The sequence below is a fragment of the Odontesthes bonariensis genome, chromosome 5 (genome assembly GCF_027942865.1).
Source record: "Odontesthes bonariensis isolate fOdoBon6 chromosome 5, fOdoBon6.hap1, whole genome shotgun sequence".
Taxonomy (NCBI): domain Eukaryota; kingdom Metazoa; phylum Chordata; class Actinopteri; order Atheriniformes; family Atherinopsidae; genus Odontesthes; species Odontesthes bonariensis.
Window position 1 is genome coordinate 11,891,346 of NC_134510.1, and position 139,207 is coordinate 12,030,552.

A 139,207-nucleotide genomic window follows, 5' to 3' on the forward strand; every position below is an offset into this window, starting at 1 on the left:
TAGTTGTCTTCTCATCTGACGACTGTGTCAGTCACACCGAAGTTCCTTGTTAGTATAATGGACAGTATCTCCGCCTGTCACGCGGAAGATCGGGGTTCGATTCCCCGACGGGGAGAGCTTGGTCTTTCATCAGCTGCCTGCTACCAAGTGATGATTGCTTTGATACTCTCACCCATCTTCGGCCTAAATGTCAATAGCCCCCTTCAAATAGCCTAACATGAGGCCAGGTTGCTTGGTCAAAAGCCCTTTCCCGTTTACTATGGTGTTTAGTGCAAACAAAGACCTTATAATCAACAATGTTCCTTTTGCTAATGATTCTGTCCTGCCCAAAGCACTGTAGAAGGTTGTGACAACACAGCTTGTTGAGCTGTGGTCAGAAGATTCTCATGCAACAAGTGTCTTGGCTGTTGTTTAACAGGGCTCCTGAGGCAAACAAATAGTAGGCATAGCATTTGGAAGCAAGAACTCTTCGGAGGTAAAGCGGCCACAATAATTTTTAAACTAGATGATTCAGTGGCAGAATAGCAATACGACATGGTATTGCTAAGCAAGGAGTAAACTTGAGTTGCCTTGCCAGAGAAAATGGTCCTCTAGCAGAACTCTGCATTGTCAGAAGTGGGATTTGAACCCACGCCTCCAGGGGAGACTGCGACCTGAACTAAGCCCCTTAGACCGCTCGGCCATCCTGGCTACTAAAAGGAATATTTGACGACACTGTCGGCGGGCCCAGGCATCATTCCAGCGAATATGTGGGTCTGCGTTGTCTACGTGTTGAAGGGGAATATTGACGAGGCATGCAGCTTCATGGAAGACTCTCCTTCTGAGTGATGGGACTGTGACAGCAATTTTCCTGCACCTTGAAACGGGACACCTAAATCTGTTTTTCACTCCTTGGCGATAGTTGTCTTTTCATCTGACGACTGTGTCAGTCACATAGAAATTCCTCGTTAGTATAATGGACTGTATCTCCGCCTGTCATGCGGAAGATCGGTGTTCGATTCCCCGAAGGAGAGGTTTAGATCTTTTATCAGCTGCCTGCCACCAAGTGATGATTGTTTTGATACTCTCACCCATTTTCGGTTAAATGTCAATAGCCCCCTTCAAATAGCCTAACATGAGGCCAGGTTGCTTCGGTCAAAAGCCCTTTACCGTTTACTATGGTGTTAAGTGCAAACCAAGACCTTATAATCAACAATGTTCCTTTTGCTAATGATTCTGTCCTGCCCAAAGCACTGTAGAAGGTTGTGACAACACAGCTAGTTGAGCTGTGGTCAGAAGATTCTCATGCAACAAGTGTCTTGGCAGTTGTTTAACAGGGCTCCTGAGGCAAACAAATAGTAGGCATAGCATTTGGAAGCAAGAACTCTTCGGAGGTAAAGCGGCCACAATAATCTTTAAACTAGATGATGCAGTGGCAGAATAGCAATACGACATGGTATTGCTAAGCAAGGAGTAAACTTGGGTTGCCTTTCCAGAGAAAATGGTTCTCTAGCAGAACTCTGCAATGTCTGAAGAGGGATTTGAACCCACGCCTCCAGGGGAGACTGCGACCTGAACGCAGCCCCTTAGACCACTCGGCCATCCTGACTATTTAAAGGAATTTTTGACGATACTGTCGGCGGGCCCAGAAATCATTCCAGTGGGGTGCCATGACCTAACGTGTGGAAAGTTATAAATCATATCTGTCCATTTAGCCTTCTTACACTTGCTCTGACTTAAACTGCTACTGTGTCAATGCTAAATGATGAAAAGAAGTTCTAACTCAAAGGTCACAACAATAAGGATCAAAAGAAATATGTGTCCCTGTATAGGTCCCTCACTGTGTCAGGAGAAACCGAGTCCTTTCAGGCACTAGATCTCAACGAAGAAAAGACTTGAGCCTGAAAAGTTGTCCACAAGACAAAATGTATAAAATATGAAGTATACTATTAATTTAAGATGGCTCTGTCAGAAGTCAGCCATGGTCCTTGAGAACTTTAAGCAATGGAAGCAATGTATTTAATTTAGCCAAAGGTCATTTCTATCCGTGCCCTTGTTTTAGCATGTGCATGTGCATGCCCTTGTTCCTGGATCAGGCTATGGTGTGAGGACGTACGGCCAGCATGCATAGCCTCTGTCCCCAAGCAGGACACCATTGAACTCTCCTGCAGAATAAGAGAAATGTTGGATGGATATACATGTGTTAAGACTTGGCAATTTGATGCAATATGTGCCTTATATGGCTATCTATAATAAAGTATGACGAGCACTTTAAATTCCTTAAGATGACCTCTACACCTGACCTCTCATTACATTACCAAAATTCTGCCTATGCTACACCTTACTTCAAAAGTACACTCCTTCAGGTAAGTAAAATTCTTGCACCTTGTGCAAACCTCTGTGCCAGGATGCTCGGAAGATCCTAGAATCATGAACTGATCCCGGCCATTTAGCCTCAATGTTGGAAATGAAATGACCTCCATCACAGATCATCTGTATGCTCGGAGGATAGGAGTCAATGATGAGGTTTCACAGGGCATAAATGTAACATTGCTCAGCATTACTCAAAGGGGTTGATGTGGTGTTTTTCAAAATGAGAAATCCAGTTCAGAGTCTATGGACAATTATCCCCAAGTGTACCTGGACATTTAGCATATGGAAAAATGTTCGGTGTACATAGTCAGCCTCCGCGGGTCCAGCAGGGGCCTGGACAATGTGACAATGTTTAAATCCAGACTGAAAGTTCTATTTAGATGTGCATATGACACCTGAAAGTATTTCATCTGCACTCTTCACTTTTAAATGAATGAATTAATGATTTTTTTGTTTTTTGGAATGATTTTATTGCCGCCTTGTGATTTTATGTAGCTGTAAAGCACTTTGAATTGCCTTGTGTACGAATTATGCTCTACAAATTGCCTTGCCTTGGATGCGTACATGGGTACAGTGTAGTGCACCGATAACATTGGGGATGCCTGAGGGAGATGATGAACTTAATGCAAATACTTAATTCAGTAGGTTGTTTTACATTATCGGCTACTGTAAATGTGGAGCAGCAGCCTGAAAGGACAGAGGTCCGCCCTCCGACATTCGCAATACTGACACTCTCCCTCTGTTCAAGTCTTAACTCAAAACCCATCCGTTTAACTTTGCTTACCTCCATTTATTGCTCCGTTCTGTGTATTTTTAATATGGTAAGATTTTTTAATTCCTGCGTTTTATCTAATATCTTGTTTGTACAGTCCTTGACTGTTTTGAAAGGAGCTTTCAATAATTTGTATCATTAACATTATTACCTGTCCCCCATTTTTCTGAGTCTGGTCCTACGTGGGTGTAGATCGGATGTTTGTTAGGTATTGATTAGTTTTAATGAATACCATGTTCTCTCTCATTTAATTTCATGTTCAATACGTGTGTATAGTTGCGTTTCTTTAGTTGCACTGGCACTGACTGATTGATTTTTCGAGACAGTGAAAGTGGTGATGTGATAACCACAGTTTTTGTTTCGTTTTTTAGACAAGACATGAGTTGCGGGAGCGCAGAATTCTAGGTGAACATTTCTTTCGGGAGTCTGTTCCAGCCGGTCGGACATTTTTTGAGTTGCAGCTAAGCTAAGCTTCAACTTTAGTCTGCCTGGGACCAGGCTAGTTCAGCAGCATAAATTACCATGGTTACTCAGCGGGCGTTCAAATAAGCCACCTTTATGGAACGGAACTCTCGCTAAATTTAGCCAGAAGTAGCGAAATAAGCCAGGCTTTCCGCTAAGCCAGCTTCTAGGAATACCCCCCAGGTGGCTAAAGGATCTCTGGAAAATGGCAACAACCCACTTCAATTGCAATTTAATGAGAAACAAGATGGTATGGTTCAATTCAATCTGTGCTCAGTCATAACATGTGGTTGAAAGAAAAAGGATATGAATTAGGATGAATAAAGAAATAAAATGAACCTATGTTTTTAATATCTGTATGGAAACATGTTATGGTATCATGTGATGTTAGAAACAGCTCTGGTGTCATACTGTTGGTAACACATGAGGGGTTTCTAATTCAATTTGAACCGGAAAAAAAAAAAAACTTAATGCTGATCCTGAACTGTCTGTGGACGGCTCAGCATCCCGAAACACAGCCACTGGGAAGAATTAAACAACATTATTACTAACTAACAAGTGAGAATTAAGCAGATTATGCTGAAATTTTATTTTTAACGCTCTGACCTGAATTAAGAGAGGACAGACAATATTTATCCTAAACAGGTTAATCAGTTAGTCATTGGGAAGAAATGGCTGCTTTCTTGATGCTGTGCTGCTCCCAAAATGAGATCTAACCACAAACATTTCTGTCCTGCAGCAAAGAACAACACAGGAGGAGAAACTGCAGTGGAGCAGTTCGGCAATTAATGAACAATTAATTAACAATTAATCATGGTTTACTAAAACTTCTCAAATTTTCCCAAAAATTCTGTGTGTGTTTTTGTCTTCTTTTGTTTTCTTCTTTCTTTTGTTCTGTGTTGTGTTGTGTTGTCTTGTGTCTCTGTGTTGATGTGTTCTCTAAATGATTTGAATTTTTTCCACAACAGAATAAGTTGATAATACAGAATTTCTCATGAATGCTGGACAGCAACTTGGTGAGAATTCTCGTATTGTCCTAAAAACAAGGGTTATTATTAGATTCGGTTCTTTTAGTAGGAGGCTCAAGAACGGACCGAAGTAATTCAAGTGAAAATGAAGTGTTTATTGGTAGTCACACATCAAAGCATATCAGCGCTGGGCTCAGTGGAACAGAGCTCCCGCAGGAAGTCTGTCAGACTGGCCATGATTTCCGGTTATCATGTTTATTTATAGTGTCATAGGTTGGACTCACATTCGACCGAGTATGATTGGACATGAGTAGGTTCAACATGCTTCGTCATATTCTCTGGATCAGCCCAAAACAATGTGTGTGTGTGTGAATCTGCCCTTGCTTTCCCAGGCTTTCCTAATTGTTTTGTCTTTCTACTCCTGGATCACTTTAGGTCATATGGAAAAGTACTGAGACTTATTTCATTCATAATGTCTAAGAACAAAGCCAATTTTAACAATCCCCCTTTTGAAGTGATTTTATCATTTCAACTAATTCAGTTAAATAACTGAGGTAGGAATGTAATATTCTGTATTGTGTCACATCTGTATTAGCAGTAGCCAGACTTTAGCAGCCACCCCCCAAACTGCAAGAGCCACTTACCTTTTGAGATGTAGCACAACCAGTTAGGAGACGTCTGTCATCCCCCTTTTGATGTGACTTCATGTGTTATTATGTAAGCTTATATGAAAGCTGTTCATCATTGCAATTAAAGCAGCAAGCAAGTCTTCGTTGCACAGGCATGGAAATAGTAAACATAATTCTAATGCTTAAGCTACACCTTCAAATCCGGACTATTCCATCATTTTACTCGGAACAGAACCTCTTTCCGAGAGGGTTAAGACCTTCATCAGTCACTGATTATAACTCTGCAAATGAGCACATTTAGAAAATAATTCTGATGCTTTAGCAAAACCTTCTATATCAGGAGTATTAATCAAGATTCTAGAAACAGAGACTCTTTTCTAGTAAGTTTAAAACCTTCCCCACTCAACTGATAATAACTCCGCAAATGAGCACATTTCTTAATAGATTATATGTAGAAAATGATAATTTGCTATATGTATTGTGTGTGTGTGGCCTCGAACCCATCGTCTGTGTGGACTCTTTGTTCATTATGGCCTAAAACCTTATGTGGCTAGCAAGGCCTCGCTCCCTCATAAGTACCATAACAACACAACACTGATTAATCAAAAAATTTCACATCATTTCTATTCTACTGACACTCAAACATTGCATAAGGCAATTAACATTACCAGCAGGTTCGTCCACCGTTTGCAGCGAATAGGAGCGAAACCCGATGGCTTAACCGGGAAAAATTCACCTATGGCCCCTAGTTGCACTTGGCGACCGACCATTACCGTTCAAAGTCTAAGGTCCCGCTCCAAACAGCCGAGTCACCCCACTGGCAATGGACATTCTAAAAATGATTCATTATCAGCCTTTAAGAGGAATTAGCTAAACACTTTAAAAAGTGAAACACAACAAATATAAATTTAACCAAGGCTCGACTATATGAGTATATTAGCCTCTTGAACAATTATGATTAACTTTTCTTTTAAATGATCTATCTTTCTTAGATGACCACATGACGAGTCGTGTGGTCTCTTGTGGTCCAATCCTGTCGGTGCTCGGTTCTCCTCTTGGCTGAACGTCTGTTCAGCATTCTGATCCGGAACTAATCTTGGAAGGAGAGGTCACCAGTACATCGCTTCCTTGAGGGATATTCAGCATCCCCTCCCTAACTAATTTTCTTTTGTGACAATTTCGTTGTGTAGTTCTCCACCATCATCTTGGCATGATGGGAAAGGCCTCCCAGAACTCAAGCTTATGAGTCCTCCGGCTGTACGTCCTGTAGTGGTTCTGAATCTGTGGAATAATATTAGCAAATCTCGCAGCGCAGTAGTGCAAAATGTCATTTGCACTGTATTTCTATACTAGGGTATCTCTCTTTGATATGTTCAATTTCAATGCCCAATTCATTCTTTATTTATTTATTTTTCAGATGGACCCCAAACAAAACCAAAGTCAAAATAAACAAAACAAAAGAAAATCAAAGAAATAACAAAATAAACAGAACCCAAAACAAAACAACTGGTCAGTTGGTATAACCCTTGCTTTAAGGAACTAGAATAGTCATCAACCTGCTGTGCAGCCTCAATGAGAAATCCAGTGCCATCTCCTTATTTTGCTGTGAAAAATTCAAATTATTTAGGGAACACATCATCACGATCAACATCAACATCAGCACAGCTGGTATAATCCTTGTTTTTAGGATAATTCTGCTGTGGAAAAATCATCATTCAGTTTTGGGATCATAACAACACACAAACAAAAAACAAACAACACTCAACACCAGACATCACAGGTTAGGACAACAGATGACAACAGATGACAAACATATATCGCATTTCTGGGTTTGCCCAAGCAACCCTCATGTCTTCATTTAGGCCTAAGTAAACAAACAGTGGTTTTCATATTATGAGTTTGATCCATGTCTTCCTCTTCCAGGTCCGGGAAGTCTTAATGCAAAAGAAGACACAAACACACACAGAATTTTTGGGAAAATTTGAGAAGTTTTAGTAAACCATGATTAATTGTTAATTAATTGCCGAACTGCTCCACTGCAGCTTCTCCTCCTGTGTTGTTGTTTGCTGCTGGACAGAAATATTTGTAGTTAGATCTCATCTTGGTATCAGCACAGCATCAAGAAAGCAGACATTTTTCCAATGACTAACTGATTAAGTTGTTTAGGATACCCATTGTCAGTCCTTTCTGAATTCAGGTCAGATCGTTCAGCATAACCTGCTTTATTCTTACTTGTTAGTTAGTAATAATGTTGTTTAATTGGTTTAATAAAGTGGCTGTGTTTTTTTTTTTTTGATGCTGAGGCGTACACAGATAGTTCAGGATCAGCATTAAGTTTTTTCCGGTTCTAATTGAATCAGAAACACCTCATGTGGTACCAATGGTGTGACATCAGAGCTGTTCCTAACCACAACATGATACCATAACATGTTTCCATACAGATATTAAAAGCCTAGTTTAATTTTATTTCTTTATTTATCCTAATTCATCCTTTACTTTTCTTTGAGGATCACATTGTGGTCCCTGTTTCCAGTATGTGTGGCGTGTGTGTGTGCGTGGCTTTATATGTGAGTGTGCATGTGTCTGTATGTGGCCTTGGGTTTCACTGCTTCGTTTGATCTGAAAGGTCTTTGTTCTATATTTTCTTGGGTTGAGAAGTGCTATATAAACTGCTATATAAATAACGTCTGATTGATTAATCGATTTAGTGTAGTAGATTAAAACTTTCTGGTCATCTCTAATGGAACGTCTTCCGATGACCCAAAACAACTAATTACAGAACATTTCATTCATCCCATTCATATCCTTTTTCTTTCAACCACAGGCAATGACTCAGCACAGTTTGAATTTCCATCACGCCACCTACTGGCGTCCTTCTCCTCCCCCCTCAGGTAGCCCTTGTCCCCCAAGCCGTTAGTGCCCCCTTTGGGAACTCCCCCTTTGGGAACTCCTCAGCCCCCACTCACCATGGCTGTCGCTTGGCAACCGAACCTTTTTCCCCACATTAACACAAGTCCTCATAGTGTCCCAAAAAAGCTATGGACAGGGTATTTTCTCCCCGTCCAGGCCTCATGTGGGACAACCTGAAAACATTCATATATAGGTCATATATTATATATCATATAAAATAGTAGGTTAAATAATGCATAATATAATGCATAATAGGGATAGCTTCAGCCAAATTAAGTCTGTGTCTGCATAGATCGTTATTTTGGCTAACCAAGTCGCACTCTGCTCACTGTTTTTAAATGCGCCATAAAAACAAACCTTGACTTGTCTTGTTATGGCTCACGCTTTGCTGCTGCTGTCCTGTTGCTATTCTCCCAATGCCCTAATCTATCCAAACTTCTATGAAGCACTTTGCTGCTTTATTAAGTTAGCATATTAATTGTTTCATAAATCTGTTGCAGTTAAGTAGTTAAATGATTTAGTTAAATAGTCAAATGTTTTAGTTTGAATCTAAATATTGGTGATGACTATTGACTCCGAATTGGTGACAAGAGGCAGGAAATTCCGAGCAGCTAAAATTTTAAAGTCAAGTTAATATCTCCTAATAAGAATAAAGGCCAAGCCTCAACAACTTTAATATGTTATCAAATTGTTTGACATCTGACCGTCTGGCCGCAATATTAAATCCTAAATCCTGTTTTTTTTTCCTTTTAACTTATGTAATTTGGTCTGACTGCCTGCTCTCTGTCCTGTTTCAGGTGGAATCATAAAGTTTCACTTTGTAAAACATTTTTTCAGATTATATTTTAACTAAAGGAGCAAATCTCCTAAACACTCTGCTTGTGTATTTGACTTTAGCTCTTTAAGAGAGCTGTTAAATCTTATTTTGCAACAATTTGTATGAATGTCTCAAACACTGTTCTTCCTGGATTTATTGTTTCTTATCTCATCTCTGTGATTTTTTCATTGTAAAGCTGTTTTCAGTTTATCTACATACTTTGGTGTCTTTCCTAATCATATGCATTTTAAAATGGATGGATGAATCAATACTATTTGCTCTAATACAAACTTAAACCTCTATTATAAGCAGTATATCATTATAAACTCAGGCCAATGATCACCCAGAGTCTGTTTGGATTGTTCTCACTCTCAGGGCTGAATGAGAGAATAAACAGGGTTGAGAAAAGACAATCTTAGGGTATGCGCATTTATGATAAAGAGAACAACTATAAAATTAAATTGAGAATATTATGGCTCAAAAAGCGTTTGAGGCTTTTCATTATTTATTATTCATTATTCATGTAATGCTGCTGCACAGCTGATTTTTAGTTAGTAACTTCAGGCCTCAGGTCAAGCCTCCAAATCTGTTAATTTTTTCCTTATAGGTCTCTTATTAGTACGTTGATGCTGAAAAACAAAATGATCAACTTTTGTCAACCTTCGGGATCAAATATATCATACATCAACTTTTTCCTTCTGTATCATGCATGTGCTTGATTCTTAGTCTCTCGTTTGTTTTGAAAACCTTTTGAACACACACACTCAGCCTCAGTGGAGCAAACTCGCACACTCTTTTTTCTGCATTTCTCCAGTCTAATTTATCTGTCCCTCGTTTTACTTCTCTCCTCGGGATCATTTCTTCCATCTTTCATTCAATTTTTGTGACATATTCAAAAGTTATACACGTGTTATTCAAAGTAGCCTATATGGAAGATGTAATTGCCCAAATGCTGAAAGTAGTGAAGTAACTTCTACGCAGAACGCTGTGTTCTGTGCGCTCCACCTCTCGGGGTTACCCCACTTATCAAAGCATTTGTTTGTTCCAAAACTTTGGGTCACACCATAAAAATACTGATTTCCCCGAACAAAGCGACCCGTATAGCACGCGCAGCCACTTGTTCTCCACCCCTTTAATGTATACCAACCCCAATATTGAACAGAAACCACTCGAGATCTGCTGGCGCAGTCAAATATCTTCGAACGGCGAATCCCCCCACAGTTGCATGAAAATTAAAAAATCTGACCCTGTGCCATGCAAGTATAAATTTATTCTTGTCAGACCGACTCTGTTTCGGGATTATAGACCGCTTCGCACTCCGGGAGACTCAATCCCTCATCCTAACTTTCGTCAGAGGAGAATCTTTCCGTGTCGGAATTAGACCACTAATTTTATTTATTTAGTTTACCCACATATTTTGGGATTTTATAAACTACTTCGGCCACACTTAGCTATTAGTGCACGGAAAATAATTTTGAAGACAAGTTCCCCTATTGGGATATTCATTTATAAAATGAATTTATCTTGTCACTTTGTTCGAATTCACTTGTCAGGACACTTATTCACTTTCCCTGTGTGAAAGTATGTGTTTAAACACTGGACGTGTTACCATTCAATCCAAACATCAGACAGTACATTAACACTTGGATTTACCATGACCAGAGGACAACTCAATTCAGACAACTTCATTTAGTTTACCCAATATGCAGAAATTTCACATTTAGTCATTAAGTGGTGTTCTGCTCACCTTAATCTTGGCGCCTGATTGTCTGAATGAAGTCGTCTCTCCTATCACCTCGAGGCGCCCTCCCTCGGACGGGGTCGGTCTCACGACACGGTGGTCCTTTAACCTTCCAACCTCGTGTCACGGCACCATTTATTAGATTCGGTTCTTTTAGTAGGAGGCTCAAGAACGGACCGAAATAATTCAAGTGAAAATGAAGTGTTTATTGGTAGTCACACATCAAAGCATATCAGCGCTGGGCTCAGTGGAACAGAGCTCCCGCAGGAAGTCTGTCAGACTGGCCCTGATTTCCGGGTACCATGTTTATTTATAGTGTCATGGACTCACATTCGACCGAGTATGATTGGACATGAGTAGGTTCAACATGCTTCGTCATATTCTCTGGATCAGCCCAAAACAATGTGTGTGTGTGAATCTGCCCTTGCTTTCCCAGGCTTTCCTAATTGTTTTGTCTTTCTACTCCTGGATCACTTTAGGTCATAATGGAAAAGTACTGAGACTTATTTCATTCATAATGTCTAAGAACAAAGCCAATTTTAACAGTTATCCCAACTGGCCAGTTGTTTTGTTTTGGTTTATGTTTATTTTATGATTTCTTTGATTTCATTTTTCTTTTCTTTTGTTTTTGTTTTGGTTTGGGGTCCATATGAAAAAATAAATAAATAAATGATGAATTGGGCATTGGGATTGAACCTTTCAAAGAGACGTGCCCTAAGTATAAAAATACAGTGCAAATGACATTTTGCACTACTGCGCTGCCCGATTTCTTGTCCTTCTAATATTATTCCACAGATTCAGAACCACTACAGGACGTACGGCCGGAGGACTCATAAGCTTGAGTTCTGGGAGGCCTTGCCCATCATGCCAAGATGATGGTGGAAAAACCACACAACAAAATGATCCCAAAAGAAGATTAGTTAGGAAAAAGGATGGTAAAGACCCTTTATGGAGGGACGTACTGGTAACATCTCCTTCCAAGATTAGTTCCGGATCAGAATGCTGAACGGACGTTCAGCCAACAGGAGAACCAAGCACCAAGCAGTGACAGGATTGGACCAGAAGAGACCACACGACTCGTCACATGGTCATCAGAAAAAATATATGTATCATTTTTGTTCATTTAAAAGAAATGTTAATCATAATTTCTCAACAGGTTCATATACTCATGGTATCATGCCCTGGTTAAATTTGTATTTCTGTTTTCATTTTTAAATCATTTAGCGAATTCCTCTTAAATGTTGTTAATAAATCATTTTTAGTATGTCCATTGCCATTGGTGTGACTCAGCTGATCAGAGTGGGACCTTAGACATTGATTAATACTCCTGATATAGAAAGTTTAGCTAAAGCATTAGAATTATTTTTACTATTTCCACATGCCTGTGCAATGAAGACTTGCTTGCTGCTGTAATTGCAAAGAAGAACAGCTTACACATAAGCTTTCATAATGACACATGAAGTCACTTCAAAATGGAGATGGCAGAAATCTCCTATCTGATTGTGCTACATCTTAAAGGTAAGTGGTGTCTTGCAGCTTAGGGGGACTGCTAAAAAACTTGCTGCTGCTAAAACAGATGTGACACAATACAGAAGATTACATTCCTACCTCAGTTATTTGACTGAATTGGTTGAAATGATTGAAATCACTTCAAAAGGAATTGTTAAAATTGGCTTTGTTCTTAGACATTATAAATGAAATAAGTCTCAGTACTTTTCCATCCAGGAATGGGAAGACAAAACAATTGGAAAAGCCTGGGAAAGCAAGGGCAGATTCACACACACACATTGGGCCTCATGCAAGAACCGTTCGTACGCACAGATTTGTTCTTAAACCGTGCGTACGAGTGATTTAAGAGAATTTGCGCACTCACCAATCTTTTCGTATTTTACGTTTTCTTTCAGGTACGAACAGAATTTACGAGTGATCCAGACCTGTCGTAGGAGATTCGTAAAATAATCCGCTGTTATTCAAATCAAGTTTGCTTGACTAATGGATTGTATATATAATTACTTTGAAGCAAACTTAAATAAATATATACATTATACCCATAATTATGCTGACATTATTCTGTTTGACTTAAAGGTTAATCTGACTCTGTATATAACACGAACCAGCGGCTGACTTGCTACTTTTGGATGCCTTAGTGCGTCAGGCTCTTGGAAGAGACCGTGTAGATATCCTGCGGAGACAGACGAATGGCTGACATCGCGATTAAGACTGCCAAGGACTGCGCTGCTGCAAATATGCAACTTGCTAGAGCCACAACTCCAGAGAGAAACACACTGATCTAACCCAATTCTACCACACGCCCAGGTCCTCACCACCCTTGGATTTTTGGCTACTGGAACCTTTCAGAGCGAGATTGGAGATAGATCGGGGGTGTCCCAGTCCTCTGTGAGTCGTGCGCTCCCCTTGGTCATCAAAACTCTCATCAGGTTATCACCCACGGTACATCAAATTCCCATACACCGCTGTCAAACAAGTGCAAATTAACTGAGACTTTCATGTCGTGGCTGGACTGCCAATCATAATTGGAGCACGAGACACATATACGCATCAAGGCATGCCAGATTTGCGCAATATTTCCATGAACGAGGGTCTCCACCTGAACCAGCCCAGGCAGACCAGAAGGTGTGGTGCCAGAAGACCCCCCTCATGGACCACCCCATCAAAGAGCCATCATTTTTTATTTTATTTCTTTTATTTAACCTTTCTTTAACCAGGAAATGGTCCCATTGAGTTACAATAACTCTTCTGCCAGGGAGTCCTGGCCAAGAAGGCGGCTTAAAAAAGTTACATTACAATAAAACACAAGAGACCAGACAAAACCACTACTACATCACATCTAAACAGAAGTAGACATATTAAAAACTGAGTATACACAGACACTAAAAATCATAATGAAGCAACAACTGATTGCACGGCTTTAGTTGCAGTCATCGAGCGCCTGCCCATGGCGAGACGTCTGTCACGATTTGATGAGAAGTGTGGACCCCGGAGCGGATACACAGAGACAGGTGAAGTAGATGGTATTCCAAAGTATATTTATTTTCGGATGACGTAATCCAATATTCCAAAATTCCAAAACATGAAACAAGACGATAACTCTGAAAGACCAGGATAACGCAGCTAATGCAAAAACAATCTGGCAAAGAAAAGGGGAAGCAACCAAATATTTATAGAAGGAAGAATAATTAACAAACAATAGAAAACTGGTGTGTCATGGCAGCATGGCATCCCCTCCTGCTGGTGGAAGGAAAAACCAGGAAAAGAAAAGAAACACTTAAGCTGGCCCTGGAGTTGCAGCAGTGGCTGTGACAACGTCTTTTTTTAAAAGCTATTTTCATATTAAACCATTTCTTTTTTTATTATTTCGGTGACAACTACAGGTGACACAAAATTAACAGCACTCCTAATTGCTTCCCATTTCTTTGCTTTAGCAGGTCCCGTAATTCCACTGCTGACACTGCTAAAAATGACAGATTTTCCTTTTTGGATCTCTGAAAGCAGAACTTCAGTCTCAGAGCCCCTAAAGTTGTTCTTTTTGCGCCTTGATGCCATTCTCATGACTCAACACTCAACACTTCCTGGCACAGGAGCGAGGAAGCGCAGCCTATTATGGTATAATCTTGGGCGTGGAGTATGCAAATCTACTATCCTCGTGCACGTGGATAGTAGATACGCACGAGTGGGATTCATCATTTACGCAGGTCGTTTACACACTTTTTCCGAAGTTAAGAGCGTTTGTTGAATCTGACGTGGCGTGTTCTGAGTGTTTATCAAAATCCCTTCCTATAATTGTACATTTTAGTTAATAGAGTCAAATAATCTGAGTTGGAGACAGGATTCTAAATTGTTAGTGTTGCTGGGTTTCAGGGTGAGAAATGAATTACATGTTAAAATGAAATGAGGGCTGAGTCTTTGTACTGACGAACAGAACTGGGAGTTCTATAGTTCACTTCCTGTAAAATACTAAAGAACAAACATGAAGATGGATCACTGAAGGTTTCTTTATACCTGTAATGGAAAACAAACACAGTTTTGTTGCTTCATATTTGTTTTAGCATCAATTTCACTGAAAAAAGAACTTGAATTTAGATTTTTTTTCTGTATTAGATACATAAAAAGGAAGAAACTGAAACATTTCCACTCAAATTCATATAAACTATAAACTGTAAGTTATCGTCTGACTCTGTCTGAATATTATTCATGTAAGAGAAGGAGTGGATCAAACCCTGTAAACAAATACAACATAACAATGTTAAAACATATTTTCAAGAGAGACAGTTGAGGAAATCTCATCTGTTTCACTCATCGTGTAAAAGTTCTATTATAAAATGATGAAGCTCAAAGGGAAACATGAAACTGTACAAATGGAACACAGAGATTCTCCTGTATGGATGCTGCTCCATTCATCAAGTTTCCAAAAACTGAGCTGGGATTTTCTGCAGGAATGAAAACGATCCAATCACTTGTCAGTCTTTGCTGCTCGATGCCGCTGTAGTGTTTGATGACATCAAAATGTCGTTTACTTCAACAAGCTGAAAGTCTGATAAACGTGAGAGTCTCTCGCCGGGTGCTGTGGCGCGCGCCTGTAATCCAAGCTACCGGGAGGCTGAGGCTGGTGGATCGCTTGAGCTCAGGAGCTCTGAGCTGCAGTGGGCTATGCCGATCGGGTGTCCGCACTAAGCTCCGTACCGATATGATGCTCCTGGGGGAGCCCGGGACCACCAGCTCATCTAAGGAGGGGAGAACTGGCCCAGGTCGGAAACGGAGCAGGTCAAAGCCCCCGTGCCGCTCAGTAGTGGGATCGCACCTGTGATTAGACGCTGCAGTGCAGCCTGAGTCATACAGCGGGACCCAGTCTTTTTACACTCTTTGTTCTCTCCAACAAAATACTGGGACAACACACACGCTCCAACATCACCTCTTTACACGTTACAGCAGTTTTTCTATCTTCTCTTTTCCATTGAAAAGCACAGCTGTTTCTTGGACCTGCAGCGCCCCCACCTGGAGAAGACGAGCAACGACCATCAGCCACATCACTCACCGCTGCTTCACAGATACACTCTGCTCCATCACTCATTCAATCAAGCTGCTGCTGTCACATCACACACACTTTGAGGAGACTTTTACTGCTTTGATTAATTGAATACATCCACAGAGATTCTTTTGGGGTGACAATGAGACACACACAACATAAATATGCAAACATTTTAGACTGTCTATCGTGTGACCTTCTCTACAGTTCTTGGATGTTTGTTAGATTGTAATATCAGCACTTGACATCTCCGAGTGTGTGCAACACTCAGACTATAAGACAGTGATGCAGATGAACTGCAAGAATTCTTACTGTTAAACAGCAGAAGTGTAAAGTGAAACATGCTGTGTGTGTTACTGTGCTCATGAGTATTATTTCATGTCTTCTGCTGTGACAGAGGTCGTACTAATTCTGTGAATTACAACATTCGCTTTGCTCCAATCGTGCAGTTATGTGGCATCATCACACTTACACTGATTTTTATTTGAAAATGTCTCTGACTGTTTCTGCAGAGGTGACATGTGGTTTTATCACAAGTGCTTCTACTTCTGCTCAGTTAACATGTTAAACATGATCTTTTTAAAACAACCTGATGTGTAATTTAAAGTGTGCGTTCTTTATCTCAACAGTTAGGTGTTAGAAATGAGCAGTTTCTCCTCTCTCAGGCAGATGTGGTATTTATCAAAATCCCATCCTATAATTGTACATTTTAGTTAATAGAGTCAAATAATCTGAGATGGAGACAGGATTCTAAATTGTTAGTGTTGCTGGGTTTCAGGGTGAGAAATGAATTACATGTTAAAATGAAATGAGGGCTGAGTCTTTGTACTGACGAACAGAACTGGGAGTTCTATAGATCACTTCCTGAAAAATACTAAAGAACAAATATGAAGATGGATCACTGAAGGTTTCTTTATACCTGTAATGGAAAACAAACACAGTTTTGTTGCTTCATATTTGTTTTAGCATCAATTTAACTAAAAAAAGAACTTGAAAAAAGATTTTTTTTCTGTATTAGATACATAAAAAGGAAGAAACTGAAACATTTCCATTCAAATTCATATAAACTATAAACTGTAAGTTATCGTCTGACTCTGTCTGAATATTATTCATGTAAGAGAAGGAGTGGATCAAACACTGTAAACAAATACAACAACACAATGTTAAAACATATTTTCAAGAAAGACAGTTGAGGAAATCTCATCTGTTTCATTCATCGTGTAAAAGTTCTATTATAAAATGATGAAGCTCAAAGGGAAACATGAAACTGTACAAATGGAACACAGAGATTCTCCTGTATGGATGCTGCTCCATTCATCAAGTTTCCAAAAACTGAGCTGGGATTTTCTGCAGGAATGAAAACCATCCAAACACTTGTCAGTCTTTGCTGCTCGATGCCGCTGTTGTGTTTGATGACATCAAAATGTTGTTTACTTCAAAACAGGGCTGTAGTACTCGAGTCCGGACTCGAGACCATTTTTTTATGGTCTCGGACTCACTGGTATTTGACTTGGACTTGTCTCGGTCTTGGCCACTGGTCTTGCCAAATATGGTTCTTGGTCTCGACCGAGTGCAGGCGTGTTTATTTTGTTACAATATTCAAGGGAAAAGTAACCACTTGATAACCAATCACACACCAGTTTATTTCCGCGCGCCCTACATCTGAGCCTTGCCAACGTTCTTATCCTTATCGTTCATTTATTGATTCACACACAGTGTGAAGATGTCGGCCAATTCCGCTCTAGTGAAATTTGGTTTTACTAATCACAAAGAATTTCTCAGCACATCACTGAAAAAAAAAACACAGGGCAGATTGCAGATTCTGCAAATCGACTATCTCGGAGACATCTGGGACGACTTCAAACTTCGTGAGACACCTGCAGAGGCATCATTCATCTCGGTAAGTTAACTGCATAGCTAGGCGGTGCTTAGCCTCATAGGCTAGGCTATGTGTTATGCATTAGCTAACATAGCGGAAGATAAGCCAAGGTAATGTGTTTTTGGACATAGTTATCATCATTTACTGTACGTCTGGTATTACTGGTTTCATGACATAAAAAATCAAACGATTGTGAATATGGAATAAGCGATTGGTTGTTGTGAATTACATTTGTGGTTGTGTGATACTGTACTTGTGTTACAAAGGGTAGCAGCTACACAAACGCTCGAGCGTTTACGTTAACGTTCACTTTAGGGAAAGGTAAACGTAGGGTAAAATAAATGGTCGGGTAAAGTAAACTGGGTGTTGTGACACTATTTTTTCTTTTAGATCAACAAATAATAACCCAAAATGATTGACTTTATACTGTCATGCATACAACTTGTTCTTTTCTGTCCTGGACTCGGTCTTGACTCGGACTCGAGTCTTTTGGACTCGGTCTTGTCTTGGAAAGGTAATGTGTAAATTGTGGAAAAACAATCACTGTAATGTTATCTTTTTCAATTTGGGATCAGAAAGGCATTCTTTCTTGTTTGAATTGAATTGAATCCTAACTCAAAGACTGTCCTTTATCCAAATAAGGTACCAACTCCCTGTCAAAAGATTACATTTGACCCCTAACCATGATCATTTCCTAAGCCTCGCTAAGAAGTCTGGATTTTTAAAGTCCCAACCCTGCGTTATTGGCTAAACCTAAACAGGAAGTGACAAAGTTCCATCCTAATGTGTTGTGTTTACATGTGAACAAGACCACAAGTAAAATGGACACTACTTGTATGTGCGTCTCTAAGTGATTATGGTACAGAGAGGCCAGTTATTTCAAAGTAAAGGCTTAAGATCTGTCATATTTAGGAGCACTTTCACATGTGACTGTGTGGGTTTTTCCTTTGATCAGCTATCACAGTCTTGAAAAGCAGGTGTCCTGCCCAACAACGGGGTCAGCCCCAATTCCTCATAAGATGAGTTTTTTTTATCTTTCTTTGCTCAGAGGTGCTGTGCTATTCAGGCTCAATAATAACTCTTAAACTGTGATTCCGAGCTGCAGGACTTTCAGGTTAAGTTTGCAGTTCCGTGAGAGGATTCTTAGCTTTCTGGCCACAGCCCAGAGGAATTCCATGATCGCCATGGTTCCCTCCTCAGAAGCATCATCGCAGCATCATTTAAAAACAAACATAAACACCATCAGTCTACACAACTTTTTTTCTTCACATTTCACTCCACCAGTTGTGGAAGATTCAAACTTCTGCTGAGGACTTGTTGCATCCCAACATGAAGAAAACACTCTCAGAAACCCAGAAAAGTGGAACAACATACTTCCAACAGGAAACATATCAGGTTTGAGAAATGTCAAAGTCTGCACTCTTTTCTAAAGTTTTCACTGAGAAGATTTTGAAAAAGTTCATAGTCACTCATAATCAAATGACCAAAAACCTCTGAAATAAACACTTCCCACCTTCAGCTTAAAGGCAAAGTATGCTGAAGTCAGGTTTAAACTCGTTTCAAAAGAAAAAACAGCATCCAAACATTAGCTCTTCTCAAATTGGACTAAGTGTAGAACAGGGTCATTTTTTTTTATAAATCAATGTTTTTATAGCTACACATAGAAATTGGTATGAAGAGTTGAACATTAAATCATATATATTCATTTATACAGCTGATAAAACTATTCACAGGACAGAAGTCCTCAGCTTCCTGCTGGGACACATAGTCACATGTAAAGGTAATGTGTAAATAGTGGAAAAGCAATCACTGTAATGTTATCTTTTTCAATTTGGGATTAGAAAGGCATTCTTTCTTGTTTGAATTGAATTGAATCCTAAATCAAAGACTGTCCTTTATCCAAATAAGGTACCAACTCCCTGTCAAAAGATTACATTTGACCCCTAACCATGATCATTTCCTAACCCTCGCTAAGAAGTCTGGATTTTTAAAGTCCCAACCCTGCCTTATTGGCTAAACCTAAACAGGAAGTGACAAAGTTCCATCCTAATGTGTTGTGTTTACATGTGAACAAGACCACAAGTAAAATGGACACTATTTGTATGTGCAAGTGATTATGGTACAGAGAGGCCAGTTATTTTGTTAAAATTGGCTTTGTTCTTAGACATTATGAATGAAATAGTCTCTTTACTTTTCCAAGATGACCTGAAGAAATCCAGGAATGGGAAGACAAAGCAATTGAGAAAGCAGGTGCAGATTCACACACAAACACACACACATTGTTTTGGCTGATCCAGAGAATATGACGAAGCATGTTGAACCTACTCATGTCCAATCATACTCGGTCGAGTGTGAGTCCAACCTATGAGGCTATAAATGCAAATGATACCCGGAAATCGAGGCTCAGTCTGACGGATTTCCTGCAGGAGCTCTGTTCCACTGAGCCCAGCGCTGATATGCTTGACGTGTGACTACCACGTCAAGACTTGAAATCCAAATCCAGACTTGAAAACAGAGTCTCTTCAGTCAAAGGCTTCTTCAGTTTGGATGCAAAACGGACCGCTACAGGAAATCATTCCTGCCCACAGCCATCAACATCTATAATAACTCCTTGATTTAATTGAGCTACATCAACATTTAATTTCCCTCTGGGATAAATAAAGTATTTTTGAATTTGAATTGAATTGAATTGAATTTAAAAGAACATTAGGTTAGGGTTAGCTTTAAAAGAGCATTAGGTTAGGGTTAGTTTTATAATAACATTAGCTTAGGGTTAGGGTTAGCTTTAAAGAACATTAGGTTAGGGTTAGCTTTAAAAGAACATTAGGCTTAGGGTTAGCTTTAAAGAACATTAGGTTAGGCTTAGGGTTAGCTTTAAAAGAACATTAGGTAAGGGTTAGGGTTAGCTTTAAAGAACATTAGGTTAGGGTTAGGGTTAGCTTTATTTAGTTTAGTTGCGCAGGTGGGAATTATGAGACCGTGACACATCAAAAGGCTGAAGGACAACATTAAAACCACCAACCACCAGTGCAGAGGCTGCCGATGTGGGAGAAGGATGTCATGACATGTTCATGACTTCTGGCCTAGTTACATCCTGGGCCTTGTTGACTGGTTCAGAATATTGTTGATAGTTAGAAGGAGCGTGTTTATGATAAACTGCGAAAGCTAGGCGCCTCCGGAGAGGGCCACGTACACTTGTTATGTTAAAACGGTATAAAAGGGTGTCACTAGATGAGCTCGTCGGACATTTTGTACATTCTGTATGCACATTTGCTGTGACGGTTTGTTCAATAAACTCCCCAATGGACGGCTGACCAACGCGGGATTCGACTCTAATTTCTCCACAACATAATGGTGACCCCGAATTCGTGAGAGTTTGCATCTGGATCCCGGCGGAGCGTGTTCGCTGTGCCCCGACAGCCGACATCGGCTGTTACAAGCCGGCAGGTGGGATTTTGTTCCTACCATTACGCAGTTGATCTCGGTTAGTGGAGCACAGCTGACGGCTTCTTCCGGCTTCCCCAAATTTAAAAGAACACAGGAGAGAGACGGATCCTGCACACGGTAAGCTCTTCCATTGTTTACTTCTGCGCAGAGGGGCTGCTGAAATTGTTTGGGAAACTGTGGGCCAAGAGGTGCCGTATGTGTGAATTTGGATAAAATTGGGTGAACAGCAGCTTATGTGAGTTGTAAAGCAGACAGCTGTGAGCAGTTGGTCGGGCTATTGTGTTGATGTATTGTTGTGATAATTAAGAAGGACTAGTCGCTCATGCTCGGGCAGGGAAATAAATCGATGAGTTTAAACTGGAATAGTATAATACGCTTTTAGAGCGGGCAGAGTGTTTATCACTCGTCCATAAGTGATGTCATAAAGCCGACGGCCGACCTTTAATGCATTGGGGGTTCGGGCTACCGTGGGATTATGGTTCGCATTAGTCATTAATATATGTGAAAATTATTTTCACTAGTCAAGGAGTAGACGAATGCTGGTAATTGATTGACTTGCGAACATAAAAGTTTGGAGGTGGAATCAAAACGGCAGTCAAGAAAACTCTGAAAAAGTCAATTCCAGTTCTATACGGGCACATTTTAAGTATATATGTTTATATCATTTTATATATCTGCTTAGAACTCTTTGGAGTTATCCGAGACCTCAGTATAAAGACATTTGGAGAAGAAAAGTCAAATTCGTTTATGAAATTGGCCACAGGAGATTTTTATTAAGAGGTCACAGCGAAGCTGGTAAAGTACACGTCAGCATCTGTTGCTTTGGTCAGAGACCATATCACAAGGCTTGTAGGGAAAACACATTTTGTATTCCATATATTGCCGACACACACATCTCCTGAAAAATTAAAAGTCTAAATGAAAGAAATTGATAATTTAAAAATGTGAAGATTTGAACGGTGACTGACACAAAACTTTTGACCGACTGACTTGAGTGTGTGGGACCGGTCTCTGTTGTCTGTCAAATGGGTGTGAAATCTGATGTTTGTGTGAATCAAGAAAGAGAAGAAAAGAGAAAAGGTTCTGACTCATATCATCCCTTGACTTTTGAGTATTCGTAGTATTTTAAGTTAAGTTCAGATTTGCTTCATTTCACTGAGTGCATCTTGTTATTATTGAATTATTGAGTACTGCTGTGATTGGTGTTAAGTTTCTAAAGTTCTATTCTTAACAGGCGAGTGAATGTGTTCTGGCTCTCAGGGGGACAGAGGGTGCTGCGCGCTCCCGCGGCTAGTGTGTGGGTGCGTGCTCTGTCCTTGACAGTTCTCTGCTGCTGCAAATGTTCGTGTGTGATCACATTTTCTTTCCTTGTGTCTTCCAGGGGCACTTTATGGTTGAACTGTAATAATTATTAGTTTTCTTTAGGTAATGTGCTAATTGCAGAGTTGTTATCAGTCGAGTAATGAGGGTTCCGCAATTCCTAAGGAAGAGGTTCTGTCCGTAGGCCATTGAGTCATCACGTCGTTCGACGTGAATGTGACATTCCTGATAAAGAAAGTTTCTCGCTTATGCATTGTTTCTGTATCTTTTGATTTGTAGTTTCCCTGTCCACAGCGTGTTAAATTGTATTTCTTTCTCTTTCTTAACAAATGCCATTTCGAGGTAAAGAATAGTGCAACTGTTATTTCTGTGTTAAATTGTATTTCTTCTCTGTCCAGCTGAAAGTTTGTATTTCCTCCTTTTTCTTAACTTGTTACAAAGTGTGACAAACGCCATTTTGAGTTGGGGTGTGGTTCAATTGTTATGTCTGGTTCAATTGTTATGCTTGGGAGGAGCTAATAACAGTCTAGGAAGTAGAGGTAATCGTGTGTTCATATTTGATTTGTTAGAAATTCACGTGGTGCATTGGAGGCAGGCTTAGAGGTGGGTTCATATTTTATTGGTTAGAAGTTACGTGTCTCAGACGTGTTTCACTGGAGTTAGATTTAGAGGTGTGTTCAGATTTTATTGGTTAGAAGTTACGTGTCTCAGACGTGTTTCACTGGAGTTAGATTTAGAGGTGTGTTCAGATTTCATTGGTCAAAAAATATTTTTATTTCATTGGTCAGAATTGACGTAGCTGTGACGTACATTGGATCATCTGGATTGGTGGAGGACATTGTGTGTGGATTGGATCGGAAGCATCCGGAGGTGAGCAAAAGTTGGGGCAACGCCTTTAGCCTGAGTCACTTCATACAGAGTAAGCATTAACTGAGCTTTTGATTAGTAATAAATTAACATTGGGTAGTATTAGCAATACAGCAAGTATTGATTAGCAATAATTAGTATTGATTAGCAATCACTAGCGTTGAATAGCATAATTAGCATTCAATTAGCATTGGTCAACAAGGAAGCTAGTATTGATTAGCAATAAGTAGCATTGATTAGCAATAGTTAGCATTGGTTAGCATTAGTAGCATTTGTTAGCATTTCATTAGCCATAATTAGCATTGATCAGAAATACAATTAGCATTGATTAGCAATAGTTAGCATTGGTTAGCATTAGTAGCATTTGTTAGCATTTCATTAGCCATAATTAGCATTGATCAGAAAGACAATTAGCATTGATTAGCAATAGCAATAAGGCAAATATTGGTTTAAATCTTAATTAGCAATAGGTTAGCATTTATTAGCAACAGCTAGGAAGCTAACATCAATTGGCATTGGTTGGCAAACATTAACATTAGCAATAATAGTAACCGAACTCCAAACCGGAAATCAAAAAGCTAAATTAGCCTAACATTGAATTAACATTGGTTTAATTTAAAAAAAAAAGAAAACAACCTAGAGCATAAGCTTTTAAAGCTAACGTAGGCTAACCTTAACATTAGCATTGACAACATCCAATCCAATAATTAGCTGCATCTAAGCTAAATTTAGCCGAGCATTAAATTAGCATTGATCAGAGTTAAATAATTAGTTTTATTTAAATTGACTTTCAAAAAAAAAAAAAAAAAAAAAAAAAGGGGGAATACGAATAATAAATAAGGGAAATTTAGAAAATAGATAAGTAAATAAAAAGAAAAAGTCAAAAGACAATAGAAGGGAACTAACTAGGTGAAACAATGGATGTAACACCAACAATAATCATCAGCGCCAAACATCCTGAACATTCCAAAGATGTTAAAAAGATATCTCTAAAATGGGAAAAACGAACAAAAAATAACGTTTCACCCTGGCCAAAAGGGGGCACTTTCAATGTAACTACCTGTAAGATTATGGAACAAAGGATTAAAGCTTACAAACCAAAGGACAAAAGCAAAAAGAGACAGGGAAAAAGAGAGCTTGAATTAAAAGTTTTACATTTCTTTGAAAATGCAGAGCTATTTCCAACACTGCCGGGAGCAGCAAACATACAAGGAGATTCTGAAATAAAAGATCACAAAATATCTCATGAACGTCCAGAACTACAAATAGCTACATCAATCAGTCATGGAGCTCCTGAGCCAGACGCCATCTGTAATTCAGATCAGGCAAGGGGACAGCTCCCACAATACCAAAAATCACCCGAACTGGCACCTCCAGTTCAAAAGGCATCTTCTGAAGAACATAAGAGTCCAACAGCGTCAGCACCGAGTTTGATAGAAATGACGCAGGGACAGTATGTGCCGTGGCAGACGCTCGACCTAGGGGGGCTGGTTGCTCGATTGCCGGACATTCACAGAGGTGCAAGTAGATGGATAAGAGCGTTTGAACAAGAGACTGTGGATAAACTGTTGTCTGTGGGACACATTAAGGCAGTGTGGGCACTGTGTTTTGGAACTTCTACCATGGAGGGCATTTTGAGAGACAGTGAGAATGACTGGATGTTAAGCCACCGAGCTGATGGAACTGACTTTAATGCATATCGAGCTGCACTCTGGAGAGCGTTACGAGCTGAGTTTCCTGCGGGAGTGGACCTCGAAGCATTAAAGGGGGAGCCACTGTCAGGAACAGAGAGTCCGGTTGTGTACATTGCACAACAATGGAAGAAATGGAGACAAGAGTCTGAGGGAGAAATCGAGAAGAGCCCAGCTTGGGTGACATTGTTCAGAGTTTCCATCAAAGAGGCTCTGCCTGCCCCAGTTCAGGGGCGGCTGGAGGATGTGGTGGGGTTGAATTCAATGTCACATGGACAATTCCGAGACCACGTGGTGCATGCAGTAAACAAATACAGAAAAGAGCTGAAACGGAAGGAGCAGGAGAAGGATATGCAAAGGGAACTTGCACGGTTGCAGTTAGAAGAACTGCAAGCGAAGCAAGAGGTACGAAATGAGGCCATGACAGCGGGGGCCGCTGAACAGCCATCACAGGGGCAAGTCCATCGTCGACCCTGTCAAAGGTCAAGAAGAGGTGCACCTGGAGGACGAAGGTCCTCGGGGGCATGTTGGGCCTGTGGCGAGAGGGGACACTTTGTTTACAGCTGTCCGAGAGCACCGAGAAACCCGAGTGTTCGGCAGGACCGTGGCCAGTCCCTGGGGGGCGGAGCAAGTGGCTCGGCAGGTCCAAGGCGTTCCTCTGGCAGAGGAATCCCAGTATTGGTTTACATTGACATATAGAGGTAAGAAGTACACTTACATCAGACGTACTCAAAAGGGTTTAAAAACCGCCCTCAGGTGTGTCATCATTACAAAACAAAACAAAGTTTTTAAGTTAAATGTGTCACGACTACTAAGTTTCTAAAACTTGAATTTAAATAGGTCACTGTTACTAGGACAGAGCAAAACAAAGTTTCTGAATTTAAAATTTAAATGTGCCACTATTACGAAGTTCTAAAATTTGAACGGAACAAAGTTTCTGAATTTAAAATTTAGCATTGATAGTCTGAATTAGAGTATCTATTTAGCCCATAGGGAATTACTGATATCTCTCCATCCCACTTGGAGGGAATAAGAAAAGTGCCATGTCCAAAATAAATAAATAATAAAAAATTAGCAAAAGTTATCCAAAACGGCCAACACTAGTCTATGAGAAGCCATTTTTCTTATATGTCTCCAATAGACACCATAAGATTTCAGAACTAATAAATCAGAGTAGGTATGTTGTGACTCGGACAGGATGTTTGCAGGTTGTGCATCTTTTGACACGTCCAGATGTGAGAATACAGAAGTGTACTACATCGGGTCCTGCAGATGTCATTCCACGTGAGTTTGAAGGAGAACCACATGGGCGTGTGGCAGAAGCTGTGAGATACATTAAACTGAGACCTGACATAGGAGCATCTCCACTTGTGCAGGCTGATGTCACTTATGTTGTGCATGGTTCATGTTGTGAGATCATTTGGGTGATCATGAGGTTTTGCAGTTGTGAAACAGGAAGGTGGAAACTTTGTGACGGTGAAAGCTGAGAAGTGTGAACGGCCATGTTCGGCACAGTTGGCTGAACTGAAGGCACTAACGGAAGCATGTTGACTGGTGAGAGGTAAGGTTACGAATGTGTACACAGTCTCTGCATATGCTCATGATATTTTCTCTTCATTTGGAGCAGTTGTGAAGCAGAGAGGGTTCAGGAGGTCAGACGGAAGTCCAGCGCGACAGGAGGTCCAAATGAAGGAGCGGATTGCGGTCATGAAAATTGTAAATTGGCAGTGATACAATGTCAAATAATCATAGAGGTAACAAAATGGTTGGTAAAGGTAATATCGCGGCTGATGAAGCAGCGAAAGTAGCATCAAAGTGCCAGCTTTCTGTTTTGGCACCAATGGTGGTACTGGAGCCAGAGGTCGCGCCATCACAAGGATATTGGTTATACATATTGGATAAATAGTAGTAAATTTTTTTGGTAAGGGAATGGATTCATCTGTTTGTCTTTCCATCAGAGATTAGCTCAAATAATGGTTAAGTGTTTGTTTATAAAGGTGCAAGAGGCATTCTGCAGCAGCTGCGAATCAAGCAGCGCTGTGGGGCCGTGTATCATCCACAGAGTCAAGGGATGGTTGAGAGGATCAATGGAACCTGGAAAGTGAAATTGAATTGAATCCGTGCTTCAACTAAACTAACTAGATGCTTTGCCGCTTGCACTAATGAGCTTTCGTATGCAGACTCATAGAGTCACGCACTAACACCGCATAAAATGCTAACGGGTCGACCCAGGCCGCCACCTCAGTTCCCACTTGAGCAGGTGCAAACAGAGTGGACAGCTTACATGAAGCAACTAACTGCAGTCCACAGAACAATCTATCTACAGGAGGAGTTCAGAGACTTGAGTCTCAAACAGCTGGTTGAGAGGCCAGTGGTGCCGGGCGACCAGGTGCACATCGAAGTGTTCCGGAGGAAGTGGCTTGTGCCAAGACGGAAAGGACCGTACACAATGGTGCGAGCAACATCAACAGCAGTTCAAGTGGAAGGTAGCAACACATGGTACCATTTGAATCACTGCACTAAGGTTCGGACTAAAGACACAGACGGAGTTGAGTCCGAGGGAAAGGATGAACAAAAGGGAGAGGTTAAGATTTCTGACACTGTGAGCATCCAGGTGTGGGTGTTGGCCGACAGCATGGGCTCAGGAGAACGAAGCCTGGAGATGTTGGACGGGATCCCGCAGACAGGAGAGGCTGGAAGGGTCCCGTGATGAAGCCACCCCGCAGGGAAGTAACCAGCCTGGGTCAGATGAGTATGATGCAACAATACACACCCACTCAGACCATGCCACGCCACAGACTTTGCCAGCAATACACACTAGAGCTAGTCGTGAAAAGGCAGATGTTAAGCTTGAATTTAAGTACGTGGGAATAAAGGTTGGTGGAAGTATGAGGAAGGATGAGTAAGGATGGGTAAGTGTGAGGAAGTGTGAGGAAGTGTGGATCATGGGTCCGGAGGAGGAGACGACCAAATCACCGCCTCTGGACGCCACAACAAAGGGGCAATCTAGTAAGATCATGTCAGATTGGGCCAAAAGGAGTTGTTCACAATGGTTGTAAGAATAGAAAGATTTCACGGGAAAATCTAGGGGGACTTGATACCATTAGCACTACAGGACAGAATAATCATGTTAATCCAAGAACAGATGGAGTGTACATGCACAGGTGGAGTCGGGAAAACAGTGTAACTGTGGAAGATGGGTTAAGGCAGCACAGGATATGTGGTATAGATGGGCATGGTACACTACGAGAGAACTGACAGCGACAGAGTGTCTCATATGCGCAGACGCTCCGGGGGCATTGCCTGTTGTTGTTCCAGAGCCACACACCTTCAGGGACTGTGCAGTGGTCCAGCAACGGGAATGCAGAGAAGGTAGGTTCACATCGGAGGAGGATAAACGGTTATTGTTTCCTATGTGTGGTATTAAGTGCAGATTGATGTTCGGGCCAAATAAATTACATAGTTATTTTCAAAATAAGGGAGGGCCACAAATTTGAGTCTTCTTGTGCGGAATTTAATCTGAGTACATCACAGGAGGGGCCTCCCACTGATTATAGAGTAGATTACGATGGTGAGTTTGGATGCTTTTGGAACTCGCGTAGGTAGTACTAATGTTAAATGAAAACAAGATTTATTGGGATTTATTTATTTGGATCAAAAATGTGAAAATATAGAAATGATCATTTTAACTCTATATCTTTTTGGGGATCAGACACACCCAGTAGCTGAGAGTTACTGGATGTGTGGAGATCATGTTTTGTTAAATGTGCTACCCAACAGGGAGATAGGTTTTTGGGCACTGGTGAGGAGGAACACATCAGTTGTGGTAGTGTATGACAAGGTAAACGAGATGCTAGGATTGGATGTGGAAGAAGGGAGAGTTAAAAGATCTAGTGATGGCTACATCAGGGATAAGCACGTTTACTTGGATGCAATAGGGCAGCCGAGAGGGATTCCTTTGAGCTCAAAGCACGCAGGGAGATTGCAGCTGGATTTGAGGCTGGTTTGCAGGGAATCATATTTAACAAAATGGGGAATGGACTAATCACATATAATACAACCAACAGAGAATTCTTAGCTACACGAGTGAAGGGTTTGCAGGCTTTGGAGAACAACGACATGAGACGAGTATGATGGCTTGGTAGAACAGACAAGTTTTAGAATGGATATTAGAAGGGAAAATGGTGTTTGCCAGATGGTTGGGAAAATGTTGTACATTTACACCCGGGAACACTGCAGCTGATGGAACGTTTACAACGGCCGTGAAGGAGTTCAGAGAACGGAGAGAGGAGCTGACGTGTGATGCTGGTGGAGGTGAACGGTGGTGGACTGGTCTGTTTGGGATTTTGGGAGAAGGGGGAGCGATGACAGTTAAGGCGGGAATAGCAATATTGTTGATAGTGAGAATGGTTCCCCTATTGGTGTGTTGCATTATACCCATTCTGAGAAGGTGTTTGCTGCAAGTGATGTTCAAACAAACAGCGGAAGGAATCTGGAGGCAGATGACCATGCGAGACCAGGCCTGAGGACCAACGCATGGGAAGAGCGGGTCAACGAATGAAGGTTATCAACGGACGGTTCACAAGTTTCTTTCCTCGAGGGTGGAACCAAGTTTAGTCTGACAGGGAGAAGAGATGCTGAAGATCTCTTTGATTGGGAGTGACGTACTGGCGACCTCTCCTCCCAGAGTTAGCTTAGCAGTTCCAGACCCAGCCGGACGGATGTTCGGCCAGAAGCAGACGACACCAGAGCACAGGAGATGGGACGGGACTGGAGGGGCTGCATTACATTGCATTTTATTACTATTGTTGTGTGATAATCCATAATTTTATGTATTGTACTTGATACAAAACGGTGATTAACTGATTTGAAGGTGGTGTATTCAGTCTATGTGTATTATCAATCAAAAATGATCACTGATATGTCCATTGCCAATTGTGTCAGTCAACTGTTCGGAGTGCGACCTTGGTAAAGTGGTCGGTCGCCAGTGGGGGGGGCCGTAGGTGAATTTTCCCAAGATAAGAACATGAGTTACGAAAGTAGCAGCCGGTGGGTTTTTCGCACCTATGCACTGCGAACAGTGGACAAGTGTGATGGCAATGTAAAACTTGTAGTGTTGTTGAAATCAATATCGTGTAATTTAAGTTAATCATTGAATATGATTCGAGTAGACACATATATATATTCCTTTTCATGTATTCAAAATGGTCCCGTTGATTGATATTGTAGAATTATTAGAATAATTTAGTGTTCATTATGTTAATTAATTCTTAATTAACTATGTGGGATGATTTTCTTTCATTTTAGATTATTTCTTTATTAAATCACTGATAAGTGATTTCAGGGGGGACTATGTGGGAGAAGGATGTCATGACATGTTCATGACTTCTGGCCTAGTTACATCCTGGGCCTTGTTGACTGGTTCAGAATATTGTTGATAGTTAGAAGGAGCGTGTTTATGATAAACTGCGAAAGCTAGGCGCCTCCGGAGAGGGCCACGTACACTTGTTATGTTAAAACGGTATAAAAGGGTGTCACTAGATGAGCTCGTCGGACATTTTGTACATTCTGTATGCACATTTGCTGTGACGGTTTGTTCAATAAACTCCCCAATGGACGGCTGACCAACGCGGGATTCGACTCTAATTTCTCCACAACACCGACAACCCACCACCAAAAAGAAAAGAAAAAAAAAACTGTCAGCAGACAGTATCATGAAAGTTACCCGTCTTATGGCTTCAGTTGGACCGGGGCTGTCAGCAATCCTCAGCCCGAGTGCGTCCTGTCGGGAGAAGTTAGCTAATGCTAACTGAACTGCTAGTTAGCTAATGCTAACTGAACTGCTAGTTAGCTCATTCTTCTGTATCGGACTACCCAGAGTGGTGTAAAAAGATATGTGTCTCTGCCGCTCCAAAAAAGAAAAACGTTGATAAAATACATCGTCGGTGAAGTGATCAATGCACATTATGGGTCAATATTTACCGAAAATTGCGTCGTAAATGTTAAAGGTATCATTTTTGTGCTCCGTCCCGCTAAAACCCGTTCAAACTGACTGACAGCGCTGTGATGTTTGGAACTACGGAGGCTCACATGAACCACGTGACCAGTGATGCCGGTAACGCGTTAATTAGTAACGCGTTACTGTAGTCGGACTACTTTTTACAGTAACGAGTAGTCTAACGCAACTACTATTTCAAAAATAGTAGTCAGATTGAAGTTACTTATCTAAAACATCGTACGTTACTATTTCTGCATTTCAGGGGAACATATATTTGGCTTTTGTCAACATATATTCACGATTATTACAACCATACATTTGTATTGAAATAATTTGGGATAATTTCGTTTTCTTATGAGTTATAAGTCTCTGCTCTGGTTAAACATGAAGAACAACAGGAGGGCACGGCTCTCTGTTCTGTGTCACCGAGGATTAAAGAAACCTGCGCGCCCCGACAGGCACATGTATCTTCACTAATTTGTAAGTAGGCAAAATATTTACAATAGCACATGTTTCAATGATGATTGCTGAAATGTTGCAATGATAATTTGTAGTTCAGGACCATGGACAAAGTGGCTTCCTTGCATTGACAGTTCTCTGTGCTAAATTTCTGCGTGCTGAGTTTCCTTTGCCTCATTTTTAATTTTGTGACTCTCTGGTTTAAATGAGTGTTGCTGCTTTGATGAAGCCTCATTTGATGAAGTTTCAAATTAATTTTTTAAATATTTTGTTAATAAATATTTCATGAGTAATAGTTGTCTTGTCACATTGTATTTGGCATTAGTAAATAATTATGCACATTTACAGATATTTTACATGATATGAATGATAACACATGTTATAAGGGCTATTTGGCACAATAGGTGTGCCTTGAGATTTTTACTTGTCCTTTGGTGTGCCTTGGGCACAAAAAGTTTGGGAACCACTGGGCTAGTGAGACCAAAACCTGTCTTCCAATTCATTACATTTTTTTGTGGTAGAAGTATCGGCATCGGTACTCGGTATCGGCAAGTACTCAGATCCAAGTATCGGTATCGTATCGGTTTGAAAAAAAGTGGTATCGGTGCATCCCTAATTGTGTTGTTACTTTTACTTAAATGTATAAAACATACTTCCTAATTAAACGTAATACAATCTGAGCAGTATGACAGTGAAGGTGATCTCGTACGATTGAAGTTTTTAAAAAAGTATTCTGAAGCTGAAGCGATACATTCACAGCAGTCCACTATGGCTCTCTATTACTTACTGTCTATCACCTCGCTGATCTAACTTTTTGCCCTTTGACAAAGTCTAAGTCCTTGTATTTCAGAAAAATGTCTAAAATGACAGTATTTTAAAGAAGCCACATAACTGTAAGCCACGTTGGTTTCTCTCAGCACAGTCACTTTAGAGCTCTTTTTTTGGAGAACGTTACATTTATTCTAGAGAATACATTCTAGTTAAAAGTTAAAAAACAAACAAACAAAAAAAAGATTGATAAGTAACTAAATAAATGTCTGTGCCAGTGAAATGAATTGGCCTGGCTATGAATAACATGATGCAAATAATGAATAAAGTTAGGATAAACATATAGATATTATAACAGAACAAATATCATTAAATAAACAAATAAATAACAAATCCATTATTTTTCATTTTCCACCACTTTACAAACTACTTTATTCTGGAAAACTGGTACATTTTTGTGGACATTACCTTTATAATAACCATTTTCACTTTTTTCATATCTCTGATATTGAAATGAAAGAGTGCAGCTTCCATGGCGTCAATCCCAGCTGCCATTGAGCGTGATGCAGGTGACACCCTGGACAGGTAGCCAGTCTATCCCAGGACCAACACAGAAATAAATGAGACAACCATGCACACACACTCACTCATAGGGTCAATTTAGAATCACCAATTAAGCTCACATGCAAGTGTTTGGACTGTAGGAAGACGCTGGAGTGTCCAGGGAGCAGCCACACATGCGCAGGGGGAACACGCAAACTCCACACGGAAAGGCTCCAGCTCAGATTTGAACCACCAACCTTCTTGCCGTGAAGTGGCAGTACAAACCTTCAGCATCATGCAGCCAGCATAAAATGATCCCTGAAGCTGTTAAATCTAGCAAGAAATGATATGAAAATTCATTGGGAGGAATAAAAAAAATACAAACTTTAGATTTGTTGACTGAAACAAAAATGTTCTATCCAAATTTTGATAGCCAGTTCCTTTTAAGAAGTTAAATGTCCCCACACAACTCCATTCTAGAGGTTCCAGAATGCCGCTGCCTTAGAGGCAGGCAGCCTGATGCAGTAGTTCTGGACATACTGTCTTGGGATTTTCTACTGAGCTTTTTTTTTTTGGAGCAGCTTACTGAGTTTTCCAATGATACCTGTCCCTTTACCCCAGATGTTAAACTTTTGGCTGTGAGTTCCTGTCCATGTGGTCAACTGAGAGAGTTCACCAGTGTCACCTTCCAATGTGCTGCATGTGCACTCATCAGCTTCCAAAACAACAGCCCATCCCACTGATGGCCATCTCTGAAGATATCTACCATTCCTTCCTCCCTCCTACACTTCCATTTTTAACATGTTTGCCATGTTTAATGCTGTTATTGATTTTTATATAGCATCTCTTTAAGTGTAATTAATTCATACTGCAGCAGCAATATCATTTCCCTTTGGGGATTAACAAATTATCATTGAATTGAACTGAATTCTCCAGAGCACTTTTGTGTAGAAACTTGTTTCCATAGCAACTCTTTGGAGGAGGGGCTTAGGCACCTTGATGTACTATGACATCATAGTACATCAAAGTGCTTATGACATCATCAAGATGACATCATCAAGATGACATCATCTTGACTTCCCCACAAGTATACTACCATAAGGCTTAAGATAATTTCCAGTATAATTATTATCATTATTGTGGTTATCATTATCAATATAATTATTTTCTTCTGTACAGTGTCTTTGTTTCTCACCACGATGGCTTTTAGACAGAGAGTGGATCAGCTGGTGGCAGAAAGGCAAAACCTTCTCCAGTCGAGAAAGTGTGAGACCAAGAATACCTCTATTGAGAGTGAGACGTCCGCTCAGCAAGAGGAAAGAAAAGCAGTAAAGAGAGCTTTCCAGGAGGCCAAGGAAAAATTTGAAGAGTCCGTTAAAAAAGAAAACGAGGAGAGGAATAAAACAGAGGAGGCGATTGCAAAACTGGACAAAGAAAAGGAGGAACTGGCAAAATATGTCGAGGAAGAGAAAAAACAGATTGAACTGGCAAAAAAAAACAAGATGGAAGAGGAAAGAAAAGCAGTAAAGAGAGCTTTCCAGGAGGCCAAGGAAAAATTTGAAGAGTCCGTTAAAAAAGAAAACGAGGACAATAGGAAACTGCAGATGGAGGAAAAAAAGCTAAAAGCTCAAATGGAAGCAAAAAACAAAAGACTGCAGCAAAAGAAAATGGAAGCCGAGCAGACGGAACAACTTGAAAGAGCAAAGATAAATTTGCTCTTTAAAGAACAGCCGGAAGAGGAGGAAAAATCATGTGAGGAGAGGAATAAAACAGAGGAGGCGATTGCAAAACTGAACAAGAAAAAGGAGGAACTGGCAAAATATGTCGAGGAAGAAAAAAAACAGATTGAACTGGCAAAAAAAATCATAAACAACGAGATGGAAGAGTCTAAAAAAATACCGGACAATGAGAGGGAACAATTAGAAAGTGAAAAGACGCAATTACATAAAGAGAACACACATTTGAAGGTACTGTTGGAGGACAACATAAATCTCAAAGAAGAAATTAAAAGGACGCAGATAGAAAAAAAAGAACTGCAGGAGGAGAGGAGAGCCTTGGCTCAAATACAGAAACAACGAGAAGAACAACAGAAAGACCTCAATGAGGAAATGAAACTCCTGCGGACAGCCCAAAGCCATCAAGAGGACGAAGCTAAACAATTAAAAGATGCATTCTTAAAACTGGAAGCAGAAAAGAAAGAGTTGGAGGTGCAGAAGAAAGAACTCCAAGAGGAGAGGACAAAATTAGGCCAAAAAAATACAAATCTACAAGAACAACAGAAAGATCTAGATGAGAGAAGCAAATGCCTGCAGGCAGTTCAAAATGATTTGGAGAAGGAAAAGAAAGAAATTCAGGAGGAAAAGATGAAAATTGCCGAAGAGACAAAACAACTGCAGCAGGACAAAGAAAAGAACACGCCACCTCAGGATAATCAACGACTGGAGGCGGAAAAGCAAAGCGTGTCGGACAAGAGTGAGTTGAAAAACAAGGAGAGACGCTGGTGGACGTTGCACAGAAAGAAGAGTAAAAAACAAAAGACAGATGCAGGGGAAGAGCAGCAAGACAATGAAGTTAAGACAGCGAAAGGAAAGAAGAAGAGAAGGTGGGGATTCTTGAGCTGGCTCTGCACAAAGGATCACAAAGAAGCTGCTTCTTGACCAGCTACTACCGTAATAGTGACACATTTAAATTAAAGATATCAACATAAATCTCAAAGCAGAAATTAAAAGGACGCAGATAGAAAAAAAAGAACTGCAGAAGGAGAGGAGAGCCTTGGCTCAAATACAGAAACAACGAGAAGAACAACAGAAAGACCTCAATGAGGAAATGAAACTCCTGCGGACAGCCCAAAGCCATCAAGAGGACGAAGCTAAACAATTAAAAGATGCATTCTTAAAACTGGAAGCAGAAAAGAAAGAGTTGGAGGTGCAGAAGAAAGAACTCCAAGAGGAGAGGACAGAATTAGGCCAAAAAATACAAATCTACAAGAACAACAGAAAGATCTAGATGAGAGAAGCAAATGCCTGCAGGCAGTTCAAAATGATTTGGAGAAGGAAAAGAAAGAAATGGAGGAGGAAAGGACAAAATATGCGGAGGAACAGAAAAAACAGATGCTTCTATCTGACCTGGCCTCCATCTATTGTGATCCTCACCTCTCCCATCTTACCTGCTGAGTCACACACCTACATCACATTCTCTCCACTCCTCCTCTACTTGTCATCGACCTACCTCACCCATTCCACCATCTCCGCATTCCTGTCTCCCCCTCTCTTCCTTTCCTCCTTCTCTTCAACCCCCTCCACCTCTCTTCCTTTCCTCCTTCTCTTCGACCCCCTCCACCTCTCTTCCTTTCCTCCTTCTCTTCGACCCCCTCCCCCTCTCTTCCTTTCCTCCTTCTCTTCAACCCCCTCCCCCTCTCTTCCTTTCCTCCTTCTCTTCAACCCCCTCCACCTCTCTTCCTTTCCTCCTTCTCTTCAACCCCCTTCACCTCTCTTCCTTTCCTCCTTCTCTTCGACCCCCTCCACCTCTCTTCCTTTCCTCCTTCTCTTCGACCCCCTCCACCTCTCTTCCTTTCCTCCTTCTCTTCAACCCCCTCCCCCTCTCTTCCTTTCCTCCTTCTCTTCGACCCCCTCCACCTCTCTTCCTTTCCTCCTTCTCTTCGACCCCCTCCACCTCTCTTCCTTTCCTCCTTCTCTTCGACCCCCTCCCCCTCTCTTCCTTTCCTCCTTCTCTTCGACCCCCTCCCCCTCTCTTCCTTTCCTCCTTCTCTTCGACCCCCTCCCCCTCTCTTCCTTTCCTCCTTCTCTTCGACCCCCTCCCCCTCTCTTCCTTTCCTCCTTCTCTTCAACCCCCTCCCCCTCTCTTCCTTTCCTCCTTCTCTTCAACCCCCTTCACCTCTCTTCCTTTCCTCCTTCTCTTCAACCCCCTTCACCTCTCTTCCTTTCCTCCATCTTTCCATCCCACTCCTCTTCCTGTCCTCCATCACCCTAATTCACTATCTTTCTACTTCAACAATGATCACTTCAACGATCAGCAAATAATAAAAAAAAAACAATAAAAAAAACAAAAAAAAAAACAATTTCTTTAGTTATCATAATTTAACAGGAAGAACCTTGTGCACCAAAGGTTGCTGTTAATGCATACATTGTAAACATTTCATGTTCACACAGCATTGCTGTGACAGAAGTTGGAAATAAAAAATAAAAAATCTGATTATCCCTTTACTGGTTCTTGCTTAATTTTACTGTCACTGTTAAGGAAAAAAAGAAAATGGTATCTTCAGGATGATAACAATCAGATCTCATCTGATTCCTCAGACTGTTTAAGGATAACTGGTCAAAACATAGCTCAGTTAACACTTACCCAGGAAGCAGCTCGGATGAAATTCAATGTGTGATGTGCTTGTTTCTCATTTTAAGGTTTTCAGGCGTTTATCTGAAGATGTGACAGACGAGCATTGCACAGGTTACTTTCAGAAATGGGTTTTTATTTACCTGAAAATAATTGATAAAGAATTTAAAACAATCAAGAGCATGTGACAATGAACCCTTATATATGTCTCCACTTATATATATATATATACATACACATATCTTTGTATGGTCTCTTTCGTCTTTTATGACTTTATAATTACTCATTTGTTTTATTGGTGGTGATTTCTTATAATTGTTTTTATGTATTTGATTGGAAAGCACTTTGTGATCTTTATCTGTGAAAGGTGCTATATAAAATAAACTTTACTTACTTACTTAAAGGAGAACAAAGTGAAAAAATAAACTCTACTAATAATAACTTGTAACAACATAACACGCTCACTCAACCAACTGACCTAATGCAAAGGGGAAAGTTTAATAGTAGTCAGGTTCACTGTGTACAAAAATGTACTTTTGTGGGAATTTTTTGGGGATTTGTTGATCGTTCCAACATTCCAGCAATCAGCCAGCTAATTTTGGCAGTTAGGCTACTAACTAGCAACTGTCTTAATAATCTGAATAAAATACTATAATTAAATCCACTATTGTATTTTATATCAAAATAGCAAAAATAGCAAAAAATGGTTGACTTACAAGCGCGTGGTATTCTTGCATTCACCACAGGCAGAGGAATGGAAAGAGGTCCTCAGGGATATCACAGACCATGTTTTTTCCTGATTTTAATGGGATTCATGAACTGCTTGAATTTTGATATAAATTTCACTTTTCTATGTGGGACATGCTTTGTCCCAACTCTCAAGAATCAGGGATGTATTTTACTTTAGGGGGCAGTAAGAAGGGTAGCGATTTTCTTTCCCACCCCTTGGGGGCACCACAGCACGATTCTGAGCATAATTTTGAAGTCACCATTGGATTCCTTGACCAAGAAAACATAGGATTGGCATGTTAAATTAAGTTTTTAGGTTGTTTAGAGGCCAAGGTAGCTGAAATTCTGTATTTTATGGCGCACATTTTGAAATTCCAAAATGGCCGCCATACAGGTGTCTGTTCAAGTGGCAACATTGGTTTTTGGAATCCCCAAGGTCTGCAGATTCCAAAAATATATAGGTCAACAAATCCCCAAAAAATTCCCACAAAAGTACACAGTGAACCTGACTATAGACTCAGATCTGACTTTCAGCAGCCACATCAAAGCTGTCACCAAGGCAGCTTTTTACCATCTCAGAAACATCAACAGAATTAAAGGTTTCCTCTCCCAAAAACACCAGGAGAAACTCATCCATGCATTCATCTCCAGTAGACTCCATTACTGTAACGCTCTTTTAACTGGACTAAGAGATCTGAGCACATCACAGCAGTTTTAAAATCTTTACTCTGGCTTCCAGTCAGTCAAAGAATAGATTTTAAAAGTCTGCTGATGGTTTACAAATCCCAGAACGGTTTAGGCCCAATATACATCTGTGATATGTTCAGAGAATATAAACCGAGCAGAGCTCTTAGATCCAAGGACTCAGGTCAGCTGGTCCAGTCCAGAGTCCAGACTAAACATGGGGAAGCAGTATTTAGCTATTATGCTGCAAACAAGTGGAACAAACTGCCAGTGGAGATTAAACTTTCACCAAATGTAGACATTTTTAAATCCAGGTTAAAAACATTTCTGTTCTCATGTGTCTATGCATGTAATCTGCACGATATCTTTGAACTTATCTGGACTGTTGCTTGTTTTTAAATTCATTTAAATGATTTTATTTGTTTCTCTTTGTATTCTTTTATGTATTTTTTAATGCTTCTTCCCTGCTGCAATGTTTTTATTTTATGTAAAGCACTTTGAATTGTTTTATACATGAAATGTGCTACAAATAAATTTGATTTGATTTGATTATTTCACTTTAACATGTAATTCATTTCTCACCCTGAAACCCAGCAACACTAACAATTTAGAATCCTGTCTCCATCTCAGATTATTTGACTCTATTAACTAAAATGTACAATTATAGGAAGGGATTTTGATAAATACCACATCTACCTGAGAGAGGAGAAACTGCTCATTTCTAACACCTAACTGTTGAGATAAAGAACGCACACTTTAAATTACACATCAGGTAGTTTTAAAAAGATCATGTTTAACATGTTAACTGAGCAGAAGTAGAAGCACTTGTGACAAAACCACATGTCACCTCTGCAGAAACAGTCAGAGACAATTTCAAATAAAAATCAGTGTAAGTGTGATGTTGCCACACAACTGCACGATTGGAGCAAAGCGAATGTTGTAATTCACAGAATTAGTACGACCTCTGTCACAGCAGAAGACATGAAATAATACTCATGAGCACAGTAACACACACAGCATGTTTCACTTTACACTTCTGCTGTTTAACAGTAAGAATTCTTGCAGTTCATCTGCATCACTGTCTTATAGTCTGAGTGTTGCACACACTCGGAGATGTCAAGTGCTGATATTACAATCTAACAAACATCCAAGAACTGTAGAGAAGGTCACACGATAGACAGTCTAAAATGTTTGTATATTTATGTTGTGTGTGTCTCATTGTCACCCCAAAAGAATCTCTGTGGACGTATTCAATTAATCAAAGCAGTAAAAGTCTCCTCAAAGTGTGTGTGATGTGACAGCAGCAGCTTGATTGAATGAGTGATGGAGCAGAGTGTATCTGTGAAGCAGCGGTGAGTGATGTGGCTGATGGTCGTTGCTCGTCTTCTCCAGGTGGGGGCGCTGCAGGTCCAAGAAACAGCTGTGCTTTTCAATGGAAAAGAGAAGATAGAGAAACTGCTGTAACGTGTAAAGAGGTGATGTTGGAGCGTGTGTGTTGTCCCAGTATTTTGTTGGAGAGAACAAAGAGTGTAAAAAGACTGGGTCCCGCTGTATGACTCAGGCTGCACTGCAGCGTCTAATCACAGGTGCGATCCCACTACTGAGCGGCACGGGGGCTTTGACCTGCTCCGTTTCCGACCTGGGCCGGTTCTCCCCTCCTTAGGCGACCTGGTGGTCCCGGGCTCCCCCAGGAGCACCATATCGGTACCGAGCTTAGTGCGGACACCCGATCGGCATAGCCCACTGCAGCTCAGAGCTCCTGAGCTCAGGCGATCCACCAGCCTCAGCCTCCCGGTAGCTTGGATTACAGGCGCGCGCCACAGCACCCGGCGAGAGACTCTCACGTTTATCAGACTTTCAGTTTGTTGAAGTAAACGACATTTTAATGTCATCAAACACAACAGCGGCATCGAGCAGCAAAGACTGACAAGTGTTTGGATCGTTTTCATTCCTGCAGAAAATCCCAGCTCAGTTTTTGGAAACTTGATGAATGGAGCAGCATCCATACAGGAGAATCTCTGTGTTCCATTTGTACAGTTTCATGTTTCCCTTTGAGCTTCATCATTTTATAATAGAACTTTTTACACGACGAGTGAAACAGATGAGATTTCCTCAACTGTCTCTCTTGAAAATATGTTTTAACATTGTGTTGTTGTATTTGTTTACAGGGTTTGATCCACTCCTTCTCTTACATGAATAATATTCAGACAGAGTCAGATGATAACTTACAGTTTATAGTTTATATGAATTTGAGTGGAAATGTTTCAGTTTCTTCCTTTTTATGTATCTAATACAGAAAAAAAATCTAAATTCAAGTTCTTTTTTCAGTGAAATTGATGCTAGAACAAATATGAAGCAACAAAACTGTGTTTGTTTTCCATTACAGGTATAAAGAAACCTTCAGTGATCCATCTTCATGTTTGTTCTTTAGTATTTTTCAGGAAGTGAACTATAGAACTCCCAGTTCTGTTCGTCAGTACAAAGACTCAGCCCTCATTTCACTTTAACATGTAATTCATTTCTCACCCTGAAACCCAGCAACACTAACAATTTAGAATCCTGTCTCCAACTCAGATTATTTGACTCTATTAACTAAAATGTACAATTATAGGAAGGGATTTTGATAAACACTCAGAACACGCCACGTCAGATTCAACAAACGCTCTTAACTTCGGAAAAAGTGTGTAAACGACCTGCGTAAATGATGAATCCCACTCGTGCGTATCTACTATCCACGTGCACGAGGATAGTAGATTTGCATACTCCACGCCCAAGATTATACCATAATAGGCTGCGCTTCCTCGCTCCTGTGCCAGGAAGTGTTGAGTGTTGAGTCATGAGAATGGCATCAAGGCGCAAAAAGAACAACTTTAGGGGCTCTGAGACTGAAGTTCTGCTTTCAGAGATCCAAAAAGGAAAATCTGTCATTTTTAGCAGTGTCAGCAGTGGAATTACGGGAACTGCTAAAGCAAAGAAATGGGAAGCAATTAGGAGTGCTGTTAATTTCGTGTCACCTGTAGTTGTCACCGAAATAATAAAAAAAAGAAATGGTTTAATATGAAAATAGCTTTTAAAAAAAGACGTTGTCACAGCCACTGCTGCAACTCCAGGGCCAGCTTAAGTGTTTCTTTTCTTTTCCTGGTTTTTCCTTCCACCAGCAGGAGGGGATGCCATGCTGCCATGACACACCAGTTTTCTATTGTTTGTTAATTATTCTTCCTTCTATAAATATTTGGTTGCTTCCCCTTTTCTTTGCCAGATTGTTTTTGCATTAGCTGCGTTATCCTGGTCTTTCAGAGTTATCGTCTTGTTTCATGTTTTTGGAATTTTGGAATATTGGATTACGTCATCCTAAAATAAATATACTTTGGAAAACCATCTACTTCACCTGTCTCTGTGTTTCCGCTCCGGGGTCCACACTTCTCATCAAATCGTGACAGACGTCTCGCCATGGGCAGGCGCTCGGTGACTGCAACTAAAGCCGTGCAATCAGTTGTTGCTTCATTATGATTTTTAGTGTCTGTGTATTCTCAGTTTTTAATATGTCTACTTCTGTTTAGATGTGATGTAGTAGTGGTTTTGTCTGGTCTCGTGTGCACTGCTTTCGTGTCCCTGATGGTCTAGTGCAGACCTGGGCATTGTACGGCCCCCGGGCCGCATACGGCCCTTTGGTTGACTCTGACCGGCCCGTGTAAGGTTAATTGGAAATTACAAAGTAAAAATATTTTCTTATTTTACCTGATGCATGGACTGAAGCTGCATTTTATTTTTATTTTGAAGTTGTTTTTTATTCACGTACATGATGATGTAAAACGTATATCGAGACATGCACATGATTGGATCGTTGTCACTAGCAAGTCACAAGACGACTTTAGCCCTCAGAAATGTCTGCTCATGCTAAAAAAAGAAAGGTAGATACCGAATGCAGGGTTTTCAACAAAAATTGGACTGCTAAGTATTTATTTACTGAAGTCAGAGGTAAAGCCGTGTGTTTAGTTTGCAGGGAGCAGATCGCCGTGTTTAAGGACTACAATTTGAGTCAGCATTAGGAGACGAAACAAGCGAAGAAATTCAAGAACGTGACTGATGCTGAAAGGGCACGGACATCGGAAGCTTTGCTAGCTAAACTGCAAAAGCAGCAAGGCTTTTTTACCAAGCTTCACACATCCAGGGATGCAGCAACCAAGACCAGCTTTGTGATATCCCACAAAATCGCTAAAAACAGTAAGCCATTCTCGGAGGAGGAGTTCATCAAAGAGTGCTTGGTGGACTCTTCAGCACTAATATGCCCTGAACAAAAAGAAGCATTTGAGAAAGTCCCGCTCTCCAGGCGAACCATGACGAGAAGGGTCGAGGACATATCGGGGAATCTGGAGCTTCAGCTGCAACGTGAAGTGGCAACTTTTGACTTTTTCTCCTTGGCTTTGGACGAAAGCTGTGATGTCCGTGACACAGCCCAGTTACTAGTATTTGTCCGCGGGATAACGCCGGACTTCAAGATTACAGAGGAGCTGGCAGCAATGCGGTCGATGAAAGGGACGACTACAGGGAGCGATCTCTTCACGGAGGTAAATGCGTGCATGGACACACTGGGACTGAAATGGGACAGACTGGCAAGTGTCACAACGGACGGTTGTCCAAATCTTACAGGGAAAAATGTGGGACTTTTAAAACGTATGCAAGATAAAGTGACTGAAATCGACACAGATCAGAAATAGGTATTTTTGCATTGTATTATACACCAACATGTGTTGTGCAAGTCACTGCTAAAAATGAACCATGTTATTGATGTTGTTACTAAAATAGTAAACTTCATCAGGGCACGGGCATTAAATCACAGACAGTTTGTCGCACTTTTGGAGGACCATGAGTCTGAGCATAGTGACATCGGCTACCACACAGCTGTCAGATGGCTCAGTCTGGGCAAAGTGCTAAAAAGAGTTTGGGACCTGAAAACAGAGATTCGAGAGTTTTGTCAGATGAAAGGCAAAGACATCCCAGAGCTCTCAGATGAGAACTGTATGGCAGATTTTGCATTTGCTGTTGATGTGACTGCACTGATGAATGAACTGAACACCAAACTGCAAGGCAGGGGCCTTTTTGTTCATGAAATGCACACCCTGGTGAAGGCTTTCATGAGAAAGATGCTGTTTCTTTCAAGCCAAGTGGAGAGCAACAATCTCACTCACATGCAAACCCTGAAAGAAGTCACACCATCAGCTGATCACCTCCACAGGTACTCATCCATGTTAGGAGCATTGCATTGTGAGTTTTTAAGGAGATTTGAAGATCTCAGAACAATCGAGGATGAAATGCACATGATTTCCTCTCCCTTTACCTGCAGTGTGGATAATGCACCCAGTGATGTTCAGCTGGAACTCATTGACCTGCAGTCTGATGCAGTACTGGCAGAGCACTGCTGGATTTCTACTCTTCTCTCAAGGAGGAGACCTTTCCAAACATGAAGAGACATGCTCAGAAGATGTTGGTTCTCTTTGGCTCTGCCTACATATGTGAACAAACATTTTCAATGATGAAGTTTACGAAGTCCAGGTATAGATCATCTCTCACTGACGATCATCTGTCAGCTGTGCTTCGCATCTCCACCTCAGATATTCAACCTGACTTCGATGCACTCGTTAAAGGCCTACAGAAAGGTGATTTTTTGCACAAAACTGAAATAGCAGATCGATTCCTTATATACCATGGAATTTTTTTATGATTTTAAAATAAATTTAGGCCCCTGGATAGTCCTGATTAGGCCCAATAAACTATCACCACATTTGACTCGAATAGCCCGCCATTTGGCAAACCGGAAGTAGCAGACGACAGGTGCGTGACGTCACAAGTGCCAGCTGCTGGAACAACCCCCAACAATCAACATGTCTGATACTAGTAGTTCTAGTAGCGAAGTCAGCAGTTTGCCAGACCTGGACAGCTTCTTCACGGCAAATTTCGATCCGAATATTGTTGATGACAATGAAGAAGACAATGAAGAGCCTGAAGAAGAAACCGAGGAGGGATTGGGGCTAGAACCATACAGGTTCGAGCCAGCCATTGCCAGTGACAGTGGGTCGGAGTCCGAGTCCGAGAGCAGTGGGGACGATGATGATGATCATGGTGATTTTGGTCGTCTTCAGAATGCCGATTGGTGAGCATACACTGTGTTTGGTCTAGGCCACGAGTCTGGACGATGTTGATGAGGCATAAATAATTTTGTCGAGAGGGATAAGCACTGCACTGACAACTGAAGCTAACTGACACTGACAGCCTGTCAACACACTTTTTACACAGTGCCGGAGTCAGCGAGTGCAAACTGGAATGCTGGATCACAATTTTAATAGCTTCTTGTCAGACTTACCAGTGTCTAGCGTTTGTGATCGCTTTAGCCCGGTCGGATTGTGAAGGAAGGGGGCTGCTTAACGCGGTGATGACCGGTTGTTGAGCCGCTTTCAGTTTCACTCCTGTCAGTGAAACACCGGGGTGATATCGCTGCAAATACGTGGCCATGCTCGATGTGTTTCCACTGTTGTGTGGCTTTCTTGTACCACAGTGCCTACACACCGTCACGGTTTTATCCACCAACCTCTTTCCTTCTTCATTAAATTTGACAGGGAAGCCAAAATGCTCCCAAACAGGGGATTTAAATGACGTGGGGCGTTCAAGCTCCTCTGTTCCTCCGCTCGCCATGACCACGCTGTGTTGCAGGTTAGGGGTTTTCTTTATGTCAGCTACGTGTTATGTCTGTGTGGTAACCTAGGCGACAGGTTTGTGTGGCAGCGCGAGTATATGGAAAAAGGACGTAGCACTAGAGGCAGCAGTTATCGTCACCGAAGTCTAGCCTACTTTTATTTTCCATGCCCACTGTTCTACATGTTGTACGCTGAGGACAATAAATCACAAACGAGCCATAGGACTGTTTGCTTATTGAGGAGGGAACTGTTGCAGACCTTTACCCAGAGCATGGAAAGTAGCTCTGTCCCTGGAACTAGCGGAATGGTAACGGCTGTGTGAGGACTGAACAAGCGCACAATTTTTTTTTCACAAATCAATCCGAGGATCATGTGTGTGCCGAACTGAAATAATTGATCCGAACGGATCACGGATCAATGATGATCCGTTGCACCACTAGCCTTCACCACTCAACAAGCATAATACAATGGTGGCAGCCAGGAAAACCCATGGCACCTGTGACGTCACACGGAAGCCCTGCCCCCAGTCTGGAATTCCAGGAAGGATTTCCAAGCGGCAAATTTCTGGGTTTATGAAATGTTTTGGTGTAGGGTCCAATGATCATTATTGTTCCTCTGTGTATGTATTATGATTATGTTTTGAGTGTAGTGTCAGCTTTCCAAAGGCCTTTAACGCAGCGCCTTAGACCGCTCGGCCATCCTGACTGCTAAAAGGAATATTTGACGACACTGTCGGCGGGCCCAGGCATCATTCCAGCGAATATGTGGGTCTGCGTTGTGTTCGTGTTGAAGGGGAATATTGACGAGGCATGCAGCTTCATGGAAGACTCTCCTTCTGTGATGGGACTGTGATAACAATTTCCCTGCACCTTGAAACGGGACACGAAAATCTTATTTCACTCCTTGGCGATATTTGTCTTTTCATCTGACGACTGTGTCAGTCACACAGAAATTCCTCGTTAGTATAATGGACAGTATCACTGCCTGTCACGCGGAAGATCGGGGTTCGATTCACCGACGGGGAGAGCTCGGTCTCTTATCAGCTGCCTGCCACCAAGTGATGATTGCTTTGATACTCTCACCCATCTTCGGCCTAAATGTCAATAGCCCCCTTCAAATAGCCTAACATGATGCCAGGTTTCTTCGGTCAAAAGCCCTTTCCCGTTTACTATGGTGTTAAGTGCAAACCAAGACCTTATAATCAACAATGTGCCTTTTGCTAATGATTCTGTCCTGCCCAAAGCACTGTAGAAGGTTGTGACAACTGTAACAGTCACAGTGCCGTGTGGATTAAGAGTTTTTCAAACTTTGACAAAACCAACATTCCTGTGGGGGATGTTTACGTATGTGGATATAAACCAGATCTTCATTTTCTTTCCACAAAGGAAAAAGAGACAGAAACTGCCTAATTTACAACACCCTTAAGAGCTTTTGGGGAGTCAACTCACTCTTGGAAAAGTGGGAGACTTACTATCTTATCTAGACCATAACTCGAAAGTTGACACTTTAACACCCCTTTTCACCAGGAATCCGACCAGATGGCTATACATACGAACTGAGAAGACTCACTTGTAGTCAAATCTTAAACTATATTAAATGTGTTTGATAACCGTGTACAATTTCTTTCAGGTTTCCAGCTTGATCACAAGACGCATATAGAGACAATTTGTACGATTCTGGCTTAAATATTGACAAAGAACTGATTTTGGTGGAAAATGCCCAACCTGCCTGATGGAACCACATTGCCCCCTAGTGGTCTGCAGTGTTGATTAGTTGAACATATAAATCCCAAAAGGACTCAGTAAAATGGATATAAAATGGACAATTATGCAGCTAGTAACTTCTAACGATGTCCCTTCGGTATCTATTTGGTATTTGTTTAGTGTCCCCATTGTTAACACAGAAATTAGCATTGTGTAATTCACAATTCATATGTCACAATTTCATAGATATTCACCTGAATTTCGAAAGTCATAATTGTCTTTATCATGTGTGTTATTTTGATGTCTTTGTATTACAAGTCTATGTTATATCTTTAATCTGCATATCTTAACAAGATGTGGTGTTTTCAGAATCACCGAGACAAATGTTCTATGAGATGGGAGTAGTGGAGAAACACAGAATTCTTTGTCTAAATCCAGAAATCCCCCTAGCACAGATCACCTTACAGAGACATGCACACAGTTCAAGCATGGCATTGGCTGAAAAAGTAGTGTAAGCCCCGCCTCCGAGAGTCAAAACCCGGAACAGCGGAAAACACAGGCTTTTTTGCCTCTTTGCTCTCTTGCCTTCTCCCCTTCTTGCGGCTCGTGTGCTCTGGCTCGCTTCAGGCGCCTGCGCTTGCCCTCTTGTGCCCTGGATCTTGTTCCAGAAGGGTTCCAACCCAGAGTTTCAGAAGAAGATTTGAGCAGAAAACAGCTGCTCAGAGAGTTTTAGAAATGGTTTAAGCAGAAGAGAAGAGCTCGCCGGAGTTTGGGAGTTTTCCCATAATCTCAGGAGAGAGCGGAAGGACGTGTGGATAACGATGCAGCGGACGACCGGAGGAGACCCTCCAGAACCCAGTGAGACCCCGGAGACGAGAAAGAAAGACCCGAACAAAGATAAGAACAGAATGAAGTTTTCCTACCCAGAAAGCCAACTCCAAGCAACCTTTTATTAATCTTCTGTGAACTTAAGTTCACTTCATCAGAGAAAGCAGCAACGGACCAACTCTGACACAACGATGGATTTGATCATCCCACAGTAAAGCCCTCGACATCATCGTCCCCGTTTCCCGGTGAAAGAAGCAACTGAGAAGTCCGCTAAAGTCAGCCACCACAGCCAGGAAGGCCCAGAGAGCGGAAGAGAAATCCCCTCGGACCCGCGTGGCCGCTACCATTGGTCCGAAACGACTGAACAGAACTTCAGCACAGTAAGACCGACCCGTTTTCACCTTAAAGTGGGTTTGATGGATGTCTCGAGGCTTTCACAGAATGATAAATTAATCCGAAATGTCAGTACAGTATTTAGATTCAAATAGTCAGCCAACCCAAACTATTTGAATAAATCCAGTATTTTCCCATTCCCCATATTTTATTTTATATTCACTAAGTGTTTTATATAATCACCCATATTCAATGCATCTCCCGTTTGTTTAAAGGTTCATGTCTAAGATCATATCATTGTAATAAACAGCTCATATATCTATATATATGTTATAATCACAGATTGTGTCGTATGCTTTCTTTACGTAATGTCTGTCCAACCAAACGAGAACTTCACGAAAGTAGCGAGATATGAGACTGAATATTAATTGAATATTAATTTAACACAAGGATCGTAAGATTTCGAACAGTTTTCCGACCTGACTGTGACTTAAAATTAAGTCAAAACCTAGGTTGGTGGTGCCCCTAAATTCGAGGTAAGGTTTATTTGAGACTGTAAGAACATCTCATAAATCCTTATATTTAATAGGTATATAAATACCCGGTAACGCTACACAACACAGCTTGTTGAGCTGTGGTCAGAAGATTCTCATGCAACAAGTGTCTTGGCTGTTGTTTAACAGGGCTCCTGAGGCAAACAAATAGTAGGCATAGCATTTGGAAGCAAGAACTCTTCGGAGGTAAAGCGGCCACAATAATCTTTAAACTAGATGATGCAGTGGCAGAATAGCAATACGACATGGTATTGCTAAGCAAGGAGTAAACTTGAGTTGCCTTGCCAGTGAAAATGGTCCTCTAGGAGAACTCTGCAATGTCAGAAGTGGGATTTGAACCCAATCCTCCAGGGGAGACTGCGAACTTAACGCAGCGCCTTAGACTGCTCGGCCATCCTGACTACTAAAAGGAATATTTGACGACACTGTCGGCGGGCCCAGGCATCATTCCAGCGAATATGTGGGTCTGCGTTGTGTTCGTGTTGAAGGGGAATATTGACGAGGCATGCAGCTTCATGGAAGACTCTCCTTCTGAGTGATGGGACTGTGATAGCAATTTTCCTGCACCTTGAAACGGGACACGAAAATCTTATTTCACTCCTTGGCGATAGTTGTCTTTTCATCTGACGACTGTGTCAGTCACACAGAAATTCCTCGTTAGTATAATGGACAGTATCTCCGCCTGTCACGCGGAAGATCGGGGTTCGATTCCCCGACGGGGAGAGCTAGGTCTTTTATCAGCTGCCTGCCACCAAGTGATGATTGCTTTGATACTCTCACCCATCTTCGGCCTAAATGTCAATAGCCCCCTTCAAATAGCCTAACATGAGGCCAGGTTGCTTCGGTAAAAAGCCCTTTCCCGTTTACTATGGTGTTAAGTGCAAACCAAGACCTTATAATCAACAATGTGCCTTTTGCTAATGATTCTGTCCTGCCCAAAGCACTGTAGAAGGTTGTGACAACACAGCTTGTTGAGCTGTGGTCAGAAGATTCTCATGCAACAAGTGTCTTGGCTGTTGTTTAACAGGGCTCCTGATGCAAACAAATAGTAGGCATAGCATTTGGTAGCAAGAACTCTTCGGAGGTAAAGCGGCAACAATAATCTTTAAACTAGATGATGCAGTGGCAGAATAGCAATACGACATGGTATTGCTAAGCAAGGAGTAAACTTGAGTTGCCTTGCCAGAGAAAATGGTCCTCTAGGAGATCTCTGCAATGTCAGAAGTGGGATTTGAACCCACGACTCCAGGGGAGACTGCGACTTGAACGCAGCGCCTTAGACCGCTCGGCCATCCTGACTACTAAAAGGAATATTTGACGACACTGTCAGCGGGCCCAGGCATCATTCCAGCGAATATGTGGGTCTGCGTTGTCTTCGTGTTGAAGGGGAATATTGACGAGGCATGCAGCTTCATGGAAGACTCTCCTTCTGAGTGATGGGACTGTGATAGCAATTTTCCTGCACCTTGAAACGGGACACGAAAATCTTATTTCACTCCTTGGCGATAGTTGTCTTTTCATCTGACGACTGTGTCAGTCACACAGAAATTCCTCGTTAGTATAATGGATAGTATCTCCGCATGTTACGCGGAAGATCGGGGTTAGATTCCCCGATGGGGAGAGCTCTGTCTTTTATCAGCTGCCTGCCACCAAGTGATGATTGTTTTGATACTCTCACCCATCTTCGGCCTAAATGTCAATAGCCCCCTTCAAATAGCCTAACATGAGGCCAGGTTGCTTCGGTCAAAAGCCCTTTCCCGTTTACAATGGTGTTAAGTGCAAACCAAGACCTTATGATCAACAATGTTCCTTTTGCTAATGTTTCTGTCCTGCCCAAAGCACTGTAGAAGGTTGTGACAACACAGCTTGTTGAGCTGTGGTCAGAAGATTCTCATGCAACAAGTGTCTTGGCTGTTGTTTAACAGGTCTCCTGAGGCAAACAAATAGTAGGCATAGCATTTGGAAGCAAGAACTCTTCGGAGGTAAAGCAGCCACAATAATCTTTAAACTAGATGATGCAGTGGTAGAATAGCAATACGACATGGTATTGCTAAGCAAGGAGTAAACTTGGGTTGCCTTGCCAGTGAAAATTTTTTTCTAGGAGAAATCTGCAATGTCAGAAGTGGGATTTGAACCCACGCCTCCAGGGGAGACTGCGACCTTAACGCAGCGCCTTAGACCGCTCGGCCATCCTGACTGCTAAAAGGAATATTTGATGACACTGTCGGCGGGCCCAGGCATCATTCCAGCGAATATGTGGGTCTGCGTTGTGTTCGTGTTGAAGGGGAATATTGACGAGGCATGCAGCTTCATGGAAGACTCTCCTTCTGAGTGATGGGACTGTGATAGCAATTTTCCTGCACCTTGAAACGGAACACCAAAATCTTATTTCACTCCTTGGCGATAGTTGTCTTTTCATCTGACGACTGTGTCAGTCACACAGAAATTCCTCGTTAGTATAATGGACAGTATCTCCGCCTGTCACGCGGAAGATCGGGGTTCGATTCCCCGACGGGGAGAAAATGGGCTTTTATCAGCTGCCTGCCACCAAGTGATGATTGTTTTGATACTCTCACCCATCTTCGGCCTAAATGTCAATAGCCCCCTTAAAATAGCCTAACATGAGGCCAGGTTGCTTCGGTCAAAAGCCCTTTCCCGTTTACTATGGTGTTAAGTGCAAACCAAGACCTTATAATCAGCAATGTTCCTTTTGCTAATGATTCTGTCCTGCCCAAAGCACTGTAGAAGGTTGTGACAACACAGCTTGTTGAGCTGTGGTCAGAAGATTCTCATGCAACAAGTGTCTTGGCTGTTGTTTAACAGGTCTCCTGAGGCAAACAAATAGTAGGCATAGCATTTGGAAGCAAGAACTCTTCGGAGGTAAAGCGGCCACAATAATCTTTAAACTAGATGATGCAGTGGCAGAATAGCAATACGACATGGTATTGCTAAGCAAGGAGTAAACTTTGGTTGCCTTGCCAGTGAAAATTTTTCTCTAGGAGAAATCTGCAATGTCAGAAGTGGGATTTGAACCCACGCCTCCAGGGGAGACTGCTACCTTAACGCAGCGCCTTAGACTGCTCGGCCATCCTGACTACTAAAAGGAATATTTGACGACACTGTCGGCGGGCCCAGGCATCATTCCAGCGAATATGTGGGTCTGCGTTGTGTTCGTGTTGAAGGGGAATATTGACGAGGCATGCAGCTTCATGGAAGACTCTCCTTCTGAGTGATGGGACTGTGATAGCAATTTTCCTGCACCTTAAAACGGGACACGAAAATCTTATTTCACTCCTTGCCGATAGTTGTCTTTTCATCTGACGACTGTGTCAGTCACACAGAAATTCCTCGTTAGTATAATGGACAGTATCTCCGCCTGTCACGCGGAAGATCAGGGTTCGATTCCCCGACGGGGAGAGCTAGGTCTTTTATCAGCTGCCTGCCACCAAGTGATGATTGCTTTGATACTCTCACCCATCTTCGGCCTAAATGTCAATAGCCCCCTTCAAATAGCCTAACATGAGGCCAGGTTGCTTCGGTCAAAAGCCCTTTCCCGTTTACTATGGTGTTAAGTGCAAACCAAGACCTTATAATCAACAATGTGCCTTTTGCTAATGATTCTGTCCTGCCCAAAGCACTGTAGAAGGTTGTGACAACACAGCTTGTTGAGCTGTGGTCAGAAGATTCTCATGCAACAAGTGTCTTGGCTGTTGTTTAACAGGGCTCCTGATGCAAACAAATAGTAGGCATAGCATTTGGAAGCAAGAACTCTTCGGAGGTAAAGCGGCCACAATAATCTTTAAACTAGATGATGCAGTGGCAGAATAGCAATACGACATGGCATTGCTAAACAAGGAGTAAACTTGAGTTGCCTTGCCAGTGAAAATGGTCCTCTAGGAGATCTTTTCAATGTCAGAAGTGGGATTTGAACCCACGACTCCAGGGGAGACTGCGACCTTAACGCAGCGCCTTAGACCGCTCGGCCATCCTGACTACTAAAAGGAATATTTGACGACACTGTCAGCGGGCCCAGGCATCATTCCAGCGAATATGTGGGTCTGCGTTGTCTTCGTGTTGAAGGGGAATATTGACGAGGCATGCAGCTTCATGGAAGACTCTCCTTCTGAGTGATGGGACTGTGATAGCAATTTTCCTGCACCTTGAAACGGGACACGAAAATCTTATTTCACTCCTTGGCGATAGTTGTCTTTTCATCTGACGACTGTGTCAGTCACACAGAAATTCCTCGTTAGTATAATGGATAGTATCTCCGCATGTTACGCGGAAGATCGGGGTTAGATTCCCCGATGGGGAGAGCTCTGTCTTTTATCAGCTGCCTGCCACCAAGTGATGATTGTTTTGATACTCTCACCCATCTTCGGCCTAAATGTCAATAGCCCCCTTCAAATAGCCTAACATGAGGCCAGGTTGCTTCGGTCAAAAGCCCTTTCCCGTTTACAATGGTGTTAAGTGCAAACCAAGACCTTATAATCAACAATGTTCCTTTTGCTAATGTTTCTGTCCTGCCCAAAGCACTGTAGAAGGTTGTGACAACACAGCTTGTTGAGCTGTGGTCAGAAGATTCTCATGCAACAAGTGTCTTGGCTGTTGTTTAACAGGTCTCCTGAGGCAAACAAATAGTAGGCATAGCATTTGGAAGCAAGAACTCTTCGGAGGTAAAGCAGCCACAATAATCTTTAAACTAGATGATGCAGTGGTAGAATAGCAATACGACATGGTATTGCTAAGCAAGGAGTAAACTTGGGTTGCCTTGCCAGTGAAAATTTTTTTCTAGGAGAAATCTGCAATGTCAGAAGTGGGATTTGAACCCACGCCTCCAGGGGAGACTGCGACCTTAACGCAGCGCCTTAGACCGCTCGGCCATCCTGACTGCTAAAAGGAATATTTGATGACACTGTCGGCGGGCCCAGGCATCATTCCAGCGAATATGTGGGTCTGCGTTGTGTTCGTGTTGAAGGGGAATATTGACGAGGCATGCAGCTTCATGGAAGACTCTCCTTCTGAGTGATGGGACTGTGATAGCAATTTTCCTGCACCTTGAAACGGAACACCAAAATCTTATTTCACTCCTTGGCGATAGTTGTCTTTTCATCTGACGACTGTGTCAGTCACACAGAAATTCCTCGTTAGTATAATGGACAGTATCTCCGCCTGTCACGCGGAAGATCGGGGTTCGATTCCCCGACGGGGAGAAAATGGGCTTTTATCAGCTGCCTGCCACCAAGTGATGATTGTTTTGATACTCTCACCCATCTTCGGCCTAAATGTCAATAGCCCCCTTAAAATAGCCTAACATGAGGCCAGGTTGCTTCGGTCAAAAGCCCTTTCCCGTTTACTATGGTGTTAAGTGCAAACCAAGACCTTATAATCAGCAATGTTCCTTTTGCTAATGATTCTGTCCTGCCCAAAGCACTGTAGAAGGTTGTGACAACACAGCTTGTTGAGCTGTGGTCAGAAGATTCTCATGCAACAAGTGTCTTGGCTGTTGTTTAACAGGTCTCCTGAGGCAAACAAATAGTAGGCATAGCATTTGGAAGCAAGAACTCTTCGGAGGTAAAGCGGCCACAATAATCTTTAAACTAGATGATGCAGTGGCAGAATAGCAATACGACATGGTATTGCTAAGCAAGGAGTAAACTTGAGTTGCCTTGCCAGTGAAAATGGTCCTCTAGGAGAACTCTGCAATGTCAGAAGTGGGATTTGAACCCAATCCTCCAGGGGAGACTGCGAACTTAACGCAGCGCCTTAGACTGCTCGGCCATCCTGACTACTAAAAGGAATATTTGACGACACTGTCGGCGGGCCCAGGCATCATTCCAGCGAATATGTGGGTCTGCGTTGTGTTCGTGTTGAAGGGGAATATTGACGAGGCATGCAGCTTCATGGAAGACTCTCCTTCTGAGTGATGGGACTGTGATAGCAATTTTCCTGCACCTTGAAACGGGACACGAAAATCTTATTTCACTCCTTGGCGATAGTTGTCTTTTCATCTGACGACTGTGTCAGTCACACAGAAATTCCTCGTTAGTATAATGGACAGTATCTCCGCCTGTCACGCGGAAGATCGGGGTTCGATTCCCCGACGGGGAGAGCTAGGTCTTTTATCAGCTGCCTGCCACCAAGTGATGATTGCTTTGATACTCTCACCCATCTTCGGCCTAAATGTCAATAGCCCCCTTCAAATAGCCTAACATGAGGCCAGGTTGCTTCGGTAAAAAGCCCTTTCCCGTTTACTATGGTGTTAAGTGCAAACCAAGACCTTATAATCAACAATGTGCCTTTTGCTAATGATTCTGTCCTGCCCAAAGCACTGTAGAAGGTTGTGACAACACAGCTTGTTGAGCTGTGGTCAGAAGATTCTCATGCAACAAGTGTCTTGGCTGTTGTTTAACAGGGCTCCTGATGCAAACAAATAGTAGGCATAGCATTTGGTAGCAAGAACTCTTCGGAGGTAAAGCGGCAACAATAATCTTTAAACTAGATGATGCAGTGGCAGAATAGCAATACGACATGGTATTGCTAAGCAAGGAGTAAACTTGAGTTGCCTTGCCAGAGAAAATGGTCCTCTAGGAGATCTCTGCAATGTCAGAAGTGGGATTTGAACCCACGACTCCAGGGGAGACTGCGACTTGAACGCAGCGCCTTAGACCGCTCGGCCATCCTGACTACTAAAAGGAATATTTGACGACACTGTCAGCGGGCCCAGGCATCATTCCAGCGAATATGTGGGTCTGCGTTGTCTTCGTGTTGAAGGGGAATATTGACGAGGCATGCAGCTTCATGGAAGACTCTCCTTCTGAGTGATGGGACTGTGATAGCAATTTTCCTGCACCTTGAAACGGGACACGAAAATCTTATTTCACTCCTTGGCGATAGTTGTCTTTTCATCTGACGACTGTGTCAGTCACACAGAAATTCCTCGTTAGTATAATGGATAGTATCTCCGCATGTTACGCGGAAGATCGGGGTTAGATTCCCCGATGGGGAGAGCTCTGTCTTTTATCAGCTGCCTGCCACCAAGTGATGATTGTTTTGATACTCTCACCCATCTTCGGCCTAAATGTCAATAGCCCCCTTCAAATAGCCTAACATGAGGCCAGGTTGCTTCGGTCAAAAGCCCTTTCCCGTTTACAATGGTGTTAAGTGCAAACCAAGACCTTATAATCAACAATGTTCCTTTTGCTAATGTTTCTGTCCTGCCCAAAGCACTGTAGAAGGTTGTGACAACACAGCTTGTTGAGCTGTGGTCAGAAGATTCTCATGCAACAAGTGTCTTGGCTGTTGTTTAACAGGTCTCCTGAGGCAAACAAATAGTAGGCATAGCATTTGGAAGCAAGAACTCTTCGGAGGTAAAGCAGCCACAATAATCTTTAAACTAGATGATGCAGTGGTAGAATAGCAATACGACATGGTATTGCTAAGCAAGGAGTAAACTTGGGTTGCCTTGCCAGTGAAAATTTTTTTCTAGGAGAAATCTGCAATGTCAGAAGTGGGATTTGAACCCACGCCTCCAGGGGAGACTGCGACCTTAACGCAGCGCCTTAGACCGCTCGGCCATCCTGACTGCTAAAAGGAATATTTGATGACACTGTCGGCGGGCCCAGGCATCATTCCAGCGAATATGTGGGTCTGCGTTGTGTTCGTGTTGAAGGGGAATATTGACGAGGCATGCAGCTTCATGGAAGACTCTCCTTCTGAGTGATGGGACTGTGATAGCAATTTTCCTGCACCTTGAAACGGAACACCAAAATCTTATTTCACTCCTTGGCGATAGTTGTCTTTTCATCTGACGACTGTGTCAGTCACACAGAAATTCCTCGTTAGTATAATGGACAGTATCTCCGCCTGTCACGCGGAAGATCGGGGTTCGATTCCCCGACGGGGAGAAAATGGGCTTTTATCAGCTGCCTGCCACCAAGTGATGATTGTTTTGATACTCTCACCCATCTTCGGCCTAAATGTCAATAGCCCCCTTAAAATAGCCTAACATGAGGCCAGGTTGCTTCGGTCAAAAGCCCTTTCCCGTTTACTATGGTGTTAAGTGCAAACCAAGACCTTATAATCAGCAATGTTCCTTTTGCTAATGATTCTGTCCTGCCCAAAGCACTGTAGAAGGTTGTGACAACACAGCTTGTTGAGCTGTGGTCAGAAGATTCTCATGCAACAAGTGTCTTGGCTGTTGTTTAACAGGTCTCCTGAGGCAAACAAATAGTAGGCATAGCATTTGGAAGCAAGAACTCTTCGGAGGTAAAGCGGCCACAATAATCTTTAAACTAGATGATGCAGTGGCAGAATAGCAATACGACATGGTATTGCTAAGCAAGGAGTAAACTTTGGTTGCCTTGCCAGTGAAAATTTTTCTCTAGGAGAAATCTGCAATGTCAGAAGTGGGATTTGAACCCACGCCTCCAGGGGAGACTGCTACCTTAACGCAGCGCCTTAGACTGCTCGGCCATCCTGACTACTAAAAGGAATATTTGACGACACTGTCGGCGGGCCCAGGCATCATTCCAGCGAATATGTGGGTCTGCGTTGTGTTCGTGTTGAAGGGGAATATTGACGAGGCATGCAGCTTCATGGAAGACTCTCCTTCTGAGTGATGGGACTGTGATAGCAATTTTCCTGCACCTTAAAACGGGACACGAAAATCTTATTTCACTCCTTGCCGATAGTTGTCTTTTCATCTGACGACTGTGTCAGTCACACAGAAATTCCTCGTTAGTATAATGGACAGTATCTCCGCCTGTCACGCGGAAGATCAGGGTTCGATTCCCCGACGGGGAGAGCTAGGTCTTTTATCAGCTGCCTGCCACCAAGTGATGATTGCTTTGATACTCTCACCCATCTTCGGCCTAAATGTCAATAGCCCCCTTCATATAGCCTAACATGAGGCCAGGTTGCTTCGGTCAAAAGCCCTTTCCCGTTTACTATGGTGTTAAGTGCAAACCAAGACCTTATAATCAACAATGTGCCTTTTGCTAATGATTCTGTCCTGCCCAAAGCACTGTAGAAGGTTGTGACAACACAGCTTGTTGAGCTGTGGTCAGAAGATTCTCATGCAACAAGTGTCTTGGCTGTTGTTTAACAGGGCTCCTGATGCAAACAAATAGTAGGCATAGCATTTGGAAGCAAGAACTCTTCGGAGGTAAAGCGGCCACAATAATCTTTAAACTAGATGATGCAGTGGCAGAATAGCAATACGACATGGTATTGCTAAACAAGGAGTAAACTTGAGTTGCCTTGCCAGTGAAAATGGTCCTCTAGGAGATCTCTGCAATGTCAGAAGTGGGATTTGAACCCACGACTCCAGGGGAGACTGCGACCTTAACGCAGCGCCTTAGACCGCTCGGCCATCCTGACTACTAAAAGGAATATTTGACGACACTGTCAGCGGGCCCAGGCATCATTCCAGCGAATATGTGGGTCTGCGTTTTCTTCGTGTTGAAGGGGAATATTGACGAGGCATGCAGCTTCATGGAAGACTCTCCTTCTGAGTGATGGGACTGTGATAGCAATTTTCCTGCACCTTGAAACGGGACACGAAAATCTTATTTCACTCCTTGGCGATAGTTGTCTTTTCATCTGACGACTGTGTCAGTCACACAGAAATTCCTCGTTAGTATAATGGATAGTATCTCCGCATGTCACGCGGAAGATCGGGGTTAGATTCCCCGATGGGGAGAGCTCTGTCTTTTATCAGCTGCCTGCCACCAAGTGATGATTGTTTTGATACTCTCACCCATCTTCGGCCTAAATGTCAATAGCCCCCTTCAAATAGCCTAACATGAGGCCAGGTTGCTTCGGTCAAAAGCCCTTTCCCGTTTACAATGGTGTTAAGTGCAAACCAAGACCTTATAATCAACAATGTTCCTTTTGCTAATGTTTCTGTCCTGCCCAAAGCACTGTAGAAGGTTGTGACAACACAGCTTGTTGAGCTGTGGTCAGAAGATTCTCATGCAACAAGTGTCTTGGCTGTTGTTTAACAGGTCTCCTGAGGCAAACAAATAGTAGGCATAGCATTTGGAAGCAAGAACTCTTCGGAGGTAAAGCAGCCACAATAATCTTTAAACTAGATGATGCAGTGGTAGAATAGCAATACGACATGGTATTGCTAAGCAAGGAGTAAACTTGGGTTGCCTTGCCAGTGAAAATTTTTTTCTAGGAGAAATCTGCAATGTCAGAAGTGGGATTTGAACCCACGCCTCCAGGGGAGACTGCGACCTTAACGCAGCGCCTTAGACCGCTCGGCCATCCTGACTGCTAAAAGGAATATTTGATGACACTGTCGGCGGGCCCAGGCATCATTCCAGCGAATATGTGGGTCTGCGTTGTGTTCGTGTTGAAGGGGAATATTGACGAGGCATGCAGCTTCATGGAAGACTCTCCTTCTGAGTGATGGGACTGTGATAGCAATTTTCCTGCACCTTGAAACGGAACACCAAAATCTTATTTCACTCCTTGGCGATAGTTGTCTTTTCATCTGACGACTGTGTCAGTCACACAGAAATTCCTAGTTAGTATAATGGACAGTATCTCCGCCTGTCACGCGGAAGATCGGGGTTCGATTCCCCGACGGGGAGAAAATGGGCTTTTATCAGCTGCCTGCCACCAAGTGATGATTGTTTTGATACTCTCACCCATCTTCGGCCTAAATGTCAATAGCCCCCTTAAAATAGCCTAACATGAGGCCAGGTTGCTTCGGTCAAAAGCCCTTTCCCGTTTACTATGGTGTTAAGTGCAAACCAAGACCTTATAATCAGCAATGTTCCTTTTGCTAATGATTCTGTCCTGCCCAAAGCACTGTAGAAGGTTGTGACAACACAGCTTGTTGAGCTGTGGTCAGAAGATTCTCATGCAACAAGTGTCTTGGCTGTTGTTTAACAGGTCTCCTGAGGCAAACAAATAGTAGGCATAGCATTTGGAAGCAAGAACTCTTCGGAGGTAAAGCGGCCACAATAATCTTTAAACTAGATGATGCAGTGGCAGAATAGCAATACGACATGGTATTGCTAAGCAAGGAGTAAACTTTGGTTGCCTTGCCAGTGAAAATTTTTCTCTAGGAGAAATCTGCAATGTCAGAAGTGGGATTTGAACCCACGCCTCCAGGGGAGACTGCTACCTTAACGCAGCGCCTTAGACTGCTCGGCCATCCTGACTACTAAAAGGAATATTTGACGACACTGTCGGCGGGCCCAGGCATCATTCCAGCGAATATGTGGGTCTGCGTTGTGTTCGTGTTGAAGGGGAATATTGACGAGGCATGCAGCTTCATGGAAGACTCTCCTTCTGAGTGATGGGACTGTGATAGCAATTTTCCTGCACCTTAAAACGGGACACGAAAATCTTATTTCACTCCTTGCCGATAGTTGTCTTTTCATCTGACGACTGTGTCAGTCACACAGAAATTCCTCGTTAGTATAATGGACAGTATCTCCGCCTGTCACGCGGAAGATCAGGGTTCGATTCCCCGACGGGGAGAGCTAGGTCTTTTATCAGCTGCCTGCCACCAAGTGATGATTGCTTTGATACTCTCACCCATCTTCGGCCTAAATGTCAATAGCCCCCTTCAAATAGCCTAACATGAGGCCAGGTTGCTTCGGTCAAAAGCCCTTTCCCGTTTACTATGGTGTTAAGTGCAAACCAAGACCTTATAATCAACAATGTGCCTTTTGCTAATGATTCTGTCCTGCCCAAAGCACTGTAGAAGGTTGTGACAACACAGCTTGTTGAGCTGTGGTCAGAAGATTCTCATGCAACAAGTGTCTTGGCTGTTGTTTAACAGGGCTCCTGATGCAAACAAATAGTAGGCATAGCATTTGGAAGCAAGAACTCTTCGGAGGTAAAGCGGCCACAATAATCTTTAAACTAGATGATGCAGTGGCAGAATAGCAATACGACATGGTATTGCTAAACAAGGAGTAAACTTGAGTTGCCTTGCCAGTGAAAATGGTCCTCTAGGAGATCTCTGCAATGTCAGAAGTGGGATTTGAACCCACGACTCCAGGGGAGACTGCGACCTTAACGCAGCGCCTTAGACCGCTCGGCCATCCTGACTACTAAAAGGAATATTTGACGACACTGTCAGCGGGCCCAGGCATCATTCCAGCGAATATGTGGGTCTGCGTTTTCTTCGTGTTGAAGGGGAATATTGACGAGGCATGCAGCTTCATGGAAGACTCTCCTTCTGAGTGATGGGACTGTGATAGCAATTTTCCTGCACCTTGAAACGGGACACGAAAATCTTATTTCACTCCTTGGCGATAGTTGTCTTTTCATCTGACGACTGTGTCAGTCACACAGAAATTCCTCGTTAGTATAATGGATAGTATCTCCGCATGTCACGCGGAAGATCGGGGTTAGATTCCCCGATGGGGAGAGCTCTGTCTTTTATCAGCTGCCTGCCACCAAGTGATGATTGTTTTGATACTCTCACCCATCTTCGGCCTAAATGTCAATAGCCCCCTTCAAATAGCCTAACATGAGGCCAGGTTGCTTCGGTCAAAAGCCCTTTCCCGTTTACAATGGTGTTAAGTGCAAACCAAGACCTTATAATCAACAATGTTCCTTTTGCTAATGTTTCTGTCCTGCCCAAAGCACTGTAGAAGGTTGTGACAACACAGCTTGTTGAGCTGTGGTCAGAAGATTCTCATGCAACAAGTGTCTTGGCTGTTGTTTAACAGGTCTCCTGAGGCAAACAAATAGTAGGCATAGCATTTGGAAGCAAGAACTCTTCGGAGGTAAAGCAGCCACAATAATCTTTAAACTAGATGATGCAGTGGCAGAATAGCAATACGACATGGTATTGCTAAGCAAGGAGTAAACTTGGGTTGCCTTGCCAGTGAAAATTTTTCTCTAGGAGAAATCTGCAATGTCAGAAGTGGGATTTGAATCCACGCCTCCAGGGGAGACTGCGACCTTAACGCAGCGCCTTAGACCGCTCGGCCATCCTGACTGCTAAAAGGAATATTTGATGACACTGTCGGCGGGCCCAGGCATCATTCCAGCGAATATGTGGGTCTGCGTTGTGTTCGTGTTGAAGGGGAATATTGACGAGGCATGCAGCTTCATGGAAGACTCTCCTTCTGAGTGATGGGACTGTGATAGCAATTTTCCTGCACCTTGAAACGGAACACCAAAATCTTATTTCACTCCTTGGCGATAGTTGTCTTTTCATCTGACGACTGTGTCAGTCACACAGAAATTCCTCGTTAGTATAATGGACAGTATCTCCGCCTGTCACGCGGAAGATCGGGGTTCGATTCCCCGACGTGGAGAAAATGGGCTTTTATCAGCTGCCTGCCACCAAGTGATGATTGCTTTGATACTCTCACCCATCTTCGGCCTAAATGTCAATAGCCCCCTTCAAATAGCCCAACATGATGCCAGGTTTCTTCGGTCAAAAGCCCTTTCCCGTTTACAATGGTGTTAAGTGCAAACCAAGACCTTATAATCAACAATGTGCCTTTTGCTAATGATTCTGTCCTGCCCAAAGCACTGTAGAAGGTTGTGACAACACAGCTTGTTGAGCTGTGGTCAGAAGATTCTCATGCAACAAGTGTCTTGGCTGTTGTTTAACAGGTCTCCTGAGGCAAACAAATAGTAGGCATAGCATTTGGAAGCAAGAACTCTTCGGAGGTAAAGCGGCCACAATAATCTTTAAACTAGATGATGCAGTGGCAGAATAGCAATACGACATGGTATTGCTAAGCAAGGAGTAAACTTGAGTTGCCTTGCCAGTGAAAATGGTCCTCTAGGAGAACTCTGCAATGTCAGAAGTGGGATTTGAACCCAATCCTCCAGGGGAGACTGCGAACTTAACGCAGCGCCTTAGACTGCTCGGCCATCCTGACTACTAAAAGGAATATTTGACGACACTGTCGGCGGGCCCAGGCATCATTCCAGCGAATATGTGGGTCTGCGTTGTGTTCGTGTTGAAGGGGAATATTGACGAGGCATGCAGCTTCATGGAAGACTCTCCTTCTGAGTGATGGGACTGTGATAGCAATTTTCCTGCACCTTGAAACGGGACACGAAAATCTTATTTCACTCCTTGGCGATAGTTGTCTTTTCATCTGACGACTGTGTCAGTCACACAGAAATTCCTCGTTAGTATAATGGACAGTATCTCCGCCTGTCACGCGGAAGATCGGGGTTCGATTCCCCGACGGGGAGAGCTAGGTCTTTTATCAGCTGCCTGCCACCAAGTGATGATTGCTTTGATACTCTCACCCATCTTCGGCCTAAATGTCAATAGCCCCCTTCAAATAGCCTAACATGAGGCCAGGTTGCTTCGGTAAAAAGCCCTTTCCCGTTTACTATGGTGTTAAGTGCAAACCAAGACCTTATAATCAACAATGTGCCTTTTGCTAATGATTCTGTCCTGCCCAAAGCACTGTAGAAGGTTGTGACAACACAGCTTGTTGAGCTGTGGTCAGAAGATTCTCATGCAACAAGTGTCTTGGCTGTTGTTTAACAGGGCTCCTGATGCAAACAAATAGTAGGCATAGCATTTGGTAGCAAGAACTCTTCGGAGGTAAAGCGGCAACAATAATCTTTAAACTAGATGATGCAGTGGCAGAATAGCAATACGACATGGTATTGCTAAGCAAGGAGTAAACTTGAGTTGCCTTGCCAGAGAAAATGGTCCTCTAGGAGATCTCTGCAATGTCAGAAGTGGGATTTGAACCCACGACTCCAGGGGAGACTGCGACTTGAACGCAGCGCCTTAGACCGCTCGGCCATCCTGACTACTAAAAGGAATATTTGACGACACTGTCAGCGGGCCCAGGCATCATTCCAGCGAATATGTGGGTCTGCGTTGTCTTCGTGTTGAAGGGGAATATTGACGAGGCATGCAGCTTCATGGAAGACTCTCCTTCTGAGTGATGGGACTGTGATAGCAATTTTCCTGCACCTTGAAACGGGACACGAAAATCTTATTTCACTCCTTGGCGATAGTTGTCTTTTCATCTGACGACTGTGTCAGTCACACAGAAATTCCTCGTTAGTATAATGGATAGTATCTCCGCATGTTACGCGGAAGATCGGGGTTAGATTCCCCGATGGGGAGAGCTCTGTCTTTTATCAGCTGCCTGCCACCAAGTGATGATTGTTTTGATACTCTCACCCATCTTCGGCCTAAATGTCAATAGCCCCCTTCAAATAGCCTAACATGAGGCCAGGTTGCTTCGGTCAAAAGCCCTTTCCCGTTTACAATGGTGTTAAGTGCAAACCAAGACCTTATAATCAACAATGTTCCTTTTGCTAATGTTTCTGTCCTGCCCAAAGCACTGTAGAAGGTTGTGACAACACAGCTTGTTGAGCTGTGGTCAGAAGATTCTCATGCAACAAGTGTCTTGGCTGTTGTTTAACAGGTCTCCTGAGGCAAACAAATAGTAGGCATAGCATTTGGAAGCAAGAACTCTTCGGAGGTAAAGCAGCCACAATAATCTTTAAACTAGATGATGCAGTGGTAGAATAGCAATACGACATGGTATTGCTAAGCAAGGAGTAAACTTGGGTTGCCTTGCCAGTGAAAATTTTTTTCTAGGAGAAATCTGCAATGTCAGAAGTGGGATTTGAACCCACGCCTCCAGGGGAGACTGCGACCTTAACGCAGCGCCTTAGACCGCTCGGCCATCCTGACTGCTAAAAGGAATATTTGATGACACTGTCGGCGGGCCCAGGCATCATTCCAGCGAATATGTGGGTCTGCGTTGTGTTCGTGTTGAAGGGGAATATTGACGAGGCATGCAGCTTCATGGAAGACTCTCCTTCTGAGTGATGGGACTGTGATAGCAATTTTCCTGCACCTTGAAACGGAACACCAAAATCTTATTTCACTCCTTGGCGATAGTTGTCTTTTCATCTGACGACTGTGTCAGTCACACAGAAATTCCTCGTTAGTATAATGGACAGTATCTCCGCCTGTCACGCGGAAGATCGGGGTTCGATTCCCCGACGGGGAGAAAATGGGCTTTTATCAGCTGCCTGCCACCAAGTGATGATTGTTTTGATACTCTCACCCATCTTCGGCCTAAATGTCAATAGCCCCCTTAAAATAGCCTAACATGAGGCCAGGTTGCTTCGGTCAAAAGCCCTTTCCCGTTTACTATGGTGTTAAGTGCAAACCAAGACCTTATAATCAGCAATGTTCCTTTTGCTAATGATTCTGTCCTGCCCAAAGCACTGTAGAAGGTTGTGACAACACAGCTTGTTGAGCTGTGGTCAGAAGATTCTCATGCAACAAGTGTCTTGGCTGTTGTTTAACAGGTCTCCTGAGGCAAACAAATAGTAGGCATAGCATTTGGAAGCAAGAACTCTTCGGAGGTAAAGCGGCCACAATAATCTTTAAACTAGATGATGCAGTGGCAGAATAGCAATACGACATGGTATTGCTAAGCAAGGAGTAAACTTTGGTTGCCTTGCCAGTGAAAATTTTTCTCTAGGAGAAATCTGCAATGTCAGAAGTGGGATTTGAACCCACGCCTCCAGGGGAGACTGCTACCTTAACGCAGCGCCTTAGACTGCTCGGCCATCCTGACTACTAAAAGGAATATTTGACGACACTGTCGGCGGGCCCAGGCATCATTCCAGCGAATATGTGGGTCTGCGTTGTGTTCGTGTTGAAGGGGAATATTGACGAGGCATGCAGCTTCATGGAAGACTCTCCTTCTGAGTGATGGGACTGTGATAGCAATTTTCCTGCACCTTAAAACGGGACACGAAAATCTTATTTCACTCCTTGCCGATAGTTGTCTTTTCATCTGACGACTGTGTCAGTCACACAGAAATTCCTCGTTAGTATAATGGACAGTATCTCCGCCTGTCACGCGGAAGATCAGGGTTCGATTCCCCGACGGGGAGAGCTAGGTCTTTTATCAGCTGCCTGCCACCAAGTGATGATTGCTTTGATACTCTCACCCATCTTCGGCCTAAATGTCAATAGCCCCCTTCAAATAGCCTAACATGAGGCCAGGTTGCTTCGGTCAAAAGCCCTTTCCCGTTTACTATGGTGTTAAGTGCAAACCAAGACCTTATAATCAACAATGTGCCTTTTGCTAATGATTCTGTCCTGCCCAAAGCACTGTAGAAGGTTGTGACAACACAGCTTGTTGAGCTGTGGTCAGAAGATTCTCATGCAACAAGTGTCTTGGCTGTTGTTTAACAGGGCTCCTGATGCAAACAAATAGTAGGCATAGCATTTGGAAGCAAGAACTCTTCGGAGGTAAAGCGGCCACAATAATCTTTAAACTAGATGATGCAGTGGCAGAATAGCAATACGACATGGTATTGCTAAACAAGGAGTAAACTTGAGTTGCCTTGCCAGTGAAAATGGTCCTCTAGGAGATCTCTGCAATGTCAGAAGTGGGATTTGAACCCACGACTCCAGGGGAGACTGCGACCTTAACGCAGCGCCTTAGACCGCTCGGCCATCCTGACTACTAAAAGGAATATTTGACGACACTGTCAGCGGGCCCAGGCATCATTCCAGCGAATATGTGGGTCTGCGTTTTCTTCGTGTTGAAGGGGAATATTGACGAGGCATGCAGCTTCATGGAAGACTCTCCTTCTGAGTGATGGGACTGTGATAGCAATTTTCCTGCACCTTGAAACGGGACACGAAAATCTTATTTCACTCCTTGGCGATAGTTGTCTTTTCATCTGACGACTGTGTCAGTCACACAGAAATTCCTCGTTAGTATAATGGATAGTATCTCCGCATGTCACGCGGAAGATCGGGGTTAGATTCCCCGATGGGGAGAGCTCTGTCTTTTATCAGCTGCCTGCCACCAAGTGATGATTGTTTTGATACTCTCACCCATCTTCGGCCTAAATGTCAATAGCCCCCTTCAAATAGCCTAACATGAGGCCAGGTTGCTTCGGTCAAAAGCCCTTTCCCGTTTACAATGGTGTTAAGTGCAAACCAAGACCTTATAATCAACAATGTTCCTTTTGCTAATGTTTCTGTCCTGCCCAAAGCACTGTAGAAGGTTGTGACAACACAGCTTGTTGAGCTGTGGTCAGAAGATTCTCATGCAACAAGTGTCTTGGCTGTTGTTTAACAGGTCTCCTGAGGCAAACAAATAGTAGGCATAGCATTTGGAAGCAAGAACTCTTCGGAGGTAAAGCAGCCACAATAATCTTTAAACTAGATGATGCAGTGGCAGAATAGCAATACGACATGGTATTGCTAAGCAAGGAGTAAACTTGGGTTGCCTTGCCAGTGAAAATTTTTCTCTAGGAGAAATCTGCAATGTCAGAAGTGGGATTTGAATCCACGCCTCCAGGGGAGACTGCGACCTTAACGCAGCGCCTTAGACCGCTCGGCCATCCTGACTGCTAAAAGGAATATTTGATGACACTGTCGGCGGGCCCAGGCATCATTCCAGCGAATATGTGGGTCTGCGTTGTGTTCGTGTTGAAGGGGAATATTGACGAGGCATGCAGCTTCATGGAAGACTCTCCTTCTGAGTGATGGGACTGTGATAGCAATTTTCCTGCACCTTGAAACGGAACACCAAAATCTTATTTCACTCCTTGGCGATAGTTGTCTTTTCATCTGACGACTGTGTCAGTCACACAGAAATTCCTCGTTAGTATAATGGACAGTATCTCCGCCTGTCACGCGGAAGATCGGGGTTCGATTCCCCGACGTGGAGAAAATGGGCTTTTATCAGCTGCCTGCCACCAAGTGATGATTGCTTTGATACTCTCACCCATCTTCGGCCTAAATGTCAATAGCCCCCTTCAAATAGCCCAACATGATGCCAGGTTTCTTCGGTCAAAAGCCCTTTCCCGTTTACAATGGTGTTAAGTGCAAACCAAGACCTTATAATCAACAATGTGCCTTTTGCTAATGATTCTGTCCTGCCCAAAGCACTGTAGAAGGTTGTGACAACACAGCTTGTTGAGCTGTGGTCAGAAGATTCTCATGCAACAAGTGTCTTGGCTGTTGTTTAACAGGTCTCCTGAGGCAAACAAATAGTAGGCATAGCATTTGGAAGCAAGAACTCTTCGGAGGTAAAGCGGCCACAATAATCTTTAAACTAGATGATGCAGTGGCAGAATAGCAATACGACATGGTATTGCTAAGCAAGGAGTAAACTTGAGTTGCCTTGCCAGTGAAAATGGTCCTCTAGGAGAACTCTGCAATGTCAGAAGTGGGATTTGAACCCAATCCTCCAGGGGAGACTGCGAACTTAACGCAGCGCCTTAGACTGCTCGGCCATCCTGACTACTAAAAGGAATATTTGACGACACTGTCGGCGGGCCCAGGCATCATTCCAGCGAATATGTGGGTCTGCGTTGTGTTCGTGTTGAAGGGGAATATTGACGAGGCATGCAGCTTCATGGAAGACTCTCCTTCTGAGTGATGGGACTGTGATAGCAATTTTCCTGCACCTTGAAACGGGACACGAAAATCTTATTTCACTCCTTGGCGATAGTTGTCTTTTCATCTGACGACTGTGTCAGTCACACAGAAATTCCTCGTTAGTATAATGGACAGTATCTCCGCCTGTCACGCGGAAGATCGGGGTTCGATTCCCCGACGGGGAGAGCTAGGTCTTTTATCAGCTGCCTGCCACCAAGTGATGATTGCTTTGATACTCTCACCCATCTTCGGCCTAAATGTCAATAGCCCCCTTCAAATAGCCTAACATGAGGCCAGGTTGCTTCGGTAAAAAGCCCTTTCCCGTTTACTATGGTGTTAAGTGCAAACCAAGACCTTATAATCAACAATGTGCCTTTTGCTAATGATTCTGTCCTGCCCAAAGCACTGTAGAAGGTTGTGACAACACAGCTTGTTGAGCTGTGGTCAGAAGATTCTCATGCAACAAGTGTCTTGGCTGTTGTTTAACAGGGCTCCTGATGCAAACAAATAGTAGGCATAGCATTTGGTAGCAAGAACTCTTCGGAGGTAAAGCGGCAACAATAATCTTTAAACTAGATGATGCAGTGGCAGAATAGCAATACGACATGGTATTGCTAAGCAAGGAGTAAACTTGAGTTGCCTTGCCAGAGAAAATGGTCCTCTAGGAGATCTCTGCAATGTCAGAAGTGGGATTTGAACCCACGACTCCAGGGGAGACTGCGACTTGAACGCAGCGCCTTAGACCGCTCGGCCATCCTGACTACTAAAAGGAATATTTGACGACACTGTCAGCGGGCCCAGGCATCATTCCAGCGAATATGTGGGTCTGCGTTGTCTTCGTGTTGAAGGGGAATATTGACGAGGCATGCAGCTTCATGGAAGACTCTCCTTCTGAGTGATGGGACTGTGATAGCAATTTTCCTGCACCTTGAAACGGGACACGAAAATCTTATTTCACTCCTTGGCGATAGTTGTCTTTTCATCTGACGACTGTGTCAGTCACACAGAAATTCCTCGTTAGTATAATGGATAGTATCTCCGCATGTTACGCGGAAGATCGGGGTTAGATTCCCCGATGGGGAGAGCTCTGTCTTTTATCAGCTGCCTGCCACCAAGTGATGATTGTTTTGATACTCTCACCCATCTTCGGCCTAAATGTCAATAGCCCCCTTCAAATAGCCTAACATGAGGCCAGGTTGCTTCGGTCAAAAGCCCTTTCCCGTTTACAATGGTGTTAAGTGCAAACCAAGACCTTATAATCAACAATGTTCCTTTTGCTAATGTTTCTGTCCTGCCCAAAGCACTGTAGAAGGTTGTGACAACACAGCTTGTTGAGCTGTGGTCAGAAGATTCTCATGCAACAAGTGTCTTGGCTGTTGTTTAACAGGTCTCCTGAGGCAAACAAATAGTAGGCATAGCATTTGGAAGCAAGAACTCTTCGGAGGTAAAGCAGCCACAATAATCTTTAAACTAGATGATGCAGTGGTAGAATAGCAATACGACATGGTATTGCTAAGCAAGGAGTAAACTTGGGTTGCCTTGCCAGTGAAAATTTTTTTCTAGGAGAAATCTGCAATGTCAGAAGTGGGATTTGAACCCACGCCTCCAGGGGAGACTGCGACCTTAACGCAGCGCCTTAGACCGCTCGGCCATCCTGACTGCTAAAAGGAATATTTGATGACACTGTCGGCGGGCCCAGGCATCATTCCAGCGAATATGTGGGTCTGCGTTGTGTTCGTGTTGAAGGGGAATATTGACGAGGCATGCAGCTTCATGGAAGACTCTCCTTCTGAGTGATGGGACTGTGATAGCAATTTTCCTGCACCTTGAAACGGAACACCAAAATCTTATTTCACTCCTTGGCGATAGTTGTCTTTTCATCTGACGACTGTGTCAGTCACACAGAAATTCCTCGTTAGTATAATGGACAGTATCTCCGCCTGTCACGCGGAAGATCGGGGTTCGATTCCCCGACGGGGAGAAAATGGGCTTTTATCAGCTGCCTGCCACCAAGTGATGATTGTTTTGATACTCTCACCCATCTTCGGCCTAAATGTCAATAGCCCCCTTAAAATAGCCTAACATGAGGCCAGGTTGCTTCGGTCAAAAGCCCTTTCCCGTTTACTATGGTGTTAAGTGCAAACCAAGACCTTATAATCAGCAATGTTCCTTTTGCTAATGATTCTGTCCTGCCCAAAGCACTGTAGAAGGTTGTGACAACACAGCTTGTTGAGCTGTGGTCAGAAGATTCTCATGCAACAAGTGTCTTGGCTGTTGTTTAACAGGTCTCCTGAGGCAAACAAATAGTAGGCATAGCATTTGGAAGCAAGAACTCTTCGGAGGTAAAGCGGCCACAATAATCTTTAAACTAGATGATGCAGTGGCAGAATAGCAATACGACATGGTATTGCTAAGCAAGGAGTAAACTTTGGTTGCCTTGCCAGTGAAAATTTTTCTCTAGGAGAAATCTGCAATGTCAGAAGTGGGATTTGAACCCACGCCTCCAGGGGAGACTGCTACCTTAACGCAGCGCCTTAGACTGCTCGGCCATCCTGACTACTAAAAGGAATATTTGACGACACTGTCGGCGGGCCCAGGCATCATTCCAGCGAATATGTGGGTCTGCGTTGTGTTCGTGTTGAAGGGGAATATTGACGAGGCATGCAGCTTCATGGAAGACTCTCCTTCTGAGTGATGGGACTGTGATAGCAATTTTCCTGCACCTTAAAACGGGACACGAAAATCTTATTTCACTCCTTGCCGATAGTTGTCTTTTCATCTGACGACTGTGTCAGTCACACAGAAATTCCTCGTTAGTATAATGGACAGTATCTCCGCCTGTCACGCGGAAGATCAGGGTTCGATTCCCCGACGGGGAGAGCTAGGTCTTTTATCAGCTGCCTGCCACCAAGTGATGATTGCTTTGATACTCTCACCCATCTTCGGCCTAAATGTCAATAGCCCCCTTCAAATAGCCTAACATGAGGCCAGGTTGCTTCGGTCAAAAGCCCTTTCCCGTTTACTATGGTGTTAAGTGCAAACCAAGACCTTATAATCAACAATGTGCCTTTTGCTAATGATTCTGTCCTGCCCAAAGCACTGTAGAAGGTTGTGACAACACAGCTTGTTGAGCTGTGGTCAGAAGATTCTCATGCAACAAGTGTCTTGGCTGTTGTTTAACAGGGCTCCTGATGCAAACAAATAGTAGGCATAGCATTTGGAAGCAAGAACTCTTCGGAGGTAAAGCGGCCACAATAATCTTTAAACTAGATGATGCAGTGGCAGAATAGCAATACGACATGGTATTGCTAAACAAGGAGTAAACTTGAGTTGCCTTGCCAGTGAAAATGGTCCTCTAGGAGATCTCTGCAATGTCAGAAGTGGGATTTGAACCCACGACTCCAGGGGAGACTGCGACCTTAACGCAGCGCCTTAGACCGCTCGGCCATCCTGACTACTAAAAGGAATATTTGACGACACTGTCAGCGGGCCCAGGCATCATTCCAGCGAATATGTGGGTCTGCGTTTTCTTCGTGTTGAAGGGGAATATTGACGAGGCATGCAGCTTCATGGAAGACTCTCCTTCTGAGTGATGGGACTGTGATAGCAATTTTCCTGCACCTTGAAACGGGACACGAAAATCTTATTTCACTCCTTGGCGATAGTTGTCTTTTCATCTGACGACTGTGTCAGTCACACAGAAATTCCTCGTTAGTATAATGGATAGTATCTCCGCATGTCACGCGGAAGATCGGGGTTAGATTCCCCGATGGGGAGAGCTCTGTCTTTTATCAGCTGCCTGCCACCAAGTGATGATTGTTTTGATACTCTCACCCATCTTCGGCCTAAATGTCAATAGCCCCCTTCAAATAGCCTAACATGAGGCCAGGTTGCTTCGGTCAAAAGCCCTTTCCCGTTTACAATGGTGTTAAGTGCAAACCAAGACCTTATAATCAACAATGTTCCTTTTGCTAATGTTTCTGTCCTGCCCAAAGCACTGTAGAAGGTTGTGACAACACAGCTTGTTGAGCTGTGGTCAGAAGATTCTCATGCAACAAGTGTCTTGGCTGTTGTTTAACAGGTCTCCTGAGGCAAACAAATAGTAGGCATAGCATTTGGAAGCAAGAACTCTTCGGAGGTAAAGCAGCCACAATAATCTTTAAACTAGATGATGCAGTGGTAGAATAGCAATACGACATGGTATTGCTAAGCAAGGAGTAAACTTGGGTTGCCTTGCCAGTGAAAATTTTTTTCTAGGAGAAATCTGCAATGTCAGAAGTGGGATTTGAACCCACGCCTCCAGGGGAGACTGCGACCTTAACGCAGCGCCTTAGACCGCTCGGCCATCCTGACTGCTAAAAGGAATATTTGATGACACTGTCGGCGGGCCCAGGCATCATTCCAGCGAATATGTGGGTCTGCGTTGTGTTCGTGTTGAAGGGGAATATTGACGAGGCATGCAGCTTCATGGAAGACTCTCCTTCTGAGTGATGGGACTGTGATAGCAATTTTCCTGCACCTTGAAACGGAACACCAAAATCTTATTTCACTCCTTGGCGATAGTTGTCTTTTCATCTGACGACTGTGTCAGTCACACAGAAATTCCTCGTTAGTATAATGGACAGTATCTCCGCCTGTCACGCGGAAGATCGGGGTTCGATTCCCCGACGGGGAGAAAATGGGCTTTTATCAGCTGCCTGCCACCAAGTGATGATTGTTTTGATACTCTCACCCATCTTCGGCCTAAATGTCAATAGCCCCCTTAAAATAGCCTAACATGAGGCCAGGTTGCTTCGGTCAAAAGCCCTTTCCCGTTTACTATGGTGTTAAGTGCAAACCAAGACCTTATAATCAGCAATGTTCCTTTTGCTAATGATTCTGTCCTGCCCAAAGCACTGTAGAAGGTTGTGACAACACAGCTTGTTGAGCTGTGGTCAGAAGATTCTCATGCAACAAGTGTCTTGGCTGTTGTTTAACAGGTCTCCTGAGGCAAACAAATAGTAGGCATAGCATTTGGAAGCAAGAACTCTTCGGAGGTAAAGCGGCCACAATAATCTTTAAACTAGATGATGCAGTGGCAGAATAGCAATACGACATGGTATTGCTAAGCAAGGAGTAAACTTTGGTTGCCTTGCCAGTGAAAATTTTTCTCTAGGAGAAATCTGCAATGTCAGAAGTGGGATTTGAACCCACGCCTCCAGGGGAGACTGCTACCTTAACGCAGCGCCTTAGACTGCTCGGCCATCCTGACTACTAAAAGGAATATTTGACGACACTGTCGGCGGGCCCAGGCATCATTCCAGCGAATATGTGGGTCTGCGTTGTGTTCGTGTTGAAGGGGAATATTGACGAGGCATGCAGCTTCATGGAAGACTCTCCTTCTGAGTGATGGGACTGTGATAGCAATTTTCCTGCACCTTAAAACGGGACACGAAAATCTTATTTCACTCCTTGCCGATAGTTGTCTTTTCATCTGACGACTGTGTCAGTCACACAGAAATTCCTCGTTAGTATAATGGACAGTATCTCCGCCTGTCACGCGGAAGATCAGGGTTCGATTCCCCGACGGGGAGAGCTAGGTCTTTTATCAGCTGCCTGCCACCAAGTGATGATTGCTTTGATACTCTCACCCATCTTCGGCCTAAATGTCAATAGCCCCCTTCAAATAGCCCAACATGAGGCCAGGTTGCTTCGGTCAAAAGCCCTTTCCCGTTTACTATGGTGTTAAGTGCAAACCAAGACCTTATAATCAACAATGTGCCTTTTGCTAATGATTCTGTCCTGCCCAAAGCACTGTAGAAGGTTGTGACAACACAGCTTGTTGAGCTGTGGTCAGAAGATTCTCATGCAACAAGTGTCTTGGCTGTTGTTTAACAGGGCTCCTGATGCAAACAAATAGTAGGCATAGCATTTGGAAGCAAGAACTCTTCGGAGGTAAAGCGGCCACAATAATCTTTAAACTAGATGATGCAGTGGCAGAATAGCAATACGACATGGTATTGCTAAACAAGGAGTAAACTTGAGTTGCCTTGCCAGTGAAAATGGTCCTCTAGGAGATCTCTGCAATGTCAGAAGTGGGATTTGAACCCACGACTCCAGGGGAGACTGCGACCTTAACGCAGCGCCTTAGACCGCTCGGCCATCCTGACTACTAAAAGGAATATTTGACGACACTGTCAGCGGGCCCAGGCATCATTCCAGCGAATATGTGGGTCTGCGTTTTCTTCGTGTTGAAGGGGAATATTGACGAGGCATGCAGCTTCATGGAAGACTCTCCTTCTGAGTGATGGGACTGTGATAGCAATTTTCCTGCACCTTGAAACGGGACACGAAAATCTTATTTCACTCCTTGGCGATAGTTGTCTTTTCATCTGACGACTGTGTCAGTCACACAGAAATTCCTCGTTAGTATAATGGATAGTATCTCCGCATGTCACGCGGAAGATCGGGGTTAGATTCCCCGATGGGGAGAGCTCTGTCTTTTATCAGCTGCCTGCCACCAAGTGATGATTGTTTTGATACTCTCACCCATCTTCGGCCTAAATGTCAATAGCCCCCTTCAAATAGCCTAACATGAGGCCAGGTTGCTTCGGTCAAAAGCCCTTTCCCGTTTACTATGGTGTTAAGTGCAAACCAAGACCTTATAATCAACAATGTTCCTTTTGCTAATGATTCTGTCCTGCCCAAAGCACTGTAGAAGGTTGTGACAACACAGCTTGTTGAGCTGTGGTCAGAAGATTCTCATGCAACAAGTGTCTTGGCTGTTGTTTAACAGGGCTCCGGAGGCAAACAAATAGTAGGCATAGCATTTGGAAGCAAGAACTCTTCGGAGGTAAAGCGTTCACAATAATCTTTAAACTAGATGATGCAGTGGCAGAATAGCAATACGACATGGTATTGCTAAGCAAGGAGTAAACTTGAGTTGCCTTGCCAGTGAAAATGGTCCTCTAGGAGAACTCTGCAATGTCAGAAGTGGGATTTGAACCCACGCCTCCAGGGGAGACTGCGACCTGAACACAGCGCCTTAGACCGCTCGGCCATCCTGACTACTAAAAGGAATATTTGACGACACTGTCGGCGGGCCCAGGCATCATTCCAGCGAATATGTGGGTCTGCGTTGTCTTCGTGTTGAAGGGGAATATTGACGAGGCATGCAGCTTCATGGAAGACTCTCGTTCTGAGTGATGGGACTGTGATAGCAATTTTCCTGCACCTTGAAACGGGACAAGAAAATCTTATTTCACTCCTTGCCGATAGTTGTCTTTTCATCTGACGACTGTGTCAGTCACACAGAAATTCCTCGTTAGTATAATGGATAGTATCTCCGCCTGTCACGCGGAAGATCGGGGTTCGATTCCCCGACGGGGAGAGCTAGGTCTTTTATCAGCTGCCTGCCACCAAGTGATGATTGTTTTGATACTCTCACCCATCTTCGGCCTAAATGTCAATAGCCCCCTTCAAATAGCCTAACATGAGGCCAGGTTGCTTCGGTCAAAAGCCCTTTCCCGTTTACAATGGTGTTAAGTGCAAACCAAGACCTTATAATCAACAATGTTCCTTTTGCTAATGTTTCTGTCCTGCCCAAAGCACTGTAGAAGGTTGTGACAACACAGCTTGTTGAGCTGTGGTCAGAAGATTCTCATGCAACAAGTGTCTTGGCTGTTGTTTAACAGGTCTCCTGAGGCAAACAAATAGTAGGCATAGCATTTGGAAGCAAGAACTCTTCGGAGGTAAAGCAGCCACAATAATCTTTAAACTAGATGATGCAGTGGTAGAATAGCAATACGACATGGTATTGCTAAGCAAGGAGTAAACTTGGGTTGCCTTGCCAGTGAAAATTTTTTTCTAGGAGAAATCTGCAATGTCAGAAGAGGGATTTGAACCCACGCCTCCAGGGGAGACTGCGACCTTAACGCAGCGCCTTAGACCGCTCGGCCATCCTGACTGCTAAAAGGAATATTTGATGACACTGTCGGCGGGCCCAGGCATCATTCCAGCGAATATGTGGGTCTTCGTTGTGTTCGTGTTGAAGGGGAATATTGACGAGGCATGCAGCTTCATGGAAGACTCTCCTTCTGAGTGATGGGACTGTGATAGCAATTTTCCTGCACCTTGAAACGGAACACCAAAATCTTATTTCACTCCTTGGCGATAGTTGTCTTTTCATCTGACGACTGTGTCAGTCACACAGAAATTCCTAGTTAGTATAATGGACAGTATCTCCGCCTGTCACGCGGAAGATCGGGGTTCGATTCCCCGACGGGGAGAAAATGGGCTTTTATCAGCTGCCTGCCACCAAGTGATGATTGTTTTGATACTCTCACCCATCTTCGGCCTAAATGTCAATAGCCCCCTTAAAATAGCCTAACATGAGGCCAGGTTGCTTCGGTCAAAAGCCCTTTCCCGTTTACTATGGTGTTAAGTGCAAACCAAGACCTTATAATCAACAATGTGCCTTTTGCTAATGATTCTGTCCTGCCCAAAGCACTGTAGAAGGTTGTGACAACACAGCTTGTTGAGCTGTGGTCAGAAGATTCTCATGCAACAAGTGTCTTGGCTGTTGTTTAACAGGGCTCCTGATGCAAACAAATAGTAGGCATAGCATTTGGAAGCAAGAACTCTTCGGAGGTAAAGCGGCCACAATAATCTTTAAACTAGATGATGCAGTGGCAGAATAGCAATACGACATGGTATTGCTAAACAAGGAGTAAACTTGAGTTGCCTTGCCAGTGAAAATGGTCCTCTAGGAGATCTCTGCAATGTCAGAAGTGGGATTTGAACCCACGACTCCAGGGGAGACTGCGACCTTAACGCAGCGCCTTAGACCGCTCGGCCATCCTGACTACTAAAAGGAATATTTGACGACACTGTCAGCGGGCCCAGGCATCATTCCAGCGAATATGTGGGTCTGCGTTTTCTTCGTGTTGAAGGGGAATATTGACGAGGCATGCAGCTTCATGGAAGACTCTCCTTCTGAGTGATGGGACTGTGATAGCAATTTTCCTGCACCTTGAAACGGGACACGAAAATCTTATTTCACTCCTTGGCGATAGTTGTCTTTTCATCTGACGACTGTGTCAGTCACACAGAAATTCCTCGTTAGTATAATGGATAGTATCTCCGCATGTCACGCGGAAGATCGGGGTTAGATTCCCCGATGGGGAGAGCTCTGTCTTTTATCAGCTGCCTGCCACCAAGTGATGATTGTTTTGATACTCTCACCCATCTTCGGCCTAAATGTCAATAGCCCCCTTCAAATAGCCTAACATGAGGCCAGGTTGCTTCGGTCAAAAGCCCTTTCCCGTTTACAATGGTGTTAAGTGCAAACCAAGACCTTATAATCAACAATGTTCCTTTTGCTAATGTTTCTGTCCTGCCCAAAGCACTGTAGAAGGTTGTGACAACACAGCTTGTTGAGCTGTGGTCAGAAGATTCTCATGCAACAAGTGTCTTGGCTGTTGTTTAACAGGTCTCCTGAGGCAAACAAATAGTAGGCATAGCATTTGGAAGCAAGAACTCTTCGGAGGTAAAGCAGCCACAATAATCTTTAAACTAGATGATGCAGTGGTAGAATAGCAATACGACATGGTATTGCTAAGCAAGGAGTAAACTTGGGTTGCCTTGCCAGTGAAAATTTTTTTCTAGGAGAAATCTGCAATGTCAGAAGTGGGATTTGAACCCACGCCTCCAGGGGAGACTGCGACCTTAACGCAGCGCCTTAGACCGCTCGGCCATCCTGACTGCTAAAAGGAATATTTGATGACACTGTCGGCGGGCCCAGGCATCATTCCAGCGAATATGTGGGTCTGCGTTGTGTTCGTGTTGAAGGGGAATATTGACGAGGCATGCAGCTTCATGGAAGACTCTCCTTCTGAGTCATGGGACTGTGATAGCAATTTTCCTGCACCTTGAAACGGAACACCAAAATCTTATTTCACTCCTTGGCGATAGTTGTCTTTTCATCTGACGACTGTGTCAGTCACACAGAAATTCCTCGTTAGTATAATGGACAGTATCTCCGCCTGTCACGCGGAAGATCGGGGTTCGATTCCCCGACGGGGAGAAAATGGGCTTTTATCAGCTGCCTGCCACCAAGTGATGATTGTTTTGATACTCTCACCCATCTTCGGCCTAAATGTCAATAGCCCCCTTCAAATAGCCTAACATGAGGCCAGGTTTCTTCGGTCAAAAGCCCTTTCCCGTTTACTATGGTGTTAAGTGCAAACCAAGACCTTATAATCAACAATGTTCCTTTTGCTAATGATTCTGTCCTGCCCAAAGCACTGTAGAAGGTTGTGACAACACAGCTTGTTGAGCTGTGGTCAGAAGATTCTCATGCAACAAGTGTCTTGGCTGTTGTTTAACAGGGCTCCGGAGGCAAACAAATAGTAGGCATAGCATTTGGAAGCAAGAACTCTTCGGAGGTAAAGCGTTCACAATAATCTTTAAACTAGATGATGCAGTGGCAGAATAGCAATACGACATGGTATTGCTAAGCAAGGAGTAAACTTGAGTTGCCTTGCCAGTGAAAATGGTCCTCTAGGAGAACTCTGCAATGTCAGAAGTGGGATTTGAACCCACGCCTCCAGGGGAGACTGCGACCTGAACACAGCGCCTTAGACCGCTCGGCCATCCTGACTACTAAAAGGAATATTTGACGACACTGTCGGCGGGCCCAGGCATCATTCCAGCGAATATGTGGGTCTGCGTTGTCTTCGTGTTGAAGGGGAATATTGACGAGGCATGCAGCTTCATGGAAGACTCTCGTTCTGAGTGATGGGACTGTGATAGCAATTTTCCTGCACCTTGAAACGGGACAAGAAAATCTTATTTCACTCCTTGCCGATAGTTGTCTTTTCATCTGACGACTGTGTCAGTCACACAGAAATTCCTCGTTAGTATAATGGATAGTATCTCCGCCTGTCACGCGGAAGATCGGGGTTCGATTCCCCGACGGGGAGAGCTAGGTCTTTTATCAGCTGCCTGCCACCAAGTGATGATTGTTTTGATACTCTCACCCATCTTCGGCCTAAATGTCAATAGCCCCCTTCAAATAGCCTAACATGAGGCCAGGTTGCTTCGGTCAAAAGCCCTTTCCCGTTTACAATGGTGTTAAGTGCAAACCAAGACCTTATAATCAACAATGTTCCTTTTGCTAATGTTTCTGTCCTGCCCAAAGCACTGTAGAAGGTTGTGACAACACAGCTTGTTGAGCTGTGGTCAGAAGATTCTCATGCAACAAGTGTCTTGGCTGTTGTTTAACAGGTCTCCTGAGGCAAACAAATAGTAGGCATAGCATTTGGAAGCAAGAACTCTTCGGAGGTAAAGCAGCCACAATAATCTTTAAACTAGATGATGCAGTGGTAGAATAGCAATACGACATGGTATTGCTAAGCAAGGAGTAAACTTGGGTTGCCTTGCCAGTGAAAATTTTTTTCTAGGAGAAATCTGCAATGTCAGAAGTGGGATTTGAACCCACGCCTCCAGGGGAGACTGCGACCTTAACGCAGCGCCTTAGACCGCTCGGCCATCCTGACTGCTAAAAGGAATATTTGATGACACTGTCGGCGGGCCCAGGCATCATTCCAGCGAATATGTGGGTCTTCGTTGTGTTCGTGTTGAAGGGGAATATTGACGAGGCATGCAGCTTCATGGAAGACTCTCCTTCTGAGTGATGGGACTGTGATAGCAATTTTCCTGCACCTTGAAACGGAACACCAAAATCTTATTTCACTCCTTGGCGATAGTTGTCTTTTCATCTGACGACTGTGTCAGTCACACAGAAATTCCTAGTTAGTATAATGGACAGTATCTCCGCCTGTCACGCGGAAGATCGGGGTTCGATTCCCCGACGGGGAGAAAATGGGCTTTTATCAGCTGCCTGCCACCAAGTGATGATTGTTTTGATACTCTCACCCATCTTCGGCCTAAATGTCAATAGCCCCCTTAAAATAGCCTAACATGAGGCCAGGTTGCTTCGGTCAAAAGCCCTTTCCCGTTTACTATGGTGTTAAGTGCAAACCAAGACCTTATAATCAACAATGTGCCTTTTGCTAATGATTCTGTCCTGCCCAAAGCACTGTAGAAGGTTGTGACAACACAGCTTGTTGAGCTGTGGTCAGAAGATTCTCATGCAACAAGTGTCTTGGCTGTTGTTTAACAGGGCTCCTGATGCAAACAAATAGTAGGCATAGCATTTGGAAGCAAGAACTCTTCGGAGGTAAAGCGGCCACAATAATCTTTAAACTAGATGATGCAGTGGCAGAATAGCAATACGACATGGTATTGCTAAACAAGGAGTAAACTTGAGTTGCCTTGCCAGTGAAAATGGTCCTCTAGGAGATCTCTGCAATGTCAGAAGTGGGATTTGAACCCACGACTCCAGGGGAGACTGCGACCTTAACGCAGCGCCTTAGACCGCTCGGCCATCCTGACTACTAAAAGGAATATTTGACGACACTGTCAGCGGGCCCAGGCATCATTCCAGCGAATATGTGGGTCTGCGTTTTCTTCGTGTTGAAGGGGAATATTGACGAGGCATGCAGCTTCATGGAAGACTCTCCTTCTGAGTGATGGGACTGTGATAGCAATTTTCCTGCACCTTGAAACGGGACACGAAAATCTTATTTCACTCCTTGGCGATAGTTGTCTTTTCATCTGACGACTGTGTCAGTCACACAGAAATTCCTCGTTAGTATAATGGATAGTATCTCCGCATGTCACGCGGAAGATCGGGGTTAGATTCCCCGATGGGGAGAAAATGGGCTTTTATCAGCTGCCTGCCACCAAGTGATGATTGCTTTGATACTCTCACCCATCTTCGGCCTAAATGTCAATAGCCCCCTTCAAATAGCCTAACATGAGGCCAGGTTGCTTCGGTCAAAAGCCCTTTCCCGTTTACAATGGTGTTAAGTGCAAACCAAGACCTTATAATCAACAATGTTCCTTTTGCTAATGTTTCTGTCCTGCCCAAAGCACTGTAGAAGGTTGTGACAACACAGCTTGTTGAGCTGTGGTCAGAAGATTCTCATGCAACAAGTGTCTTGGCTGTTGTTTAACAGGTCTCCTGAGGCAAACAAATAGTAGGCATAGCATTTGGAAGCAAGAACTCTTCGGAGGTAAAGCAGCCACAATAATCTTTAAACTAGATGATGCAGTGGCAGAATAGCAATACGACATGGTATTGCTAAGCAAGGAGTAAACTTGGGTTGCCTTGCCAGTGAAAATTTTTCTCTAGGAGAAATCTGCAATGTCAGAAGTGGGATTTGAATCCACGCCTCCAGGGGAGACTGCGACCTTAACGCAGCGCCTTAGACCGCTCGGCCATCCTGACTGCTAAAAGGAATATTTGATGACACTGTCGGCGGGCCCAGGCATCATTCAAGCGAATATGTGGGTCTGCGTTGTGTTCGTGTTGAAGGGGAATATTGACGAGGCATGCAGCTTCATGGAAGACTCTCCTTCTGAGTGATGGGACTGTGATAGCAATTTTCCTGCACCTTGAAACGGAACACCAAAATCTTATTTCACTCCTTGGCGATAGTTGTCTTTTCATCTGACGACTGTGTCAGTCACACAGAAATTCCTCGTTAGTATAATGGACAGTATCTCCGCCTGTCACGCGGAAGATCGGGGTTCGATTCCCCGACGGGGAGAAAATGGGCTTTTATCAGCTGCCTGCCACCAAGTGATGATTGTTTTGATACTCTCACCCATCTTCGGCCTAAATGTCAATAGCCCCCTTAAAATAGCCTAACATGAGGCCAGGTTGCTTCGGTCAAAAGCCCTTTCCCGTTTACTATGGTGTTAAGTGCAAACCAAGACCTTATAATCAGCAATGTTCCTTTTGCTAATGATTCTGTCCTGCCCAAAGCACTGTAGAAGGTTGTGACAACACAGCTTGTTGAGCTGTGGTCAGAAGATTCTCATGCAACAAGTGTCTTGGCTGTTGTTTAACAGGTCTCCTGAGGCAAACAAATAGTAGGCATAGCATTTGGAAGCAAGAACTCTTCGGAGGTAAAGCGGCCACAATAATCTTTAAACTAGATGATGCAGTGGCAGAATAGCAATACGACATGGTATTGCTAAGCAAGGAGTAAACTTTGGTTGCCTTGCCAGTGAAAATTTTTCTCTAGGAGAAATCTGCAATGTCAGAAGTGGGATTTGAACCCACGCCTCCAGGGGAGACTGCTACCTTAACGCAGCGCCTTAGACTGCTCGGCCATCCTGACTACTAAAAGGAATATTTGACGACACTGTCGGCGGGCCCAGGCATCATTCCAGCGAATATGTGGGTCTGCGTTGTGTTCGTGTTGAAGGGGAATATTGACGAGGCATGCAGCTTCATGGAAGACTCTCCTTCTGAGTGATGGGACTGTGATAGCAATTTTCCTGCACCTTAAAACGGGACACGAAAATCTTATTTCACTCCTTGCCGATAGTTGTCTTTTCATCTGACGACTGTGTCAGTCACACAGAAATTCCTCGTTAGTATAATGGACAGTATCTCCGCCTGTCACGCGGAAGATCAGGGTTCGATTCCCCGACGGGGAGAGCTAGGTCTTTTATCAGCTGCCTGCCACCAAGTGATGATTGCTTTGATACTCTCACCCATCTTCGGCCTAAATGTCAATAGCCCCCTTCAAATAGCCTAACATGAGGCCAGGTTGCTTCGGTCAAAAGCCCTTTCCCGTTTACTATGGTGTTAAGTGCAAACCAAGACCTTATAATCAACAATGTGCCTTTTGCTAATGATTCTGTCCTGCCCAAAGCACTGTAGAAGGTTGTGACAACACAGCTTGTTGAGCTGTGGTCAGAAGATTCTCATGCAACAAGTGTCTTGGCTGTTGTTTAACAGGGCTCCTGATGCAAACAAATAGTAGGCATAGCATTTGGAAGCAAGAACTCTTCGGAGGTAAAGCGGCCACAATAATCTTTAAACTAGATGATGCAGTGGCAGAATAGCAATACGACATGGTATTGCTAAACAAGGAGTAAACTTGAGTTGCCTTGCCAGTGAAAATGGTCCTCTAGGAGATCTCTGCAATGTCAGAAGTGGGATTTGAACCCACGACTCCAGGGGAGACTGCGACCTTAACGCAGCGCCTTAGACCGCTCGGCCATCCTGACTACTAAAAGGAATATTTGACGACACTGTCAGCGGGCCCAGGCATCATTCCAGCGAATATGTGGGTCTGCGTTTTCTTCGTGTTGAAGGGGAATATTGACGAGGCATGCAGCTTCATGGAAGACTCTCCTTCTGAGTGATGGGACTGTGATAGCAATTTTCCTGCACCTTGAAACGGGACACGAAAATCTTATTTCACTCCTTGGCGATAGTTGTCTTTTCATCTGACGACTGTGTCAGTCACGCAGAAATTCCTCGTTAGTATAATGGATAGTATCTCCGCATGTCACGCGGAAGATCGGGGTTAGATTCCCCGATGGGGAGAGCTCTGTCTTTTATCAGCTGCCTGCCACCAAGTGATGATTGTTTTGATACTCTCACCCATCTTCGGCCTAAATGTCAATAGCCCCCTTCAAATAGCCTAACATGAGGCCAGGTTGCTTCGGTCAAAAGCCCTTTCCCGTTTACAATGGTGTTAAGTGCAAACCAAGACCTTATAATCAACAATGTTCCTTTTGCTAATGTTTCTGTCCTGCCCAAAGCACTGTAGAAGGTTGTGACAACACAGCTTGTTGAGCTGTGGTCAGAAGATTCTCATGCAACAAGTGTCTTGGCTGTTGTTTAACAGGTCTCCTGAGGCAAACAAATAGTAGGCATAGCATTTGGAAGCAAGAACTCTTCGGAGGTAAAGCAGCCACAATAATCTTTAAACTAGATGATGCAGTGGTAGAATAGCAATACGACATGGTATTGCTAAGCAAGGAGTAAACTTGGGTTGCCTTGCCAGTGAAAATTTTTTTCTAGGAGAAATCTGCAATGTCAGAAGTGGGATTTGAACCCACGCCTCCAGGGGAGACTGCGACCTTAACGCAGCGCCTTAGACCGCTCGGCCATCCTGACTGCTAAAAGGAATATTTGATGACACTGTCGGCGGGCCCAGGCATCATTCCAGCGAATATGTGGGTCTGCGTTGTGTTCGTGTTGAAGGGGAATATTGACGAGGCATGCAGCTTCATGGAAGACTCTCCTTCTGAGTGATGGGACTGTGATAGCAATTTTCCTGCACCTTGAAACGGAACACCAAAATCTTATTTCACTCCTTGGCGATAGTTGTCTTTTCATCTGACGACTGTGTCAGTCACACAGAAATTCCTCGTTAGTATAATGGACAGTATCTCCGCCTGTCACGCGGAAGATCGGGGTTCGATTCCCCGACGGGGAGAAAATGGGCTTTTATCAGCTGCCTGCCACCAAGTGATGATTGTTTTGATACTCTCACCCATCTTCGGCCTAAATGTCAATAGCCCCCTTAAAATAGCCTAACATGAGGCCAGGTTGCTTCGGTCAAAAGCCCTTTCCCGTTTACTATGGTGTTAAGTGCAAACCAAGACCTTATAATCAGCAATGTTCCTTTTGCTAATGATTCTGTCCTGCCCAAAGCACTGTAGAAGGTTGTGACAACACAGCTTGTTGAGCTGTGGTCAGAAGATTCTCATGCAACAAGTGTCTTGGCTGTTGTTTAACAGGTCTCCTGAGGCAAACAAATAGTAGGCATAGCATTTGGAAGCAAGAACTCTTCGGAGGTAAAGCGGCCACAATAATCTTTAAACTAGATGATGCAGTGGCAGAATAGCAATACGACATGGTATTGCTAAGCAAGGAGTAAACTTTGGTTGCCTTGCCAGTGAAAATTTTTCTCTAGGAGAAATCTGCAATGTCAGAAGTGGGATTTGAACCCACGCCTCCAGGGGAGACTGCTACCTTAACGCAGCGCCTTAGACTGCTCGGCCATCCTGACTACTAAAAGGAATATTTGACGACACTGTCGGCGGGCCCAGGCATCATTCCAGCGAATATGTGGGTCTGCGTTGTGTTCGTGTTGAAGGGGAATATTGACGAGGCATGCAGCTTCATGGAAGACTCTCCTTCTGAGTGATGGGACTGTGATAGCAATTTTCCTGCACCTTAAAACGGGACACGAAAATCTTATTTCACTCCTTGCCGATAGTTGTCTTTTCATCTGACGACTGTGTCAGTCACACAGAAATTCCTCGTTAGTATAATGGACAGTATCTCCGCCTGTCACGCGGAAGATCAGGGTTCGATTCCCCGACGGGGAGAGCTAGGTCTTTTATCAGCTGCCTGCCACCAAGTGATGATTGCTTTGATACTCTCACCCATCTTCGGCCTAAATGTCAATAGCCCCCTTCAAATAGCCCAACATGAGGCCAGGTTGCTTCGGTCAAAAGCCCTTTCCCGTTTACTATGGTGTTAAGTGCAAACCAAGACCTTATAATCAACAATGTGCCTTTTGCTAATGATTCTGTCCTGCCCAAAGCACTGTAGAAGGTTGTGACAACACAGCTTGTTGAGCTGTGGTCAGAAGATTCTCATGCAACAAGTGTCTTGGCTGTTGTTTAACAGGGCTCCTGATGCAAACAAATAGTAGGCATAGCATTTGGAAGCAAGAACTCTTCGGAGGTAAAGCGGCCACAATAATCTTTAAACTAGATGATGCAGTGGCAGAATAGCAATACGACATGGTATTGCTAAACAAGGAGTAAACTTGAGTTGCCTTGCCAGTGAAAATGGTCCTCTAGGAGATCTCTGCAATGTCAGAAGTGGGATTTGAACCCACGACTCCAGGGGAGACTGCGACCTTAACGCAGCGCCTTAGACCGCTCGGCCATCCTGACTACTAAAAGGAATATTTGACGACACTGTCAGCGGGCCCAGGCATCATTCCAGCGAATATGTGGGTCTGCGTTTTCTTCGTGTTGAAGGGGAATATTGACGAGGCATGCAGCTTCATGGAAGACTCTCCTTCTGAGTGATGGGACTGTGATAGCAATTTTCCTGCACCTTGAAACGGGACACGAAAATCTTATTTCACTCCTTGGCGATAGTTGTCTTTTCATCTGACGACTGTGTCAGTCACACAGAAATTCCTCGTTAGTATAATGGATAGTATCTCCGCATGTCACGCGGAAGATCGGGGTTAGATTCCCCGATGGGGAGAGCTCTGTCTTTTATCAGCTGCCTGCCACCAAGTGATGATTGTTTTGATACTCTCACCCATCTTCGGCCTAAATGTCAATAGCCCCCTTCAAATAGCCTAACATGAGGCCAGGTTGCTTCGGTCAAAAGCCCTTTCCCGTTTACTATGGTGTTAAGTGCAAACCAAGACCTTATAATCAACAATGTTCCTTTTGCTAATGATTCTGTCCTGCCCAAAGCACTGTAGAAGGTTGTGACAACACAGCTTGTTGAGCTGTGGTCAGAAGATTCTCATGCAACAAGTGTCTTGGCTGTTGTTTAACAGGGCTCCGGAGGCAAACAAATAGTAGGCATAGCATTTGGAAGCAAGAACTCTTCGGAGGTAAAGCGTTCACAATAATCTTTAAACTAGATGATGCAGTGGCAGAATAGCAATACGACATGGTATTGCTAAGCAAGGAGTAAACTTGAGTTGCCTTGCCAGTGAAAATGGTCCTCTAGGAGAACTCTGCAATGTCAGAAGTGGGATTTGAACCCACGCCTCCAGGGGAGACTGCGACCTGAACACAGCGCCTTAGACCGCTCGGCCATCCTGACTACTAAAAGGAATATTTGACGACACTGTCGGCGGGCCCAGGCATCATTCCAGCGAATATGTGGGTCTGCGTTGTCTTCGTGTTGAAGGGGAATATTGACGAGGCATGCAGCTTCATGGAAGACTCTCGTTCTGAGTGATGGGACTGTGATAGCAATTTTCCTGCACCTTGAAACGGGACAAGAAAATCTTATTTCACTCCTTGCCGATAGTTGTCTTTTCATCTGACGACTGTGTCAGTCACACAGAAATTCCTCGTTAGTATAATGGATAGTATCTCCGCCTGTCGCGCGGAAGATCGGGGTTCGATTCCCCGACGGGGAGAGCTAGGTCTTTTATCAGCTGCCTGCCACCAAGTGATGATTGTTTTGATACTCTCACCCATCTTCGGCCTAAATGTCAATAGCCCCCTTCAAATAGCCTAACATGAGGCCAGGTTGCTTCGGTCAAAAGCCCTTTCCCGTTTACAATGGTGTTAAGTGCAAACCAAGACCTTATAATCAACAATGTTCCTTTTGCTAATGTTTCTGTCCTGCCCAAAGCACTGTAGAAGGTTGTGACAACACAGCTTGTTGAGCTGTGGTCAGAAGATTCTCATGCAACAAGTGTCTTGGCTGTTGTTTAACAGGTCTCCTGAGGCAAACAAATAGTAGGCATAGCATTTGGAAGCAAGAACTCTTCGGAGGTAAAGCAGCCACAATAATCTTTAAACTAGATGATGCAGTGGTAGAATAGCAATACGACATGGTATTGCTAAGCAAGGAGTAAACTTGGGTTGCCTTGCCAGTGAAAATTTTTTTCTAGGAGAAATCTGCAATGTCAGAAGTGGGATTTGAACCCACGCCTCCAGGGGAGACTGCGACCTTAACGCAGCGCCTTAGACCGCTCGGCCATCCTGACTGCTAAAAGGAATATTTGATGACACTGTCGGCGGGCCCAGGCATCATTCCAGCGAATATGTGGGTCTGCGTTGTGTTCGTGTTGAAGGGGAATATTGACGAGGCATGCAGCTTCATGGAAGACTCTCCTTCTGAGTGATGGGACTGTGATAGCAATTTTCCTGCACCTTGAAACGGAACACCAAAATCTTATTTCACTCCTTGGCGATAGTTGTCTTTTCATCTGACGACTGTGTCAGTCACACAGAAATTCCTCGTTAGTATAATGGACAGTATCTCCGCCTGTCACGCGGAAGATCGGGGTTCGATTCCCCGACGGGGAGAAAATGGGCTTTTATCAGCTGCCTGCCACCAAGTGATGATTGTTTTGATACTCTCACCCATCTTCGGCCTAAATGTCAATAGCCCCCTTAAAATAGCCTAACATGAGGCCAGGTTGCTTCGGTCAAAAGCCCTTTCCCGTTTACTATGGTGTTAAGTGCAAACCAAGACCTTATAATCAGCAATGTTCCTTTTGCTAATGATTCTGTCCTGCCCAAAGCACTGTAGAAGGTTGTGACAACACAGCTTGTTGAGCTGTGGTCAGAAGATTCTCATGCAACAAGTGTCTTGGCTGTTGTTTAACAGGTCTCCTGAGGCAAACAAATAGTAGGCATAGCATTTGGAAGCAAGAACTCTTCGGAGGTAAAGCGGCCACAATAATCTTTAAACTAGATGATGCAGTGGCAGAATAGCAATACGACATGGTATTGCTAAGCAAGGAGTAAACTTTGGTTGCCTTGCCAGTGAAAATTTTTCTCTAGGAGAAATCTGCAATGTCAGAAGTGGGATTTGAACCCACGCCTCCAGGGGAGACTGCTACCTTAACGCAGCGCCTTAGACTGCTCGGCCATCCTGACTACTAAAAGGAATATTTGACGACACTGTCGGCGGGCCCAGGCATCATTCCAGCGAATATGTGGGTCTGCGTTGTGTTCGTGTTGAAGGGGAATATTGACGAGGCATGCAGCTTCATGGAAGACTCTCCTTCTGAGTGATGGGACTGTGATAGCAATTTTCCTGCACCTTAAAACGGGACACGAAAATCTTATTTCACTCCTTGCCGATAGTTGTCTTTTCATCTGACGACTGTGTCAGTCACACAGAAATTCCTCGTTAGTATAATGGACAGTATCTCCGCCTGTCACGCGGAAGATCAGGGTTCGATTCCCCGACGGGGAGAGCTAGGTCTTTTATCAGCTGCCTGCCACCAAGTGATGATTGCTTTGATACTCTCACCCATCTTCGGCCTAAATGTCAATAGCCCCCTTCAAATAGCCCAACATGAGGCCAGGTTGCTTCGGTCAAAAGCCCTTTCCCGTTTACTATGGTGTTAAGTGCAAACCAAGACCTTATAATCAACAATGTGCCTTTTGCTAATGATTCTGTCCTGCCCAAAGCACTGTAGAAGGTTGTGACAACACAGCTTGTTGAGCTGTGGTCAGAAGATTCTCATGCAACAAGTGTCTTGGCTGTTGTTTAACAGGGCTCCTGATGCAAACAAATAGTAGGCATAGCATTTGGAAGCAAGAACTCTTCGGAGGTAAAGCGGCCACAATAATCTTTAAACTAGATGATGCAGTGGCAGAATAGCAATACGACATGGTATTGCTAAACAAGGAGTAAACTTGAGTTGCCTTGCCAGTGAAAATGGTCCTCTAGGAGATCTCTGCAATGTCAGAAGTGGGATTTGAACCCACGACTCCAGGGGAGACTGCGACCTTAACGCAGCGCCTTAGACCGCTCGGCCATCCTGACTACTAAAAGGAATATTTGACGACACTGTCAGCGGGCCCAGGCATCATTCCAGCGAATATGTGGGTCTGCGTTTTCTTCGTGTTGAAGGGGAATATTGACGAGGCATGCAGCTTCATGGAAGACTCTCCTTCTGAGTGATGGGACTGTGATAGCAATTTTCCTGCACCTTGAAACGGGACACGAAAATCTTATTTCACTCCTTGGCGATAGTTGTCTTTTCATCTGACGACTGTGTCAGTCACACAGAAATTCCTCGTTAGTATAATGGATAGTATCTCCGCATGTCACGCGGAAGATCGGGGTTAGATTCCCCGATGGGGAGAGCTCTGTCTTTTATCAGCTGCCTGCCACCAAGTGATGATTGTTTTGATACTCTCACCCATCTTCGGCCTAAATGTCAATAGCCCCCTTCAAATAGCCTAACATGAGGCCAGGTTGCTTCGGTCAAAAGCCCTTTCCCGTTTACTATGGTGTTAAGTGCAAACCAAGACCTTATAATCAACAATGTTCCTTTTGCTAATGATTCTGTCCTGCCCAAAGCACTGTAGAAGGTTGTGACAACACAGCTTGTTGAGCTGTGGTCAGAAGATTCTCATGCAACAAGTGTCTTGGCTGTTGTTTAACAGGGCTCCGGAGGCAAACAAATAGTAGGCATAGCATTTGGAAGCAAGAACTCTTCGGAGGTAAAGCGTTCACAATAATCTTTAAACTAGATGATGCAGTGGCAGAATAGCAATACGACATGGTATTGCTAAGCAAGGAGTAAACTTGAGTTGCCTTGCCAGTGAAAATGGTCCTCTAGGAGAACTCTGCAATGTCAGAAGTGGGATTTGAACCCACGCCTCCAGGGGAGACTGCGACCTGAACACAGCGCCTTAGACCGCTCGGCCATCCTGACTACTAAAAGGAATATTTGACGACACTGTCGGCGGGCCCAGGCATCATTCCAGCGAATATGTGGGTCTGCGTTGTCTTCGTGTTGAAGGGGAATATTGACGAGGCATGCAGCTTCATGGAAGACTCTCGTTCTGAGTGATGGGACTGTGATAGCAATTTTCCTGCACCTTGAAACGGGACAAGAAAATCTTATTTCACTCCTTGCCGATAGTTGTCTTTTCATCTGACGACTGTGTCAGTCACACAGAAATTCCTCGTTAGTATAATGGATAGTATCTCCGCCTGTCGCGCGGAAGATCGGGGTTCGATTCCCCGACGGGGAGAGCTAGGTCTTTTATCAGCTGCCTGCCACCAAGTGATGATTGTTTTGATACTCTCACCCATCTTCGGCCTAAATGTCAATAGCCCCCTTCAAATAGCCTAACATGAGGCCAGGTTGCTTCGGTCAAAAGCCCTTTCCCGTTTACAATGGTGTTAAGTGCAAACCAAGACCTTATAATCAACAATGTTCCTTTTGCTAATGTTTCTGTCCTGCCCAAAGCACTGTAGAAGGTTGTGACAACACAGCTTGTTGAGCTGTGGTCAGAAGATTCTCATGCAACAAGTGTCTTGGCTGTTGTTTAACAGGTCTCCTGAGGCAAACAAATAGTAGGCATAGCATTTGGAAGCAAGAACTCTTCGGAGGTAAAGCAGCCACAATAATCTTTAAACTAGATGATGCAGTGGTAGAATAGCAATACGACATGGTATTGCTAAGCAAGGAGTAAACTTGGGTTGCCTTGCCAGTGAAAATTTTTTTCTAGGAGAAATCTGCAATGTCAGAAGTGGGATTTGAACCCACGCCTCCAGGGGAGACTGCGACCTTAACGCAGCGCCTTAGACCGCTCGGCCATCCTGACTGCTAAAAGGAATATTTGATGACACTGTCGGCGGGCCCAGGCATCATTCCAGCGAATATGTGGGTCTTCGTTGTGTTCGTGTTGAAGGGGAATATTGACGAGGCATGCAGCTTCATGGAAGACTCTCCTTCTGAGTGATGGGACTGTGATAGCAATTTTCCTGCACCTTGAAACGGAACACCAAAATCTTATTTCACTCCTTGGCGATAGTTGTCTTTTCATCTGACGACTGTGTCAGTCACACAGAAATTCCTAGTTAGTATAATGGACAGTATCTCCGCCTGTCACGCGGAAGATCGGGGTTCGATTCCCCGACGGGGAGAAAATGGGCTTTTATCAGCTGCCTGCCACCAAGTGATGATTGTTTTGATACTCTCACCCATCTTCGGCCTAAATGTCAATAGCCCCCTTAAAATAGCCTAACATGAGGCCAGGTTGCTTCGGTCAAAAGCCCTTTCCCGTTTACTATGGTGTTAAGTGCAAACCAAGACCTTATAATCAGCAATGTTCCTTTTGCTAATGATTCTGTCCTGCCCAAAGCACTGTAGAAGGTTGTGACAACACAGCTTGTTGAGCTGTGGTCAGAAGATTCTCATGCAACAAGTGTCTTGGCTGTTGTTTAACAGGTCTCCTGAGGCAAACAAATAGTAGGCATAGCATTTGGAAGCAAGAACTCTTCGGAGGTAAAGCGGCCACAATAATCTTTAAACTAGATGATGCAGTGGCAGAATAGCAATACGACATGGTATTGCTAAGCAAGGAGTAAACTTTGGTTGCCTTGCCAGTGAAAATTTTTCTCTAGGAGAAATCTGCAATGTCTGAAGTGGGATTTGAACCCACGCCTCCAGGGGAGACTGCTACCTTAACGCAGCGCCTTAGACTGCTCGGCCATCCTGACTACTAAAAGGAATATTTGACGACACTGTCGGCGGGCCCAGGCATCATTCCAGCGAATATGTGGGTCTGCGTTGTGTTCGTGTTGAAGGGGAATATTGACGAGGCATGCAGCTTCATGGAAGACTCTCCTTCTGAGTGATGGGACTGTGATAGCAATTTTCCTGCACCTTAAAACGGGACACGAAAATCTTATTTCACTCCTTGCCGATAGTTGTCTTTTCATCTGACGACTGTGTCAGTCACACAGAAATTCCTCGTTAGTATAATGGACAGTATCTCCGCCTGTCACGCGGAAGATCAGGGTTCGATTCCCCGACGGGGAGAGCTAGGTCTTTTATCAGCTGCCTGCCACCAAGTGATGATTGCTTTGATACTCTCACCCATCTTCGGCCTAAATGTCAATAGCCCCCTTCAAATAGCCTAACATGAGGCCAGGTTGCTTCGGTCAAAAGCCCTTTCCCGTTTACTATGGTGTTAAGTGCAAACCAAGACCTTATAATCAACAATGTGCCTTTTGCTAATGATTCTGTCCTGCCCAAAGCACTGTAGAAGGTTGTGACAACACAGCTTGTTGAGCTGTGGTCAGAAGATTCTCATGCAACAAGTGTCTTGGCTGTTGTTTAACAGGGCTCCTGATGCAAACAAATAGTAGGCATAGCATTTGGAAGCAAGAACTCTTCGGAGGTAAAGCGGCCACAATAATCTTTAAACTAGATGATGCAGTGGCAGAATAGCAATACGACATGGTATTGCTAAACAAGGAGTAAACTTGAGTTGCCTTGCCAGTGAAAATGGTCCTCTAGGAGATCTCTGCAATGTCAGAAGTGGGATTTGAACCCACGACTCCAGGGGAGACTGCGACCTTAACGCAGCGCCTTAGACCGCTCGGCCATCCTGACTACTAAAAGGAATATTTGACGACACTGTCAGCGGGCCCAGGCATCATTCCAGCGAATATGTGGGTCTGCGTTTTCTTCGTGTTGAAGGGGAATATTGACGAGGCATGCAGCTTCATGGAAGACTCTCCTTCTGAGTGATGGGACTGTGATAGCAATTTTCCTGCACCTTGAAACGGGACACGAAAATCTTATTTCACTCCTTGGCGATAGTTGTCTTTTCATCTGACGACTGTGTCAGTCACACAGAAATTCCTCGTTAGTATAATGGATAGTATCTCCGCATGTCACGCGGAAGATCGGGGTTAGATTCCCCGATGGGGAGAGCTCTGTCTTTTATCAGCTGCCTGCCACCAAGTGATGATTGTTTTGATACTCTCACCCATCTTCGGCCTAAATGTCAATAGCCCCCTTCAAATAGCCTAACATGAGGCCAGGTTGCTTCGGTCAAAAGCCCTTTCCCGTTTACAATGGTGTTAAGTGCAAACCAAGACCTTATAATCAACAATGTTCCTTTTGCTAATGTTTCTGTCCTGCCCAAAGCACTGTAGAAGGTTGTGACAACACAGCTTGTTGAGCTGTGGTCAGAAGATTCTCATGCAACAAGTGTCTTGGCTGTTGTTTAACAGGTCTCCTGAGGCAAACAAATAGTAGGCATAGCATTTGGAAGCAAGAACTCTTCGGAGGTAAAGCAGCCACAATAATCTTTAAACTAGATGATGCAGTGGCAGAATAGCAATACGACATGGTATTGCTAAGCAAGGAGTAAACTTGGGTTGCCTTGCCAGTGAAAATTTTTCTCTAGGAGAAATCTGCAATGTCAGAAGTGGGATTTGAATCCACGCCTCCAGGGGAGACTGCGACCTTAACGCAGCGCCTTAGACCGCTCGGCCATCCTGACTGCTAAAAGGAATATTTGATGACACTGTCGGCGGGCCCAGGCATCATTCCAGCGAATATGTGGGTCTGCGTTGTGTTCGTGTTGAAGGGGAATATTGACGAGGCATGCAGCTTCATGGAAGACTCTCCTTCTGAGTGATGGGACTGTGATAGCAATTTTCCTGCACCTTGAAACGGAACACCAAAATCTTATTTCACTCCTTGGCGATAGTTGTCTTTTCATCTGACGACTGTGTCAGTCACACAGAAATTCCTCGTTAGTATAATGGACAGTATCTCCGCCTGTCACGCGGAAGATCGGGGTTCGATTCCCCGACGTGGAGAAAATGGGCTTTTATCAGCTGCCTGCCACCAAGTGATGATTGCTTTGATACTCTCACCCATCTTCGGCCTAAATGTCAATAGCCCCCTTCAAATAGCCCAACATGATGCCAGGTTTCTTCGGTCAAAAGCCCTTTCCCGTTTACAATGGTGTTAAGTGCAAACCAAGACCTTATAATCAACAATGTGCCTTTTGCTAATGATTCTGTCCTGCCCAAAGCACTGTAGAAGGTTGTGACAACACAGCTTGTTGAGCTGTGGTCAGAAGATTCTCATGCAACAAGTGTCTTGGCTGTTGTTTAACAGGTCTCCTGAGGCAAACAAATAGTAGGCATAGCATTTGGAAGCAAGAACTCTTCGGAGGTAAAGCGGCCACAATAATCTTTAAACTAGATGATGCAGTGGCAGAATAGCAATACGACATGGTATTGCTAAGCAAGGAGTAAACTTGAGTTGCCTTGCCAGTGAAAATGGTCCTCTAGGAGAACTCTGCAATGTCAGAAGTGGTATTTGAACCCACGCCTCCAGGGGAGACTGCGACCTTAACGCAGCGCCTTAGACTGCTCGGCCATCCTGACTACTAAAAGGAATATTTGACGACACTGTCGGCGGGCCCAGGCATCATTCCAGCGAATATGTGGGTCTGCGTTGTGTTCGTGTTGAAGGGGAATATTGACGAGGCATGCAGCTTCATGGAAGACTCTCCTTCTGAGTGATGGGACTGTGATAGCAATTTTCCTGCACCTTGAAACGGGACACGAAAATCTTATTTCACTCCTTGCCGATAGTTGTCTTTTCATCTGACGACTGTGTCAGTCACACAGAAATTGCTCGTTAGTATAATGGACAGTATCTCCGCCTGTCACGCGGAAGATCAGGGTTCGATTCCCCGACGGGGAGAGCTAGGTCTTTTATCAGCTGCCTGCCACCAAGTGATGATTGCTTTGATACTCTCACCCATCTTCGGCCTAAATGTCAATAGCCCCCTTCAAATAGCCTAACATGAGGCCAGGTTGCTTCGGTCAAAAGCCCTTTCCCGTTTACTATGGTGTTAAGTGCAAACCAAGACCTTATAATCAACAATGTGCCTTTTGCTAATGATTCTGTCCTGCCCAAAGCACTGTAGAAGGTTGTGACAACACAGCTTGTTGAGCTGTGGTCAGAAGATTCTCATGCAACAAGTGTCTTGGCTGTTGTTTAACAGGGCTCCTGATGCAAACAAATAGTAGGCATAGCATTTGGAAGCAAGAACTCTTCGGAGGTAAAGCGGCCACAATAATCTTTAAACTAGATGATGCAGTGGCAGAATAGCAATACGACATGGTATTGCTAAACAAGGAGTAAACTTGAGTTGCCTTGCCAGTGAAAATGGTCCTCTAGGAGATCTCTGCAATGTCAGAAGTGGGATTTGAACCCACGACTCCAGGGGAGACTGCGACCTGAACGCAGCGCCTTAGACCGCTCGGCCATCCTGACTACTAAAAGGAATATTTGACGACACTGTTGGCGGGCCCAGGCATCATTCCAGCGAATATGTGGGTCTGCGTTGTGTTCGTGTTGAAGGGGAATATTGACGAGGCATGCAGCTTCATGGAAGACTCTCCTTCTGAGTGATGGGACTGTGATAGCAATTTTCCTGCACCTTGAAACGGAACACCAAAATCTTATTTCACTCCTTGGCGATAGTTGTCTTTTCATCTGACGACTGTGTCAGTCACACAGAAATTCCTCGTTAGTATAATGGACAGTATCTCCGCCTGTCACGCAGAAGATCGGGGTTCGATTCCCTGACGGGGAGAGCTAGGTCTTTTATCAGCTGCCTGCCACCAAGTGATGATTGCTTTGATACTCTCACCCATCTTCGGCCTAAATGTCAATAGCCCCCTTCAAATAGCCCAACATGATGCCAGGTTTCTTCGGTCAAAAGCCCTTTCCCGTTTACTATGGTGTTAAGTGCAAACCAAGACCTTATAATCAACAATGTACCTTTTGCTAATGATTCTGTCCTGCCCAAAGCACTGTAGAAGGTTGTGACAACACAGCTTGTTGAGCTGTGGTCAGAAGATTCTCATGCAACAAGTGTCTTGGCTGTTGTTTAACAGGGCTCCTGATGCAAACAAATAGTAGGCATAGCATTTGGAAGCAAGAACTCTTCGGAGGTAAAGCGGCCACAATAATCTTTAAACTAGATGATGCAGTGGCAGAATAGCAATAAGACATGGTATTGCTAAGCAAGGAGTAAACTTGAGTGCCCTTGCCAGTGAAAATGGTCCTCTAGGAGAACTCTGCAATGTCAGAAGTGGGATTTGAACCCACGCTTCCAGGGGAGACTGCGACCTTAAGGCAGCACCTTAGACCGCTCGGCCATCCTGACTACTAAAAGGAATATTTGACGACACTGTCGGCGGGCCCAGGCATCATTCCAGCGAATATGTGGGTCTGCGTTGTCTTCGTGTTGAAGGGGAATATTGACGAGGCATGCAGCTTCATGGAAGACTCTCGTTCTGAGTGATGGGACTGTGATAGCAATTTTCCTGCACCTTGAAACGGGACAAGAAAATCTTATTTCACTCCTTGCCGATAGTTGTCTTTTCATCTGACGACTGTGTCAGTCACACAGAAATTCCTCGTTAGTATAATGGATAGTATCTCCGCATGTCAAGCGGAAGATCGGGGTTCGATTCCCCGACGGGGAGAGCTAGGTCTTTTATCAGCTGCCTGCCACCAAGTGATGATTGTTTTGATACTCTCACCCATCTTCGGCCTAAATGTCAATAGCCCCCTTCAAATAGCCTAACATGAGGCCAGGTTGCTTCGGTCAAAAGCCCTTTCCCGTTTACTATGGTGTTAAGTGCAAACCAAGACCTTATAATCAACAATGTTCCTTTTGCTAATGATTCTGTCCTGCCCAAAGCACTGTAGAAGGTTGTGACAACACAGCTTGTTGAGCTGTGGTCAGAAGATTCTCATGCAACAAGTGTCTTGGCTGTTGTTTAACAGGGCTCCGGAGGCAAACAAATAGTAGGCATAGCATTTGGAAGCAAGAACTCTTCGGAGGTAAAGCGTTCACAATAATCTTTAAACTAGATGATGCAGTGGCAGAATAGCAATACGACATGGTATTGCTAAGCAAGGAGTAAACTTGAGTTGCCTTGCCAGTGAAAATGGTCCTCTAGGAGAACTCTGCAATGTCAGAAGTGGGATTTGAACCCACGCCTCCAGGGGAGACTGCGACCTGAACACAGCGCCTTAGACCGCTCGGCCATCCTGACTACTAAAAGGAATATTTGACAACACTGTCGGCGGGCCCAGGCATCATTCCAGCGAATATGTGGGTCTGCGTTGTGTTCGTGTTGAAGGGGAATATTGACGAGGCATGCAGCTTCATGGAAGACTCTCCTTCTGAGTGATGGGACTGTGATAGCAATTTTCCTGCACCTTGAAACGGGACACGAAAATCTTATTTCACTCCTTGCCGATAGTTGTCTTTTCATCTGACGACTGTGTCAGTCACACAGAAATTCCTCGTTAGTATAATGGACAGTATCTCCGCCTGTCACGCGGAAGATCGGGGTTCGATTCCCCGACGGGGAGAGCTAGGTCTTTTATCAGCTGCCTGCCACCAAGTGATGATTGCTTTGATACTCTCACCCATCTTCGGCCTAAATGTCAATAGCCCCCTTCAAATAGCCCAACATGATGCCAGGTTTCTTCGGTCAAAAGCCCTTTCCCGTTTACTATGGTGTTAAGTGCAAACCAAGACCTTATAATCAACAATGTACCTTTTGCTAATGATTCTGTCCTGCCCAAAGCACTGTAGAAGGTTGTGACAACACAGCTTGTTGAGCTGTGGTCAGAAGATTCTCATGCAACAAGTGTCTTGGCTGTTGTTTAACAGGGCTCCTGAGGCAAACAAATAGTAGGCATAGCATTTGGAAGCAAGAACTCTTCGGAGGTAAAGCGGCCACAATAATCTTTAAACTAGATGATGCAGTGGCAGAATAGCAATAAGACATGGTATTGCTAAGCAAGGAGTAAACTTTAGTGCCCTTGCCAGTGAAAATGGTCCTCTAGGAGAACTCTGCAATGTCAGAAGTGGGATTTGAACCCACGCTTCCAGGGGAGACTGCGACCTTAAGGCAGCACCTTAGACCGCTCGGCCATCCTGACTACTAAAAGGAATATTTGACGACACTGTCGGCGGGCCCAGGCATCATTCCAGCGAATATGTGGGTCTGCGTTGTCTTCGTGTTGAAGGGGAATATTGACGAGGCATGCAGCTTCATGGAAGACTCTCGTTCTGAGTGATGGGACTGTGATAGCAATTTTCCTGCACCTTGAAACGGGACAAGAAAATCTTATTTCACTCCTTGCCGATAGTTGTCTTTTCATCTGACGACTGTGTCAGTCACACAGAAATTCCTCGTTAGTATAATGGATAGTATCTCCGCCTGTCACGCGGAAGATCGGGGTTCGATTCCCCGACGGGGAGAGCTAGGTCTTTTATCAGCTGCCTGCCACCAAGTGATGATTGTTTTGATACTCTCACCCATCTTCGGCCTAAATGTCAATAGCCCCCTTCAAATAGCCTAACATGAGGCCAGGTTGCTTCGGTCAAAAGCCCTTTCCCGTTTACTATGGTGTTAAGTGCAAACCAAGACCTTATAATCAACAATGTTCCTTTTGCTAATTATTCTGTCCTGCCCAAAGCACTGTAGAAGGTTGTGACAACACAGCTTGTTGAGCTGTGGTCAGAAGATTCTCATGCAACAAGTGTCTTGGCTGTTGTTTAACAGGGCTCCGGAGGCAAACAAATAGTAGGCATAGCATTTGGAAGCAAGAACTCTTCGGAGGTAAAGCGTTCACAATAATCTTTAAACTAGATGATGCAGTGGCAGAATAGCAATACGACATGGTATTGCTAAGCAAGGAGTAAACTTGGGTTGCCTTGCCAGTGAAAATTTTTCTCTAGGAGAAATCTGCAATGTCAGAAGTGGGATTTAAACCCACGCCTCCAGGGGAGATTGCGACCTGAACGCAGCGCCTTAGACCGCTCGGCCATCCTGACTGCTAAAAGGAATATTTGACGACACTGTCGTCGGGCCCAGGCATCATTCCAGCGAATATGTGGGTGTGCGTTGTCTTCGTGTTGAAGGGGAATATTGACGAGGCATGCAGCTTCATGGAAGACTCTCCTTCTGAGTGATGGGACTGTGATAGCAATTTTCCTGCACCTTGAAACGGGACACCAAAATCTTATTTCACTCCTTGGCGATAGTTGTCTTTTCATCTGACGACTGTGTCAGTCACACAGAAATTCCTCGTTAGTATAATGGACAGTATCTCCGCCTGTCACGCGGAAGATTGGGGTTCGATTCCCCGACGGGGAGAGCTCGGTCTTTTATCAGCTGCCTGCCACCAAGTGATGATTGTCTTGATACTCTCACCCATCTTCGGCCTAAATGTCAATAGCCCCCTTCAAATAGCCTAACATGATGCCAGGTTTCTTCGGTCAAAAGCCCTTTCCCGTTTACTATGGTGTTAAGTGCAAACCAAGACCTTATAATCAACAATGTGCCTTTTGCTAATGATTCTGTCCTGCCCAAAGCACTGTAGAAGGTTGTGACAACACAGCTTGTTGAGCTGTGGTCAGAAGATTCTCATGCAACAAGTGTCTTGGCTGTTGTTTAACAGGGCTCCTGATGCAAACAAATAGTAGGCATAGCATTTGGAAGCAAGAACTCTTCGGAGGTAAAGCGGCCACAATAATCTTTAAACTAGATGATGCAGTGGCAGAATAGCAATACGACATGGTATTGCTAAGCAAGGAGTAAACTTGAGTTGCCTTGCCAGTGAAAATGGTCCTCTAGGAGAAATCTGCAATGTCAGAAGTGGGATTTGAACCCACGCCTCCAGGGGAGACTGCGACCTGAACGCAGCGCCTTAGACCGCTCGGCCATCCTGACTACTAAAAGGAATATTTGACGACACTGTCGGCGGGCCCAGGCATCATTCCAGCGAATATGTGGGTCTGCGTTGTCTTCGTGTTGAAGGGGAATATTGACGAGGCATGCAGCTTCATGGAAGACTCTCCTTCTGAGTGATGGGACTGTGATAGCAATTTTCCTGCACCTTGAAACGGGACACCAAAATCTTATTTCACTCCTTGCCGATAGTTGTCTTTTCATCTGACGACTGTGTCAGTCACACAGAAATTCCTCGTTAGTATAATGGACAGTATCTTCGCCTGTCACGCGGAAGATCGGGGTTCGATTCCCCGACGGGGAGAGCTAGGTCTTTTATCAGCTGCCTGCCACCAAGTGATGATTGTCTTGATACTCTCACCCATCTTCGGCCTAAATGTCAATAGCCCCCTTCAAATAGCCTAACATGATGCCAGGTTTCTTCGGTCAAAAGCCCTTTCCCGTTTACTATGGTGTTAAGTGCAAACCAAGACCTTATAATCAACAATGTGCCTTTTGCTAATGATTCTGTCCTGCCCAAAGCACTGTAGAAGGTTGTGACAACACAGCTTGTTGAGCTGTGGTCAGAAGATTCTCATGCAACAAGTGTCTTGGCTGTTGTTTAACAGGGCTCCTGATGCAAACAAATAGTAGGCATAGCATTTGGAAGCAAGAACTCTTCGGAGGTAAAGCGGCCACAATAATCTTTAAACTAGATGATGCAGTGGCAGAATAGCAATACGACATGGTATTGCTAAGCAAGGAGTAAACTTGAGTTGCCTTGCCAGTGAAAATGGTCCTCTAGGAGAAATCTGCAATGTCAGAAGTGGGATTTGAACCCACGCCTCCAGGGGAGACTGCGACCTGAACGCAGCGCCTTAGACCGCTCGGCCATCCTGACTACTAAAAGGAATATTTGACGACACTGTCGGCGGGCCCAGGCATCATTCCAGCGAATATGTGGGTCTGCGTTGTCTTCGTGTTGAAGGGGAATATTGACGAGGCATGCAGCTTCATGGAAGACTCTCCTTCTGAGTGATGGGACTGTGATAGCAATTTTCCTGCACCTTGAAACGGGACACCAAAATCTTATTTCACTCCTTGCCGATAGTTGTCTTTTCATCTGACGACTGTGTCAGTCACACAGAAATTCCTCGTTAGTATAATGGACAGTATCTTCGCCTGTCACGCGGAAGATCGGGGTTCGATTCCCCGACGGGGAGAGCTAGGTCTTTTATCAGCTGCCTGCCACCAAGTGATGATTGCTTTGATACTCTCACCCATCTTCGGCCTAAATGTCAATAGCCCCCTTCAAATAGCCTAACATGAGGCCAGGTTGCTTCGGTCAAAAGCCCTTTTTCGTTTACTATGGTGTTAAGTGCAAACCAAGACCTTATAATCAACAATGTTCTTTTTGCTAATGATTCTGTCCTGCCCAAAGCACTGTAGAAGGTTGTGACAACACAGCTTGTTGAGCTGTGGTCAGAAGATTCTCATGCAACAAGTGTCTTGGCTGTTGTTTAACAGGGCTCCGGAGGCAAACAAATAGTAGGCATAGCATTTGGAAGCAAGAACTCTTCGGAGGTAAAGCGTTCACAATAATCTTTAAACTAGATGATGCAGTGGCAGAATAGCAATACGACATGGTATTGCTAAGCAAGGAGTAAACTTGAGTTGCCTTGCCAGTGAAAATGGTCCTCTAGGAGAACTCTGCAATGTCAGAAGTGGGATTTGAACCCACGCCTCCAGGGGAGACTGCGACCTGAACACAGCGCCTTAGACCGCTCGGCCATCCTGACTACTAAAAGGAATATTTGACGACACTGTCGGCGGGCCCAGGCATCATTCCAGCGAATATGTGGGTCTGCGTTGTCTTCGTGTTGAAGGGGAATATTGACGAGGCATGCAGCTTCATGGAAGACTCTCCTTCTGAGTGATGGGACTGTGATAGCAATTTTCCTGCACCTTGAAACGGGACACCAAAATCTTATTTCACTCCTTGCCTATAGTTGTCTTTTCATCTGACGACTGTGTCAGTCACACAGAAATTCCTCGTTAGTATAATGGACAGTAATTCCGCCTGTCACGCGGAAGATCGGGGTTCGATTCCCCGACGGGGAGATCTAGGTCTTTTATCAGCTGCCTGCCACCAAGTGATGATTGCTTTCATACTCTCACCCATCTTCGGCCTAAATGTCAATAGCCCCCTTAAAATAGCCTAACATGATGCCAGAGGTCCGTTTCACGTAGCAGGTTTAGTGAAAACTCTGAGTAGATTAACCCTGAAATGAGTGAAACCCTGAGTTTTCCGTTTCACAAAGGGAGGTAACTCAACCCCGAGAAAGAGGGGTAACTCTAGCCTGTTTCACAAAGAGAGGTAACTTAAACTCACGGTCAGTTACCGGAGTAACAGACTCTCTGAACCTAACCTGGTCGGGACCAGGTTTTATTCAAGAAACCTTGAGTTTCTTTCTGTCTCCGCCCTCTTTCAGCCACACACGCCATTTGATTTCCTCATTCATTCAGTCAGCAGAGCGAGTTCTTCTACTTCTAGAAGTCATTAGGCACAGTAGGAGGCGACTTTTTTCACGAACATGTCCTTTTGACAACGACCCCGTGGATGAAGGTGCAGGATTATTGCGCAGAGAAATAAATATTCGTCGGAGATGGTTATCAGACCGCGCACAGATTTTTGCATTTAAAGACAATTATTTTTTTGAGCGGCACCATCAGAATGTGTTGGGACAAAAGAAAAAAAAGACATAAAAGACAAATAAATATTTGTAATAATAGGCTTAAAAAAGACATATATAGGCCTATTATATTTTATAAAGGCACTCGTGTCTTGGGGGTGGACTCCCTCCGGGGATTCCCTCAGCCACTGCCCTCCCGTTAGAGGTGGTCGTGCTGGGCACCACCCGTTTTACGGGCATCTGCCTTATTTCTGTTGGCTCAGTAGAAGTCTGTGTTAGTTTAAATAGGCTTAATTATTTAACAGAACACGATATAGATGATGACTCTAAATTGTCCTTCGGAGTGACTGTGAGTGTGCATGGTTGTTTGTCTCGTTTGTCTCTATGTGGCCCTGCGATGGACTGGCGGCCTGTCCAGAGTGTACCCCGCCTCTTGCCCATTGACCGCTGGGATAGGCTCCAGCCCCCCCGCGACCCGACTGACAGATTCAGCGGTATAGATAATGGATGGATGGATGATATAGATTAGAAGACATAGTTTATGTGTGTGAAAACAGCATTATGTTGGAAATAAAATAACTGCACAGTCAAATAGCCACTTAATATTTATTTTACAGTGTAAAACATGATCAAAATGAGGTATCTCCATGCCGAGGTCTCACCTGTTTGAACAATGTTTTATATTTCATCTTAAACTCCTGCCAAGAGCGCTTGTCCCCTGCGGGATTGCACCTAAATGAAACAAATGAATGGGCTACCATTCAAGCAGTTTCCCTGTAATATTATTGTGATTGCAAAGGACTACATTTAAACTTACACTTTTGCTGCTGCAAAGGTGTTGCACTTATTTCTAAAAACGTATTGAAACTCGCCGTATGAGCGCATTCAGATTTCCAATTCGAGGTTGGTTAAAAACGTAGCCCCTCCTCTTCCCTGTTGCCAAGGTGACTCGTCGAATCGGGGCTCCATTGATGCTGGCTTTTTAAAGTTGTGGTGCACGCGCTAAACTCAAGGTGAACTTACTCAGAGTTGATTAACCTCACTCAAATCAGCGTTTCTGGAACCAAAAACTCAGGGTTTTCTATCTCAGAGTAACTCAGAGATCAGGAATAGACTCAGAGTTGGTTGAACCTGTTACGTGAAACGGACCCAAGGTTTCTTCGGTCAAAAGCCCTTTCCCGTTTACTATGGTGTTAAGTGCAAACCAAGACCTTATAATCAACAATGTGCCTTTTGCTAATGATTCTGTCCTGCCCAAAGCACTGTAGAAGGTTGTGACAACACAGCTTGTTGAGCTGTGGTCAGAAGATTCTCATGCAACAAGTGTCTTGGCTGTTGTTTAACAGGGCTCCTGAAGCAAACAAATAGTAGGCATAGCATTTGGAAGCAAGAACTCTTCGGAGGTAAAGCGGCCACAATAATCTTTAAACTAGATGATGCAGTGGCAGAATAGCAATACGACATGGTATTGCTAAGCAAGGAGTAAACTTGGGTTGCCTTGCCAGTGAAAATAGTTCTCTAGGAGAAGTCTGCAATGTCAGAAGTGGGATTTGAACCCACGCCTCCAGGGGAGACTGCGACCTGAACACAGCCCCTTAGACCACTCGGCCATCCTGACTACTTAAAGGAATATTAGACGACACTGTCGGCGGGCTCAGAAATCATTCCAGTGGGGTGCCATGACCTAAACGTGTGGAAAGTTATAAATCATATCTGTCCATTTAGCCTTCTTACACTTGCTCTGACTTAAACTGCTACTGTGTCAATGCTAAATGATGAAAAGAAGTTCTAACTCAAAGGTCACAACAATAAGGATCAAAAGAAATGTGTGTCCCTGTATAGGTCGCTCACTGTGTCAGGAGAAACCGAGTCCTTTCAGGCACTAGATCTCAACGAAGAAAAGACTTGAGCCTGAAAAGTTGTCCACAAGACAAAATGTATAAAATATGAAGTATACTATTAATTTAAGATGGCTCTGTCAGAAGTCAGCCATGGTGCCTGAGAACTTTAAGCAATGGACCTGTATTTAATTTGGCCAAAGGTCATTTCTATCCGTGCCCTTGTTTTAGCATGTGCATGTGCATGCCCTTGTTCCTGGATCAGGATATGGTGTGAGGACGTACGGCCAGCATGCATAGCCTCTGTCCCCAAGCAGGACACCATTGAACTCTCCTGCAGAATAAGAGAAATGTTGGATGGATATACATGTGTTAAGACTTGGCAATTTGATGCAATATGTGCCTTATATGGCTATCTATAATAAAGTATGACGAGCACTTTAAATTCCTTAAGATGACCTCTACACCTGACCTCTCATTACATTACCAAAATTCTGCCTATGCTACACCTTACTTCAAAAGTACACTCCTTCAGGTAAGTAAAATTCTTGCACCTTGTGCAAACCTCTGTGCCAGGATGCTCGGAAGATCCTAGAATCATGAACTGATCCCGGCCATTTAGCCTCAATGTTGGAAATGAAATGACCTCCATCACAGATCATCTGTATGCTCGGAGGATAGGACTCAATGATGAGGTTTCACAGGGCATAAATGTAACATTGCTCAGCATTACTCAAAGGGGTTGATGTGGTGTTTTTCAAAATGAGAAATCCAGTTCAGAGTCTATGGACAATTATCTCCAAGTGTACCTGTACATTTAGCATATGGAAAAATGTTCGGTGTACATAGTCAGCCTCCACGGGTCCAGCAGGGGCCTGGACAATGTGACAATGTTTAAATCCAGACTGAAAGTTCTATTTAGATGTGCATATGACACCTGAAAGTATTTCATCTGCACTCTTCACTTTTAAATTAATTAATTAATGATATTTTTGTTTTTTGGAATGATTTAATTGCCGCCTTGTGATTTTATGTAGCTGTAAAGCATTTTGAATTGCCTTGTGTATGAATTATGCTCTACAAATTGCCTTGCCTTGGATGCGTACATGGGTACAGTGTAGTGCACCGATAACATTGGGGATGCCTGAGGGAGATGATGAACTTAATGCAAATACTTAATTCAGTAGGTTGTTTTACATTATCGGCTACTGTAAATGTGGAGCAGCAGCCTGAAAGGACAGAGGTCTCGCCCCCCGACATTCGCAATACTGACACTCTCCCTCTGTTCAAGTCTTAACTCAAAACCCATCCGTTTAACTTTGCTTACCTCCATTTATTGCTCCGTTCTGTGTATTTTTAATATGGTAAGATTTTTTAATTCCTGCGTTTTATCTAATATCTTGTTTGTACAGTCCTTGACTGTTTTGAAAGGAGCTTTCAATAATTTGTATCATTAACATTATTACCTGTCCCCCATTTTTCTGAGTCTGGTCCTACGTGGGTGTAGATCGGATGTTTGTTAGGTATTGATTAGTTTTAATGAATACCATGTTCTCTCTCATTTAATTTCATGTTCAATACGTGTGTATAGTTGCGTTTCTTTAGTTGCACTGGCACTGACTGATTGATTTTTCGAGACAGTGAAAGTGGTGATATGATAACCACAGTTTTTGTTTCGTTTTTTAGACAAGACATGAGTTGCGGGAGCGCAGAATTCTAGGTGAAATGTCCGTTCCAGCCGGTCGGACATTTTTTGAGTTGCAGCTAAGCTAAGCTTCAACTTTAGCCTGCCCGGTACCAGGCTATTTCAGCAGCATAAATTACCATGGTTACTCAGCTGGCGTTCAAATAAGCCACCTTTATGGAACGGAACTCTCGCTAAATTTAGCCAGAAGTAGCGAAATAAGCCAGGCTTTACGCGAAGCCAGCTCCTAGGAATACCCCCCAGGTGGCTAAAGGATCTCTGGAAAATGGCAACAACCCACTTCAATTGCAATTTAATGAGAAACAAGATGGTATGGTTCAATTCAATCTGTGCTCAGTCATAACATGTGGTTGAAAGAAAAAGGATATGAATTAGGATGAATAAAGAAATAAAATGAACCTATGTTTTTAATATCTGTATGGAAACATGTTATGGTATCATGTGATGTTAGAAACAGCTCTGATGTCATACTGTTGGTACCACATGAGGGGTTTCTAATTCAATTTGAACCGGAAAAAAAAAAAAATGCTTAATGCTGATCTTGAACTGTCTGTGGACGGCTCAGCATCACGAAACACAGCCACTGGTAAGAATTAAAAAACATTATTACTAACTAACAAGTGAGAATTAAGCAGATTATGCTGAAATTTTATTTTTAACGCTCTGACCTGAATTAAGAGAGGACAGACAATATTTATCCTAAACAGGTTAATCAGTTAGTCATTGGGAAGAAATGGCTTCTTTCTTGATGCTGTGCTGCTCCCAAAATGAGATCTAACCACAAACATTTCTGTCCTGCAGCAAAGAACAACACAGGAGGAGAAACTGCAGTGGAGCAGTTCGGCAATTAATGAACAATTAATTAACAATTAATCATGGTTTACTAAAACTTCTCAAATTTTCCCAAAAATTCTGTGTGTGCTTTTGTCTTCTTTTGTTTTCTTCTTTCTTTTGTTCTGTGTTGTGTTGTGTTGTCTTGTGTCTCTGTGTTGATGTGTTCTCTAAATGATTTGAATTTTTTCCACAACAGAATAAGTTGATGATACAGAATTTCTCACGAATGCTGGACAGCAACTTGGTGAGAATTCTCGTATTGTCCTAAAAACAAGGGTTATTATTAGATTCGGTTCTTTTAGTAGGAGGCTCAAGAACGGATTCAAGTGAAAATAAAGTGTTTATTGGTAGTCACACATCAAAGCATATCAGCGCTGGGCTCAGTGGAACAGAGCTCCCGCAGGAAGTCTGTCAGACTGGCCCTGATTTCCGGTTATCATCTGTACTTATTGCATAGGTTGGACTCACATTCGACCGAGTATGATTGGACATGAGTAGGTTCAACATGCTTCGTCATATTTTCTGGATCAGCCCAAAACAATGTGTGTGTGTGAATCTGCCCTTGCTTTCCCAGGCTTTCCTAATTGTTTTGTCTTTCTACTCCTGGATCACTTTAGGTCATATGGAAAAGTACTGAGCCCTATTTCATTCATAATGTCTAAGAACAAAGCCAATTTTAACAGTTATCCCAACTGGCCAGTTGTTTTGATTTGGTTTATGATTTCTTTGATTTCATTTTTCTTTTCTTTTGTTTTTGTTTTGGTTTGGGGTCCATATGAAAAAATAAATAAATGAATGATGAATTGGGCATTAGGATTGAACCTTTCAAAGAGACATGCCCTAAGTATAAAAATACAGTGCAAATGACATTTTGCACTACTGCGCAGTGCGATTTCTTGTCCTATTATTCCACAGATTCAGAACCACTACAGGACGTACGGCCGGAGGACTCATAAGCTTGAGTTCTGGGAGGCCTTGCCCATCATGCCAAGATGATAGTGGAAAAACCACACAACAAAATGATCCCAAAAGAAGATTAGCTAGGAAAAAGGGTGGTGAAGACCCTTTATGGAGGGACGTACTGGTAACCTCTCCTTCCAAGATTAGTTCCGGATCAGAATGCTGAACGGACGTTCAGCCAACAGGAGAACCAAGCACCAAGCAGTGACAGGATTGGACCAGAAGAGACCACACGACTCGTCACATGGTCATCAGAAAAAATATATGTATCATTTTTGTTCATTTAAAAGAAATGTTAATCATAATTTCTCAACAGGTTCATATACTCATGGTATCATGCCCTGGTTAAATTTGTATTTCTGTTTTCATTTTTAAATCATTTAGCGAATTCCTCTTAAATGTTGTTAATGAATCATTTTTAGTATGTCCATTGCCATTGGTGTGACTCAGCTGATCAGAGTGGGACCTTAGACATTGATTAATACTCCTGATATAGAAAGTTTAGCTAAAGCATTAGAATTATTTTTACTATTTCCACATGCCTGTGCAATGAAGACTTGCTTGCTGCTGTAATTGCAAAGAAGAACAGCTTACACATAAGCTTTCATAATGACACATGAAGTCACTTCAAAATGGAGATGGCAGAAATCTCCTATCTGATTGTGCTACATCTTGAAGGTAAGTGGCATCTTGCAGCTTGGGGGGACTGCTAAAAAACTTGCTGCTGCTAAAACAGATGTGACACAATACAGAAGATTACATTCCTACCTCAGTTATTTGACTGAATTGGTTGAAATGATAGAAATCACTTCAAAAGGAATTGTTAAAATTGGCTTTGTTCTTAGACATTATAAATGAAATAAGTCTCAGTACTTTTCCATCCAGGAATGGGAAGACAAAACAATTGGGAAAGCCTGGGAAAGCAAGGGCAGATTCACACACACACATTGGGCCTCATGCAAGAACCGTTCGTACGCACAGATTTGTTCTTAAACCGTGCGTACGAGTGATTTAAGAGAATTTGCGCATTCACCAATCTTTTCGTATTTTATGTTTTCTTTCAGGTACGAACAGAATTTACGTAACATAAATAAATATATACATTATACCCCATAATTATGCTGACATTATTCTGTTTGACTTAAAGGTTAATCTGACTCTGTATATAACACGAACCAGCGGCTGACTTGCTACTTTTGGATGCCTTAGTGCGTCAGGCTCTTGGAAGAGACCGTGTAGATATCCTGCGGAGACAGACGAATGGCTGACATCGCGATTAAGACTGCCAAGGACTGCGCTGCTGCAAATATGCAACTTGCTAGAGCCACAACTCCAGAGAGAAACACACTGATCTAACCCAATTCTACCACACGCCCAGGTCCTCACCACCCTTGGATTTTTGGCCACTGGAACCTGTCAGAGCGAGATTGGAGATAGATCGGGGGTGTCCCAGTCCTCTGTGAGTCGTGCGCTCCCCTTGGTCATCAAAACTCTCATCAGGTTATCACCCACGGTACATCAAATTCCCATACACCGCTGTCCAAGAAGTGCAAATTGAATGAGACTTTCATGTCGTGGTTGGACTGCCAATCATAATTGGAGCACGAGACACATATACGCATCAAAGCACCCGTGCCGTTGTGCAGCGCACTGAGCTGAAGGCCAGGTGAGTGCGTCTCGATACAGCGGGGGGCAAACTGCTCTATAGCCCAGAGAAGGCATGCCAGATTTGCGAAATATTTCCATGAATGTCTCCACCTGAACCAGCCCAGGCAGACCAGAAGGTGTGGTGCCAGAAGACCCCCCTCATGGACCACCCCATCACAGAGCCATCATTTTTTATTTTATTTCTTTTATTTAACCTTTCTTTAACCAGGAAATGGTCCCATTGAGTTACAATAACTCTTCTGCCAGGGAGTCCTGGCCAAGAAGGCGGCTTAAAAAAGTTACATTACAATAAAACACAAAAGACCAGACAAAACCACTACTACATCACATCTAAACAGAAGTAGACATATTAAAAACTGAGTATACACAGACACTAAAAATCATAATGAAGCAACAACAGATTGCACGGCTTTAGTTGCAGTCATCGAGCGCCTGCCCATGGCAAGACGTCTGTCACGATTTGATGAGAAGTGTGGACCCCGGAGCGGATACACAGAGACAGGTGAAGTAGATGGTATTCCAAAGTATATTTATTTTAGGATGACGTAATCCAATATTCCAAAATTCCAAAAACATGAAACAAGACGATAACTCTGAAAGACCAGGATAACGCAGCGAATGCAAAAACAATCTGGCAAAGAAAAGGGGAAGCAACCAAATATTTATAGAAGGAAGAATAATTAACAAACAATAGAAAACTGGTGTGTCATGGCAGCATGGCATCCCCTCCTGCTGGTGGAAGGAAAAACCAGGAAAAGAAAAGAAACACTTAAAGCGACATAATGTAACTTCTCAAAAAGCCCACTCTGGAGCTCCCCCTACAGGCTTGGAGGTAATGTACGGTTACACTGTCGTAAATACAACACCCTTTCACTTTCACTTTTCACGTTTGTTGACGAACCGGCGAGGAGTCAGAAGGTGCAAGCTATGTCGACCGAGAAGGTAAGAGTAATCAAATGTACCTGGGAGCTGAGAGGGGTCTATTTGTTTTTGCGGTAGGTGTGCCAGAAAGCAAGTCGAAGTACTTCCGCTCAGCTCCCGGGCCGCTACCGGGCCGGTCCAGCAAAGTTACATAGCGCAGTTTTTCCAACTCAGACCCCCGAAGGGCATAGGAGACAGGCCAATCGTAATATTAAAACTCATTCTAGCCGCACAACTTTTTTCAAGCTGTTATTTTAAGGTAGAAATGTTACATATTTGGCCCTGGAGTTGCAGCAGTGGCTGTGACAACGTCTTTTTTTAAAAGCTATTTTCATATTAAACCATTTCTTTTTTTTATTATTTCGGTGACAACTACAGGTGACACGAAATTAACAGCACTCCTAATTGCTTCCCATTTCTTTGCTTTAGCAGGTCCCGTAATTCCACTGCTGACACTGCTAAAAATGACAGATTTTCCTTTTTGGATCTCTGAAAGCAGAACTTCAATCTCAGAGCCCCTAAAGTTGTTCTTTTTGCGCCTTGATGCCATTCTCATGACTCAACACTCAACACTTCCTGGCACAGGAGCGAGGAAGCGCAGCCTATTATGGTATAATCTTGGGCGTGGAGTATGCAAATCTACTATCCTCGTGCACGTGGATAGTAGATACGCACGAGGATAGTAGATACGCACGAGTGGGATTCATCATTTACGCAGGTCGTTTACACACTTTTTCCGAAGTTAAGAGCGTTTGTTGAATCTGACGTGGCGTGTTCTGAGTGTTTATCAAAATCCCTTCCTATAATTGTACATTTTAGTTAATAGAGTCAAATAATCTGAGTTGGAGACAGGATTCTAAATTGTTAGTGTCGCTGGGTTTCAGGGTGAGAAATGAATTACATGTTAAAGTGAAATGAGGGCTGAGTCTTTGTACTGACGAACAGAACTGGGAGTTCTATAGTTCACTTCCTGAAAAATACTAAAGAACAAACATGAAGATGGATCACTGAAGGTTTCTTTATACCTGTAATGGAAACCAACACAGTTTTGTTGCTTCATATTTGTTTTAGCATCAATTTAACTAAAAAAAGAACTTGAATTTAGATTTTTTTTCTGTAATAGATACATAAAAAGGAGAAACTGAAACATTTCCACTCAAATTCATATAAACTATAAACTGTAAGTTATCGTCTGACTCTGTCTGAATATTATTCATGTAAGAGGAGTGGATCAAAAACTGTAAACAAATACAACAACACAATGTTAAAACATATTTTCAAGAAAGACAGTTGAGGAAATCTCATCTGTTTCACTCATCATGTAAAAGTTCTATTATAAAATGATGAAGCTGAAAGGGAAACATGAAACTGTACAAATGGAACACAGAGATTCTCCTGTATGGATGCTGCTCCATTCATCAAGTTTCCAAAAACTGAGCTGGGATTTTCTGCAGGAATGAAAACGATCCAAACACTTGTCAGTCTTTGCTGCTCGATGCCGCTGTTGTGTTTGATGACATCAAAATGTCGTTTACTTCAAAACAGGGCTGTAGTACTCGAGACCGTTTTTTTATGGTCTCGGACTCACTGGTATTTGACTTGGACTTGTCTCCGTCTTGGCCACTGGTCTTGCCAAATATGGTTCTTGGTCTCGACCGAGTCCAGGCGTCTTTATTTTGTTACAATATTCAAGGGAAAAGTAACCACTTGATAACCAATCACACACCAGTTTATTTCCGCGCGCCCTACATCTGAGCCTTGCCAACGTTCTTATCCTTATCGTTCATTTATTGATTCACACACAGTGAGAAGATGTCGGCCAATTCCGCTCTAGTGAAATTTGGTTTTACTAATCACAAAGAATTTCTCAGCACATCACTGAAAAAAAAAACACAGGGCAGATTGCAGATTCTGCAAATCGACTATCTCTGAAACATCTGGGACGACTTCAAACTTCGTGAGACACCTGCAGAGGCATCATTCATCTCGGTAAGTTAACTGCAGAGCTAGGCGGTGCTTAGCCTCATAGGCTAGGCTATGTGTTATGCATTAGCTAACATAGCAGAAGATAAGCCAAGGTAATGTGTTTTTGGACATAGTTATCATCACTTACTGTACGTCTGGTATTACTGGTTTCATGAGATAAAAAAATCAAACGATTGTGAATATGGAATAAGCGATTGGTTGTTGTGAATTACATTTGTGGTTGTGTGATACTGTACTTGTGTTACAAAGGGTAGCAGGTAAACGTAGGGTAAAATAAATGGTCGGGTAAAGTAAACTGGGTGTTGTGACACTATTTTTGCTTTTAGATCAACAAATAATAACCCAAAATGATTGACTTTATACTGTCATGCATACAACTTGTTCTTTTCTGTCCTGGACTCGGTCTTGACTCGGACTCGAGTCTTTTGGACTCGGTCTTGTCTTGGTCTCGACCGGTCCTGGTCTTGGAAAGGTAATGTGTAAATTGTGGAAAAGCAATCACTGTAATGTTATCTTTTTCAATTTGGGATTAGAAAGGCATTCTTTCTTGTTTGAATTGAATTGAATCCTAACTCAAAGACTGTCTTTTATCTAAATAAGGTACCAACTCTCTGTCAAAAGATTACATTTGACCCCTAACCATGATCATTTCCTAACCCTCGCTAAGAAGTCTGGATTTTTAAAGTCCCAACCCTGCGTTATTGGCTAAACCTAAACAGGAAGTTACAAAGTTCCATCCTAATGTGTTGTGTTTACATGTGAACAAGACCACAAGTAAAATGGACACTACTTTTATGTGCGTCTGTAAGTGATTATGGTACAGAGAGGCCAGTTATTTCAAAGTAAAAGCTTAAGATCTGTCATATTTAGGAGCACTTTCACATGTGACTGTGTGGGTTTTTCCTTTGATCAGCTATCACAGTCTTGAAAAGCAGGTGTCCTTCCCAACAACGGGGTCAGCCCCACTTCCTCATAAGATGAGTTTTTTTTTATCTTTCTTTGCTCAGAGGTGCTGTGATATTCAGGCTCAATAATTACTCTTAAACTATGATTCCGAGCTGCAGGACTTTCAGGTTAAGTTTGCAGTTCCGTGAGAGGATTCTTAGCTTTCTGGCCACAGCCCAGAGGAATTCCATGATCGCCATGGTTCCCTCCTCAGAAGCATCATCGCAGCATCATTTAAAAACAAACATAAACACCATCAGTCTACACAACTTTTTTTCTTCACATTTCACTCCACCAGTTGTGGAAGATTCAAACTTCTGCTGAGGACTTGTTGCATCCCAACATGAAGAAAACACTCTCAGAAACCCAGAAAAGTGGAACAACATACTTCCAACAGGAAAAATATCAGGTTTGAGAAATGTCAAAGTCTGCACTCTTTTCTAAAGTTTCCACTGAGAAGATTTTGAAAAAGTTCATAGTCACTCATATTCAAATGACCAAAAACCTCTGAAATAAACACTTCCCACCTTCAGCTTAAAGGCAAAGTATGCTGAAGTCAGGTTTAAACTCATTTCAAAAGAAAAAACAGCATCCAAACATTAGCTCTTCTCAAATTGGACTAAGTGTAGCACAGGGTCATTTTTTTTTTATGAATCAATCTTTTTTATTGTTACACATAGAAATTGGTATGAAGAGTTGAACATTAAATCATATATATTTATTTATACAGCTGATAAAACTATTCACAGGACAGAAGTCCTCAGCTTCCTGCTGGGACACATAGTCACATGTAAAGGTAATGTGTAAATTGTGGAAAAGCAATCACTGTAATGTTATCTTTTTCAATTTGGGATTAGAAAGGCATTCTTTCTTGTTTGAATTGAATTGAATCCTAACTCAAAGACTGTCTTTTATCCAAATAAGGTACCAACTCTCTGTCAAAATATTACATTTGACCCCTAACCATGATCATTTCCTAACCCTCGCTAAGAAGTCTGGATTTTTAAAGTCCCAACCCTGCGTTATTGGCTAAACCTAAACAGGAAGTGACAAAGTTCCATCCTAATGTGTTGTGTTTACATGTGAACAAGACCACAAGTAAAATGAACACTACTTTTATGTGCGTCTGTAAGTGATTATGGTACAGAGAGGCCAGTTATTTCAAAGTAAAAGCTTAAGATCTGTCACATTTAGGAGCACTTTCACATGTGACTGTGTGGGTTTTTCCTGTGATCAGCTATCACAGTCTTGAAAAGCAGGGGTCCGTTTCACAAAGCAGGTTCAACCAACTCTGAGTCTATTCCTGATCTCTGAGTTGATCTACTCTGAGATAGAAAACCCTGAGTTTTCGGTTCCAGAAACGCTGATTTGAGTGAGTTTAATCAACTCTGAGTAAGTTCACCTTGAGTTTAGCGTGTGCACCACAACTTTAAAAAGCCAGCATCAATTGAGCCCCGATTCGACGAGTCACCTTGGCAACGGGGAAGAGGAGGGGCTACGTTTTTCACCAACCTCGAATTGGAAATCTTAATGCGCTCATAAGGCGAGTTTCAACACGTTTTTAGAAATAAGTGCAACACCGCTGCAGCAGCAAAAGTGTAAGTTTAAATGTAGTTCTCTGCAATCACAATAATATTACAGGGAAACTGCTTGAATGGTAGCCCATTCATTTATTTCATTTAGGTGCAATTTTGCGGGGGAGAAGCTCACTTGGCAGTTTAAGATGAAATATAAAAACATTGTTCAAACAGGTGAGACCTCGGCATGGAGGTACCTCATTTTGATCATGGTTTACACTGTAAAATAAATATTAAGTGGCTATTTGACTGTGCAGTTATTTTATTCCCAACATAATGCTGTTTTCACACACATAAACTATGTCTTCTCATCTATATCATCCATCCATCCATTATCTATACCGCTGAATCCGTCAGTCGGGTCGCGGGGGGGCTGGAGCCTATCCCAGCGGTCAATGGGCAAGAGGCGGGGTACACTCTGGACAGGCCGCCAGTCCATCGCAGGGCCACATAGAGACAAACGAGACAAACAACCATGCACACTCACACTCACTCCTAAGGAAAATTTAGAGTCATCATCTATATCATGTTCTGTTAAATAATTAAGCCTATTTAAACTAACACAGACTTCTACTGAGCCAACAGAAAGAAGGCAGATGCCCGTAAAACGGGTGCTGCCCAGCACGACCACCTCTTACGGGAGGGCAGTGGCAGCTGAGGGAATCCCCAGAGGGAATCCACCCCCAAGACACGAGTGCCTTTATAAAATATAATAGGCCTATATATGTATTTTTTAAGCCTATTCATACAAATATTTATTTGTCTTTTATCTTTTTTTTCTTTTGTCCCAACACATTCTGATGGTGCCGCTCAAAAAGATAATTGTCTGTAAATGCAAAAATCTATGCGCGGTCTGATAACCATCTCCAACGAATATTTATTTCTCTGCGCAATAATGCTAAACCTTCATCCACGGGATCGTTGTCAAAAGGACATGTCATGTTCGTGAAAAACGTAGCCTCCTACTGTGCCTGATGGAGTTATAGAAGTAGAAGAACTCGCTCTGCTGACTGAATGAATGAGGAAATCAAATGGCGTGTGTGGCTGAAAGAGGGCGGAGACAGAAAGAAACTCAAGGTTTTGTTAGATTCGGTTCTTTTAGTAGGAGGCTTAAGAACGGACCGAAGTAATTCAAGTGAAAATGAAGTGTTTATTGGTAGTCACACATCAAAGCATATCAGCGCTGGGCTCAGTGGAACAGAGCTCCCGCAGGAAGTCTGTCAGACTGGCCCTGATTTCCGGTTATCATGTTTATTTATAGTCTCATAGGTTGGACTCACATTCGACCGAGTATGATTGGACATGAGTAGGTTCAACATGCTTCGTCATATTTTCTGGATCAGCCCAAAATAATGTGTGTGTGTGAATCTGCCCTTGCTTTCCCAGGCTTTCCTAATTGTTTTGTCTTTCTACTCCTGGATCACTTTAGGTCATATGGAAAAGTACTGAGACTTATTTAATTTATAATGTCTAAGAACAAAGCCAATTTTAACAATCCCTCTTTTGAAGTGATTTTATCATTTCAACTAATTCAGTCAAATAACTGCGGTAGGACTGTCATTTTCTGTATTGTGTCACATCTGTATTAGCAGTAGCAAGACTTTAGCAGCCACCCCCCAAACTGCAAGAGCCACTTACCTTTTGAGATGTAGCACAACCAGCTAGGAGATTTCTGTCATCCCCCTTTTGATGTGACTTCATGTGTTATTATGTAAGCTCATGTGTAAGCTGGTCTTTTTTGCAATTAAAGCAGCAAGCAAGTCTTCATTGCACAGGCCTGGAAATAGTAAACATAATTCTAATGCTTAAGCTACACCTTCAAATCCGGACTATTCCATCATTTCACTCGGAACAGAAACTCTTTCCGAGATGGTTAAGACCTTCATAAGTCACTGATTATAACTCTGCAAATAAGCACATTTAGAAAATAATTGTGATGCGTTAGCAAAACTTTCTATATCAGGAGTATTAATCAAGATTCTAGAAACAGAGACTCTTTTCTAGTAAGTTTAAAACCTTCCCCACTCAACTGATAATAACTCCGCAAATGAGCACATTTCTTAGAAAATGATAATTTGCTATATGTATTGTGTGTATGTGGCCCCGAACCCATCCTCCGTGTGGAATCTTTGTTCATAATGGCCTAAAACCTTATGTGGTTAGCAAGGCCCTGCTTCCCCATAAGTACCATAACAACACAATACTGATTAATCCAAAAAATTCACATCATTTCCATACTACTGACACTCAAACATTGCATACGGCCATTAACATTACCAGCAGGTTCGTCCACCGTTTGCAGCGAATAGGAGCGAAAACCCGATGGCTTAACCGGGAAAAATTCACCTATGGCCCCTAGTTGCACTTGGCAACCGACCAACTTATTACCGTTCTAAGTCTAAGGTCCCGCTCCAAACAGCCGAGTCACCCCACTGGCAATGGACATTCTAAAAATGATTCATTATCACCCTTTAAGAGGAATCAGCTAAACACTTTACAAATGAAATACAACACATTTAATTTTAACCAAGGCTCGACTATATGAGTATATTAGCCTCTTGAACAATTATGATTAACTTTCTAAATGATATATCTTTCTTAGATGACCACATGACGAGTCGTGTGGTCTCTTGTGGTCCAATCCTGTCGGTGCTCGGTTCTCCTCTTGGCTGAACGTCTGTTCAGCATTCTGATCCGGAACTAATCTTGGAAGGAGAGGTCACCAGTACATCGCTTCCTTGAGGGATATTCAGCATCCCCTCCCTAACTAATTTTCTTTTGGGACAATTTCGTTGTGTAGTTCTCCACCATCATCTTGGCATGATGGGAAAGGCCTCCCAGAACTCAAGCTTATGAGTCCTCCGGCTGTACGTCCTGTAGTGGTTCTGAATCTGTGGAATAATATTAGCAAATCTCGCAGTGCAGTAGTGCAAAATGTCATTTGCACTGTATTTCTATACTAGGGTATCTCTCTTTGATATGTTCAATTTCAATGCCCAATTCATTCTTTATTTATTTATTTTTCATATGGACCCCAAACCAAAACAAAATCAAAATAAACAAAACAAAACAAAAGAAAATCAAAGAAATAACAAAATAAACAGAACCCAAAACAAAACAACTGGCCAGTTGGTATAACCCTTGCTTTAAGGAACTAGAATAGTCATCAACCTGCTGTGCAGCCTTAATGAGAAATCCAGTACCATCTCCTTATTTTGCCGTTTAAAAATTCAAATTATCTAGGGAACACATCCTCACTATCAACATCAACACAGTTGGTATAATCCTTCTTTATAGGACAACACCAGAATTCTCACCAAGTTGCTGTCCAGCATTCATGAGATCTTCTGTATTATCCATTTATTCTGCTGTGGAAAATCATTTAGACAGTTTTGGGATCATGACAACACACAAACAACATTCAACACCAGACACCACAGGTTAGGACAACAGATGACAACAGATGACAAACATATATTGCATTTCTGGGTTTGCCCAAGCAACCCTCATGTCTTCATTTAGGCCTAAGTATACAAACAGTGGTCTTCATATTATGAGTTTGATTCCATGTCTTCCTGTTCCAAGTCCGGGAAGTCGTAATGCAAAAGAAGACACAAACGCACACAGAATTTTTGGGAAAATTTGAGAAGTTTTAGTAAACCATGATTAATTGTTACTTAATTGCCGAACTGCTCCACTGCAGTTTCTCCTCCTGTGATTGTTGTTTGCTGCAGGACAGAAAAATATTTTGGTTAGATTTCATCTTGGTATCAGCACAGCATCAAGAAAGCAGACATTTTTCCAATGACGAACTGATTAAGTTGTTTAGGTTAAATATTGTCTGTCCTCTCTTAATTCAGGTCAGATCGTTAAAAATAAAATTTCAGCATAATCTGCTTTAGTATTACTCGTTAGTTAGTACTAATGTTGTTTAATTTTTACCAGTGGCTGTGTTTTTTGATGCTGAGCCGTACACAGATAGTTCAGGATTAGCATTAAGTTTTTTCCGGTTCTAACTTAATCAGAAACACCTCCTATGGTATTAACGGGGTGACATCAGAGCTGTTTCTAACATCACATGATACCATAACATGTTTCCATACAGATATTAAAAGCCTAGTTTAATTTTATTTCTTTATTTATCCTAATTCATCATTTATTTTTCTTTGAGGATCACATTGTGGTCCCTGTTTCCAGTATGTGTGGCATGTGTGTGTGTGTGTGCGTGGCTTTATATCTGAGTGTGCATGTGTCTGTATGTGGCCTTGGGTTTCACTGCTTCGTTTGATCTGAAAGGTCTTTGTTCTATATTTTCTTGGGTTGAGAAGTGCTATATAAACTGCTATATAAATAACGTCTGATTGATTGATCGATTTAGTGTAGTAGATTAAAACTTTCTGGTCATCTCTAATGGAACGTCTTCCGATGACCCAAAACAACTAATTACAGAACATTTCATTCATCCCATTCATATCATTTTTCTTTCAACCACAGGCAATGACTCAGCACAGTTTGAATTTCCATCACGCCACCTACTGGCGTCCTTCTCCTCCCCCCTCAGGTAGCCCTTGTCCCCCAAGCCGTTAGTGCCCCCTTTGGGAACACCCCCTTTGGGATCTCCTCAGCCCCCCCTCACCATGGCTGTCGCTTGGCAACCCAAATTTTCCACATTCACACAATATCTCCTAGTGTCCCAAAAAAGCTATGGACAGGGTATTTTCTCCTCGTCCAGGCCTCATGTGGGACAACCTGAAAACATTCATATATAGGTCATATATTATATATCATATAAAATAGTAGGTTAAATAATGCATAATATAATGCATAATAGGGATAGCTTCAGCCAAATTAAGTCTGTGTTTGCATAGATCGTTATTTTGGCTAACCAAGTCGCATTCTGCTCACTGTTTTTAAATGCGCCATAAAAACAAACCTTGACTTGTCTTGTTATGGCTCACGCTTTGCTGCAGCTGTCCTTTCTGTAGTCCTCCAATGAATTTAAATCTATTTGCTTTTTTTTTGTTAAGGGAGTATATTAACTGTTTCATAGATCTGCTGCAGTTAAATAGTTAAATGATTTAGTTAAATAGTCAAATGGTTTAGTTTGAATCTAAATATTGGTGATAACTATTGACTATTGAATTGGTGACCTGAGGCAGAGGAAATTCAGAGCAGCTAAAATTTTAAAGTCAAGTTAATATCTCCTAATAAGACTAAAGGCTAAGCCTCAACAACTTTAATATGATATCAAATTGTTTGACATCTGACTGTCTGGCCGTGATATTAAATCCTAAATCCTGGTTGTTTAATCTGTGTCATATGGTCTAACTGCCTGCTCTCTGTCCTGTTTCAGGTGGAAACATAAAATTTCACTTTGTAGAACATTTTTTTAGATTATATTTTAACTAAAGGAGCAAATCTCCTAAACACTCTGCTTGTGTTTATGACTTTCGCTTTATAAGAGAGCTGTTAAATCCTATTTCAGTAACAATTTGTATGAATGTCTCAAACACTGTTCTTCCTGGATTTATTGTTTCTTATCTCATCTCTGTGATTTTTTCATTGTAAAGCTGTTTTCAGTTTATCTACATACTTTGGTGTCTTTCCTAATCATATGCATTTTAAACTAGATGGATGAATCAATACTATTTGCTCTTGTACAAAATTAAACCTATATTATAAGCAGTATATCATTATAAACTCAGGCCAATGATCACCCAGAGTCTGTTTGGATTGTTCTCACTCTCAGGGCTGAATGAGAGAATAAACAGGGTTGAGAAAAGACAATCTTAGGGTGTGCGCATTTATGATAAAGAGAACAAATATAAAATTAACTTGGGAACATTATGGCTCAAAAAGTGTTTGAGGCTTTTCATTATTCCTGTAATGCTGCTGCACAGCTGATCTTTAGTTAGTAACTTCAGGCCTCAGGTCAAGCCTCCAAATCTGTTAATTCTTTCTTATAGGTCTCTTATTAGTACGTTGATGCTGAAAAAATTTTATTAAGTTTTGTCAATAAACTTTGGGATCAAATATATCATATATCAAGTTTTTCCTTCTGTACCCTGCATGTGTTTGATTCTTAGTCTCTCGTTTGTTTTGAAAACATTTTGAACACACACACTCAGCCTCAGTGGAGAAAACTCTCACACTCTTTTTTCTGCTTTTCTCCAGTCCAATTTATCTGTCCCTCGTTTTTCTTCTCACCCCGGGACCATTTCTTCCATCTTTCTAACGTGTCAACCAGCACCGACCCCAGCGAGCTGGATTTGCATTTTTTCCAGTCGTCAATCAATTTTTGTGACATATTCAAAAGTTATACACGTGTTATTCAAAGTATATGGAAGGCCTTAGTTGCCCAAATGCTGAAAGTAGTGAAGAAACTTCAACGCAGAACGCTGTGCTCTGTGCGCTCCACTTATCAAAGCATTTGTTTATTCCAAAACTTTGGGTCACACCATAAAAATACTGATTTCCCCAAACAAAGCGACCCGTATAAGCACGCGCAGCCACTTGTTCTACCCCCTTTTTATCTATGCCAAACCCCAATATTTAACAGAAACCACTTGAGATCTGCTAGCGCAGTCAAATATCTTCGAGCGGCGAATCCCCCCACAGTTGTATGAAAATTAAAAAATCTGTCCCTCAGTGTCCTTCAAGGCGCTATTAATGAAACAAGTTAACCCGACTATATTTCGGGATTATACTTCTTCGTACCCCGGAATTCTCAATCCTATATCCCAACTTCCGTCAGAGGAGAAATCTTCCGCGTCGGAATGCCAAATAGTTGACCCCTCAATTTGGGATTTTATAAACTACATCGTCTCACTTCTCAACAGTGCACGGAAAAATTTTGAAGACGAGTTCCACAACTGGTATTCATTTATAAAATGAATTTGCCTTGTCTTATTTTCCGAATCCACTTGACAGGACACTTATATACTTTCCCTGTGTGTATGTGTTTTTATACTCGATGTGTCACCATTCAATTCAAATAGACAGACAGTACATTAACACTCGAATTATCATGACCAGAGGACAACTCAATTCAGACAACTTCATTTAGGTTATTCAATATGCAGAAATTTTACATTTAGTCATTAAGTGGTGTTCTGCTCACCTTTTTTCTGGCGCCTCTGATTTGTCTGAAAAAAGCTGTCCCTCCTATCACCTCGAGGCGTCCTCCCTCGCACGGGGTCGGTCGCACGGAACGGTGGTCTTTGAGCCTTCGAACCTCGTGTCACGGCACCATTTTGTTAGATTCGGTTCTTTTAGTAGGAGGCTCAAGAACGGACCGAAGTAATTCAAGTGAAAATGAAGTGTTTATTGGTAGTCACACATCAAAGCATATCAGCGCTGGGCTCAGTGGAACAGAGCTCCCGCAGGAAGTCTGTCAGACTGCGCGCTGATTTCCGGGTATCATGTTTATTTATAGTCTCATAGGTTGGACTCACATTCGACCGAGTATGATTGGACATGAGTAGGTTCAACATGCTTCGTCATATTTTCTGGATCAGCCCAAAACAAAGTGTGTGTGTGAATCTGCCCTTGCTTTCCCAGGCTTTCTTGATTGTTTTGTCTTTCTACTCCTGGATCACTTTAGGTCATATGGAAAAGTACTGAGACTTATTTAATTTATAATGTCTAAGAACAAAGCCAATTTGAACAGTTTCTTGAATAAAACCTGGTTCCGACCAGGTTAGGTTCAGAGAGTCTGTTACTCCGGTAACTGACCGAGAGGTTAAGTTACCTCTCTTTGTGAAACAGGCTAGAGTTACCCCCATTTCTCGGGGTTGAGTTACCTCCCTTTGTGAAACGGAAAACTCAGGGTTTCCCTCATTTCAGGGTTAAGCAACTCAGAGTTTTCACTAAACCTGCTACGTGAAACGGACCACAGGTGTCCTGCCCAACAACGGGGTCAGCCCCACGTCCTCATAAGATGAGTTTTTTTTTTATCTTTCTTTGCTCAGAGGTGCTGTGATATTCAGGCTCAATAATTACTCTTAAACTATGATTCCGAGCTGCAGGACTTTCAGGTTAAGTTTGCAGTTCCGTGAGAGGATTCTTAGCTTTGTGGCCACAGCCCAGAGGAATTCCATGATCGCCATGGTTCCCTCCTCAGAAGCATCATCGCAGCATCATTTAAAAACAATCATAAACACCATCAGTCTACACAACTTTTTTTCTTCACATTTCACTCCACCAGTTGTGGAAGATTCTAACTTCTGCTGAGGACTTGTTGCATCCCAACATGAAGAAAACACTCTCAGAAACCCAGAAAAGTGGAACAACATACTTCCAACAGGAAAAATATCAGGTTTGAGAAATGTCAAAGTCTGCACTCTTTTCTAAAGTTTCCACTGAGAAGATTTTGAAAAAGTTCATAGTCACTCATATTCAAATGACCAAAAACCTCTGAAATAAACACTTCCCACCTTCAGATTAAAGGCAAAGTATGCTGAAGTCAGGTTTAAACTCGTTTAAAAAAAAAAACAGCATCCAAACATTAGCTCTTCTCAAATTGGACTAAGTGTAGAACAGGGTCTTTTTTTTAATGAATCAATCTTTTTATAGTTACACATAGAAACTGGTATGAAGAGGTGAACATTAAATCATATATATTCATTTATACAGCTGATAAAACTATTCACAGGACAGAAGTCCTCAGCTTCCTGCTGGGACACATAGTCACATGTAAAGGTAATGTGTAAATTGTGGAAAAGCAATCACTGTAATGTTATCTTTTTCAATTTGGGATTAGAAAGGCATTCTTTCTTGTTTGAATTGAATTGAATCCTAACTCAAAGACTGTCCTTTATCCAAATAAGGTACCAACTCCCTGTCAAAAGATTACATTTGACCCCTAACCATGATCATTTCCTAACCCTCGCTAAGAAGTCTGGATTTTTAAAGTCCCAACCCTGCGTTATTGGCTAAACCTAAACAGGAAGTGACAAAGTTCCATCCTAATGTGTTGTGTTTACATGTGAACAAGACCACAAGTAAAATGGACACTACTTGTATGTGCGTCTGTAAGTGATTATGGTACAGAGAGGCCAGTTATTTCAAAGTAAAAGCTTAAGATCTGTCATATTTAGGAGCACTTTCACATGTGACTGTGTGGGTTTTTCCTTTGATCAGCTATCACAGTCTTGAAAAGCAGGTGTCCTGCCCAACAACGGGGTCAGCCCCACTTCCTCATAAGATGAGTTTTTTTTATTATCTTTCTTTGCTCAGAGGTGCTGTGATATTCAGGCTCAATAATTACTCTTAAACTATGATTCCGAGCTGCAGGACTTTCAGGTTAAGTTTGCAGTTCCGTGAGAGGATTCTTAGCTTTGTGGCCACAGCCCAGAGGAATTCCATGATCGCCATGGTTCCCTCCTCAGAAGCATCATCGCAGCATCATTTAAAAACAAACATAAACACCATCAGTCTACACAACTTTTTTTCTTCACTTTTCACTCCACCAGTTGTGGAAGATTCTAACTTCTGCTGAGGACTTGTTGCATCCCAACATGAAGAAAACACTCTCAGAAACCCAGAAAAGTGGAACAACATACTTCCAACAGGAAAAATATCAGGATTGAGAAATGTCAAAGTCTGCACTCTTTTCTAAAGTTTCCACTGAGAAGATTTTTAAAAGGTTCATAGTCACTCATATTCAAATGACCAAAAACCTCTGAAATAAACACTTCCCACCTTCAGCTTAAAGGCAAAGTATGCTGAAGTCAGGTTTAAACTCATTTCAAAAGAAAAAACAGCATCCAAACATTAGCTCTTCTCAAATTGGACTAAGGCCCAATCCCAATTCACCCCTTGGCCCTACCCCTTACCCCTTCCCCTCCGTTTTGCGTGTTCACGTGTAGGGGTAGTGTTGTCCCAATACTCTTCCAAAGCCCTTCCCCTTAGCCCTACCCCTCCGTTGTATTCCTTGAAACGGAGGGCTTCGGCCAGGCAGACTCCGTTTGAAGGGGTATGATATATTTCCCAGAGTACAACGCGACTAACGGGAGATCGCGAGTCTTTTTAAAAATTCACCACACAAATGTAAGTTCTTCTATTTTTTTTCCCATAATTTAACTGTTTTAACCGTTTTAGGTTGTGATAACTGGTGTATTGTGTGAGTTTAACATGGTGGCAATGTGTAGTTATTTTCTGTTATAAACGCACATGGGAAAAGTCGCTATTTTACATGGAGTAATCGGTCAATGCATGTGAAGGTGCTGCGAAAGAGTTGTCGTTTTTTAAATTGTAACACGAGTATTTACAAGCAATGTAGTTGGTTAACCATAGAGAAGTTCCTTTTGAGCATCATTTCGCTACCTATTATCACAAGTATTCATATACGTAACTGATTCACAGGGACTCAAGCACAAACAAAGAGCCTGATCAGGTTTAGCGCCGAAAACGAAGATCTGTTTCTAAAGTCATCCCCATAAAGAAGTAGGAAGTCCAATCCCATAATGGATTACCTGATACAGGAGAGCCTGAAGGAGCAGAAGCGCCACGAGCAGAAAACGGAGCGCTTTTTAGCTCGGTTTGAGCGCATGATAGACAAACTTTACGGTGAGTTGATGCGCCATGCACCTATTGTACACACAGCCACCACTACCGCATTCTGAAACACCTTTTTTAAATTTTTTACAATGGATGAAAGTGCATGCTATAATGTCATGTCGTGTCTTGTTCCCCCAGAACATCACTGAGCCCATGCAGCACCTCCGATGCGCCCTCCGCTGTTCCTGCTCCGGTCATCTCGTTCTCGATGATTGCACTGTTCCCCGTTTATGTTCATAATGTTTATATTCATACTGTTTATTGTCCATATTTGCACCACACACTTTACAGCAGACACTTTAAGCTTTTATTTCTGAAAATAAGCTGCCTTACCAGTCTGTAATGTGAGCCTAATAAAAGAAATTAAGGACAAAAGGTTTGTGAGCATGATTATCACATCAACATCATATGAACGACTGGAACGGATATTGGTATGAAGAGATTTATTATACAAGGGATAACAAAAAAATTGGGGTACATGTTGTGGTCCAATCGGCAATAATTTGTAGGACGACCCGTCTGCTGGAAAGAAAAACATGGAAAGATCAGGCTTTCATCCTCCCAAACCAACACATTGATAGCACACACAAGGCAGTGCATTTATTTATGTCATCATATCTGAACCTGGTACAAAGAAAACCGCTTCAAAAACGCATGAGCTGCATGTTTATTCCAAACGGAACGAGGTGAGTAACAAAGGCTAAACGTTAGCTTATGTTTTCAGCTAGGTTAGCCAGGTTAGGATACTACTCCAATCAATAAATCAGCAAATCCAACGAGACAAGCAAATTGTTTCTATATTACACGATATAACAAATGTACAGTTAGAAGCACTTTCAAACACACACACATTATCATATTCACACGCCGGCTCTGGAAGCTACCAGCTGCTCACTCACACACGTTATTTGCATTAATTTATCATTCTACATACCGTAACAAGATCCAGCAATGCTCCCAGATGTGGAAGACGCCTTCGCCTGATGGCACTCCGTCGATTCGACGCAGATATTTCTAAAAATATCCGAATAGCCCAGGACAGCGCGAACACCACAGCAGCATACATGTTTGTTTACTTCTGGCTAAAGCTGTCGCTTTTGGTTACGTAACAACTGACGGCGCGGACTTATTACGTTCGTGAGTGTGAAGTGCTGTCCCAATTCGAAGGGGTGACATTCCTAGCCCTTCGCCTACCCCTCCGTTTGAAGGGGCGAGGGGTAGGCGAAGGGGTAGAAAATGGAATTGGGATTGGGCCTAAGTGTAGAACAGGGTCATTTTCTTTTATGAATCATTCTTTTTTATAGTTACACATAGAAATTGGTATGAAGAGTTGAACATTAAATCATATATATTTATTTATACAGCTGATAAAACTATTCACAGGACAGAAGTCCTCAGCTTCCTGCTGGGACACATAGTCACATGTAAAGGTAATATGTAAATTGTGGAAAAGCAATCACTGTAATGTTATCTTTTTCAATTTGGGATTAGAAAGGCATTCTTTCTTGTTTGAATTGAATTGAATCCTAACTCAAAGACTGTCCTTTATCCAAATAAGGTACCAACTCCCTGTCAAAAGATTACATTTGACCCCTAACCATGATCATTTCCTAACCCTCGCTAAGAAGTCTGGATTTTTAAAGTCCCAACCCTGCGTTATTGGCTAAACCTAAACAGGAAGTGACAAAGTTCCATCCTAATGTGTTGTGTTTACATGTGAACAAGACCACAAGTAAAATGAACACTACTTGTATGTGTGTCTGTAAGTGATTATGGTACAGAAAGGCCAGTTATTTTGTTAAAATTGGCTTTGTTCTTAGACATTATGAATGAAATAGTCTCTTTACTTTTCCACGATGACCTAAAGTGATCCAGGAATGGGAAGACAAAACAATTGAGAAAGCAGGTGCAGATTCACACACACACATTGTTTGGCTGATCCAGAGAATATGACGAAGCATGTTGAACCTACTCATGTCCAGTCATACTCGGTCGAGTATGAGTCCAACCTATGAGGCTATAAATGCAAATGATCCCCGGAAATCGAGGCTCAGTCTGACGGATTTCCTGCGGGAGCTCTGTTCCACTGAGCCCAGCGCTGATATGCTTGACGTGTGACTACCAATAAACACTTTATTTAACTTGAGATTCCTCCGGCTTGTTCTTGAGCTTCCATTGAAAAATCCATCTAACATTTTATAATATAACTTTTACACTTTTAGATGAGTGAAACAGATGAGATTTCCTCAACTGTCTTTCATAAAGATTTGTTTTAACATTGTGTTGTTGTATTTGTTTACAGGGTTTGATCCAGGGCTGCACGGTGGTGTGGTGGTTAGCACCGTCGCCTCACAGCAAGAAGGTTCCAGGTTCAACACCCAGCTGGGGCCTTTCTGTGTGGAGTTTGCATGTTCTCCCCGTGTATGCGTGGGTTATCTCCGGGTACTCCGGCTTCCTCCCACTGTCCAAAAATCATGCATGTTAGGTTGATTGGCATCTCTAAATTGTCCTTAGGAGTGAGTGTGAGTGTGCATGGTTGTTTGTCCCGTTTGTCTCTATGTGGCCCTGCGATGGACTGGCGGCCTGTCCAGAGTGTACCCCGCCTCTCGCCCATTGACTGCTGGGATAGGCTCCAGCCCGCCCGCGACCCAATCGACGGATTCAGCGGTATAGATAATGGATGGATGGATGGATGGGTTTGATCCACTCCTTCTCTCAGCCATGTAAATATTGGTAAATATCTTGAGACTCGGGCACTTACAATCACTGACCAAGTTGGTAACCTCGGAGTGTTGATAGACTCAGATCTGACTTTCAGCAGCCACATCAAAGCTGTCACCAAGGCAGCTTTTTACCATCTCAGAAACATCAACAGAATTAAAGGTTTCCTCTCCCAAAAACACCAGGAGAAACTCATCCATGCATTCATCTCCAGTAGACTCCATTACTGTAACGCTCTTCTAACTGGACTAAGAGATCTGAGCACATCACAGCAGTTTTAAAATATTTACTCTGGCTTCCAGTCAGTCACAGAATAGATTTTAAAAGCCTGCTGATGGTTTAGAAATCCCAGAACGGTTTAGGCTCAAAATACATCTGTGATATGTTCAGAGAATATAAACCAAGCAGAGCTCTTAGATCTAAGGACTCAGGTCAGCTGGTCCAGTCCAGAGTCCAGACTAAACATGGAGAAGCAGCATTTAGCTGTTATGCTGCAAACAAGTGGAACAAACTGCCAGTTTAGATTAAACTTTCACCAAATTGAGACATTTTTAAATCCAGGTTAAAGACATTTCTGTTCTCATGTGTCTATGCATGAAATCTGCACGATATCTTTGAACTTATCTGGACTGTTGCTTGTTTTTAAATTCATTTAAATGATTTTATTTGTTTCTATTTATATTCTTTTATGTTTTTTTTTATGCTTCTTCCCTGCTGCAATGCTTTTATTTTATGTAAAGCACTTTGAATTGTTTTGTACATGAAATGTGCTACAAATAAATTTGATTTGATTTGATCATTTCACTTTAACATGTAATTCATTTCTCACCCTGAAACCCAGCAACACTAACAATTTAGAATCCTGTCTCCATCTCAGATTATTTGACTCTGTTAACTAAAATGTACAATTATAGGAAGGGATTTTGATAAATACCACATCTACCTGAGAGAGGAGAAACTGCTCATTTCTAACACCTAACTGTTGAGATAAAGAACGCACACTTTAAATTACACATCAGGTTGTTTTAAAAAGATCATGTCTAACATGTTAACTGAGCAGAAGTAGAAGCACTTGTGATAAAACCACATGTCACCTCTGCAGAAACAGTCAGAGACATTTTCAGAAAAAAATCAGTGTAAGTGTGATGATGCCACACAACTGCACGATTGGAGCAAAGCGAATGTTGTAATTCACAGAATTAGTACGACCTCTGTCACAGCAGAAGACATGAAATAATACTCATCAGCACAGTAACACACACAGCATGTTTCACTTTACACTTCTGATGTTTAACAGTAAGAATTCTTGCAGTTCATCTGCATCACTGTCTTATAGTCTGAGTGTTGCACACACTCGGAGATGTCAAGTGCTGATATTACAATCTAACAAACATCCAAGAACTGTAGAGAAGGTCACACGATAGACAGTCTAAAATGTTTGCATATTTATGTTGTGTGTGTCTCATTGTCACCCCAAAAGAATCTCTGTGGACGTATTCAATTAATCAAAGCAGTAAAAGTCTCCTCAAAGTGTGTGTGATGTGACAGCAGCAGCTTGATTGAATGAGTGATGGAGCAGAGTGTATCTGTGAAGCAGCGGTGAGTGATGTGGCTGATGGTCGTTGCTCGTCTTCTCCAGGTGGGGGCGCTGTAGGTCCAAGAAACAGCTGTGCTTTTCAATGGAAAAGAGAAGATAGAGAAACTGCTGTAACGTGTAAAGAGGTGATGTTGGAGCGTGTGTGTTGTCCCAGTATTTTGTTGGAGAGAACAAAGAGTGTAAAAAGACTGGGTCCCGCTGTATGACTCAGGCTGCACTGCAGCGTCTAATCACAGGTGCGATCCCACTGCTGAGCGGCACGGGGGCTTTGACCTGCTCTGTTTCCGACCTGGGCCGGTTCTCCCCTCCTTAGACGACCTGGTGGTCCCGGGCTCCCCCAGGAGCACCATATCGGTACCGAGCTTAGTGCGGACATCCGATCGGCATAGTCCACTGCAGCTCAGAGCTCCTGAGCTCAAGCGATCCACCAGCCTCAGCCTCCCGGTAGCTTGGATTACAGGCGCGCACCACAGCACCCGGCGAGAGACTCTCACGTTTATCAGACTTTCAGCTTGTTGAAGTAAACGACATTTTGATGTCATCAAACACAACAGCGGCATCGAGCAGCAAAGACTGACAAGTGTTTGGATCGTTTTCATTCCTGCAGAAAATCCCAGCTCAGTTTTCTGAAACTTGATGAATGGAGCAGCATCCATACAGGAGAATCTCTGTGTTCCATTTGTACAGTTTCATGTTTCCCTTTGAGCTTCATCATTTTATAATAGAACTTTTTACACGATGAGTGAAACAGATGAGATTTCCTCAACTGTCTCTCTTGAAGATTTGCTTTAACATTGTGTTGTTGTATTTGTTTACAGTGTTTGATCCACTCCTTCTCTTACATGAATAATATTCAGACAGAGTCAGACGATAACTTACAGTTTATAGTTTATATGAATTTGAGTGGAAATGTTTCAGTTTCTTCCTTTTTAAGTATCTTATACAGAAAGAAAGAGTTCCTCCTTGAGTTAAATTGCTGCTAAAATAAATATGAAGCAACAAAACTGTGTTTGTTTTCCATTACAGGTATAAAGAAACCTTCTGTGATCCATCTTCATGTTTGTTCTTTAGTATTTTTCAGGAAGTGAACTATAGAACTCCCAGTTCTGTTCGTCAGTACAAAGACTCAGCCCTCATTTCACTTTAACATGTAATTCATTTCTCACCCTGAAACCCAGCAACACTAACAATTTAGAATCCTGTCTCCATCTCAGATTATTTGACTCCATTAACTAAAATGTACAGTTATAGGAAGGGATTTTAATAAACACTCAGAACACGCCACGTCAGATTCAACAAACGCTCTTAAAGGGGAACTCCGGGGCATTTGAAGCGTGTTTCCATTGCTAGAGGTTGTCAAATAATGATAGTATGACACAGAGAGGTGCAAATCTGCGTTCCCTGTGTGAAGATCGCTCTGTCCGCACTGCATGTCATGCGAGGCTAATACGTGGTGGCTAAGGGGCAAGCGCTAACCCTTCCACGTAAAACAACAACTTGCACACTGCAGAAACGTCACACCACTTTATAAACCATCCGACAATAAAGTCACAAGCCTTACCATCAAAACCATATGCATGGTTCTCACATTACTGGCATGGGGACGTTACAAAACAACTTTATAAACAGCATGTCACTCACCGGCTGGTTGTAGGCTCGCGCATGTGAAAGCCCAAAAGAGTCGATGGAGAATAATCCCATATACAAAACAATTATCTTCTCTAGAAAAACTGCGTTCAAGTATTTAAAACATTACAAGAATATTACTGGGCATGTATTGTTGTAATGTTTTAAATACTTGAACGCAGTTTTTCTAGAGAAGATAATTGCTTTGTATATGGGATTATTCTCCATCGACTCTTTTGGGCTTTCACATGCGCGAGCCTACAACCAGCCGGTGAGTTACATGCTGTTTATAAAGTTGTTTTGTAACGTCCCCATGCCAGTAATGTGAGAACCATGCATATGGTTTTGATGGTAAGGCTTGTGACTTTATTGTCGGATGGTTTATAAAGTGGTGTGACGTTTCTGCAGTGTGCAAGTTGTTGTTTTACGTGGAAGGGTTAGCGCTTGCCCCTTAGCCACCACGTATTAGCCTCGCATGACATGCTGTGCGGACAGAGCGATCTTCACACAGGGAGCGCAGATACGCACCTCTCTATGTCCTACTATCAGTATTTGACAACCTCTAGCAATGGAAACACGCTTCAAATGCCCCGGAGTTCCCCTTTAACTTCGGAAAAAGTGTGTAAACGACCTGCGTAAATGATGAATCCCACTCGTGCGTATCTACTATCCACGTGCACGAGGATAGTAGATTTGCATACTCCACGCCCAAGATTATACCATAATAGGCTGCGCTTCCTCGCTCCTGTGCCAGGAAGTGTTGAGTCATGAGAATGGCATCAAGGCGCAAAAAGAACAACTTTAGGGGCTCTGAGATTGAAGTTCTGCTTTCAGAGATCCAAAAAGGAAAATCTGTCATTTTTAGCAGTGTCAGCAGTGGAATTACGGGACCTGCTAAAGCAAAGAAATGGGAAGCAATTAGGAGTGCTGTTAATTTCGTGTCACCTGTAGTTGTCACAGAAATAATAATAAAAAGAAATGGTTTAATATGAAAATAGCTTTTAAAAAAAGACGTTGTCACAGCCACTGCTGCAACTCCAAGGCCAAATATAACATTTCTACCTTAAAATAACAGCTTGAAAAAAAATTGTGCGGCTAGAATGAGTTTTAATATTACGATCGGCCTGTCTCCTATGCCCTTCGGGGGTCTGAGTTGGAAAAACTGCGCTATGTAACTTTGCTGGACCGGCCCGGTAGCGGCCCGGGAGCTGAGCGGAAGTACTTCGACTTGCTTTCTGGCACACCTACCGCAAAAACAAATAGACCCCTCTCAGCTCCCAGGTACATTTGATTACTCTTACCTTCTCGGTCGACATAGCTTGCACCTTCTGACTCCTCGCCGGTTCGTCAACAAACGTGAAAAGTGAAAGTGAAAGGGTGTTGTATTTACGACAGTGTAACCGTACATTACCTCCAAGCCTGTAGGGGGAGCTCCAGAGTGGGCTTTTTGAGAAGTTACATTATGTCGCTTTAAGTGTTTCTTTTCTTTTCCTGGTTTTTCCTTCCACCAGCAGGAGGGGATGCCATGCTGCCATGACACACCAGTTTTCTATTGTTTGTTAATTATTCTTCCTTCTATAAATATTTGGTTGCTTCCCCTTTTCTTTGCCAGATTGTTTTTGCATTAGCTGCGTTATCCTGGTCTTTCAGAGTTATCGTCTTGTTTCATGTTTTTGGAATTTTGGAATATTGGATTACGTCATCCGAAAATAAATATACGTTGGAATACCATCTACTTCACCTGTCTCTGTGTATCCGCTCCGGGGTCCACACTTCTCATCAAATCGTAACAGACGTCTCGCCATGGGCAGGCGCTCGATGACTGCAACTAAAGCCGTGCAATCTGTTGTTGCTTCATTATGATTTTTAGTGTCTGTGTATACTCAGTTTTTAATATGTTTACTTCTGTTTAGATGTGATGTAGTAGTGGTTTTGTCTGGTCTCTTGTGTTTTATTGTAATGTAACTTTTTTAAGCCGCCTTCTTGGCCAGGACTCCCTGGCAGAAGAGTTATTGTAACTCAATGGGACCATTTCCTGGTTAAAGAAAGGTTAAATAAAATAAAAAATGATGGCTCTTTGATGGGGTGGTCCATGAGGGGGGTCTTCTGGCACCACACCTTCTGGTCTGCCTGGGCTGGTTCAGGTGGAGACCCTCGTTCATGGAAATATTTCGCAAATCTGGCATGGCTTCTCTGGGCTATAGAGCAGTTTGCCCCCCGCTGTATCGAGACGCACTCACCTGGCCTTCAGCTCAGTGCGCTGCACAACGGCACGGGTGCTTTGATGCGTATATGTGTCTCGTGCTCCAATTATGATTGGCAGTCCAGCCACGACATGAAAGTCTCATTTAATTTGCACTTGTTGGACAGCGGTGTATGGGAATTTGATGTACCGTGGGTGATAACCTGATGAGAGTTTTGATGACCAAGGGGAGCGCACGACTCACAGAGGACTGGGACACCCCCGATCTATCTCCAATCTCGCTCTGAAAGGTTCCTGTGGCCAAAAATCCAAGGGTGGTGAGGACCTGGGCGTGTGGTAGAATTGGGTTAGATCAGCGTGTTTCTCTCTGGAGTTGTGCTCTAGCAAGTTGCATATTTGCAGCAGCGCAGTCCTTGGCAGTCTTAATCGCGATGTCAGCCATTCGTCTGTCTCCGCAGGATATCTACACGGTCTCTTCCAAGAGCCTGACGCACTAAGGCATCCAAAAGTAGCAAGTCAGCCGCTGGTTCGTGTTATATACAGAGTCAGATTAACCTTTAATTTAAGTCAAACAGAATAATGTCAGCATAATTATGGGTATAATGTATATATTTATTTATGTTTGCTTCAAAGTAATTATATATACAATCCATTAGTCAAGCAAACTTGATTTGAATAACAGCGGATTATTTTACGAATCTCCTACGACAGGTCTGGATCACTCGTAAATTCTGTTCGTACCTGAAAGAAAACGTAAAATACGAAAAGATTGGTGAATGCGCAAATTCTCTTAAATCACTCGTACGCACGGTTTAAGAACAAATCTGTGCGTACGAACGGTTCTTGCATGAGGCCCAATGTGTGTGTGTGAATCTGCCCTTGCTTTCCCAGGCTTTTCCAATTGTTTTGTCTTCCCATTCCTGGATGGAAAAGTACTGAGACTTATTTCATTTATAATGTCTAAGAACAAAGCCAATTTTAACAATTCCTTTTGAAGTGATTTCTATCATTTCAACCAATTCAGTCAAATAACTGAGGTAGGAATGTAATCTTCTGTATTGTGTCACATCTGTTTTAGCAGCAGCAAGTTTCTTAGCAGTCCCCCCAAGCTGCAAGACGCCACTTACCTTTAAGATGTAGCACAATCAGATAGGTAAATTTCTGCCATCTCCATTTTGAAGTGACTTCATGTGTCATTATGAAAGCTTATGTGTAAGCTGTTCTTCTTTGCAATTACAGCAGCAAGCAAGTCTTCATTGCACAGGCATGTGGAAATAGTAAAAATAATTCTAATGCTTTAGCTAAACTTTCTATATCAGGAGTATTAATCAATGTCTAAGGTCCCACTCTGATCAGCTGAGTCACACCAATGGCAATGGACATACTAAAAATGATTCATTAACAACATTTAAGAGGAATTCGCTAAATGATTTAAAAATGAAAACAGAAATACAAATTTAACCAGGGCATGATACCATGAGTATATGAACCTGTTGAGAAATTATGATTAACATTTCTTTTAAATGAACAAAAATGATACATATATTTTTTCTGATGACCATGTGACGAGTCGTGTGGTCTCTTCTGGTCTAATCCTGTCACTGCTTGGTGCTTGGTTCTCCTGTTGGCTGAACGTCCGTTCAGCATTCTGATCCGGAACTAATCTTGGAAGGAGAGGTTACCAGTACGTCCCTCCATAAAGGGTCTTCACCACCCTTTTTCCTAGCTAATCTTCTTTTGGGATCATTTTGTTGTGTGGTTTTTCCACTATCATCTTGGCATGATGGGCAAGGCCTCCCAGAACTCAAGCTTATGAGTCCTCCAGCTGTACGTCCTGTAGTGGTTCTGAATCTGTGGAATAATATTAGAAGGACAAGAAATCGGGCAGCGCAGTAGTGCAAAATGTCATTTGCACTGTATTTTTATACTTAGGGCATGTCTCTTTGAAAGGTTCAATCCTAATGCCCAATTCATCATTTATTTATTTATTTTTTCATATGGACCCCAAACCAAAACAAAAACAAAAGAAAAGAAAAATGAAATCAAAGAAATCATAAAATAAACATAAACCAAAACAAAACAACTGGCCAGTTGGGATAACCCTTGTTTTTAGGACAATACGAGAATTCTCACCAAGTTGCTGTCCAGTATTCATGAGAAATTCTGTATTATCAACTTATTCTGTTGTGGAAAAAATTCAAATCATTTAGAGAACTGTTAAAATTGGCTTTGTTCTTTGACATTATGAATGAAATAAGTCTCAGTACTTTTCCATTATGACCTAAAGTGATCCAGGAGTAGAAAGACAAAACAATTAGGAAAGCCTGGGAAAGCAAGGGCAGATTCACACACACACATTGTTTTGGGCTGGTCCAGAAAATATGTTGAACCTACTCATGTCCAATCATACTCGGTCGAATGTGAGTCCAACCTATGACACTATAAATAAACATGATACCCGGAAATCAGCGCGCAGTCTGACAGACTTCCTGCGGGGACTCTCCCACTGAGCCCAGCGCTGATATGCTTTGACGTGTGACTACAAATAAACACTTCATTTTCACTTGAATTAATCTGGTCCGTTCTTGAGCTTCCTACTAAAAGAACCGAATCTAACAGAACACATCAACACAGAGACACAAGACAACACAACACAACACAGAACAAAAGAAAGAAGAAAACAAAAGAAGACAAAAACACACACAGAATTTTTGGGAAAATTTGAGAAGTTTTAGTAAACCATGATTAATTGTTAACTAATTGTTCATTAATTGCCGAACTGCTCCACTGCAGTTTCTCCTCCTGTGTTGTTCTTTGCTGCAGGACAGAAATGTTTGTGGTTAGATCTCATTTTGGGAGCAGCACAGCATCAAGAAAGCAGCCATTTCTTCCCAATGACTAACTGATTAACCTGTTTAGGATAAATATTGTCTGTCCTCTCTTAATTCAGGTCAGAGCGTTAAAAATAAAATTTCAGCATAATCTGCTTAATTCTCACTTGTTAGTTAGTAATAATGTTGTTTAATTCTTACCAGTGGCTGTGTTTCGGGATGCTGAGCCGTCCACAGACAGTTCAGGATCAGCATTGAGTTTTTGGTTTTTTTCCGGTTCTAATTGAATTAGAAACCCCTCATGTGGTACCAACAGTATGACATCAGAGCTGTTTCTAACATCACATGATACCATGACATGTTTCCATACAGATATTAAAAACATAGGTTCATTTTATTTCTTTATTCATCCTAATTCATATCCTTTTTCTTTCAACCACATGTTATGACTGAGCACAGATTGAATTGAACCATACCATCTTGTTTCTCATTAAATTGCAATTGAAGTGGGTTGTTGCCATTTTCCAGAGATCCTTTAGCCACCTGGGGTATTCCTAGGAGCTGGCTTAGCGGAAAGCCTGGCTTATTTCGCTACTTCTGGCTAAATTTAGCGAGAGTTCCGTTCCATAAAAGTGGCTTATTTGAACGCCCGCTGAGTAACCATGGTAATTTATGCTGCTGAACTAGCCTGGTACCGGGCAGGCTAAAGTTGAAGCTTAGCTTAGCTGCAACTCAAAAAATGTCCGACCGGCTGGAACAGACTCCCGAAAGAAATGTTCACCTAGAATTCTGCGCTCCCGCAACTCATGTCTTGTCTAAAAAACGAAACAAAAACTGTGGTTATCATATCACCACTTTCACTGTCTCGAAAAATCAATCAGTCGGTGCCAGTGCAACTAAAGAAACGCAACTATACACACGTATTGAACATGAAATTAAATGAGAGAGAACATGGTATTCATTAAAACTAATCAATACCTAACAAACATCCGATCTACACCCACGTAGGACCAGACTCAGAAAAATGGGGGACAGGTAATAATGTTAATGATACAAATTATTGAAAGCTCCTTTCAAAACAGTCAAGGACTGTACAAACAAGATATTAGATAAAACGCAGGAATTAAAAAATCTTACCATATTAAAAATACACAGAACGGAGCAATAAATGGAGGTAAGCAAAGTTAAACGGATGGGTTTTGAGTTAAGACTTGAACAGAGGGAGAGTGTCAGTATTGCGAATGTCGGAGGACGGACCTCTGTCCTTTCAGGCTGCTGCTCCACATTTACAGTAGCCGATAATGTAAAACAACCTACTGAATTAAGTATTTGCATTAAGTTCGTCATCTCCCTCAGGCATCCCCAATGTTATCGGTGCACTACACTGTACCCATGTACGCATCCAAGGCAAGGCAATTTGTAGAGCATAATTCGTACACAAGGCAATTCAAAGTGCTTTACAGCTACATAAAATCACAAGGCGGCAATAAAATCATTCCAAAAAACAAAAAAATCATTAATTAATTAATTTAAAAGTGAAGAGTGCAGACAAAATACTTTCAGGTGTCATATGCACATCTAAATAGAACTTTCAGTCTGGATTTAAACATTGTCACATTGTCCAGTTCCCTGCTGGACCCGTGGAGGCTGACTATGTACACCGAACATTTTTCCATATGCTAAATGTACAGGTACACTTGGGGATAATTGTCCATAGACTCTGAACTGGATTTCTCATTTTGAAAAACACCACATCAACCCCTTTGAGTAATGCTGAGCAATGTTACATTTATGCCCTGTGAAACCTCATCATTGACTCCTATCCTCCGAGCATACAGATGATCTGTGATGGAGGTCATTTCATTTCCAACATTGAGGCTAAATGGCCGGGATCAGTTCATGATTCTGGGATCTTCCGAGCATCCTCACTGGCACAGAGGTTTGCACAAGGTGCAAGAATTTTACTTACCTGAAGGAGGGTACTTTTGAAGTAAGGTGTAGCATAGGCAGAATTTTGGTAATGTAATGAGAGGTCAGGTGTAGAGGTCATCTTAAGGAATTTAAAGTGCTCGTCATACTTTATTATAGATAGCCATATAAGGCACATATTGCATCAAATTGCCAAGTCTTAACACATGTATATCCATCCAACATTTCTCTTATTCTGCAGGAGAGTTCAATGGTGTCCTGCTTGGGGACAGAGGCTATGCATGCTGGCCGTACGTCCTCACACCATATCCTGATCCAGGAACAAGGGCATGCACATGCACATGCTAAAACAAGGGCACGGATAGAAATGACCTTTGGCCAAATTAAATACAGGTCCATTGCTTAAAGTTCTCAGGCACCATGGCTGACTTCTGACAGAGCAGTCTTAAATTAATAGTATACTTCATATTTTATACATTTTGTCTTGTG

The 139,207-nt window shown here is 42.9% G+C and overlaps 1 protein-coding gene, 59 non-coding genes and 1 pseudogene across 60 annotated transcripts in view; 19 read left to right on the forward strand and 42 right to left on the reverse strand.

Annotated features, from left to right (window-relative positions):
- Positions 1-42,767: 42,767 nt before the first annotated feature.
- LOC142380560 (general transcription factor II-I repeat domain-containing protein 2B-like) lies at positions 42,768-43,895 on the forward strand (annotated as a pseudogene).
- Positions 43,896-49,191: 5,296 nt separating this feature from the next.
- trnad-guc (transfer RNA aspartic acid (anticodon GUC)) lies at positions 49,192-49,263 on the forward strand. Its single transcript has one exon. It is a non-coding gene; the product is annotated as a tRNA-Asp (tRNA).
- Positions 49,264-49,756: 493 nt separating this feature from the next.
- Positions 49,757-49,839, reverse strand: trnal-caa (transfer RNA leucine (anticodon CAA)). Its single transcript has one exon. It is a non-coding gene; the product is annotated as a tRNA-Leu (tRNA).
- Positions 49,840-50,654: 815 nt separating this feature from the next.
- On the reverse strand, positions 50,655-50,737 carry trnal-aag (transfer RNA leucine (anticodon AAG)). Its single transcript has one exon. It is a non-coding gene; the product is annotated as a tRNA-Leu (tRNA).
- A 250-nt stretch (positions 50,738-50,987) lies between these two features.
- trnad-guc (transfer RNA aspartic acid (anticodon GUC)) lies at positions 50,988-51,059 on the forward strand. The gene has a single exon. It is a non-coding gene; the product is annotated as a tRNA-Asp (tRNA).
- A 1,391-nt stretch (positions 51,060-52,450) lies between these two features.
- trnal-aag (transfer RNA leucine (anticodon AAG)) lies at positions 52,451-52,533 on the reverse strand. Its single transcript has one exon. It is a non-coding gene; the product is annotated as a tRNA-Leu (tRNA).
- Positions 52,534-53,348: 815 nt separating this feature from the next.
- On the reverse strand, positions 53,349-53,431 carry trnal-aag (transfer RNA leucine (anticodon AAG)). Its single transcript has one exon. It is a non-coding gene; the product is annotated as a tRNA-Leu (tRNA).
- Positions 53,432-53,681: 250 nt separating this feature from the next.
- Positions 53,682-53,753, forward strand: trnad-guc (transfer RNA aspartic acid (anticodon GUC)). Its single transcript has one exon. It is a non-coding gene; the product is annotated as a tRNA-Asp (tRNA).
- Positions 53,754-54,579: 826 nt separating this feature from the next.
- On the forward strand, positions 54,580-54,651 carry trnad-guc (transfer RNA aspartic acid (anticodon GUC)). The gene has a single exon. It is a non-coding gene; the product is annotated as a tRNA-Asp (tRNA).
- Positions 54,652-55,144: 493 nt separating this feature from the next.
- trnal-caa (transfer RNA leucine (anticodon CAA)) lies at positions 55,145-55,227 on the reverse strand. The gene has a single exon. It is a non-coding gene; the product is annotated as a tRNA-Leu (tRNA).
- An 815-nt stretch (positions 55,228-56,042) lies between these two features.
- On the reverse strand, positions 56,043-56,125 carry trnal-aag (transfer RNA leucine (anticodon AAG)). The gene has a single exon. It is a non-coding gene; the product is annotated as a tRNA-Leu (tRNA).
- A 250-nt stretch (positions 56,126-56,375) lies between these two features.
- Positions 56,376-56,447, forward strand: trnad-guc (transfer RNA aspartic acid (anticodon GUC)). Its single transcript has one exon. It is a non-coding gene; the product is annotated as a tRNA-Asp (tRNA).
- Positions 56,448-57,838: 1,391 nt separating this feature from the next.
- Positions 57,839-57,921, reverse strand: trnal-aag (transfer RNA leucine (anticodon AAG)). The gene has a single exon. It is a non-coding gene; the product is annotated as a tRNA-Leu (tRNA).
- Positions 57,922-58,736: 815 nt separating this feature from the next.
- On the reverse strand, positions 58,737-58,819 carry trnal-aag (transfer RNA leucine (anticodon AAG)). Its single transcript has one exon. It is a non-coding gene; the product is annotated as a tRNA-Leu (tRNA).
- Positions 58,820-60,532: 1,713 nt separating this feature from the next.
- Positions 60,533-60,615, reverse strand: trnal-aag (transfer RNA leucine (anticodon AAG)). Its single transcript has one exon. It is a non-coding gene; the product is annotated as a tRNA-Leu (tRNA).
- An 815-nt stretch (positions 60,616-61,430) lies between these two features.
- Positions 61,431-61,513, reverse strand: trnal-aag (transfer RNA leucine (anticodon AAG)). Its single transcript has one exon. It is a non-coding gene; the product is annotated as a tRNA-Leu (tRNA).
- Positions 61,514-62,661: 1,148 nt separating this feature from the next.
- Positions 62,662-62,733, forward strand: trnad-guc (transfer RNA aspartic acid (anticodon GUC)). The gene has a single exon. It is a non-coding gene; the product is annotated as a tRNA-Asp (tRNA).
- A 493-nt stretch (positions 62,734-63,226) lies between these two features.
- Positions 63,227-63,309, reverse strand: trnal-caa (transfer RNA leucine (anticodon CAA)). Its single transcript has one exon. It is a non-coding gene; the product is annotated as a tRNA-Leu (tRNA).
- Positions 63,310-64,124: 815 nt separating this feature from the next.
- On the reverse strand, positions 64,125-64,207 carry trnal-aag (transfer RNA leucine (anticodon AAG)). The gene has a single exon. It is a non-coding gene; the product is annotated as a tRNA-Leu (tRNA).
- A 250-nt stretch (positions 64,208-64,457) lies between these two features.
- Positions 64,458-64,529, forward strand: trnad-guc (transfer RNA aspartic acid (anticodon GUC)). Its single transcript has one exon. It is a non-coding gene; the product is annotated as a tRNA-Asp (tRNA).
- A 1,391-nt stretch (positions 64,530-65,920) lies between these two features.
- On the reverse strand, positions 65,921-66,003 carry trnal-aag (transfer RNA leucine (anticodon AAG)). The gene has a single exon. It is a non-coding gene; the product is annotated as a tRNA-Leu (tRNA).
- Positions 66,004-66,818: 815 nt separating this feature from the next.
- On the reverse strand, positions 66,819-66,901 carry trnal-aag (transfer RNA leucine (anticodon AAG)). The gene has a single exon. It is a non-coding gene; the product is annotated as a tRNA-Leu (tRNA).
- Positions 66,902-68,049: 1,148 nt separating this feature from the next.
- trnad-guc (transfer RNA aspartic acid (anticodon GUC)) lies at positions 68,050-68,121 on the forward strand. Its single transcript has one exon. It is a non-coding gene; the product is annotated as a tRNA-Asp (tRNA).
- A 493-nt stretch (positions 68,122-68,614) lies between these two features.
- trnal-caa (transfer RNA leucine (anticodon CAA)) lies at positions 68,615-68,697 on the reverse strand. Its single transcript has one exon. It is a non-coding gene; the product is annotated as a tRNA-Leu (tRNA).
- An 815-nt stretch (positions 68,698-69,512) lies between these two features.
- trnal-aag (transfer RNA leucine (anticodon AAG)) lies at positions 69,513-69,595 on the reverse strand. Its single transcript has one exon. It is a non-coding gene; the product is annotated as a tRNA-Leu (tRNA).
- Positions 69,596-69,845: 250 nt separating this feature from the next.
- trnad-guc (transfer RNA aspartic acid (anticodon GUC)) lies at positions 69,846-69,917 on the forward strand. Its single transcript has one exon. It is a non-coding gene; the product is annotated as a tRNA-Asp (tRNA).
- A 1,391-nt stretch (positions 69,918-71,308) lies between these two features.
- On the reverse strand, positions 71,309-71,391 carry trnal-aag (transfer RNA leucine (anticodon AAG)). Its single transcript has one exon. It is a non-coding gene; the product is annotated as a tRNA-Leu (tRNA).
- An 815-nt stretch (positions 71,392-72,206) lies between these two features.
- Positions 72,207-72,289, reverse strand: trnal-aag (transfer RNA leucine (anticodon AAG)). The gene has a single exon. It is a non-coding gene; the product is annotated as a tRNA-Leu (tRNA).
- Positions 72,290-72,539: 250 nt separating this feature from the next.
- Positions 72,540-72,611, forward strand: trnad-guc (transfer RNA aspartic acid (anticodon GUC)). Its single transcript has one exon. It is a non-coding gene; the product is annotated as a tRNA-Asp (tRNA).
- Positions 72,612-74,002: 1,391 nt separating this feature from the next.
- On the reverse strand, positions 74,003-74,085 carry trnal-aag (transfer RNA leucine (anticodon AAG)). The gene has a single exon. It is a non-coding gene; the product is annotated as a tRNA-Leu (tRNA).
- Positions 74,086-74,900: 815 nt separating this feature from the next.
- trnal-cag (transfer RNA leucine (anticodon CAG)) lies at positions 74,901-74,983 on the reverse strand. Its single transcript has one exon. It is a non-coding gene; the product is annotated as a tRNA-Leu (tRNA).
- Positions 74,984-75,233: 250 nt separating this feature from the next.
- trnad-guc (transfer RNA aspartic acid (anticodon GUC)) lies at positions 75,234-75,305 on the forward strand. The gene has a single exon. It is a non-coding gene; the product is annotated as a tRNA-Asp (tRNA).
- Positions 75,306-75,798: 493 nt separating this feature from the next.
- Positions 75,799-75,881, reverse strand: trnal-aag (transfer RNA leucine (anticodon AAG)). Its single transcript has one exon. It is a non-coding gene; the product is annotated as a tRNA-Leu (tRNA).
- An 815-nt stretch (positions 75,882-76,696) lies between these two features.
- Positions 76,697-76,779, reverse strand: trnal-aag (transfer RNA leucine (anticodon AAG)). The gene has a single exon. It is a non-coding gene; the product is annotated as a tRNA-Leu (tRNA).
- An 815-nt stretch (positions 76,780-77,594) lies between these two features.
- trnal-aag (transfer RNA leucine (anticodon AAG)) lies at positions 77,595-77,677 on the reverse strand. The gene has a single exon. It is a non-coding gene; the product is annotated as a tRNA-Leu (tRNA).
- A 250-nt stretch (positions 77,678-77,927) lies between these two features.
- On the forward strand, positions 77,928-77,999 carry trnad-guc (transfer RNA aspartic acid (anticodon GUC)). Its single transcript has one exon. It is a non-coding gene; the product is annotated as a tRNA-Asp (tRNA).
- A 493-nt stretch (positions 78,000-78,492) lies between these two features.
- Positions 78,493-78,575, reverse strand: trnal-cag (transfer RNA leucine (anticodon CAG)). The gene has a single exon. It is a non-coding gene; the product is annotated as a tRNA-Leu (tRNA).
- A 250-nt stretch (positions 78,576-78,825) lies between these two features.
- Positions 78,826-78,897, forward strand: trnad-guc (transfer RNA aspartic acid (anticodon GUC)). The gene has a single exon. It is a non-coding gene; the product is annotated as a tRNA-Asp (tRNA).
- Positions 78,898-79,390: 493 nt separating this feature from the next.
- trnal-aag (transfer RNA leucine (anticodon AAG)) lies at positions 79,391-79,473 on the reverse strand. The gene has a single exon. It is a non-coding gene; the product is annotated as a tRNA-Leu (tRNA).
- An 815-nt stretch (positions 79,474-80,288) lies between these two features.
- On the reverse strand, positions 80,289-80,371 carry trnal-aag (transfer RNA leucine (anticodon AAG)). The gene has a single exon. It is a non-coding gene; the product is annotated as a tRNA-Leu (tRNA).
- Positions 80,372-81,186: 815 nt separating this feature from the next.
- Positions 81,187-81,269, reverse strand: trnal-aag (transfer RNA leucine (anticodon AAG)). Its single transcript has one exon. It is a non-coding gene; the product is annotated as a tRNA-Leu (tRNA).
- A 250-nt stretch (positions 81,270-81,519) lies between these two features.
- Positions 81,520-81,591, forward strand: trnad-guc (transfer RNA aspartic acid (anticodon GUC)). Its single transcript has one exon. It is a non-coding gene; the product is annotated as a tRNA-Asp (tRNA).
- Positions 81,592-82,982: 1,391 nt separating this feature from the next.
- Positions 82,983-83,065, reverse strand: trnal-aag (transfer RNA leucine (anticodon AAG)). The gene has a single exon. It is a non-coding gene; the product is annotated as a tRNA-Leu (tRNA).
- Positions 83,066-83,880: 815 nt separating this feature from the next.
- trnal-aag (transfer RNA leucine (anticodon AAG)) lies at positions 83,881-83,963 on the reverse strand. Its single transcript has one exon. It is a non-coding gene; the product is annotated as a tRNA-Leu (tRNA).
- A 250-nt stretch (positions 83,964-84,213) lies between these two features.
- Positions 84,214-84,285, forward strand: trnad-guc (transfer RNA aspartic acid (anticodon GUC)). The gene has a single exon. It is a non-coding gene; the product is annotated as a tRNA-Asp (tRNA).
- Positions 84,286-85,676: 1,391 nt separating this feature from the next.
- On the reverse strand, positions 85,677-85,759 carry trnal-aag (transfer RNA leucine (anticodon AAG)). Its single transcript has one exon. It is a non-coding gene; the product is annotated as a tRNA-Leu (tRNA).
- An 815-nt stretch (positions 85,760-86,574) lies between these two features.
- On the reverse strand, positions 86,575-86,657 carry trnal-cag (transfer RNA leucine (anticodon CAG)). The gene has a single exon. It is a non-coding gene; the product is annotated as a tRNA-Leu (tRNA).
- An 815-nt stretch (positions 86,658-87,472) lies between these two features.
- trnal-aag (transfer RNA leucine (anticodon AAG)) lies at positions 87,473-87,555 on the reverse strand. The gene has a single exon. It is a non-coding gene; the product is annotated as a tRNA-Leu (tRNA).
- A 250-nt stretch (positions 87,556-87,805) lies between these two features.
- Positions 87,806-87,877, forward strand: trnad-guc (transfer RNA aspartic acid (anticodon GUC)). The gene has a single exon. It is a non-coding gene; the product is annotated as a tRNA-Asp (tRNA).
- Positions 87,878-89,268: 1,391 nt separating this feature from the next.
- Positions 89,269-89,351, reverse strand: trnal-aag (transfer RNA leucine (anticodon AAG)). The gene has a single exon. It is a non-coding gene; the product is annotated as a tRNA-Leu (tRNA).
- Positions 89,352-90,166: 815 nt separating this feature from the next.
- trnal-cag (transfer RNA leucine (anticodon CAG)) lies at positions 90,167-90,249 on the reverse strand. Its single transcript has one exon. It is a non-coding gene; the product is annotated as a tRNA-Leu (tRNA).
- Positions 90,250-91,064: 815 nt separating this feature from the next.
- trnal-aag (transfer RNA leucine (anticodon AAG)) lies at positions 91,065-91,147 on the reverse strand. Its single transcript has one exon. It is a non-coding gene; the product is annotated as a tRNA-Leu (tRNA).
- Positions 91,148-92,860: 1,713 nt separating this feature from the next.
- On the reverse strand, positions 92,861-92,943 carry trnal-aag (transfer RNA leucine (anticodon AAG)). The gene has a single exon. It is a non-coding gene; the product is annotated as a tRNA-Leu (tRNA).
- Positions 92,944-93,758: 815 nt separating this feature from the next.
- On the reverse strand, positions 93,759-93,841 carry trnal-aag (transfer RNA leucine (anticodon AAG)). The gene has a single exon. It is a non-coding gene; the product is annotated as a tRNA-Leu (tRNA).
- Positions 93,842-97,350: 3,509 nt separating this feature from the next.
- Positions 97,351-97,433, reverse strand: trnal-cag (transfer RNA leucine (anticodon CAG)). The gene has a single exon. It is a non-coding gene; the product is annotated as a tRNA-Leu (tRNA).
- Positions 97,434-97,683: 250 nt separating this feature from the next.
- On the forward strand, positions 97,684-97,755 carry trnad-guc (transfer RNA aspartic acid (anticodon GUC)). The gene has a single exon. It is a non-coding gene; the product is annotated as a tRNA-Asp (tRNA).
- An 826-nt stretch (positions 97,756-98,581) lies between these two features.
- Positions 98,582-98,653, forward strand: trnad-guc (transfer RNA aspartic acid (anticodon GUC)). The gene has a single exon. It is a non-coding gene; the product is annotated as a tRNA-Asp (tRNA).
- Positions 98,654-100,044: 1,391 nt separating this feature from the next.
- Positions 100,045-100,127, reverse strand: trnal-cag (transfer RNA leucine (anticodon CAG)). Its single transcript has one exon. It is a non-coding gene; the product is annotated as a tRNA-Leu (tRNA).
- Positions 100,128-100,942: 815 nt separating this feature from the next.
- On the reverse strand, positions 100,943-101,025 carry trnal-cag (transfer RNA leucine (anticodon CAG)). The gene has a single exon. It is a non-coding gene; the product is annotated as a tRNA-Leu (tRNA).
- An 815-nt stretch (positions 101,026-101,840) lies between these two features.
- On the reverse strand, positions 101,841-101,923 carry trnal-cag (transfer RNA leucine (anticodon CAG)). Its single transcript has one exon. It is a non-coding gene; the product is annotated as a tRNA-Leu (tRNA).
- Positions 101,924-138,993: 37,070 nt separating this feature from the next.
- LOC142380561 (general transcription factor II-I repeat domain-containing protein 2B-like) overlaps positions 138,994-139,207 on the reverse strand; it is a 6,628-nt gene continuing 6,414 nt past the window's right edge. The window contains exon 2 of the mRNA XM_075466473.1: positions 138,994-139,028. Within this exon, the coding sequence (XP_075322588.1) occupies positions 138,994-139,028 (35 nt within the window). The remainder of the gene's footprint in view (positions 139,029-139,207) is intronic.